Genomic DNA, 144179 nt, shown 5'->3' with positions numbered 1-144179 from the left:
ACTGTGTGTGGTTACCTAGATGATCTACTACTGTGTTTTTGTTTTGTGATGGTTGTGTTTGAGTCCCTTGTTTGTTCTGAACAGTTAAACTGAGCACTGTTCTTCAGAAAAATCCTCCATGTCCTGCAGATTCCTCAGTTTTCCAGCATCTTTTGCATATTTGAACCCTTTCCAGCAGTGACTGTATGATTTTGAGATCCACCTTTTCACACAGAGGATGATTGAGGGACTCAAACACAACAATTAAAAAAAGGTTCAAACATTCACTGATGCTCCAGAAGGAAACACGATGCATTAAGAGCCGGGGGTGAAAACTTTTGAACAGAATGAAGATGTCCAAATTTTTCTTATTTTGTAGAAATATAATTTTTTTTCCATTTAGTTCTGCCCTTCGGAAGCAACAGAAGCTACTTGCATGTTTCCTGGAAGACAAATTAAGTACAATTTACCTTTATCTTCAAATTCAAAAAGTTTTCACCCTTAATGAAACTTAACAAACATTTAACTCTTAATGCATCGTGTTTCCTTCTGGAGCATCAGTAAATGTTTGAATTTCTGACAACAAAAACCTTTCACAGGATTATTTTAAAGCACTGAAGAAACATGAGAGCAAATAAATAATGACATTTGTCATTTTTGGATGAGCTGGTCCTTTAAATGTTTGAAAGGTAGAAGTGTATGTGGGTAAACTTTCTCTTGGCAAAGTTTCTCTACCTTCCAGAATGAATCCAATGACAAGATGTCTTCACACTACAGATTCATTCTACAACCTTAGAGCATCGTCCTACTTTCACAGTTATTTTTCTTCAAAGTCTATTTAATTGAGCATTTTAATTGAAGAGCAATCGATCCAGGACTGCTGTGACTAACTCTAGGGCTCTATGCTTATTGGAGAAGACAACGCACTGAGTCAATTTCCTCTGCGGGCTGGTAGTTCAGTGGAGTGTTTTACTGATAATTATCACTTTTTTCCCTTTGCATTCTATCTCTGCCACATTAGAAAGAAAGATCATAGAGTTATTCACAGTGAGATTTCCAGTGGGTCTACAGTCTAGAGATGCACATCACAAGCCGTAGATACAAGTTCTGACTGCTGAAACCCAGTTTGACAAGATTTATGCATCTGTTTAAACTTATTTATTTATATATTGCACTCAAAAACACTCAAATATGATTGCATCGTGTTAAACTGACTTGAAATGGTTACTCTTTGGCGTAACTCAATGTTTTCTTTCTGAAAGTTTCAATAGCTGGATAATGAGAGAAAATGTTAAAATCACTTTTAAAATCTTTTTTTTTTTGGCAAGATGAGAAAATATGGAGACTTGTTAATGTTTAATGATTTTCTTTTTTCTTTTCTGATCGCAGGTATTAAATAACTTCTTTGGCAAATCAACAACAACAGTAATAGCACTTTTTTTAAACAGTATTTTCTGTAATGATATCAGATTTTCCCTACATGATTATCGTGGCAAAATTATTCATGACAAAGAAACAAAAATCTATCAATCAAATTTATCTATAAACTTTATTTATTTTGTGCTTTCTCTTTCTTGCCCAACTTTAAATTTAATTCATTTTTTTATTTTTTTTGCTACACTGTGCCAACTTCCCTTTTCAGTTTTGTGCTGGTTGGCAGCAGCATTTAGGTGAAATACCACCACTAACTATGTTGGAGTGGCAACCAGGGGTGTTAACAGTATGCTGCTTTTTCATTGTGATCATTTATTTTATTGTTTCAGAATTTCAGCATATACAGAGGATAGACCCAAAGCCACTAATTAGATGAACTATATACAAAATGGCGCCGCTGATGGCAGCTATTGTGCGTTGCTCCTCAGTGTTTGTATTGTTTTTGTTTGTTTTTCCTGTTTTTCAAATAAGATCAGTTTTACCAGGGATGATCTGCTGAACATTCGGCAGAACACACCACAAAATCTTCTACCGGTTTTTGATTTTTCGGACGTTTTGCTGGACATTGTAGTTGGCGGAGCCGTAGCTCTGGTCAAACGCTACAGGAGGCGCAGACGGGGAAAGAGAGCCGGCGCGCTCGTGAAACTTCGTCAGCGCGGATTTAGAACGGCGTTACCTAGCATCCATCTGGCGAATCTCCGCTCTCTACCCAACAAAACGGACGAACTCCTTCTGCTCTCCCGGACAAACAAGGACTTTTCTAACTCTGCTGCTCTGTGTTTCACGGAAACCTGGTTGAATGGCCACATACCGGACAGCGCGATTCATCTGCCTAATTACCAGCTGATCAGAGCAGATCGGGACACAGAATCAACGGGGAAATCGCGCGGCGGCAGGACATGCTTTACATCAATGAGAGGTGGTGTACAGATGTAACTGTGTTAAAGAAGATGTGCTGCTCAGATCTAGAAACGCTCTTCATTAACTGCAAGCCGTTCTATTCGCCGCGGGAGTTCTGCTCGTTCATTCTCTTGAGTGTTTACATTCCACCGCAAGCGCACGTGAGCACAGCTTTACAGAAACTCGCTGATCTGATCACAGAGAGTGAACAACAACACCCGGACTCTGTTTTAATCATTCTCGGGGACTTTAATAAAGCAAATCTCTCCCGTGAACTGCCAAAATACAGACAGCACATCACATGTTCCACCAGAGACAGTAATTTATTGGATCACTGTTACACAACAATAAAGGACGCATATCACTCTGTTCCACGAGCAGCTTTAGGACTCTCTGATCACTGTTTGGTTCATCTTATTCCATCCTACAGGCAGAAACTTAAGTCTGCAAAGCCTGTATTAAGATCTGTTAAAAGATGGACTAACGAAACAGAGCGGGATTTACAAGCCTGTTTCGACCTGACTGATTGGACTGTTTTTGAAGCTGCGGCAAATGACCTGGACGAGCTCACAGAGACTGTAACATCTTATATCAGTTTCTGTGAGGACATGTGCATTCCTACCAGGACTCATCTATTCTACAACAATGACAAACCATGGTTCACTGCCAAACTCAGACAGCTCCGTCAGGCCAAAGAAGATGCTCACAGAAAGGGGGATAAAGTATTGTACAAACAGGCCAAATACACACTGGAAAAGGAGATCAGAGTGGCAAAGAGGAATTATTCTGACAAGCTCAGGAACAAATTCTCTTCCAGTGATCCGGCTTCAGTGTGGTTAGGATTGAAGGACATCACCAGCTACAAAACACCACCCCCCAGCACTCTCAACACCTGGCAGACGACTTAAACGAGTTCTTTTGTCGTTTTGAACGATCACCCCACACCCGCCCAGAACACCCCTCCACACAACCATTCACACCTCCAGCAACCCCTCTCTCCCCCACACCTACGATTCAAATCAGTGAAGATGATGTGTGCCAGGTCTTCAGGAAGAACAAAAGAAGGAAAGCACCTGGTCCAGATGGTGTGTCACCAGCCTGCCTAAAAATCTGTGCTGAGCAGCTGGCCCCCATCTTCACACAGATCTTCAATAGATCACTGGAGCTGTGTGAAGTCCCCTCATGCTTCAAACGCTCCACCATCATCCCCGTCCCAAAGAAACACAAAACCTCAATAACTGTCTGGTTCAGCTCAGCTACCAAATCTGACCTCAGAAGACTACGGAGGGTAGTCCGGACTGCTGAGCGAATCATTGGTACAACCCTCCCCACTCTCCAAGAACTGTACTTATCCAGAGTGAGCAAAAGGGCTGGTAAAATCACTCTGGACCCCTCACATCCAGCACACAACCTCTTTGAACTGTTACCATCTGGTCGACGCTACAGAGCTCTGAGCACCAGAACGACCAGACACAGGAACAGTTTCTTCCCTCAGTCAATACATCTCATGAACACTCAATAAATAAACGTAGAACACACAACTAATACATTATCCATTCACCACACTCACTTATTTTATTTTTATTTTCTCATTTCTAATTTGCACATACTTGACCTGTACATACATAGTCGCCTATATTATATATTATATATTATATATTGTGTATTTTTTATTTTTTATTTTTTTTGCTGCTTTGTACATTGGTTATTGGCTATTTCCTGTTATTTTGTTTCATTACCTGTGTCCTGTCCTGTTACTGTCTTTCTGTTGCACTGTGGAGCTTCTGTCACTATAACAAATTCCTTGTATGTGTAAACATACTTGGCCAATAAAGCTCATTCTGATTCTGATTCTGATTCTGAAACAAATTGAATGAAAACTGTCCACCACAATATAAAATTTGTTGGATAGGTCTAATAAGTGAGATCAGAGGATTAGTTTGTCCAACAACACCTAAGCAATTTCTGAATAGTCCTGTCCTTTGATTATCATTAGTACCTTCCATTTCAAAGTGTTATCTCTGAAATATGATAGCCAAATAATAGTTTTAGGGGTGGATAGTAATCCAACGCTTTTTATTATATCTATTATATAATAGAATATATTAATTATTCTAATAATTTTAAAGCACAGCCACCACAAAATCAGACTTTACCTCTTTGTACTTTGAGATCATTTTGAGGTTAAATACTGATTTAAAATCATAAGATATAGTTTAATAGTTATGATGCTGTTTTTGAAATCAAATCTTTGCATAGACAGGAAACACTGGCATCTAACAATGTCTTGGAAAAAAACAACAAAAAACAAAACAAAACAGATGATCTTAAAAAAGAAAAACATTGCGTGGATCAGGGGCATGCTTCACACGAAATTTCTTTTAAAAGATATTTGCTTTACATGCTTATTTGTAGTTACTTTAATGTATATTTTAAGATATTTTTATTACCTTATACATCCAAAACTGTAATTTTTCACAATTGTTTTTTTAAATAAATAAAAATAAAAATATTGAAGTGCTATGCAGGCTATTTAAGACAGTACAAAATGCACTCTCTCTCTTCACCGTTCCCACATCTCAGAGCTAAAATACATGAAATTTGACCCTTTTTAGACATTAAAAGTAAAGAGTGAAGAAAATACTATTCAAAACTTATTGAAACAACCAGTGGCCAGTTGCATAAACTTAGCCACCACGTTAAGACTGTGTCTTAAGAATTAGTTTGACCAACAAGCAGTTGCCAAAGGGTAATCAGTCTTACTTTTCCAATACAAATAAGACCAATCTACCTTTTCATAACTGAATTAAAAAAAGTTATGACCAGTCATAAAGAAAAAAATGAGATGACTAACATTTTAAGACTGGTCTAAACAGTTTATGCAATCAGCCCCAGATCTTTATTTTACCCTTGTAAGATCACAATGACCCTTGTAAGATCCTCCTTGCAAGACCTCCTCCCCCCATAAAAACACTTCCTCATGCTAAGCAAATCTCATAGGTGACCTATTTTGATCTCAAAATAGTGAGATGTCACTGAAAGGTGAGGAGTTTGCATCTATGTGGGGAAGAAATCAATCAGATCTTTATGTGAAAATATTCAGATGTAACCCCCTTTATTTATTTATTTTTTATTTTGAAAGATTTATTTTTGGCATTTTTGCCTTTATTGTGATAGGACAGATCAGACATGACAGGAAGTGAAGATGGAGAGAGAGAAGGGGGCAGTTTCGGGAAAGGTCCTCGAGTCGGGATTCGAACACGGGACACCCCAAGCGCTGATTAGGGTTAGGATTTGGTTTAGGTTTACTTGCATGTAATTATGCATAATTTATTGTTATTATAATAGTAAGTATATGTAATGTGTAACAAGGACACCTTAAAATAAAGTGTTACCCAGTTACATTTATTTTGTAATTAAATTAAATAATTCCATTACATGCAACTATTACTCCCCAACACTGTTAATGACATACACAGCAGCAGGTTTATAGAGTAGGATGCTATCATAGAATACACAGATGTCATATACTGACAAGCATTCATTTACTTTCCCAACTGTTTATGTTCACTTAAGACATAACTGACAGTGTTTATGTGAAAACATCTCAGGTTACGTATATTGCGTCCTCTAGTGGTCGCTATGGGGAATGCCTTCAGCGTGACCGATGTCTGAAGCATACATCTAAACATGACAATAACATTGGCCGGCGATAGCCTATGACGTCACTTCTGGCTCGAACAACAGTATAAAAGGGTGCCGGGAGAATACGTCATCTGCTTCTTTGTCTGAAGCTCACGTCCGAAGCATGGCAAAGCTTCTAGAGGATGCAGTGTCTCGTTCTCTTCTCAGGGAACCATGGTTACATACGTAACCTGAGACGTTACCTTCCGAGGGAACTTTGAACTGTGTCCTCTAGCAGTCGATATGGGGAATGGTATACCCACGCTGCCATGCTGAGGGGAGGTCATGCCAAGCACTAAGTACCAACTCTACCAACATAAGAGTTGCCCCTGGGATGCCCTGACAGCTGTCATTGACATTATCCCCTTCGGCCAAAGGCCTGAGCTGCATTCCTCTGTTAAGGGCTGGGCTTGAGGAAGCCTGAACCTAGGGCAGATCTCAAGGCTTGGAATCAGAAACAAAGAGATTCCTTTAAGGAGATATGGCCAAGCATGTAGGACCATAACTGAACCCTGGCCTGTCACCCAGGGAGCTTCCATCAGCCCTGGATGAGCTTGCTCAAAGGAACTGACAGATCCTTGGTAGCAACACCCTGCTCGAGAAGGTATCAGCAAGGATGGGGGAGTGGGGGCCAAGGTGAAACCGGGGCCTGAACTAACTCAGAGAAAGGGTACATGGCGGGCAGCGCATAACTCATACCACATAAGATTTTAGAAAAGTGCGCAAGGTGCCAAGCATGCACACTAACCACGATGTGGATTTTAGAAAGTGCACTGAAGCTCAGCGTGTGCACTTCCCATAACATGGATTTAAGAAATACTGTTACTTAAGGGGAGATCTTAGGCTAGGAACTGGCTTGACAGGTCTTCGATAGCAGATGCCCTGCTCAAGAGGTATCATTAAGGATACATAAGTAGAGTGGGGCCCAAGGTAAAAACCGGGGCCTCAACCAGCTCGGAGAAAGGGTGCAAAGCTGACAGCATGTGACCCATACCATATAGGATTTTAGAAAGGTGCTCAAGGTGCCTAGCGTGCACCCTTACCGGGAAGTGGATTTTACAACGTGCACAGAAGCTCAGCGTGTGCACTTACCATAACATGGATTTCAGAAGCACCGTTGCTACGGGGTTACTGGAGCTGCTTCCTAGACAGACCTAGGAGTGCTATGTGACTGGGATACGCTCAGGAAGCAGTTACTTAATTCTTAACAGTCACAGCACAAGCTCTGGAGCATTATGCTCATACATAACTGAAGGAGTATTACCCAGCTCTCAAACTGAGAGGGGGATACAATGCTCGACTCGCTTAGCAGTATCGTTTAATCGGTGACCCTCTAGGGTGAGGGGAGCACTACGAGCTCAACCAAAAGAGCAGCATATCAGGGAGGCAGAAAGGGGGCCTAACCACCTGGTATTGCTGACTCACGGAGCCCTGGGGAGCGGTTAACTCAACACACGGGATGAGACGGAGACTCAAACTGCATGCTCATAGGTAACCCTCTAGACTGAGGGGAGCATAACGGCATAAGAGCAGCCTAGTAGGGAGGCAAGATGGCCTGATAACCTGGTATGGCTGCCTGACGGAGCTCAGGGAATGGAGTAACTCGGCTCAACCAGAAAGAGTGGTCTATAGCCCTGGGTCAGAGTTCTTAGCTCTACGGTAGAGAGGAGAATTCACATGTTCTGCTTAGGAGCGGCAAGCTCATAGATGACCCTCCCACAGAGAGGTGAGCACTGCCATGCTCAGAGAAGCAGGTTTACAGCAAATGGGCACTAGGAACGGTATTCAGCTCCGAAGGCAATCATACATTCTGTCCGGGAGCAGCAGGCCTACCATAGAGGCAACTGAGGTGACTCTCTATGGCAGTGGTCTCAAACTCAAACAGGTAAATTCCTGGAGGGCCACAGCTCTGCACAGTTTAGCTCCAACCAGTTCCAAAATCACACCTGTTTGGAAGTTTCTAGTAATCCTGAAGACGTTGAATAGCTGTATCAGGTGTGTTTGATTAGGGTTGGAGCAAAACTCTGCAGATCTGTGGCTCTCCAGGAATTGAGTTTGAGACCAATGCTCTATGGTGAGAGGAGCAATGCTAGCTCAAACAAAAAACAGCCCACCAGGGAGGCAGATGGTGGGCCAACAACCTTGCATGACTGCCAACAGGAGGTTTAGAGAGCAGAGGCCCAACTGTCAAATAGGAGAGGAACTAAGATGCTCAGTTTGGAAGTGGCGTGCTCATAAGTGACCCTCTACGGTGAGGGGAGCACTGCTAAGCTCAACCAACAAACAGAGCAACCTAACAGGGAGGCAGAGAGAGGCCTAACAACCTGATGTTGCTGCTCAATGGAGCTCCAGGGAGTAGAGGACCCAATGAGAGGAGACCTCAGACACCAAATCGGGAGCGGCATGCTCAAAGGTAACCCTCCAAGGTGAGGGTAACACTGCTAGGCTCGACCAAATAGGGGGCAAGCGGTCAATGGCCCAGGGCCCAAATTCCTAGCTCTCAAATAGGAGGACTCACATGATCTCACAGAGGATCTCACCTGGACCACCAACACCATGTCACTCTCCAAAAAGGCACAACAATGCCTACACTTTCTCCACCGGCTGAAAAGAGAAAATCTCCCTCCACCCATCCTCAGCACATTCTACAGGGGCACCATTGAGAGTGTGCTGACCAGCTGCATCACTGTCTGGTACGGGAACTGCAGTGCTGCTGACCGCAAGGCCCTCCAGCGGACAGTGAACACAGCTGCAAAGATAATCGGTGCCCCTCTCCCCTCCATCCTGGACATTTTCCTTACACGATGCTCCAGCAAAACCAACAGCATCGTGAAAGGCTCCAGCCATCCCTCCCACAGTCTCTTCCAGCTCCTACCATCAGGAAGATGGTACTGGAGCATCAGAGCCCACTCTGCCAGACTGCTCAACAGCTTTTTCCCCCAGGCTGTGAGAGCCCTGAACTCAAACCACCCCGTCCCCCTCTGAAACCCCATGCAAACCCCTACCTCCTGAAACATGGACCACCCCCCACCCCAAACCTTACCACACCAAAGAAAAAAAACTGTATGGAACTTTTTTGTGCAATTCGAAGTGTGCTACACACGGGTGAGTGGGCCTGTACAAACCACCTGTAGTAACACACTCTCCTCTATGTGCACTAGACACTTTAGTTTACGCACACTGCTGCGTGTACACAATCCCACAAAGACTCAGCAATATATGCATGTTTACATAATCATGCACTACAAATCATCCTGCACTGTTCCCCAACCAGCTGCTTGGCTCAAAATGTTTATCTTTGAACATGTACAGTATTTATGTGAAGCATTCGTATAGTTTGCATTTTTTCTTTTTTTTTTTTAGTTTGTATAGGATAAATATTTATGTGAAGCATTCGTATAGTTTGTATTTTTTATCTTTTTTTTTTTAGTTTGTATAGGGTAAATATTTATACATAGTATACTTAGTTAAAATCTGTCAGTAAGTTAGTTGTGTATAGGTTTATAGTGTTTTTTTACTTCATTGTTTCTTGTCTGTATTTATGTAGCACCGTGGTCCTGCGAGGCACGACATTTCGTTCCACTGTATGTCCCCACATGCAGCGGAATGACAATAAAGCTCAACTCGACTTGACTTGATCTGCCCAGGAGTGGCAAGGTTATAAAAGACCCTCCCGCAGTGAGGGGAGAACTGCCATGTCTAGGAAGCAGATTGACTGCAAATGGGACATTGAAAATGGGATCCAGCTAAGAAGAGGGTCAGAAATTCCAACAGGGAGCAACAGGGTCCCACCATAGAGGCAACTGGCCAAGGAGGCAACAGGGATGGGCCTAACAACTTGGTATGGTTACATATGGAGTTCTCTTTAGCAGGCCCTCATAGCTCAAACTGTGAGCGATAGGCTCATAGGTAGCCCTCACAGTGAGGGGAGCACTTCCTAGCTCAACCAGAAGGCGGCGCTAGATAAGAAGGGGCAGTCTAGCAGGTCCTGATGTGGATTGTCAACTGTTACAGCCGAACGTAGTCTCGATAGAGAGCGTGGGTCCTGTTTAACCAGACCCGAAAGAACCCGTTGAAACAACAGGACCCAGTAACCCATTCATGCCTGAAGAGCTACAGCTCCTCAGAGTCAAGAACTCAGGAAGGGTTTCCTCAGAAACACATCTCACTCGTACCTCGGGTAAAGTCGTGTGCTCAAGCCCACTCCACAGAGGGGACGATTCACTGGTTCAACCATAAGGGCAGTGTGACAGGAAGGACCAAGTGGGCCTAACTATCTATCAAACTGCAGAGTGGAGTTAGGAGTGAAACCACTCAATGCCTCAGCGAGAGGTGCTCTACCTCAGAAAATGTGCATGATGGTTGAGTGGATGACTCAAATCTCAGGAGGCCCCTGGGGATGAGACAGCCTCTCGAAGCAAACACCCATCCAGAATGACAGGGAGCACATCACAACGCATTACACTCCGGAAATGCTAGGTTGAATGGAGGACCCGCAAGTCCTGAGGTTGCAGCTCCATACTAGGGACCTGATGACCAAGGAGGCTCCCGCAGAAGCCTAGCGACTTGGCTGCATGATCCAGCAAGCATGAGGCCGAAGATGTAAGGCTATCATCCAGCCTGGATCCAGTTCCGACAGGTGAGACCATCACCATAACCGGTCAACAGAGAGAGGCTCTGTCTTCAGCAGGGGAGGTGCTCGTAGAGGTCCTAACCCTGTAACAAAGTCAGAGGTACAAAGACAGGTCCATGTAATGCTGCAGAAAAAAACTAGTCAGTGAGACCACATGAAATTATCAATATAAATATGAAAGTAAAAGGTTTTTTCGCAGAAAAATGGGCTCCCGGAGTGTAGTATAATGTGGTATCTGATAAGGACATGATAAAATCATCTGTCCAACAATGCAGACAGATATCACATTACACAATTCCATTCATAAACAGTAGGAAATTACTGATCAGGAAAGATTTCCCATCAGATCCTTTCCAGTTCTGCCCATAAATAGGCAGCAATAGGCAGATAATTGTCATCGCAACCGCAACGCGTAGTATGTATTCAGCTCCCGTGGGAGCCAAACACACTTCACTCAGGCGCTAGATTACCTCGGAAAACAAGCACAAATGGAAACTGCTGCAGCAAATGCGTTGCTATTCCCGCGAGAGATGAATACACTCATGCAAACTCTGTCTACAAACTTGGGTAAATGGTGAAGTACCCATAGAGACTGCTAGATGACGCTAGAGGATGCAGTTTGAAGTTCCTTTGGAAGGGAACTTACCAAGACTGACATTTTGATCTATTTTTGTGTGTATTCCGTTGAAAAATCTTAGCTGGTCATGTACTGGTTGTGAGCTGGTTTAAACTGGTCATGTGCTGGTCCTGAGTAGGAGCTAGTTGCTTAGGACCAGTTTAGGACCAGCACATGACCAGCTAAGAACCAGCTTAAACCAGCTCATGACCAGCTAAGGACCAGCTCAAAGCAGCAGCCGTGCTTCAAAACATACCTAACCAGCATATGCTGTTTTTTTCAACAGGGTTTGTCCATTTAAATACACACCCGAAGCCCTAAGCAGCCAATTTGTCTGTGTTTTGCACCGTTTTGAATCACATGCAGAGAAAGCTGCCTGGAGCACTGCATCTCTTCTGCACCTCAGTGCGCTTTCATCTCTTTCTTTTAGTATCGAGCATGGTTGGCAGGAGACTGTATATGACAGTCACGTTACCTGATTTCATTGATTTGGATGTTATGTAGAAAGGGCAACAGCACTTTCAAGGAAAGGAACATTCATAATAATTGGTATCCAAAATAAAAACTAAAATTAAAATATCTTTGAGAGTAAGGGGGCCCCCCTGGTGGTTTGGGGGCCCTACTTAAAGGGGTCATCGGATGCAAAATTCACTTTACAAATGTGTGTTTGAAGTGTTTTTTTTTTTATCCCTATTTTAAAATCTCCTTTCTCAAATCAGGCTGTCAGAATGATGTAGTTCTGCACAGGCTGCTCCCATGATAGTTGATTGACAAGGCTGTCTTACCTTAGACCTGCCCCTGGGTGCAGGGGAAGACAAGAATGTCTCAGATTAAGTGATTGAGGTGTTCTGTTGTTGGATGTAAAAATGAACATAGCAGTCGCCATTTACTCACGACATTGGAGCCACTGAAGATGCAGAGGATTAACGTTACTTTGGTTTTTGAAAGGAATGCGCCGATCCCGATCTGCCTAAATGCATCTATCTTCATGATCCAGCTTCATCTACAGAAGAAGTGAGTATAAGGGTTTTTTATGAATCTTTGCAAATCGCTTTTCCTGATATGTACTAGTTTGCCAGTTTCGCGGCTGAAGTTTACAGTCTGCTCGTCACCCCACAGAAGAGAGGGGCGGGGTCAGCAAAGCTCATTTGCATTTAAAGCAACATGGGATAGAACAGTGTGCTGAAAACAGAGACTTTGACAGGGTAAAAAGGGTGTTTTTGACACTTCCTTTGAGAAATTTGAACCAAAGTACGTTATAGACTTTTCATTAACACCCTAAAGAAATGTATCAATTTGTGGAAAATGGGCATCCGCTGACCCCTTTAACATATGTTCTTTGTATATAGGGAGGACCGGCACTGGAATATTAAATTTTTTTAAATTATGTGCCTTTTGAAAGAAAGGTAGGGGCTGGTAGGGGATTATGAACTAGTAAGAGTGTTTGTAAGATTTAAACTAAATCATAACGGTGAAATATTTAGAAAAAATGTTTTATGTTGACAATAATTATTCCATTATGCATATGCACACTATTGACTATCTAGTTTAAAATTTTGAATGCCAAACAATAAAAAGCCTAAGCTAAAATTTCTTTATGAACATATAAAAGGTTTGATGAGAAACAACTATGCACTTGAGTGGTAATTCAAAAACACAAAAGTGTTACAAAAACACATCAGCTTGATTGTGTCTTTATCTCTGTGAGTTTCCATTTTTTATAGAAAATTAAGCTGATTGTGTATGACAAAAGAGTCTGCATGCACCAGTTATCAATAAAAACGTCATTGTGGTAAATGAAACTTGTAGTGAGATCTGAGAAATCAAGAGAAAACAAAAAACACAAAACACAGCCCTCCCTCAGCTTTGACCTGGTACGCTGCCGTTCACTTGCTCATTATACATGTGCGCCTAAAGCACAATCAGCCCTTCATGCTGAAAGCTCTCTGAAGCACATAAAGGAAACAATGTTCATACCAAAACATTGGACCAGGAAATAGGGCTCCTGGTAAAATGCACCCTTTTTCAATGACCTAGAACCAACTTCAAATTCCAGCCTTGAGCATCGTGAAAGAAACAGTGAGACAGAGATTCAAAAGTGGTTTAGACTGCCCCATGAGGGATGTGAGCTCCGGCTGGTGAGCTCACGGGATTCAGAGGTCAGGCGCTTTTTTAAATGAAGTGACCGTGTAGCCTTGCAGGAGACTGCAGGACTGGACACAGAAACTTGGGAAGAGCTGAACAATGTTTACTGATGGAGATAACTACGTACTCCCGCCAATGATGAAATACCTTGGGGTACAGAGCAATAAATCTTTTTATAGCTGAGCTGGTTACTTATGTGTGAATGGACGAACTCCGAAAAGGACAGAGAGTGAATACAGTGCGACAAAGCTTAATTTGGCGGGATAAAACTTTCGATTATAGGAAGTGACCTCAAGGCTGAAGAACAAAAGATGGTTTGTTGTCACTTGGTGCGATTTCAACTGAACAACTGACTTGTACTTTATTATTTTTGTACTTTTCACAATCTAATGCAAAGATTTAATTTCCTCCATTATATTTACTCATTATCCATATATTTCTCCAGATAATCCATATGTTATATTTATTACAAGCGGTCTTGTGTTTTAAAATACATACACAAAGCAAATATGCACAAACATGCATATTTACAAGAACAACAAGAATGCATATTTACAAGAACAACCAACTGCGGTCCTTTTTACCTGATCCTGCAAACACAGATGTGTCTGGAACATGCCACCCAGATGGCACTGCTCTGCAGGTCATTCATTAGAGAGTGGCCATTTATCATACACATACCTAACCGCCACTGCACTCATGAGGGTTCAAGTTTCTGTCATAATAATTCACTTAACCTCCATATGCAAAATTATGACGATGTTTGAATAAAAACATGATATGTTACTGCATATGGAAATTTAAACCAAGTGGGAGAGGGAACCTTGTGCCAGATGTGCAAAACTGAAAACAGCTTGGCCCATCTTGCCCGGTAAAAGAACAGGAGGAGCAGACTTTGAGAAATTAAGACATAGCAGGACTGTCAATCAATAAACAGATTTAATCACAAATAATAGCATATTAATAATTCCAGAGAAATGCCCCAAAATTAAGAGGATTTTTAAGACATTGCATTATTGCAGACAAGTACAACACAATTCATAAAACAGTTATAAGTCAATGTTTTTGATACTGGAATGCTAATTGATTTTATCCATTTCACTAAACATGTTTTTAAATAATTGTGCTAAATATGTACATGCAAAGCACAGATTGTTTCATCCTGTGATGAGATCGAGCTTTAAAATTGGCAGGGTTGCAAAAACAAGGTCATGAAGAGAAACAGGATTGAGAGATTAAACACATCTTCAGTGCTACTATCAAACACATCTGGGTGAAGTAATTAAAGCAATGTGAAAAAGATAGTTTAACTGAAAGCAGCATGCATAGTTATTTTTAATTGCACTTGGCTTTTTTATTTAATTAGCTTATTTAATTACTTTTTTTGTTTTTGCTAAATGTTCAATAAATGTATTGAACAAATAATTAATTCTTACATTTGAGATAAATCTTGATATTTATACCAAAACACACAAAATTACTCTGTTGATAACATTTATTTCCACAATTTCTTTGAGCCTTAGAATTCAGCTAAGGGTCAAACTCAAAGAATTAAGGTGCAATGCTTTGTTGTACACATCTATGCTGAAGTTTACTGTCGAGTCCAACAATTTGCAAAATCTGAGCTCATTGCACTATAAAACTTAATTTGTTTTCAGAACAATTCAAACTGAAATGGGACACACAAACTGAACTGAAATGATCAGGGATCTTGTTAAAATACAGTAAAGCCACTTGTTTGTAACACTGGAATTCTTCAGAAGGACATGCAGAGCATCTACTCAGAACAAGTTTTTTTGTAGCATAGCTTTTTCACTGGGGACGGCGGTGCGATCAGACGCAGTGGCTGCTCCGGGTCCCAAAGACGGTGCTTTTATGTCTTTTAATGTTGTCTGTTCGTCTCCAAATAGTGTCAGTTTACCGCTAACTCATAAGGAAATCACCCCAAAACTCATCTATGATCGCCAAAGTCTTTTGGATATCGGCAACACATACAAACAACAACTCTCGCCGGCGGCTACTGAGAAGCTACGAGGCCTTTGTTTACTGCTGAAGCCGGACCTTGAGACCGCGGCCTCGCATACTGACGCTACCCGCAAAAGGCAGGGTCGCAAGCGGTGTGAGAGAGGATGGAAGCGCGGTAAGCGCGGAGGTATACGAGCTAGACTGAGCTAACCCCACAAGACTGGCTCTTCCAACACTCATGCTCTCAAACGTTCGCTCTCTGGAAAACAAACTGGACATAATTCAACTCAGTCGGTCTACACAGCATGAGGCAAGGGATTGTTGTGTGTTTGTTTTCACCGAAACATGGCTAAACGACAACATCCCGGACTCCGCCATTCAGCAGCACGGGCTAACCAGCTACCGAGCGGATAGAGATTCATCACTATCTGGTAAGACCCACGGAGGTGGCTTGTGTGTGTATATCAACAAAGACTGGTGTAACAATGCTGCGGTATTATCAAAACACTGTTCATCGCTGGTGGAGTTTATGTTTGTGAAGTGTCGACCGTTGTATCTGCCGCGGGAGATCACGGCCATTGTTATCGTCGCGGTTTACATCCCCACGTGTGCAAACGCTAAAGACGCGCTTCGTGAACTTTATAGCGCCATCAGTGAACAACAAACAAATGACCCCGACGGCTTTTTCATCATAGCCGGTGACTTCAACCATGCAAACTTAAAGACAGTTTTGCCAAAGTTCTACCAACATGTGAACTTTGCAACAAGGGGAAACAACACACTGGACTTTGTTTACACTACAGTAAAGAATGCTTACAAGGCTGTACCCTGCCCCCACCTCGGGTACTCGGACCACATCACTGTTATGCTAATCCCAGCACATAGACCACTTCTCAAACTCGCCAAACCGGTTCAAAAGCAGATCACAGTATGGCCAGACAATACCACCTCAGCACTACAGGACTGCTTTCAGTGCACAGACTGGAACAAGTTTAAAGAGGCAGCCACCTACAACAACCACACAGACCTGCATGAGTACACTGAAACTGTGACTGCTTACATCAAAAAGTGCACTGATAATGTGACAGTCACCAAGACCATCACCACACGTGCAAACCAGAATCCATGGATGACAGCAGAGGTTCGTGGGCTGCTAAAGACCAGAGATAAAGCATTCAGATCAGGAGATAAAGCAGTCCTCAAAACAGCAAGAGCCAATCTGTCCTGTGGCGTCAAAAATGAAAAACGGTCATATGCTCAAAAAATCAACAATCACTTCACAGACAGCAGAGACACACAGGCCTGTGATGAGGACACATCCCTCCCCAATGCACTCAACCACTTTTATTCACGGTTTGAAATGCAGAATGACACACCTGCACAAAAACTGCCCACACCTCCCAACTACCGGGCGCTCTGTCTGTCTCCAGCTGACGTAAGGAAGACCCTATCTAGGATTATCCCACGCAAGGCTGAGGGTCCTGACAACATACCTGGCCGTGTTCTGAGAGACTGCGCTGCACAGCTGACAGATGTCCTAACAGATATCTTCAACACCTCGCTGAGCCAGGCAGTCGTCCCCACATGTCTCAAATCCACAACAATCATACCAAATTTACCAAAGAAATCACCTGTGTCCTGTGTAAATGACTACCGTCCCATAGCACTGACTCCAATCATGATGAAGTGCTTTGAGAGGCTAGCCATGCACAACATCAAAACCAACCTCCCCAACACACTTGACCCGCTCCAGTTTGCATACCGTCCAAACCGCTCTACGGACGATGCAATTTCCTCCACCCTCCACCTGGCCTGTGTTAATTTTGGCAGGCATTTTTGATTTAGTCTTAGTCTTTATCTTAAGACGAAAATGCTTAATATTCTTAGTCACATTTTAGTCATTTGAGTCTTTCATAGTTTTAGTCTAGTTTTAGTTGAGTATTCGCATTTTTGTCAAATTTAGTCATTACTTTTAGTCAAACTGCAGTTACCAACATTTATTTTGGTAGCTATTTTATATGTAGTATTCAAACAAAAATAGTCATCAATTCTTCTCTCTTTAGACCAAATTAATTAAGCTTAGTTATGAGAAATTTGAATCAAGGATTGAATTTGGAAAAACTGGAATAAATTACATTTTTTGGTAGAGATATAAATTAAACTAATTTTTCAGTAGGTTTACTTAACAAGTATACATTTATTTAACATCTTTTGTTGGTTAACATTTATGACAGATCATTAGGAATGCTGTCCATTTAAGACGGAAGGTATGTATGTAATAGCCTACTGACATACATTCAGTTTTCATCCACCTGTTTAAGCTCACTTAAACCATAACGGACTGTATTTCCGTGAGATACTCTACATGATAAACATTTGGACTGCTGTGTGTGTATTTGAGCACTGAGAACTGATCACGCGCTGTATGAGAACTGAAGAAGTGGAGCGCGCGCGAGAGAGAGCACTTCTATCAGCGTGTTTCCGCCTATCGCACCTTCACTAACTTTAAGTTAATCGACAATGAATTGTTACTCCCGGGAAAAACGGGACGTCTGGTCACCCACTCCCTAACCCTTCGGGTGCTGAGGCCATTGTTTCAGGTCGCTAGTTCGCGTTTTGGTAGCCTATCCGTCCACCGCGGCTGCCATGCAGACGCACCTTATCCAATGACAGAGACGCACATTTTGAAAGACAAGACAGTTAACTTAGCCTATAGGATGTATTTTGAATGTCCGGTAGTCCTCAAATAACATTTTAGTCCCGTCTCGTCTTGTTAACGAAGATGTGGCATAAATTTCGTCATAGTATTTATCATCAGATATTAGTTTTAGCTCGTCAACGTCTCGTCTTAGTCACAGAAAAAAGGTTCGTTGACGAATATTTTTCGTCGTCGTCTTCGTCAACGAAATTAACACTGCACCTGGCTCTTACCCACCTAGAAAATAAAGACTCCTATGTTAGAATGCTGTTCATTGACTTCAGCTTGGCATTCAACACAATAATCCCACAACAGCTCATAAATAAACTAAACCTGCTGGGCCTTAACAATTCACTTTGTAATTGGATCCTGGACTTTCTAACCGGAAGACCTCAGTCAGTCCGTGTCGGCCACAACACCTCGAGCACTACCACACTGAGCACAGGCGCCCCACAAGGCTGTGTGCTCAGCCCGCTGCTCTTCACACTGCTGACCCACGACTGCACTGCCAAGTTCAGCTCCATCCACATCATCAAGTTTGCTGATGACACAACAGTGGTAGGTCTCATCAGCAACAACGATGAAAAGCACTACAGAGAGGAAGTGGCACAGCTGGCTGAATGGTGTGGCACTAACAATCTGTCCCTCAATGTGGAGAAGACAAAGGAGGTTGTGATGGACTTCAGGAGAAACTCCGTTGACCACCCCCCACTGACCATCGACAGCTCGACTGTGGAGAGAGTCAGCAGCACTAAATTCCTGGGGGTGCACATCACAGAGGATCTCACCTGGACCACCAACACCATGTCACTCTCCAAAAAGGCACAACAGCGCCTACACTTTCTCTGCCAGCTGAAAAGAGCAAGTCTCCCTCCACCCATCCTCACCACATTCTACAGAGGCACCATTGAGAGTGTGCTGACCAGCTGCATCACTGTCTGGTGCTGCTGACCGCAAGACCCTCCAGCGGACAGTGAACACAGCTGCAAAGATCATCGGTGCCCCTCTCCCCTCCATCTTGGACATTTTCCTTACACGATGCTCCAGCAAAACCAACAGCATCGTGAAGGACTCCACCCATCCCTTCCACAGTCTCTTCCAGCTCCTACCATCAGGAAGACGGTACCGGCACATCAGAGCCCACTCAGCCAGACTGCTCAACAGCTTTTTCCCCCAGGCTGTGAGAGCCCTGAACTCAAACCACCCCGTCCCCCTCTGAAACCCCATGCAAACCCCTACCTCCTGAAACATGGAACCCCCCCCCCCCCCCAACCTTACCACACCAAAGAAAAAAACTGTATGGAACTTTTTTTGTGCAATTCGAAGTGTGCTACTCACAGGTGAGTGGGCCGGTACAAACCACCTGTAGTAACACACTCTCCTCTATGTGCACTAGACACTTTACACACACTGCTGCGTGTACACAATCCCACAAAAGATTCAGCAATATATGTATGTTTATATGCTCATGCACTACAAATCATCCTGCACTGTTCCCCAACCAGCTGCTTGACTCAAAATGTTTCTCTTTGCACATGTACAGTATTTGTGAAGCATTCGTATAGTTTGTATTTTTTATCTTTTATTTTTTTAGTTTGTATAGGGTAAATACTTATACACATATAGCATACTTATAGTTAAAATATGTCAGTAGGTTAGTTGTGTATAGGTTTATAGTGTTTTTTACTTCATTGTTGTATGTCTGTATTTATGTAGCACCGTGGTCCTGCGAGGCACGACATTTCGTTCCACTGTATGTCCCCACATGTAGCAGAATGACAATAAAGCTCAACTTGACTTATTATAAAGTTCTGAAAGGTCTAGCATTTTCATTGTACTTGGAATTCTTTTATCAAAAGTTAAGGTGAAATCTGATTCCTCTAAGTTTATGTTTGATGGAGTATGGAATATTTCTTATATTAAGTTCATGACCTCCCCTGTCAAAGCTTTTACAGTGTATGAGAATCTCATGCAGGGATTGTTATTATTACCATGCGCATCTGTGTTTGTCAATGGATTTAACATATGGTATGTCGCCTTTGTGACTATATGAATGTTCCCATACCAATCACTTTGACAGATCAGCCAAGCAGACAGGCCCATGATGATGACAATACCTCTGAGAGTGCCACATGCACCGCTTACCTACTCACTGAGATGTTTACTTGAGAAAAACTTGTCAGAAACACTTAATGTTTCCAAGTTACTGGAGAGACAGTCAAGGAAAGTTTCATTCAGGTATGTGAGGGGAAGAGGAGGAGAATTTCAATCAAGCTCGCAGTATGAAACATATGGGTAATCGTAATTTGCTGAGATCCCATAACAACAGCAGACTTGAGGACTGCTGAGTTTTGTTATAATTTCTGGATCTGATTAGGTCTTTAGTATAAAGTGCTGCTGTTTGGATGCGAGTTAATGCTCTCAAGAACAATTATATTAACCATCTGGTGGTTTTCTGCTAGTTGGCTTGTGCGAGTACAGTCATTGCCTCTTGCCAGTTATTGTGTGTAGTTAGTCTATTTGCAATATGGTTATCACATAAAAGGTGTATGCATTAAGCTCAGCAAACACTAAAATAGTATTAAAGAAGACAAAGCAAGAGGCTCATGAGAAAAAAGCAAGTCAACACAAATTGTGAAACTGTCAATCTTAAATTGTTGCTGTGTTCTAGATGGAAGACCTGACCATTTGAGCAGACCATCTATGACAGAAAATCAAAAATGGCAAATAAACCACTTTATATGTTACTTGGTGAACCAAGACTAGGAAGTAAAGTCATCTGCAATTTGTTTTCCTCAAAATGTATGGCTTTGATTCCAAAACTGCTGTACTCTGAAATGGCTTTGAGAATTGAGGATTGTAACTTTAATAGTATTGGCTTATGCGCCACAAGAAAGACGTCAATCATTAAATCATTGCTTATTTGTGCATTTATAGCACAAAACAAAACCTTTTAACTAGTCAAGTACTTTTTATTTATAGCAGGCTGCTTTACAAAACTCAGCATAGAGACAAACTCCCATCACATTTCAACTCACTCAATTTCCAGCCAGTACATGCATGAAGTAGCAGGTGTTGAAAACCCCTAGCCTGCTTATTTTCTCTCTGTATAGTTCACAGAAGGCTTGAATGATGAGTTTAATTCCCATCAGTGAACACCGGCGCTCAGTGAGTTGAAATTATTTGCTTGAGTGGTCTTATCATTATTTACCTCTAAGGAGTTGATCTCCAGTGGTCAGTCTCTTCAGACTGGTAAAGGGCTTTTCCATTATGTTCACTCAGAGCCACATGCCACTTCCAGTCCTGCTTTTACACAACTGCCTCTTAAGACTTTTAATTAGCTGGTTTAGGTGTGCTTGATTAGGTTGGAGCTAAAATTAGCTTGAGTATTCTAATAAATAATATTTAACAAAATGTTTAATATACAATTAGCAAAATATACTGATCTGCACGAATGCTACAGGGTTCACAAACTGGTCAGGACTATACATTCCTCCTGATTGGATTTTTACTAAATTTGAATTAAATGTTTAATTGATTAATCTAGTGTTTTTCACATATGAAATGTAGGCTACAATATTTATTTACTTGTGAAAGGCATGTTTTTTATTCACGATTGTGCTGAATTTGGTTGCAGAAGTCAAAATTTTAATTTCCATGTCAAAAGCAAAGATAAAACCAGTGCACTCATATTGGGAGTAATAACATTAAATAATATTAAAGTTAAACAAGACATCACAGATTAACTAATTTAATTGAATTCTTTAGCTCTGTTTTCTTTCTATAGGATGTCATTTTGACATGGAGCACAGCACAGTCATTTTGTTTGGCATTTTTGCCTTTATTATGATAGGACAGTGAGTAAACAGGAAGTGGAGTGGGAGAGCGCGAGGGGGCTGGTATCGAGAAAGATCTGCGAGCCGAGACTCAAACTAGGGATGCCCAAAGCACAACATGCTGCTGATGAAGCTATCAGTGCTGACAGTAATTTTGTATTTTACATATTTTTGTATGTATTTTAAGATTTTGTATGTTACTAATTTTAATATACAAATAGTTTTTTGGAGTATGTATAGGGCTCAATGGTCCAAATACACATGATGAACCCAATGAAAAATCTCTCAGATACTGTATCTTTCTGATAGAACATAGAACATAGATCAAACCCAGCACTAAACAGATTCTACAGCATGCTGACATGTGCAGCCGAACACCTTCCTCTGTGCTTAACCACTAGAAATGTCTCTAGAGGAACAGGAGGCCCTAATGATCCATGGATGTTCAGTGTCAATGAATGTCACTGCATCAAAGCATATTGTTAGGAATAAAATAGTGGCCTGAAGGACTATTAGTGGGATCCTGCGTTCTCCTGATTGTTGTCTCAATCTTCCATTGGATGGGTGCCACCATTCTGATCTCAAAATGAACAGTTCTGGGCTCTAATCCAGGTGTGGTGGAACTGTCAAAATAGTGCATTGCATTAGAGTTGCTGTTTCTGGGAACTTGGTTAGTGAAAAACTAAAATGCCTGATGAGGGTTTAATCATTTAACCTTGTGTATAGTACTGTATTGACCAGATTGTAGTGGTCTGTCCACTTGGCCCAGTCCATTCATCCATTCCTGCATCTAGTTTCTTACTCTAGAAAAATGCCAACAGGAGAAGGAACAAGGGTGATGTTTCTTGTCTTTACAAGACTTGCTGGTACACTATGGTACACCTCAGTAGAATTTGTGTACTTCAGTGTAGATCCACTATAATTCACAAGATCTTTAGTCTCTGTATCAGATGGAACAAAGTTAGGGATAAAATTGAGGGTTAGGGTTACAAAAACACACAAACTTGCACCCTTACAGTCAGAGACCCTCTCCCCAATGGCAACCCAGGATGTGATTAAGAAAGTGCTCCAACTTGCAGCCAACCCTTAACAGTCAACTTACTAACAAAGCTCAGATGAGTGGTGGTTTAGAATATACAGGAATGATATCAATATTAAAAACCCAGTATCTGTTGTTCACAAATTATTTTGTGTTCATAACTGAAAGCTCTTAGATCCCCCATAAGTAACTCTAGAAATATCTAGTATGAGAAATATAGACCTAAAGGAAACACCATTGGAGTTATCGTTTATATATACCCCTGAAACGTAATTGATGCAATTGAATGAACAAGCTCATCCCAAATTTACATAATGAACTTTATATATTGCTGCCATTGTGCCAGATGGATATTGGCACTGCCTACACAAGTCTAGCATCCGCATGTACACACGTCATGTGGAATCTGCCTCTGACTGGTGCCAAACAAGGGTTGATAGTTTCCCCTGAGGAAAAACAAGGAACAGCCCCTGAAAGATTATGGTGCATGTGTGTATCGAGGGCAATCAAGTTGCCTCTCTAACGCAATGAATCTGTCCCAACCTTTCATCCTTCACCCTTCATCCTCTCTTGCTTGGCATTAATTAGAAACAGACCCCACTTGATATGTATACATGGGGACACTTGACTTGTGCAGGCAGTGCCAGTATCCATCTCAGCCAAGGTCCCTGGAAAGTGGATATAGCATACAGCTCCACTTCGGGTTGGACTGGTCAGGGTTTGACCAGCTGGTGGACTTGGGCAGGGAAGATACCCAGTGAGGAAGAGGAAACAACATTGCAGCCTGGTCCTCTTACACTACTAAGCAGGGCGAGGGAAAACAACTGGTTACATACCCCAAAGTGGAAAGATTTCAAACTCTGAATCACCTGCTTCGAGAGCAGGGAAGGACATTTGCTGAACATCTGGAAGGTCCTGGAAGAATTGCAAAGGACTGGACTGACAGCCAACTTGAGAAAATGTTACTCGAGATTAATGTAGGTGCAGTACCTGGGTTTCTGAATTAATCATAGATTAGAGGAAGCAATGACAGTTCCCAGCACTGCAATCAAAAACTGATTGTTGTGTGCTGGTCAATAATTGTGCCAGCATCAGTTTTAGATTTGTCCACCCCTATACGTCACTTAAAAACTGTGGTTGGTAGTTTAACATGTTGGTCAGATGACCAACCATTTGCCATTCATGGCTCATTGGTTCTTGATCAGAATAAGCTGATAGTATGAGATTATACTTGAAGGATAGTAAAATACACTGAAATGCAGTCATCTCAAGAGGAATCACATGAGCTTGAAAAATTTCCCTATGCAGATTTCATATTGAATTAAAGTTGAACTTTGAACTCACGAATTTGCAGTATTTACCAATATAAAAGAGCTTGGTTTGGAAGTGATCTGTGCCTCATACATCGCAACACTATCGACAACGGAACTACTTTGTCACTGGAACTTAAATAGATAAACAAGTGAAGGCACCAGCCAATTGACAATCAATTTCCTAAACAATATTCATATAACAAAAGTCTTAGTAGTGTTATCTAGTGGTCTATACAGTGGAAGTTCTCACAAACAAATAGGCTAGTGGAAATTTGATCAGACCAGATGGAGCCAAATAATAAAAAAAATGCTAATATGAGTTTATAACGCACTAAGCAGAATTATTTGTTGGGTGCCTGAATAAACACTGCAAATAAGAATTTTGTGAAACCATAGATCTAGGGTTACCTAATTGGCTAAGTTTTGGGGCAGAATTTTACAAGTCCTCTATAAAATATTCAGTCTTGGTTTGCAGACACATCTAAATTATTTATGTCTGCAAAATGAAAAATCTGAGAAATTCTACAGGCCAGCTGCACAGGCTTTGGGCATTTTATTTTCCACTCATCTAAAAGTATGTGCTTAATTATTAATGGCCCAAATTGTCATCCAGGATTTGTCTGATCATGTGAAGGGCACTGGTGGTGGCTGAACCTGTTTACAACACTCATCATAATGACTGTGAGGCTTTAGAGCAGATATGACCTTTGTGTTGGGGATATTTGGTTGAAGGTACACTATATTATGGGTACAAATATTAATAGTATGGACGTCCTTATTTAACCCTAATATGTCAACACTTTTTTTCTCATCAAACAGCAGGGGTCTGATGTTTTGAAGCATTTGTCTGTTTTGGTGAATGTCTCCATAACTTGTACTCTTTTTCATACTCTCCCTAAAGAACCACAACCACAAAGCAGGATTTCATAATCTTTGTTTCCTATCTAAACAGTCCACTATATGACGTATTGGATCTGAAAAAGACAGGGTCCACTTTTGACTGTCTAAGAGCATGAACAACTACATTTACATCATTTAGCGGATGCTTTTATCCAAAGCGACTTACAATGCATTAATGCATTCAAGGTACAGTACACATTTGATTAATTCATGAAATCACTGTGAATCAAACCTTACTATGCTCTACTGTTTGCTCTACAGAAATGCTTTAATTTCAGCTAGACTTTAAAGTCCTTGTGGTTTCATACAAAATATTCTGCTCATGCATCGCATGCGACATGGCTGCCAAGTTTTCTGCTCCCAGTTTTGGTGTAAAATGCAATGTCCATTAGGTTTAATATGATAACACAACCCTTTCCAATTAAGGAACAGATGAATGGTCAGTGGCTTTATTGTGCTGAAGAGGAGACCCTCTGAAAGTATTCTAAACCTACTGATCACAAGATAAATTTTTGTCTTTTAGTTTGTTTGTTTTGGATTGAACTGTAATATGTAGGTGTGTTATATTATCAGTAGGAACAGAGGATTGAGGCGCATTTGTCCTGTTAGTTTGTCATCTTTAGTCTGCCCCATCATATATAATGAATGGATTCAGTCAGATGGTAAATGACAAAGTCCAGCCCACTTACGCTTCTCTACCCCGAACAGATGGAGCCTAAAGACATGCAGAATTATAGGTGGAGAGTGTTTGTATGTCTCTGTGTGTGCGCCTGTCATGAAAAATTATGTTTACTTGTTGCTGATCACAAAAAGTTCTAGTCCTGTCTTTGACTTCTGTTTTGTTTTCATGCTCAGAAATATTACTCTCCATGTCAGCGTTTAATAAGTGATATCTCTGCTGTAAAATTTACATAAATGCAATGGATACAGTTTTACTGAGGGAGAAAATAAGATGCACATTATTCATGACTCTGCTGTTTTCTGTGTGCCTAAAAGGAGTGTAATGCAGAAATAAACACTTTCCATATATAAAACATGTCTCTTATGGTATTGGTGAAAGTTTTTTTGCTCTAACATGTAAGTACTCTGGACAAGCAATTCCAGTTAACTCTCTGAGGAAGAAAAAAAAGAAAAGAAAGTAAGAACATGAAGGAAATCAATTTTTTCCTAACATTCCATGGTGCACTTGAACTTTTGCATTATTTGTTGAGAAAAAAGTTCTTTATGGTTCCTCTTTTTATTATTTAGCATCTCTCTGGTGGATCTGTAATGAAGTACAGGTACACTTTGTCAGGCAGAATAATGCTTTAAGCAAATGACTTTGAAACTCAGGAGGAGAATCTACTGTACAGCTTGCAAAGGTGCACAGCAGCAGCAGCTCTGATGTTTCAATCAAGTTTTATATCAAAGTAGCACAGGAGTGTGTTGCATAATTGTAGTCGTCATTGTGCCAGACTCAAAGACAAACATTATAAGACTTTTTACATGGTGTAGGAAGAGTTTAGAATGTATTTAGGATGGCATACAAGATGTTTTACAGTATAGCATACACAAGTCTGTCAGCAAAGGTAATTATTAAAGTGATAGTTCACTCAGAATGAAAGTTGTGTGATCATTTACTCGCTCTAATGTTATTCAAAACCCATTTGACTTCCTTTATTCTGTGGAACACAGCAGGTAAAATACTGAAGAACGTACTGGCCACTCAATATACTGTAAGTGAAAGCAGAGTTTCTGCAGGTTTGACGAAATTCACTTTAAGAGTTTTAAAGACCTTTCTAAAACCATGTAAAGAAAATTTAAGAACCAAACTAAAGTGAACACAATACATCAAGATTTTTTCTAAATCTAGGGAATTTGAAGAAATTTATTTTATATGGTATTTTTAAACTTGTTTCATTCACAAAAGCTTAACTAGAATAAGTAAAAATAAATAAATAAATATATATATATATATATATATATATATATATATATATATATATATATATATATATATATATATATATATATATATATATATATATATATATATATGTGTTACCTATACATTCTCTGATGCACAACTTGGACACATCATCAATGTTGATTCCTGGCGTCATTGGGTGTTTCGGGTCTTTCAACAGACACCCTCTTCCAGGCGAACCGACCGAGGTTGATCAAGTCTTGGCCTGTGTCCAAGTGGCGTTTCGCGGTCCCCACACATCTCCCTGTTTTAGCCATATCCATCTTGATGCCAGCTCTGCAGCCTACATGCTCTTGTTGATAGCTCTTCTCCGACTCGACCCCGTTATTCCCAGCCTCCTATAAGCTTTGCTGAGGGAGTGACCTGCAAACCCTCGGCAACCCACCTCCACTGGCAAGTTGTTGGTGATTTTACAGACACGTCTTTTATGGTTCATTTTCACAGCTTTTATGATTTGTCTGTCATCAACTACTGTTGTCTTCTCAGCTGATCAGGTCGTTGTTGGTTGCTGGTGTCGCTGGTGGTTTCCAAACTCTTGATTTTTCCATGCCGTTTATTTTTGGTATAGCTCTAATTGACTTCCTCTTTTCTTTTAGCATCCAAATTACTTGCTTTTCTCTCAAAGTCAGCTCCCTCATCTTCATCCTGGTTTGTGTGTGTCATCATCGAATGCAAGATTCAGAATACAGAAGTAATGGATATAACTGATACGACACATTCCCTGCTTTTAATATCTGAAGAATTAATGCAACAGGACACAGCTGATCACTTAGAAAGACCTGTGAGGCAACTGCTCCAATACTTATGCTCACATCAGATAGAGGGATGAAACTCTAAAAGTGCTGAACTTCTTAGCTGGTAAAACATCTATGTGTTGAATCACCCAATAATAAAATGTGACATTCTGTAGTTTTGTCTCATATTCATTTTTTAATCATATTTGTAAATGTCTTGACTCCACAGCCAACAGAGCAATTTTGTCTTTACTGTTCCAATAATTTTGGAGGGCACTGTGTGTGTATATATATATATAGGGAAAACATATTTTCATACCTCATAGACATAAGCATATACTTAACTGAGCTTTATTTTATGTGGTAATTTAAACTTTTATACACAAAAAAGCTTAAATAGAATAAGTAAATTAATATATAGCAATTATATATATATATATTATAAATAATATAAGGGAAAACATTTTCATACTTTAACTTTGCAGAAAGAAGACTGTTTTAAGGCTGTTTAGATATTTAGCAAGACAAAAATAGTTGGATGATATATATATATTTTTTTTTTGTAGTGTATAAAACATTTAAGAATTTAAGGCTTGCTGCTCTGATTTAAGACCTTTTGAGGCCTTAATTTGTTAAATAGCAAATTAAATAAAAAAAATTTGAGACCCGCAAAAACACAAATAAGGCAACAAATTTGAGACATATTAAGACATAGGGTGACCACCTGTTCCATATTTTGCCAGGTCTAGACACATACTGTATATGAACATTCTGTTCAAACCTGCCAGATCCAACAAAACAAATACAAGCTCAAAATACAAGTTCAAATACAATCTTATCACGAAACATATTCACCAATTAAGTTATTTATTTTAGTATAAAATGTTATTTTACTTTAGTATGTTAATTAGTTCATTATGTTTAGTAGACTGAATAGGTAAATTACATTGTATCACAAATTGCTGTTAGTGCCACAAGTCACAGAGCCTGTCACTATTAACAAAGTCACTATTAAAAAAGCTGATTTAAAGCATGTTATCATCCAAGGTCACAAAAACAGGCATTCCAACAAATGTAAATCAATATTTACATATTGCAGTAAATTTGTCTCTCCCTATGTGTCCCAAATTGTCCCGCAAAATCATATCTGCTTTCCTGTAAAAGAGCAATAACCAGGTGGGCACCCTATTCAGGCACCTTAAAAGTGTGTACAGTTTGTGATATTATATATTTAAAGTAAGCCAAAATTGTTGTATGTCTTGAAATATAAAGTAGCTCACTGTCATAAAACACAACATGGCACAAATGACCAATACTTTATGCTTCATATAAATTGTTGCCTCATTCTTATGAGTATAATAAACAGGACATGATTTTCATCGTCAAACTCGCAGTGTCATTTTGAAAGGCCAGTTAAAAGTCATGCTGAAGTTTCCTATAAAATTGAATTTTTTAGCACGCCTCCCTCCCGGTGAGGCTTGAATATTCAACAGTGTTTACAACTGGTGGGAAAAAACATATCTAATAGATGCTGCCTGCTGGATGGGTCTCGGAGCCCTGTTCTCAGAGGACACCTTGTTGTTTTTCACATTGTCTGATTTTCGCATCTATAGGGACGAATATCTTGAAGAGTATTTCCTCTAGAGGGACACACAAATGAGAGGAGACGGTAGATGACAGTGCAGACAGGAATTCAAGGGAAAGTGTTTGCACAGAGAGAGCCTTTGCTGCACACTCGACTGAGTCGCCAAACAAGAACAAAGCAGAAGGAAGCCACATGTGAAAGATGACGAGTACTATCTCCCTCCCTCTCTCCCCAAAGGTAAATATTTGTTAACCATGGCAGGTACGTGGAAGCTGAAGCAGAGTTTTATATAGATCATGTCTAGACCCATTTATTAGCGTGAAATTTCAGCTACTGTGAAGCTTTTTTTGATCATCAGTCTGTTCCTCTTAGCTGTAATAATGATTTGTTTGGATTATGCATGTGTTGCACTGCACAAATTATACTCTAAAACGTATTTTTAGCTCACATTATCCTGTTTAGTAGAAAGGTAAAGCGTGCCATTTTTGCACCACCAAATGGAATAACAATTTTCATACAATGTTTATACTGACTAAGACTGAGGATTCTCTCAAATAACAGACACTAGAACAGTGACAGAAAGGTTTTTGTTCTTTCTTCCCTGTCGTAAGACAGCCTGTGCATTCTGATTGCACACTTGTTCGGTGTCCACTAAAGCAGCAAAACACTGAGTGTTTTTTTTTCAGCAGACAGGCGATATAATCATCATATATACACGTGATTACAGTTGGAAAAAATGGAAAAACTTTGTTCTTGAATGCCCAAAGGAAAGATATAACAAACATTTAAAGGGTTAGTTCACCCAAAAATGAAAATTCTGTCATTAATTACTCACCCTCATGTTGTTCCAAACCCGTAAGACCTTCGTTCATCTTCGGAACACAAATTAAGATATTTTTGGTGAAATCTGAGAGCTCTCTGAGAGCTCTTTGAAATGTATCATGCTGTCTATGGAGGGTCAGAGAGCTCTCAGAATTCATCAAAAATATCTTAATTTGTGTCTGAAGATGAACAAAGGTCTTATGGATTTGGAACGATATGAGGATGAGTAATTAATCACAGAATTTTCCTTTTTGGGTGATCTAACCCTTTAAACAAAGCCAGCCAATTCACAATGAAATCCAAATCCAAACTGCACTGTTTAACATACATAAAACAACTTTAATGTGTGTAATGTGTAACATTGTGATTTAAGAACTTATTTTCGCACATCAATTTCCAATCAAAAAATTTTTTGTCAACAGTATGCTTGTCTTAAAATGTTTATTATTGCGATGCACATATTTCATCTTATCTTCACTACAGTTGCCAAAAAAAATTTGTCCTGTTGTTCAGTGAGATTAACACTGCCCCAGATGCTTCTAAATGTACTTTCACGCTGTCCTCTACAAAATAAGAACAGGTTGACAAGAATTGTAAGCTTCATTCCAGTCATCAACACCACTGCATGCTGTCTACAAACAATACACTAAAGTAAGAACATATCTGAAATTCAGCAATTTGTATGTGAGGTAAGTTTCTGGTTTCTTTCTTGAATTTATACCCTTTTATTTAGCAGTCAGTTCCTCTTCAGTCCTTTGCAGTCTACTTAACTGTAAAAAAAAAATCTTTCTTTGCCTCATGCATAACTATGGCATTTATTTACGCTGCAATAACTGCCATGATACTAAAAAAGAACAACAATCCTGTAGATGACAAACTCAGAGTGAAGGAACAATATGGTCCAGATCTGAGAAAGACTTCTACAGTCTAAAGTCAAACTGCCCTTTAATTAAAATATCAGCAGCAGATCAGGTGCAATATCACAGGAATTAAAATGCAAATAACCATCTGAAACCTTAAAGGAATGAAGCAAAAGCAATTACTGCCATGACTTTCACAGTGACCCCAAACATGCAGATTACTGCTCTTGTGTCCTCTCATGCACACAGCAATCAATTCAGATATAATTCAATTCAAATTCATTCTGCTCCTCTATGTATTGTAATCACAGAGAGGTCCTCTTTGTTACCAATTGCAAGAATTACACTGGTTTGGAGATACATTCACAGAGACACTTTATTTATTCACTAAGAAGGCTCTTGTAACTTTTTCATTAAATGACTACAAAGCGGCCACCATGGAGATGAAAGAAAACTTAATATGACAGAACTTAAAACATGCCTATTAGGGCTCAGAAGTAGCACTGAGCTTATAATATAGAGGACCCTTGCATGAAGGCGTTTGAAGAAGTGACTGTTAAATAACTGTGCATATTACTCTGAAGGGCATGATTAATGCTACAAACATGTGAGGCAACCCAATGCCCAGAGGCATGCCCCTTTGGCTCTGCTGTGAGTATAAAAACATTGATGTCCAGCAGAGGGATTTGTGAAAACAAGCTTACATAATAGCCTTTACTGCAGGTCTATCTAACGAATAAGTACAAAAGTTATATAAGATTGGCATCAAGCATGAGAGTTATTCATTAGATCAATCAACATGCATGGAATGTTTAGTTTTAGTTTATTTTTGCATCATGTATCTAAATTGTAATGTATTAGTTATGAATTTTCATACAGATATTTTATTCATTGACATTTATTTTCTGTTGTCCATTAGCTTTAGACAATGCTTGCTTTTATTATTATTACTTTACAAATCATGTGCTATAAAAGTGTTTAGATTGTGCAAGGAACCGCATAAAAATAAGTGTTAATTAATTGATAATCTACTTCTGTAATCAATTTGAGCAAGCAGGAATAAAAGTTGTTGATGTTTTACTGCCACTAGTTTTTATTTCAGCTGGAAACTTCAGTGAATTGTATGTATAGGTACGTGTTTCAAGGATTTTTCCCTGAAGCTAAAATCAAACGTGTCAGTGCTTTGAAGAGCATATTGATCTTTTCGGAAACCTCACTGTTTTCATGTATGTGTTCCACCATTTGTTTGCGATGGAGCAGTGCTTGTCTGTTGGCAGTTCTGCTACGATCAGAACAAGCTGGAGTCTATGACAGCTTGTGGGATGTTGACTGAATCCACTGGACGATAACTGACCTTTCGTCCAAGAACTTGGTGGTGGAAACCATCCCTGAGAGTGAATCTGAGAGTGAACTGAAAACACAGACAGAGCTCATATGATAGCAGCCTTGGAAAAAATTTTAGCTGCTGTCTGATGCTTTGTTCTTTTCAAGGTGTATGTGATTGAGATGTCTGCTTAAAATTCAGAATATGTCTTCCCTGTGGTTACAAGCCCATGTGGTGTAAGGCTTGTAACCAGAAGGTTTGCTAAAAGAAACAGCATTGTGTCTTTGAGAAAGGAATTCAACCCCAGATTGCTCATCATTATGTGGAAGTTACAGAATAAAATTTTGGCGGTGGTCATGTGACAATAAATACATGAAATTACTTTGACACCTTACTGTGACTAGCTTGTAGTGATGGATATGAGCAATCCCACGAGGGGAATAATCTGTTGAGCATTATATAAAGTAATAGCACTTGTTACATTTGTTGAATTATAATCTGATCTCATAAGAAAATGTAACTATTTTATGAAGTCATAATTTCGTATGAAAAGATTTGTACAAAACACTTTTTTTGGGGGGAAAAAGTAAGCTCCACCTCAAACCCCTCCCCTAAAATTAGGCAGGCATATGCAGATCGTATAATAATAATAATAATAATAATAATAATAAAAGTGTGCAAATTTATACAAATAAATGGCTGGTCACATCTGGTATGTTATGTAAAAGTCAAAATATATTACTTTAAAAAAATCATGCGCTATAAAAGTGCTTTGAGGTCATAACATAGAATCGTGCGAGGAACCGCATGAAAATAAGTTTGAAAATGTATTGATAATCTACACCTTAATCGATTTGTGCAAATTTGTGTGAACAGCAACAAATTCATAAGAATAAATGGCCGATCACACTACATTTTTTGTTCCATTGACTTCCATTCATATGCGTGTGAATGTGGGAATTCTGCAGTTTCCATTGTTTAAAGCTGCAGTCCGTAACTTATTTGGGTTAAAAATGATCCGAAATCAATATTTGAGCAAGTACATAACCAGCCTGTGTTCAAAACTATTGCCTTACTTTAGCCCGATTCACAATGGTTATCTTATATAATAATGTTTTATAATTTGAGTGGTACGGGTAGGTTTAAAGAAGCATAAAGAAGTTGTCTCAGCTACTAGGCTCTCGCACGTGAACATCCTGCAGGTGGCAGATCATTTATAGCCTTTTCTCACAGCAGCTAGAATAATTAAATGTATAATTTTAATGGCAGATTGTAATCTCCAGAAAGGATTATGTGTTTATGAAACACATGTGAATGAAATTAAAATATATTCCAGTTTTAAATGGGTTTCTGATTACAGATTACACACAATTTTAAAGACAACCAGCATAGTTTGCTTCTTGGGTTAAAAGAATGTCTTAATATGAAATTCGAATGCCATGACAATTAGATTAGACTGTAAATTGAAATCTACATGCTAATACACACTATACTCATTGTCACGCAATGCTGATGTTGTTAACATTAATAATTTCAGAATAAAGTATAACAATAATAATAATTAGCATGGTTAGATGTGATATGAGCTAACCGATCATTAGATTTAATTACCAATGGTAGCGGGATTTATTGTAATGCCTTTTTCCTCAGTTGGTCAGAACAAACGTGGCAGACTAGTTACTTACTTCTTCAAATGGCAATATATGGGGAAAATTCTTATTTGGGTCATGTATTGCAAGACGTAGGCTAGAATCTGTGATTCCTAAGTACAGTATCCACATCGGTGCGGTGACTGAGAGACCGACACACATACTCTTCAAAACATTATTCTCATCCACGTTGGAGCCGTGTCGGAGCATAACCCCACACATGCAAGATAATTCCGCACAGAACTGCAATTCCAGGCTTTCATACAGAGATGGCGACAAAGAGGTAAAACTTATGGACTGCAGCTTTAAATTTGGTGAACTCTGCCCTGTGGGTTTGTATCATGTGAAAACTGATGACCAATAGATCAGCATGGCCTCTTAAGCTGAATTTAAAAAAACACAAACTTTAAATCTGCAGGATTGTAGCATCGCAGTTACACATATTGGATTCATGTCATGTAGAATTGCATAAGACTGCATCTTTAGCCACCAATTCGCCAACATGTAAAATAGTTCCGAATTGCCATTAGAGTATGTTGAGAATGCATTACATCTAAAACATACTTTCAAAACCTGAGAAATATTAAATATTAAATATGTAAAGACAGGGGTGCCATGGGGGAGGGTGAGGTGGAGGTTAGGACGATTCCAAAAGACGTGATCAGAGAGGGGGCCTGATGCAAAGAACGTGATTCTACCGAGGAGGGCCCGAGTCATTATGCTGTTCAGGGAGCCCAGAAACCATAGAGGTGTCCCTGTATAAGCATAAAAGTATAATAAAATATATTATCAGACAAACTCATGAGTAATAATATTTCATATAAATGTGTTTCTATAACTTGCTACAAATAAAAATAACTGCAAAGATGTATTTTATCAGTATTGATTGTTTTTTATTTGCTCATTCTTCCTCAAAAAGCCAATACCCACCAGCAGCCAGTAAATCTTCAGGATGTCAGGATTTTTGCAGTGCCTCCAAGAGATACAAATCTACCAACACCTAATTGCCCAGCAATAGCATATTATTAGAGCAGAAGAGATCATGATGACCACCATCTGCGATTTATCATAATTTGTGTAAAATACTGAGTTTGCCCTCATCCACCTGATTGCCCTGATGGAGGCACAAATTGGCATCAATCTTTTGAAAACGCCATGTTTCAGCCCCACACACTTTATGGTCATTTTAAGCTCAATTTGAATAAAGGTCAATACAAAACACTTTGATTCAAAGCAGCTTTATAGAAAATCATGTTGTTGTTGTTTATAACACCTTAATATCTTAATGCCTTCATAGTAAAATTTATTAAAGAGATGGGCAATAATATTATTTAAGTTTTGGGATGATATAGATATTTGCTTATGGCATATAGCGCTTTACAATATGCAGTATATCGCTATTGTAAAGTTGGAAATACATTTCTAACTTTACATAAAGACCTGGGTGATAATATAGTTTACATTTTGCCATAATATAAGGAAACAAACAGTCATATTGCTTTGGAAGACTTACAAATGTAGTCATATGGACCACTTTTTTATGTTTTTTGTGAAATGTTGTCTTTTTTGAAGACTGAAAGCTTTGGTCTACTCTCTAAAGTGGAAAGAAATTACTTCTGCTGGTTAATTTTAGTTTAGGCAACAATTTCCTTCACATTTTCCCCAGCATTGTCAGAGCAGACCTCTCATTTGCATTAAACTGGACAAAGAATGAGGAAGATTGACAGATCTTAGGCTGTCTCACTCTGCTAAGCTCTGGACAAATGCAAAGTTTGAAATGAGAAGTATACTGCTGTGAATGCAAGAACAAAAGCAATGAAATGTTCAGATGAGTGCTAAGCAAGAGTTCACTCATGAGAAGACACAAAACAGTACCACAGAGCTTTTACACCCACGCCAGAGGAGTGTCTGAGCCTACCATTTCAAAAGAGAAGAATGAATATGATGTGAAAGACAAAAAGATCCACAACTGAGGGATTTTACTGTCTGTGCCATCTTATGTAACTACAGCAGATGAAAGATAATAATGATGTCTGTCGAGTGTGTTTGAATAAACCACTGAATTGTAGAGTAACTGTCCATGGTGCTGAATTCAGAAGCACTATCCACTAACCATGAAGATACAGCTGCATCTAAAATAGTAGCTTTGAACTTGACTCGTTAGGCCATACTTCCCAAGTTATGTCCAGAGGAAAGACAATGCATCTACTGGAAATATTTATCTCTTCTCAGTTCAATATATGTATTTGCGCTGTGGTCTCTTTCTTGTAAGTTATCTAGAAACATTTGTATGGTAAACACTACCAAAGACCCTGTACCTGATGAGATCAGACTAACAAAACATACAAGAAAAAGTGGATAGCCAAAGAGCGATTAATAGGGCATGTCCTTGTCCATCACCCCGGAGTTAATCTTTGATGTCAATCTGAATGAGATCTAAGGTTTAAAAATCTGCTTCCGTCTTCTGCACCCTGCACTATTTCACACATGCTACACCACCTGAAGAGAACATGTTCAAAGGGAGCTGCTTTTTTGTCTCTTTTCTTGATTGATAGTTTTTCAGTTATAAAGTTTTGAAAAGGTTTTGTTTGGAAGGTGTTTGTTTTTTTGTAAACTTAAAAGACAAACAAGGCATTTATGTCTACAGTGAAAATGTGAGATTTAAAAAAAAAAAAAAAAATGATGGCCCTTTTGCTTTTATTTTAGGACTGCACAAGGGTAAAAGGGAAGCACTGGGAAAGGAGAAAGTGGAACACTAGGACTGTGAAATTTTGAAAAAAAAGCTAAATATTTAGAGCTACAACAGAAAAAAAAGGCAGGAACATTTCAAGTTGATCAGCCATCATATATCACATATGCATTGTAAAGAGAGAGAGAGAGAGAGAGAGAGAGAGAGAGAGAGAGAGAGAGAGAGAGAGAGAGAGAGAGAGAGAGAGAGAGAGAGAGAGAGAGAGAGAGAGAGAGAGAGAGAGAGAGAGAGGGAACAAAACTGCACTCCTCATGTGATTATTCACTTCAGATAATGGTATAGTTACAGCATCTATCAGAAGTGACTAACCAGTTAACTAGCTAATCCCTGACCTCTTAGAAAACTATAACAATAATGCTTCAAATGCTCCATGATGACAATAGATGACCTTAAAGTGACTGGTTACTGACACTGTATTTTTATGCAGATGCCCTTTATACATTGTAAACAGCATAAATAAATAAATAAATCTTACACAAAGTTGTAAATAAAACTGATTATTGGAGTATGCTTTCCAAAAAATAAATAAATAAATAAACAATTCAGGTTTAATTCAATGTGTTCGAGTTTCTTTGTAATTGTGAAATTTACTAGCAATTTCTCAGTTAAAATTGCATGAAATGCATAAAATTGTATAGGTTTTGCTTGGGTCCTTACACAACAAGGGCTATGTGCTCATGATGTTTTAAAGCTACATTCAACATTTAATTGAATAAATAACTGTATCTCAGGTGTTTTGCTGTGCCAACAAGAAAAAAAAAAATCTTTATATGTTTATATTTATATGTTGTAAGATATCAGAGACTGAATCAGACAAAGTTAAGGTTCCATCAGAACATCGAAACATGAGAAGCTGAGATTCCACAAAGAGGGGCCTCAAAGCTGTAACAGGACAACGTCATAAATCTAGTCTGAAGCAAGCAAACTAACCAGCAAGCCTCTTTCACAGAATAGCTTACAACCTTGAGACAAAAGAACACATTGATAATTCCAATTCAAGAAGGAGACTGTCAAATTTGTTGCAAGTAATCAAGACTGATGGTCACATGTAAACCTGTGATAGAAAATCACGAGCTACAGACTCTCTTGGGCAGGTCTTCCCCCATACAAGACAAAGACAGACTTGAATTCCTTTGTCTAAAGAACATGCCTTTGTTCTCCAAAGACTTTCTTTTTCGTATGCACATAAAATCATCCTAAAAGGACATTTCTATGCAGAACCCCATATTATGTTTGTAACCCACATATTAGAATATTTATGTTTTAATCAAATATTATGTATGTCTTTTTAATCATTATTGAATAGCTGAAGGATTAATATTCATGTTTGGTATGTATGAGTTTGAAAATTCATGCTTTAAATGTTTCTTCCAATCAATTCCTTGTCAAATGCATCATAGTCTTGTTATAGAAATCATGTTCAAAAGTATACTTTGCAAGAGCCTGTAAAGTTCAGACCTCTGACTGAACAGATAACAACGATTTATTAGTGGGGTGGAGAAACAAAGCAATACCCCAAGCAAGGACAGTATTTAATTGGTCAAGACGTCCAGATGGGATGGTCTGAAAGCGAGTTTAAAAATTCAGGACACCCTCAAACTTTCTCTTGGTCACTCTCTTACTCTTCTTCTCTTTTGCCACCACGTTTTGACGCTGTTCTTTGAGCGTGCTCTGGCCCACGTGCCAGCTGCTACCATAATGAAAAGAAAACCACCTAGTCTCATTACCTCCTTTTATTTTTATTCTTTTACTTTAGTTGCTTTTCTTTCCGTGGAGTTTCATGTTCTAATGCAAGTTTGCTGCAAAATCCAGCTCCGACTGCACTCACTTCAACCAGACCAACTCCGCATCCTCAGCCAACGCCCAAGACGTCACTTCAAAGACTACTGAACTCTCAACCAATCAGACACTTCGGGGAACCCCCTTTCTGCAATGACACGACAAAAGGGATTCCCTTAGCAAAGCAAGCAAGTAACACCTGCAGGTTCTAACTGAATTGGTGCAGTTAATACAAATTTTAGCCTCATTGAGAAACTCAAAGCGAGGGTTAAATAAGTGATTGATGGTTGTTAAGGTCTATGCAATTGAACATATTGCTATAAATTTGGGATTTCACATTTCCATTCTCTTAAACTCATCCTTTCCTCACTTTCTCTCTGCAACGTGTGAATGTGTGAATGCTTGTGTTCATGTGTTAGATTAGTTTATGTCTTAGGTTTATATAAATAAAATCTTATTTATATTGAAAAGAGAAGTATCTTGTGTTTTGTGCTCACAAGTTAATCTCTTAATCTGGCGATCTTGTTACTGTACTATTTAATAGTGTTTAAACTATATTTTGGATTTTAATATCCAGTGCAGAGTTTGTTATACGGCTGGTTCAGTGAATCGCCGTAACAGTGATTCTGTTCAAATCCCTATAAAATCATAAATGATTCCCTTTGAGCTAAATTAAACTATTTCTTTAAATTACATATATTACGTTTTTATTACGTTACAATGTTCAAACTATAAAATAGTTGTTCCTTTATGGCAATGCACCTGTGTTGATAGCAGATGTTTACAGATTAAATTGACGGCATCAATAGTGTCGGGAGACTGCAAGAATCACGTACAAAAGCACAACAGTCTGCTTTTTCAGTAGCTTAAGGGCTCGAACACACAGTCACACACACAAGCACACACACCGATACTATAAGAGAAGGATTAATTAAAATGGTTAATCAACTATAAGCTTGAAATGAAGAGCCTGTGGACTCCAGATCAGGAGGCTGTGTGTAAAACATCTCGGCATGAATATGAGTTCTGAGGCAATTCAGGCTAGCAAACTCATCCTTGCGAAACCGCCTCAATCTTCTGCTTTTTAGAGCGTCTAGGCTATTTTATCCACCAATTAGTGTCAGCAGCCCAACCCTCTACCAAGTGGACTGTGGAAATATACCTTGGAAAAAGGAACACAGACAAAAATAAATGTCCTTTCTATCAAAAGCCGTAAGCTTTCAGAGCCTAAGGGTTTGGAAAAGAGAATGGCGATGTCTATGTACATACATACGCAGAGATTAATGATTGATATAGAACAGATTCCTCTCAGTGAACCGCGAAGAGATGGCCAGACACTCAGGGCCTTTTAATAGGTACCATGCATGACCGAGTCCCTCTTACTCACACCGAAACTAATGTAGCAAGACTAAAGGTATGGACACTACTCCCAGTGTGCTTGTCTGTTCTTGTGATGCGTATTGGTCAGATTTAAGGTCTTATTTTATCACAGTTAGGCAGCTAATGAAGCAATCATAAAGACGGCAATGGCTGCAGAGATTTATCGCAGTGACATTGGCTGTTTGTTAAAATGAAATGAAAGTTTTGGTTAAATTTATACTCTTGAAGAGTTTGTAAAGTTAAACATTTTCACTTTCACTTAGGCTCAAAATCAACTTCCATATTTAACTTGTGCTAGGTCAAAAAGCAACAAACCTCAGGGAGATTTCTAGTTGTGGATTCTGCACACCTCAAGCAAATGGAAAACAGTTTCCAAGAGAATATACTTTCAAATAATTCACCGTAACAAAATGCCCAAGCAGGCTGTTTACTGCAAGCTCTGGTTCTCAGTAAAGGTAGAGCTCTGAATGAGTTCATGACTTGAGTAAATATGATCCAAAAGTAATCATTTGCTATTTTATGCGTATAAAGTCCACTGATTCATTGTTCAGTTGGAGACTTAGCTAGCAGCGCTGATAGTTGCCTTTTTTGTGGATTTATAATTTTTTTGGACTTACACTTAATAAAAAAAAAAATCCAGATGAAGAAAAGTGCAGTTTAAAGGGATAGTTCAGAAGAAAATTAAAATTTTGTCACTATTTACTCACCCTGGTGTTGTTCCAAACCTGCATGAATTTCTTTGTTCTGTAGAATACAAAAGAAGATATTTTGAAGAATGTTGGGAACCAAACAGTTTTGGTTACCACTGACTTCTTTGATGTACAGCAGTCAATCAAATCTATCTATCTATCTATCTATCTATCTATCTATCTATCTATCTATCTATCTATCTATCTATCTATCTATCTATCTATCTATCTATCTATCTGTGTGATGCTTTTAAAATGGAGTGGCGTGCATGCACTTGACTTTAATTACAAATTTGATCCCTGTTTGCTTTCAGTCCTGTTTAACATTTGCACATGCCATACCTCACATCTGACTAAGTGTCATTATTGTTCCAGTTTCTGGAAATGTCCTGTCTTGTAGGCAGAGATGAGTCATCTCTAATTGGTAGAATAATACAGCTGGCTCAGCAGTACAACAGAAATGGGGCGCATTCTTTTCAGTCAGCATCAGTCTGTATAAATGTGGACTGAGTGGAGATGGTGCCAAGCATGTTTAGCCAATAAATTAAAAAGCGTCTACTCATCTCTCACCATCCAGATCCAGCTATTAATCAGATTTTGACAAATGACCACAGCTCTCCTGTTATTATCTAAAATCCCTATGTTTATTAAAATAATTAAAGAATACAAGCTTAATTAGACCAGCAAGTTCTCCTCCAGGCAACGTTACAGATAACCAATGCCTTATTAGTGACCATTGTCAATGCTATCAGTTAAATCTGACTGTTATAGTATAGAGGAAAATAATTTCAGTAAGAAGATCTCATATTTGTACATGTTCATGCAGTATGTTATCAAGCAAATTTGGATGGTTTTAACTTCTTAACAGAAGATTACTGGAATAGTTCACACTAAAATTAAAATTTCCTGAAAATTTACTGACCCTCAGGCTAGCATCTTGCCCCTGGAAGTTTTCCACCCCATGTGCTCTCAGTTTCTGTCTCTTGTTGATTGTGTGATTTGGTTCAGGTGTGTCTTTGCAATTACCCTCGTTGCCCCATGCATTTAAGTCCCAGTCTGTGCTGCCTGTCTTTGCCGGGTCCTAATGTTATACGTGTGTCTTCAGCCATTCCTAGTGTGGATTAAACTAGTGAAACATTTAATTCACATGCTGTTCGGACATGCGCCTTTTTCTGAGCGCGTACACCTGAAGCATGCACTAAAACTAAAAAGCTTGTCAAACAGTGCCTGATTACTGGACTATGTTATCTTTTGAGCTATTACTGTCAAAACATAAGGTTTACATATAGAGTCAGTTTATTATGTCTAGAATGAAAGTAAACAGTTTAATTAAAACAGATATGTGCCTGCATATTAGATGTGTGCAGGTCTTAAAAGGACAGTATTAGATATGCTGCTGACTGTCATTAAAGGGATAGTTCATACTAAAATGTCATTTCTGTCATTAATTACTCATTCACATATTGTCCCAAACCTGAATTAATTTCTTTCTTGTGCTGAACACAAAAGCATATATCTTAAAGAATGTGGGTAACAAACAGTTTCTGTGCCACAATGAATCTGAATTTGAGCAGGAAAAACAAAAATACTATGGAAGTCACTGTGGACAAGCAACCCTTTTGGTTTTCTCAGGCAGTTCATATCAGGCAAGAATGGGACCAAATTCCAACACCAAAACTCCAGAAACTCATAACGTTGATGCCCAAACATCTTCAAACTGTTTTGAAAAGAAGAGGAGATGCTACACCATGGTGAACATGCCCCCGTCCCAACTACTGTATTTTGAGACCTGTAGCAGACATCAAATTTGAAATGAGCTCGTTTTGTGCATAAAATTGTAAAATTTCTGTTTAAACATTTATGTTATCGATGTTCTATTGTGAATAAAAAAATTGGCTCATGGAATTCTTTTAGTTTTATTAAAATTTTATTCAAATTAAAACAAATGTCCCAACATTTCCGGAATTCAGGTTGTACGTGAAAACACTGCAAAATATTTCTAAATAGGTATGTTTATTGATTTTGATGTGAGAGGACAACATGGGATGGAATTTTTCACTGGAGGAAGTGTTATTATGGATTATGGACTTCCAGGACTTATCCAGAAGCAACAGTTCAAAGGTAAAGCATTCTGACGGCACCCATTCACTGCAATGGTGAGCAAGTGATGTAATCCAAAATTTTCCAAATCCGTTCAAATGAAGACATAAAATCATCTGCATCTTGGAAGACCTGAGGATGAGTATATTTTTAGCAAATTTGAATTTTTGGTTGAGCTATTCCTTTAATAACTATTAGAATGTTGCCTTAAAAGGCAGCAAGACAGCTCACTAGATTGTGAAATAAAGCTATTATCTCCTTCAGTGGTGATCTTCTAACCAAATGTTTATTAACAGACCTCTCTTTGAAGCCTATCAGACAGCATTAATCAATTGTGGACAGCGCTATACCACAGAACCCACTGGCATTGTCAGATAAAGCCACTAAAAGAGAGCAATGATTTGCTATCTCTGCTTTCTGATGAATCCGTTCTTCTATTATTTAGCTACTTAGGATCTTCTACCACTATGTAGTAAGGTATAAATTATAATGTTGGAGTGCTTTAGGCACATCAGGGGCCTTTCACGTTGGACTCATTTTTGTGGTATTGTTGAAAACAGCTAGATGGAGCACAAAGAAAAAGAATATTAGTACTTTCAAGATTGCTCTGATATTCGCATAAAACACGAATTGCTCTGCAAACCTGTGTATTAATCCATCTTTGTCTCTATTTTCCAAGATTCACAGAAAAGTCTCCACTCCTCTTAATGAAATGACGGAAACACTGTGGTTGGCGCAGAATGAAGATAAAGCATAAGCCATCATAGCCCATATGCTGTGTGCTCAGTTGAAACAATACTCATTGTCACATTTCTTCAAATACACCGTTGTTATGCTCGAAATATTGACCCATAGAGAAAGGTCAACATGGTAAAAACACAAGGCTTTCTTAATTCAACCATTGTATTTTTGATATATCCTTGTTGGGTCTGTAAAATTTAAAGGGTGATTCATCTAAAAATGAATATTCTATTATAATTTACTAAGCTTTGCCTTTGCAAACCCAAACACTGTTATTTTTTGTGAAACATAAAATAATATTTTTTTATTTTTTCTTACCCTCGATTCGTCTTTCCGTTTGTATTATTATTATTATTATTGTATTAGTATTACATTTACATTTAGCAGACATTTTTATTTAAAGCGACTTACAAATGAGGTCAAAAGAAGCAATTAAAACCAACAAAAGAGCCATGACATTTAAGGGCTGAGTCTCAGCTATGTATGTATGTGTTTACATGTGAATAAAAGCCTAAATTAAATCGATTCATCATATAAAGCAATCTTATCTCTTATCTCTTCACCAGAACAAAAAACAAAACAAAAAAACAAACAAACAAAAAAAAACACTCATTTCAAATGGAATACTTTTAAAACACCTTTACGACCTTCTAGGATATTCTTAAAGTTTTTATAAGCTCTTATATAAGCTCTTATAGTTTTTATAAGCTCTTATAAGTTTTGGTTACCTGAACTTTCAATGGATGGACAGAAATCTCTTAGGTTTCATTGAAATATCTTAATTTGTGTTTCAAAGATGAACCAAAGTCTTATGGGTTTGGAACAACATGAGGGTGAGTAAATTACTTTTGAATGTAAATTAATTTTCATTTGGGTGAACCTAACTCTTGAAGTCTGTGTCCATCTGTAGAAACAAACAAACAAAGAACAAAAAGTTTCTTTTTCTGCTAAGGAGGGTTGGTTTTCTTGTACTTGCAGAATCAAGTCAAGTCACCGTTATTTCTATATCGCTTTTTACAATGCAGATTGTGTCAAAGCAGCTTTACAGTATTTAACAAGGGGAATAGTGTGTCAAAATAGTGTGCCGTTCTCCTCTGGCCAGATGAGACCAGCAGTTTAATTCTAGGTTGCAACAACGTCAGATTGTGCAGATGATCTTGTTCCCGTGGTCTTGTCCCAATGGTCGTCTAGATGATGAGGTCTTCACTGGGGATCTGTCTCTGGGGCTCATCTAGTTGTCCTGATCTCAGCTGACATTCAGGGCTGTAGAGGTCATCTCTACATCCTGATCCACCATCTGGGCTGCATACGAACTGGATCCGGGTGACTGCAGTGACTATCTGATCTGGATATAGACTGGATCTGGTGGCTACGGTGATCTCGGAATAAGAAAGAAACAGACTAATATAAGCATAGCTGCCATTCTACTTACAATGTAACGAGTACATTCTGTGTCCGGTTCTGGTTGACCTAATTAATGCAGCCTAACAATCCTTTAACGGATTTGAATATTGGAAATGTATTAGTGTGTTATGTGTGAGCCAGGTTAAAGAGATGGATCTTTAATCTACATTTAAACTGACAGAGTGTGTCGGCCTCCCAAACAGTGTTAGGTAGATTGTTCCGCTAAATAGTTAGGTAGTTTGGGCGCTACCTATCAAATGGACAAAGTTTTGAGGACCCAGCAGACGTGGAGGACTATAATCCTCACTCACTTGAGCTCACTCAAGTACTTAGGTGTAACCCATTCAGGGATTTATAAGTAATTAGCAAGATTTTAAAATCTATACGATGTTTAATAGGGAGCCAGTGCAGTGTTTACAGAACCGGGCTAATATGATCATACTTCTTGGTTCTAGTAAGAACTCTAGCTGCAGTATTTTGAACCAGCTGGAGTTTGTTTATTAAGCATGCAGAACAACTACCCAGTAAAGCATTTCAATAATTTAACCTTGATTATTACAATAAACCATTACAATAATCTAACCTAATTTAGATATATGTTTGAGATGGAAAAATACATAAGATCTTATCACATTCTCCAAAATGTATATATATATATATATATATATATATATATATATATATATTATTTTTTTGCTGTGAGAGATTTGAGAAAAAGAATTAGAATTAATAGTAGTACACCCATAAATGTCTGAGATCAATACCTTAAATAACAACATCATAATTGTCATTAAATCATCTCATACACTTTCGTAATATATTATAGAACCTTACATAGAAACATGTATGTATTGCTTTGGAATTGTCCGGATATTGGCTGCATGGCATGGGTAGTTATCTTGCGACAATTATATAATATTAATACATAATTATATATATATATATATATATATATATATATATATATATAGTTTGATTGAGATTAATTGGAATGCACAATGAAAAATCTAGATTTTTGAAAATTGTTAAAAACAGAGTTTTTGCAAATGAACTCTTCATATATATTAGATAGTATAATATAATACAATTATATTATACTATTATTGTATTATTAATAATAATAATAATAATTATTATTATTATTAAAACAAAGAAACAAAGAAACAAAAAAGTCATTTAAATCATATATTTGAAAAATTATTTTCTAATCTTACTTTAAGAGTAAAATATTTGAAAAAAGCCCACTCGCTCTCAAAAATCAAAAAGTCACAAGCAAGATGAAAGCAGTGTAAGCAATTTACTGAAGAAACAAGACAAAGGTTTCGGTCACGTTGACCATTTTCAATCCCAAGCTAATGTTTTTGGTCTTTGCACCTTGGTTGGATTATTTTTGTCACAGATCGGCCAGGCTCCCACGCCAGCCAATCATAACGCACACCATCACCTGAATTCTAATGACACACACCTGCACGGCATTTGAGCCTCATCACCCAGCAACATAAAGCCACACACCTCACTGCACTCAAACGTCCGGTCTTGTGTCTACGAAGTGGACTCCTTTATGCGATCACAGCGACTTACCTGCCTGTCTACGTACCTCCTGTGTTCCCTCCAGCGTGGTGTCTCTCCATCTCCATCTCCGTCGCCGTCTCCTGGTTCCAGTTTCTTCATACGATCTCCTGACAATCCAGTCTTCGTCTCACAGTGAGTTCCTGTCAAGAAAATTCAGTTCTGTTATCTACTCATCTCTTCCTACAAAGTATATTTGCACATAATACTTACCATCTTATCCTCCGTTGATTGCTCGGCTGTCAATAAACACCACTGCTTGAATTAATCCTTTGTGTGAAGTCTGCTTCCATAACAGTTTTCTTACTCTAGCCTTTATGAAATGATCACTTTTAGGGGCATCAATGCCCCCTCACTATTCCACATAAGTTTTGAAAGCATTATTTTTTTATGGATAACATTCATAAAATTATTTTCAGAGAAATCATTGAAATTGTGTATTTATAGTTTGCGATATATCTGCTGTCAGATCTAACACAGTTGGCTGCTTCAAATTTCATCAAAAGTCTCTCTGAGAATTCTCCATTATGTTGGTTCTCATATACAAAACAAGTTGCGATCAACTGCTCTGAACAAACATAAACCCACGATGTGATTCTGGACGTCATCAAAAATAAACCATTCACTTGATGCTGGGAACCCACGTAGTCTCAAGTAGACAGACCTTCAGACTGATGGCTGAAGGTCTGGAATCCATGGCAGCCTTCATTGGCTAAAGCCCGTCCATGAGGCCGTTTGACTGACATGTTAAACAACCAATCACAATCCGTTTTGTTCAGCGTCACGTTTCGGGTGTCAAGTGACAATGTCAGTGGGTGGGGCCTAGTTATACAACAGACACAATACACAAATTACACTTACAAATAACAGTAAAATGCTGCAAATTCATTTCCTTACACTTGAAACACCATTTACACCTTTACAAAGCTTCTTTTGCACATGCAAATTTAATTTACGCTTACAGTCTTATGTACACTTCAAGAAATCTTACCCTGCGCATGCAAATCTTTATGGCATAATTTTACCTTCATAGTAACTGAATAATATTTTTTATGTGATACAATCACACCACTGTGATTAGAACGTTCAGCGCACATCACCAGCAGCTAAATTCAAATCTGCTCAGCGCCAGCCCAGAGACAGATGCGTTTTTACAGCGCTGCTCGTTAACAAATCACACACAATTCTGTTGAACTTATGAATGCAATGGCCAATCAGAAGTGTTCAGATGAGTCATCGGTGTTAGTTCTTGAACTCTGGCTAGACTGAATCAATGGTAACGTACTTTGCCCATTGCCCCTTATAGATCAATTATGATTTATACAAAATGCTTAATTTACTTAGGCATACACATATTTGAGGATCGAGATTTCTAGATATTTCTATTCCTATTTCTAGATACAGTCAACAGGTTTGGGAATATTTCTAATAAAAAAAGTAATAAGTACATGACCTCCCTGGTTAAATATGCTCTTTTGGTACTGATGACATTTTAAGCTATTAAACCTGTGGGATGTTTCAAAGATATAGACTTCTTATGTCAAAACATCAAGGGGAATTTGATTTCTTGCCATGACCCCTTTAATTTCCCTTCTATTCTTTTACATTCTGGACCTTGTTCATTTATTTTTGTCTTGTTAAAGGTTAAAATGTGAATAATATTTCCCCCAGCATAGTTCTATGTAAATACCTGTGCGTCAAAAATAATTACATAAGTGTACTTTCCAAAAGCTGTTGGGCCTTAATTAAAAAAAAAAAAAAGAGCCATGCCCCCCCCCCAGTGTTTAAATAGATGACAGATAGATAGATAGACAGACTGACTGACTGACTGACTGACCGACAGACAGACAGGCAGACAGATAGATAGATAGATATCATGGATACTCGATGCTAAGTTTAGCATGGAAATAAATGCTAGAAACCCAAGAAATTCACATGCAATGTTTCTGGTTGCCATGACAACTTCACTTTCATCATAGTAAAAGCACTTGAATATTATGTATGTAGCTGCATTCATGGAGATACGTTTCATCATAAATAGTTTGGAAATGTTTCTTAAATATTTTAAGTTTGTAGTTGAAATTTGTATTTTTTTTTTTTTTAGAAGAACATATTATTTGAGAGACTATATTGAGTGTGAACATGAAGATGCAATTAACATGGTGACTGACCAAGGTGACTCACACGGTCTGACCCCGCTAGCTCAAATGTCAACTTACGATTTGTCAAGTCCATCTCTGATGAGGACAATAGCCTCGGGCTTCAAATATTCCTCAATTACATATGATGTATTTCACAAGTAGTTTTGTTTTTATACTTATACATCCTAATAATAACATTTCCTGATCTAAAGATTTGGGTATCTTGTTTAGCTTGTTTCCAAAGTAACTATTTCAGGTTTCAGAAGAGAACATCTAAATAAATATATAATTAATAAAGGTAAAGAAAACGGCATTTTTCTTCAAATCACAAATTCTTAGAGGTTGTAATGTACTTGAGCTATCAGTGATGCCTTCAGATGTTACTCTCTGATAAAAAATTAGGGCTATTATCTTGTCTAGCTTTATGCTCTGTTATCTTGTAATTTTTCCTCTTTGAAATTCTGTGGAGAAAAGCTTTCTGTTGCCTCTTTTATTTGAATCTACAGCACTTCTAATTAAAATCATCTCAGTCTACACATCATAGGCTCTACAATGAACCAACAACACTTTAATAACTTTGATAACAGATCCAAGAAGAGGCAGGTGCACAGTTTGAAAAATAGTGTAATTAGGTTAAGTGTTCTATCCTATTGTCACAATGGCTTTGTGCAGCTGAAATACAATTTTGGACATAGTAGACTCATCTGTCAAGGTTTTGTAGTCTTACGAGAATGCTGTGTTTATGACCCCGATATAATCAATCCACGTACAGTAGATATTGACTATCTGAACAAATGGTTCAAATTTCATCATTTGCACAGAGACAGTGCAGTCAGTTAGTCCTAAAGACTGAATTTGATAACCTATTCAGATTTGTGTCCAGTGTGAACAAAGCCATGCACAGCTTCAACTACAGTCAATATTAGTGACTGCAGGGCTCCAGTACCTATAATTACAGCTATAGCTCTCAGCTTTGGACTAGAGAAAGGGACTTTTTAAATGAAATATTCCTAGTTATTTACTATTTAATGTCTGTGCAGTAGTTTTCGAATTGCTTTCCAGTATCATGAGACCAGTGTAATGCAGCAGTCTTGCCTGCTCAGTTGCTATGCCTACATTGTAAATGAATACTGTAAAGGCACATTCTGTTCTCTTTTTAAAAGCTAAGAGTAGGATATCAGAGACTGAATCAGACAAAATTAAGATTCGATCAGAACATCGAAACATGAGGAGCCGAAATTCCACAGAGGCCGAAGAAAACAGGACAACATCATAAATCTGTCCAGATCCTAGTGCCAGCCTGTCTGCAGAAAGCTTAACCAGCAAGCCTCTTTCACAAAACAGCTTGCAACATTAGGACAAAAGAATACTTATTGATAAGTCCAACGCAGGAAGGAGACTGTGAAATTTGGGGCAAGTAATCAAGACTGATGGTCAAAGAGATGGCCGTCACATGTAAATCTGTGAAAGAAATCATGAGCTACAGACTCTCTTGGGCAGGTCTCCCCCCGCATACAAGATGAAATTCCTTGGGAGACCTTTTAACCTCTCCCTGGTCTTCACATAACATGTCTTTTGTTCTCCATAGAACTACACAGAGACTTTTCCATATGCACCTAAAAGCATCTTAAAAGGACTTATGAGCAACTAATTATTCCTATGCAGAACCCCATATTATGTATGTAACCCACACATTAGACTATCACGTTTTAATCAAATATTATGCATGTCTTTTTAATCATCATTGAATAGCTGAAGAATTAATATGCGTGTTTGGTATGTATGAGTTTGAAAAATCATGCTTTAAATGTTTCTTCCAATCAATTCTTTGTCAAATGTATCATAGTCTTGTTATAGAAATCATGTCCAAAATTATATTTAGCAAGAGCCTGTAAAGTTCGGACATTTCTAATTGGTCAACACACAATTTGGGAGTTTAAAAACTCAGGACACCATCAAACTCTCTCTTCTTCTTCTGCTTCTACCTCTTTTTGCCACCGCGTTTTGACATTGTTTTTAGAGCTCTTTGAGCATTCTCTGGCCTACATGTCTACTTAACACCACGATGAGAAGAAAAACCACCTAGTCTCGTTACATCCTTTTATCCTTTTACTTTCATTTCTGTTCTTTCCGTTGAGTTTTGTGTGCTAAGTTAAGTTTGCCAACGCCGTGTCTCCGAGTCCGACCTCGAGTGCCCGTCTAAAATTCAACCAGCCCACAACTCCACAACTTCAGCCAAGAGCCAATGCCCAAGACTTCACTACAAAGGACTACTGAACTGTCAGCCAATTAGCAACCTCGGGAAACCCCCTTTCTGCAACGATTATGACAAAAGGGAAACATGTATGACATTCTTTCTTATGTGGATCACAGAAGAAGGTTTTTGGTTACCATTGACTTCCACTGTATGGACAAAGAAAAAATACTTCTCAAAATATCTTCTCATTTATGTTCTGTTTAAATGCAGTATAAAACATTCAAAGCCAAGATACTAAGCTAGGGGTTTCCAAACTTTCTTGTAAGCTGAACTTATTAGACGTAAAATATTTATTGCACATTTTGCATGTTCTGAAATTGGTTAAAAGTGCTTTATTTTGATTGCTTTCATTTTAAACTTATGAACAGTGCACAACTTGACCAAAATATATATTGTGGTTATTTTGATGTTTTAATTCAGCATGGAAATGTCTTATATTGCTACTGAGGCATCCAGAAAAAAAAATCTTTACAAGAGCCAACAAGCACTACAAGTTAGGGTCACAGGAAAACACATTAAACTCTCAGTGCTTGCAGAGATTAGTTCATGAGAAACAGCGTTTACTGTGAAATAAGCCTATGAAATGAGCCTATGAAACACAGTATTATTAACTGATAAAACATGAATTAATTATCAGCTTTTCATTACCTCAAACCTCCTGCAATTCCCTCACAAACATCCATGGGCTTGCCAAGCCCTGTTTCGGAAACCCTGCTTTAAGCTATAACTTGAACACTATCCCCCGGTTTCACAGACAAGGCTTAAGCCTAGTCCTAGACTAAAATGTAAATCTGAGCTGTTTCAACTGAAATAAACTTGCACTGACTGATCTTAAAACATGTCAGTGCCTTTGTTTTGTCTTAAAATGCACACCAGTAATGTTTTTTTCTAAGGAATGTTTATTAAAATTACTTAAATATCCTAATTGAACTATGGCCTAATCCTGGTTTAGGCTAAGCCCTGTATGTGAAACTGGGCCTAGAAGTCCTGGTCATTACAAATTGCAAATGGTAATGCTAATAACTGGTTGTTGTTGTTGTTGTTGTTGTTGTTATTATTATAAATGATCACTTTTTAGTAATTGTAATGTGAGTGGTGATTAATCAGAAGGTGTGGAAGAGATCCTACAGTACATTTCACCTTTGTAATTTGCAAAACAATTTTGTAAGGAGACATGGATTTGTATTAATTCAGAGGCTGCATTTATGTTAAAATTTTACAGAACACTATAAAAAGTGGATAAAAGAGTTGAAAGAACCTCTTAAATTAATCTGAAGCAAGCCCTGGGGCCGCTCCAAAGCTCTGATTGAAAAATTGCATAAATGTTAAAGAGTACTACTTAGACTTTCTATCGTAATTGAAAAACTAAACTTTACACAGTCACGGACCAGGTGAATCATTATTCAGAGGACTAAAATCATAATCATTTATACACAGGCACCCAGAACTAAAACAAGACTATTACTCTCCAGTATTTACTTGTTTCCTTTTAATTTTTCATTTTGATTCGTCTCTTCAATAAAAGCTTTCAATTAGGATGCATTCCAAATAAACGTCTCTCTGCACTCCATCAAATGCTGGCAACTCTATGATGTGCGATAACTCCCAACATTTTAATTATTAGTGGCTTCAAGCGGTGACATTCCTGACAACTCCCTGCTGATGAAATGTCTGGAAACATTGCATGGTTATATTACAGGCTACTTCGGCAGCTGATGTGTGTTTACACAATACATATACCTAGGGAGTGATATTACACTTCTCTTTTCCAGCTTAATAATGTCAATCTTCAGTTACAGTCACCTTTGTGCCATTGGTCTCTAAATGAAGACCTTGGTTTTGTTCTGTCATCACTTTACTGTTGGTACCAATTAGACCGATGTGCTGAAGACAGTTTTTTTTTTTTAAACCGTGGAAGATTTAAGATTTCCCCTGTAGACCAATAGATCTGCACTGTGATTTAGATGAGTGACGGTTATATACCTCCCAGAGAATTGACCAGTGTGAGAGTGTATGAGTGTGACTTTATTTATGTGACACATAAGTTCAAAATCTATTTTGTAGCTCTGAGATACAACATTGTGTTGACACAGATCTCAATTTACATATAGGAAGAATACATGAAGTGAAGGTGCTATAGAGGCGTTATATAAGAAACACTTTTCTTTTCTCGCATTTCAGCCCAGTATAACAGACCTGTAAGTGAGGAAGTCTTTGCATCAGTTCAAAACCCACATTATTTCCCATGGGAGGTCTAAGCACACACTGTACATCCTCTAAGGCAGTCACAGATGCCATGAAGGCGGTTGTTATTCTCATTTTACCTACTACTAACCTCTAGAGTGGTTATGTGTGAGTCTGGTATTGCAAAAGCAATGGTGGAAATAAAAGCAATGATCCGAAGCACTGAATGCCAAGCACAAGCCATTCTGAAGCACCTGAATATGTATTACAAATCATAGAATTGTTGAATTCCTGTTTGAAAAGTATGTGGATTAAAAATCTTACATTTACATTTATTCATTTAGCTGACGCTTTTATCCAAAGCGACTTACAATTGCTATATATGTCAGAGGTCGCACGCCTCTGGAGCAACTAGGAGTTAAGTGTCTTGCTCAGGGACACATTGGTGTCTCACAGTGGATTCGAACCCGGGTCTCTCACACCAAAGGCATGTGTCTTATCCACTGCGCCATCTTGCATTGCCTTATGCTTTGTGCTAATTTTCCTTTCAGGAGTTAAGTTGAATCCTTCAACTTAAAAGAAGTGTGCTTAATTGTATTAAATGTGCACTTGTAGAGTACCAAAAATTTTTAACGTATATGAATTTTTAAATGTTTCATGTACTGTGCATGCAGATTAAAATAATATGATATTACTGAAATAAAAGACCACCTAGTTGTACTTTCATTTCTTTAGTTACTCTTTAATTTCATCATTTCTTCTATTGAAATAATGGTTAGTACTGACAAATGTACTGACATTTAACGTTAAATAAAATATACTTTAACTACACAACATTTAATACATATCAATTGGCACCTGTATGTTAAACATATTTGCAATTACCGGTACACCAGTGTATGATAAAGTTGCTATTTTTAAGGTGTCCTTGTTGCATTGTAACTACATATTTGTTTAGAGTTAACTGCATGCAATTATGCATAATTTATTTCTATTATTCTAATAAAGTACATGAAACAATGTAACATGGACACTAAAATAAAGTGTTAACCAATTTAACATATTTAAAATATATTAACCTAACTTAACTTAGCAATATCAAATAACACACTGCAGTTAAAATGATATAGCAATCACTTTACACATGCTTTAGTATGTTAGTCCACACATCAAAAAAGTGTACTGCGTTAAGAAACATGGTCATTAAAATTATACTCTCCCTAAATGGATTTTTATTTCATTAATATTATACTATCTGCAAGTACAGTATTTTGAAAAAAATCCCATAAATTCTTTTATTTCTGTCTTTGCTCGTAATCATGTATAATAAGAACTAGCTGCACATGTTGTTATGAGATACCAGTACCACTATTGTTTTATGGAAAAACAAAAAATACCCCATTTACTTTTCAAATACATGTCATCTTATTGAAGCCAATTCATAAGTGCACATTTAAATAAATAAAATGTTCGCCTTTACAATGTTTCGCTTAAAATGTAACAAGTGGCTTCGGCTCTGTAACAACAGAGTATGCTGTGAGTCTTGATTATAAAATAAAATAGCAGTTTTGATAAGAAAATTATAATTTTTTGTCTGTTGATTACTGTTAACAAACAGTAGTAGTATTTATAAATAAATTAGCAGCTGTCTAGACAGCTCAGTAGGCTCATTAGACAACTATTGTTTGGACACAGCATTATAATACACAGTACATTGTCAAAAAAAAAAAACAAAGAAAAAACGCAACACCCAGTTTATGCATTGTATTTTCTTTAGTACTTACATATAAGGAGGGAAATACAACAGTTGTTTTTTAGGGAGGATACAGGATGTCGTAACAGTGCTCTGTACATTAAGGGTGTGGCAGCACAAGGCTGACAGTACCGTGCTTCAGCAGGTCAGAGAGTACAGCTCAAATCTACACCACAACACAGCATGTGGTCAAGGCAAAGGCCTAGTAGCAGCTCCTTTTGAGAAAGAAAAACGAAAGCACAGATATCGCAACTGCTGTTTCATATACATACATACATACATACATCAGTTTAAAGTAGAAAACAATATGAAACCGAAAATGTCCTGATAGTGATGTTACACTAAAAAGTGTATGAGCTGCTACCAGAGACTTGCTAGTAGTCATATCGAGTCTTACGTACCCCATCAGGAGACTTTAATAATACAGTGGAAATTATGTTCATTTTGATCGTCAAGGTACAGTTGAAAAGTTTACATTCAGTTCTGAGCCTCCATAAAGGTCAAATGTGAGTCAAACTAAACCACTGACCAACACACCAACTGTCTATCAAAACCTAATACCTTGACATGTTACATCATTTCATCACACGTCATGACTGAGGGTTTACTCATCAGAATCCTTTGAGAAAACCGTGAAGAGGGTTACAAATCAGAGGACAAAGGTGGAGAGGTGTCAGTAAGAAGTTCTCTGTGACTTTTATCTGGAGTGCAAAGGACCCCTGATTAAACTAGGGGTGAATTAAAAATAATAATAATAATGTTATAATAAAATCTATAAAACAAAAAACTAAATATAGGTGTTCCTTCCCATTTACAGGAAAATTACTAATAAGACAATTAAAACAAAGCCATGGGTAAATCCTGTATGTTTCAAATACAGCACAGTGGAAAAATAAACATTTAATACAGTATGTTAATTTAGACGTCCTGAAGAAACTGGGGGGCGGACTGTAACCCTGAAACTAACCTGTGATAGGTCAGCAGCAATACAGATATTTTTTGCGCCTCGCCACAAAAAAAGCTTCCAGACCCGTTACCAGCTTACCCCTTTCTAAACTAGTAAATGTTTAACGTTTCGGGTTTGATCTACTGTGCTACCGCATTTACTTTAACAAAGCTCTAGTGAGCTTCAAAGTTAAAAAGAAATAAACTAATCCAAAACCTGCAATTTACATTGTGGCAGATGTTACATCTAGTTTTGAGATATTTCTTGGTATATTAACGAAAGTAACCGTGGTGCTATATCGATATCTGGGGCAGATCTACTTCAACACAATAATCAACCCTTCCAGTGTGTTTGCATAGCATTTTATCCTTACCAGAGATCTTAACTCTATTACCGCCTGGATGGGAATTCACGGTGAGATTAGTAAAGAGACAGAAAAAGAGAAAGAGAAAAGAGAGCCTCACTGAAATTCAAGTATCTGGCTGCCGAGTCCCTATATGGCATCTGCCTCCCCTATTCCTCAGGCCAACTGAGTAATCAAGAGTTAAGCTTCAGCAGTCGTTATTTACTGAACATGGTATGTACACAGGAGGGAGGGTCTGGCACATGCATTTAATGCATGGTAACATGATATGTCCTCTATTATCATTTATGTATGATTAGATAATTCTCACAATACAAACATATACAAAGTAAAAAAGAAACAAAATAGCGCTAATTGTGCCTCCAAGTTCATGCAGAGGAATGTTGGAGAAGATATCTAACTCCACAATGTACAAGCACCTGCCTTTCCTGTGCCAACACACTTTTAATTGAGATACAGACTTCTGTAGAGTTGCCCCTACTTTGGCCCTTACCAATGTGAACAAATGTGTTGTCAGCATAGAGCGAGGTTGTGACTATTGAGATCCATTTAATAAGGCATTAGACTTAACCAAGACAGTGAGAGAAGCAGAGGTGGCATCCAGATTGAGAATGAGTATGAAATACCAAAAACAGACGAAAAGCTAATTCAGCAACCAAGGCATGTGTTGAACCAAGATAACGCTGAAAAGAGGGGGAGGGGGATAAAACCATTCAACATTTCCAACACTGACAGAAAGAATCCATGGCACGTTCTCACGAACGTCCCTGACAGTGTCTGTGTCAGGTTTATCAACAATGGCATGAAAATGATCCATCTCAAACAGAAATCTGGGACAAAAGTAGAATCTGCACTTCAAAGGCCTCTTTGTTGGAGAAGAATCTGTTGAATTAAAAAAAGAGAAGAAGAAGAAGAATGGACACAGTGCCAAGACTCCAGGCATTCCTCTGAGAAAGATCCTATCCACAGTAGGGTGACCCACGCATGATTGAGTACTTCAGGAATCCATTTCGATATCAGTGTTCACAACTGAAATTCTTTGTTTCCCTTAAAGATTGTACACTCCCCCTTCTACTGAGCAGCAATCAGACACACCACTAAAGCCATTTTTGCTAAAATCCCTTAGACTCATCTTTGGCTTCCCTGGCAGCGTCATGAATATTTTTTAGTTCATACAAGTGTCAATGTGTAAGGGAAACATCACTGTGCAGAAAACCCCAACAAAACTGGACACTAGGCCTTGGTTGTTTTTCTTGTGAAAGGTACCTCCTCTAGAGTGAAAATTAAGAGAGAAAAATAGAAAGGACCGTCTTTAGAAAGCAGATAGCCCGGTCAGGCTATTTCCTTTATCCTGCGCATGTAGTCGTGCAGTTCCTCTGGGTCCTGAAAGCCCATGTCTTGGCATACCCACTGAATGTCCTCTTCGTTGGCAACGGGAATAGAGTTGTAGGGTAAATCCTCCGTGGGAAGGGTGAAGGTGGTAAACTTGACACGCTTGCGTTTGGAGGTCGGTGAGCTGGCTTCCTCTCCGTGGTCTTTGGTGGAACCTCCAGAGCTGCCATCTCCTCGGCCATGGACTTGGCTTTGTACGCTAGTTTGGGAGCTACCGCTGCTGTGGTGGTCCCCGTGACAACAAGTCTGTACCCCCTCCAAGGTGTTGCTGGGGCTCTCCACCGTCTGAGGCGAGATATCACTCTGGGTGCGCAGGGGTTCCCCGTTACCCAAAAACACCCAGTGGTGGGAATGGTCCATGTTGGCTTGGCCCTCAGGAGGGATGCGCTTATGGCGATACTTCAACACAAACACAATACAGTTTATAAGAAAGACAAGTATGGCGAGACAAAACACCCCGAGGAGGGCATACATGCCAATCTCCAGGTCGGTCATGCTATGGGGACTGGGCACGAACTCGTCATCCTCCTCGTCTTCTTCGGTTGGTTCCTCTGGATTGCTTATTGTGGGAAAGTTGGTGTAATCGATGGGCACACTTGCGGGCTGCTCATTAGATGGCTCATACCCTCCATCACCTGCGTTGGAATCGATAGCAGGAATTCTCGTGTTGGCAGGCATTCTAGTGTCTATTTCAGTCTCTGTATCCACTTCCTCCTCAGAGTCTTCATCCGGTCCAAAGCGGACTTTGACGAACACAGGAGATGAAGCAATGACACTCTTGCGTTTAGTCTTCTGGCAGGTTTCGCTAATGGTCATCTCCACATGCACTATCTCTCCTGTGCCCTCGCCTTCGGCCATGATGACTGGCCACCGCTGTTGAGGTTGTTGAGCCACCGTAACCACCTTATCGTCTGCTGTGGTGGCATTGAGGTTGTAGTCTTTTGGGTCATACATACTCAGGGGGGCCGCGGTATTGTCGCTGTAGTAAACCCAGATGGACAGACTGGCCTCCTAAAAACACAAAATGAAAGAAATTGTGAACATGAATTCAACCCTTACATACCCTATAACAGTTAATTTTTTAACCTGTCTTCAAACTCTTTGGTGCCTGTGATGCACTCTACAGGGGGTTGCACACTGAACAAGAACGTTTTTTTAAAATGAACACCATTGAGTTTTGATCCCAGTAGATCTGTGCTGACTCAAGCTGCTTTGGTGAACCATTTCATCCAGTTCACTATAAGGACCAGTTCAAAAGGATGATTTGTTCGCAAACCGGACATCACTCCTGACCATTTGCCTGAGGCTATATATTACAGGTAATAATGTTATAAGTAATCGTCAGTTTCTTGCACAGACTGATCATTTGACTTCTTAAGACCTCAATATATCGTCAAGAGCCAGGGGTATTAATTTTGTTTTCTTTGATGGAAAATATATATTTTTTTAATCACCAATCACCACAGTTTCAGCCAAAAAACTTCTTTACTGTTCTACTGAAGAGAAAACGTCACCTACTGTACATCATGCATGGCCTGAGGATGAGTAAATTAACTGCAAATTTTTAGTTTTGGGTGAACTCTCTCTTCAACTTTACACTCTCTTTAACAAAAAACAAAAAACAACAACAACAACAAAACATGAGTAGCACTCACTGATGCAAAATAATTTTGAGTAGCCTCTAAAGCTGGGTGGCATTGATGGTTGCTGCATGATTACAGTGGTGTACGTACAGTACATTCAAACAAAACAACAATTTTTAATTTTATGGTGTTGTACATTATCCATTTGCTGCTCCAGTTGTGCTATTCCAGTGCTAGCTCAGATGTTGCATTAAGGGGATCCTAAATGCCACATCAGAGCTAGCGTTAACATAACACACTGTTTCAAATGCTAAAATGTACAACTTTCGGTAACACTTTATTTTAAGGACCCATTCTCTACTCTCTCTCTAACTAGTTACTTAATAGCACACATATTGCTAGCATATTAGGTGTTTATTAATACTTATAAAGCACACATTAATGCCTTATTCTGCATGACCATATGTTACATCCCTTAATCCAACCCTATACCTAGTTTGTTCAGGGAAAACTTAATTAGTTAATAGTGGATATGTGTTCCCTATTCTAACGAGTAACCCAACTTTCTCTTTACAACAAAGATATTATCAATACTGTAAGTGTTTCCATTTTCATCTCCTGACTTTCAAAAAACTTTTAAATATTCATCCTGAGATTACTGGTCCATACAAGATAACCGTCTTGAGCAAGCAACATGCAGCTAACATCAGAAGGGCTTGCATGCTTTGACCGTTAGAAACACAGGCTGAGGGGAAATAGAACTGGCACGACGCTTGTGTTCTTGTCACCTCATAACAAGCCTAAGCTTGACAGTTGCCTTCCTGCTTCCTCTCTGCTAAAGGAACAACACAACACCTTACACCTGTTGGCAGGCAGACAAAATGAAACCACTCTACCAAAGTGCTTTTAGTCAGAAATGAAGTGTTACTTTGCTTTTATATTCAGGAAGAGAAGTATTTATCTGCCTCCAGTCAGCAATGGCCTGTTGAAAAAAACTCTTCTGTCGCATCACTGACTTCAAGGTTGTTCTGACATTTGGGCTCAGGCTCTGTCAACGCTGCTTGTCAAGATGAAGAGACTCTTTGATATGCATGATCTGAATAATACATTGAAGACGACATGTTGTCCTCGCGGACCTTTCGAGATCACTCTAGCCACTAAATAAAATGGCATCAATCATGAATGGCCCTTGATTTTTGAAGCTTCAGTCTTTGGGAGAAGATACTGTAACTTTTACATGGATATCTCATTAAATTTCTAACTGTTAAAACTGTTTGAGATCTATCTTGAAGGTAATTTTGGAATCACTGTATGTAACAAACTACAGAAGTGAAATGTTCAAGCATCCAAGACACTTGGAACTTTGAAACAGAATAATCGCTTACACCAGCATACAGCAAAATCAATTATTTAAGTCTGCCGAAAGGGACATCTAAAATCTAAAAGAAAGAACAAAAAAATACTTTAAGAAGCTTCAATTTGTTAAGATTAATGCAATCACGAACAGCCTTGACAGCATTTACTAACAGCTATTAGGTGAATATTCATCTTTACAGATATTGATTAAATTATATTAGTTTGTATAAATGAACATCATTCAATATATTATCAACATACGTGAATTAACAGCTAATAATATAAGAAAACACTTTAATTTGGGACCAGTTCCCATATTAACTAGTTGCTTGTTAGCATGCACATTACTAGCATATTGGCTATTTGTTAGTGCATATAAAATACACATTAATGTCTTTGTCCGCACGACCATATTCCACATCCCTTAATCTCACTCAATACCTAAACTTAACTACCTTACTAACTATTAATAAGCAGTAATTAAGAGTTTATTGATGCAAAAGTTGTAGATAAGAGTTAATAGTGACCTAATATATTAATTAATTAAGCCCATAAAAATGCAACTTTTTAAATCTAGGTTAATTTTAGCTTAAACTTGATATTGATAATATACACTGATAATATATATGTAGAAATTAATAAATATGTAATTAACTTTTGGAATAATTTTAACTATTAACTAGTTGCTTATTGGCATGCATATTACTAGCATATTGACTGTTTATTAGTATTATAAAGCACATATTAATGTTATATTCTGCACGATCATATTTAGATCCCTTAATTCTGTCCCCATATCTAAACTTAACAACTATCTTAATAACTATTAATAAGCAGCAAATTAGGAGTTTCTTGAGACAAAAGCTGTAGGCAATAGTTAGTTAACAGTAAGAATTGGTCCCTAAACTAAAGTGTTACTACACTTTTAACAAATTTTTATATTATTTAATGCTTGTTGTTCTTAAATGTTCATGATAACTAATGCATTAACTAACACCATCAAATTGAACTGTAAATTGTTACCTGGAAATCTAACGCAACTGGAGGAAGAAATGGTCACAAAGTTACGGTTATTTTGTGACTGCAGAGGTTAAGTAGGTAAGTGCACTGAAGGACTGAAATGATGGAAAGGCTACAGTGGAGGAGGAGGAGGAGGAGGAGGAGGAGGGTCATCAGTGATGTTTATAGCACAGTCTCCACAAGCACTTAGGCTGATACATTACGCTAATTAAAATCAAAGGTGGTGAAGCAGAGAGCGGGGGAGAACCGCTGGATTTTAATGCATGAATTAAAAGCAGCCACCCTCGTCTGATGTTGGATGTTGGTCACAGGCTAAGTACAGAGCAAGAAAAAGGGCCCCCAAGCTCTCACGGCAGGTCTCCATGACCTGCCCAAGACATTGTATAAATTAGCACAGCAGCATATGAGGTCCTCGCTGGAAAATGTGAGTGAATATGCTCCAATTAATGCTTTGAAAAGATTATACAGCAACCGCACGCAGCTCCCCTGATGACACTCCAGAACGGCAGAGAACAGAAGTGGTGGTGGCTTCTTATTAAGCAAGATGCCTGCTCATTTGGTGTGCTGATATTAAAGGAGATTTGAATATGTCTGAATGCCAAACAAGGCTTTATTAAAGCAGTGAGGGCTGGCTGGAAGACTGAACTGAGGCTAATTTTCCGATGGTGTGTAACCTTCATGGAGACTCGAATCATCAATATGAGGCTAAACTCAGCCAGATTTTAACTCTTCACGAGCAGAATGATCCTGAGCAACAAGGAGGAATTTCACATAAATGTCACTTGCGTTAGAGGAAGGGTCCAAAGGTTAGAGCTTTTCTCTGGACTCAGCTGCAGAGGCTATGATGATGAATGATACTATTATATATCTACTATTATATATATATAGTATATATAAAGTAATATATATATATATATATATATATATATATATATATATATATATATATATATATATATATATATATACTACTATTATCATATTTAGACAATTATGTGACGATATAAGTTTGTATGTAAATTAATTTCTTCAATGTGTTTCTTGGGCCAAAACAAGTGTGATCATTTCTAGGGTTTAAAATCAGAATATATGACTTTGTACGACCATCTTCAGGGGGTCTTCATTCATATACAATGAAAATTCAGCTAAAATAAGATAATAAAAAAAAAACTCAACATGGTTTTACATGGTTTACAGGTGGTTTATGGATGGTTCATGTGGGTTTTTGAGTTGATTAGCTAGTCTGCAAGCAAATGGGGGCCAGGATAAGCTGGAAGACCATCTTGGTCAAGTTTATTAGATGGTAGAATTTTTTAGATCAGTCTTATTTTAGTATCAGTTGTATTGATATACTATAGTCTTGGTTTAAGTTTTTAATTAAATTTCATTTATTAAATATTTATTATTTAGTTTTTGTTTTCACTTTAATTTTCACTAATTTTATTTTGTTGTTTGTTTGTATTTTTTAATGTCTATATACAGTTGTATTTATTAATATAGTATTTTATTCATGTAGTTTTAGTTATTTTTCCACAAGTTGGGGGAATCATTCTTTAATTTTATTATTTTTGAATTTTATTATAAATTCTTTGAATTTAGTTATTTTAAAACAAAACAAAAGAAAAAAAAAGATTTTCTGGAAACTATGAATTAAAACAAGTTTAAGTTATTTACATTGTTTTATTTCAAGTATTTTTTTTTTAATGGTTTAGTTTTAATTTTAGTTAATGATAATAAACCTGCCTTGTACCAGAAACAAACCACTATAATAAGTTTGCTTGAGAACCTTAAGGAGAGTCTTCAGTCTGGTTAAACATTCATAACTTAAGACTGTCGTAAAAAAGTTCTGATCGAAGAACATACCAGAGGATTTAATAAAATACCATCAAGAAAGCAAGATGGCATGTCATTTATTGTAGAAGATATGAAAAACAATGAAACATTCAACTATACCTGCTTAAGAGCTGAGAGGGTCTGCAGGCCAGTTGCCTTGGCAACCATGGTATGGCTGTTGCCAGGGCTTGGTTGAAGATTAAGTGCCAGTCCCGAGATGGCATGAACACGTAGCTCCACTATGGACACTTTATCGTCTACCACAGAGAACTGCGTTTCACCCAGCACCGCCTCCACTGCCAGTGGAGATTCAACCTGAAACCAACAAAACATGACGCATATTTACAGGAAGAAAGACAGCCTAAATGGAATAAAGCATGGGGAGGAGTGAAGACACAAAGAGAAACATTTAGTGGATAATCCCACATATTCAAGACACAGCCCACTGAGTAAAGGAAGGATGGGAAAATACACCTTTTCTCCAGAGAACGGCTAGGACTCGGCCTCCACATAAATCCTCCATCTGACACTTCAAACCCATTATGTCACAGTTTCTTCACGCCCCCACCACCGTTAAAGGTCACCAGGGACTTACCAAGTGAAAAGTCAAGTGGGGCGGCACAACTAGGAGGGTCAGAGATTCTCTTTTTTTTCCTGTGTGTCTTTGCTGAACCATGAGACCCTGGCAATCCCAAGAGGCACAAAGCGCCAAGTTAGATAAAACAAGCTGCAATATAGGGATGGTTTTTCACTTTTCATAATTCAGGAAGATTAACTTGAACTCGCATTTTGCAAGACAAGAACAAGAACAGAAGTTTAAAGAATTATGACTAGTAAAGAACACTGGGGAAGTCGTGGCTTAATGGTTAGAGCGTCGGACTCCTAATCCAAAGGTTGCGGGTTCGAGTCTCGGGCCGGCAGGAATTGTAGGTGGGGGGAGTGAATGTCCAGCGCTCTCTCCACCCTCAATACCACGACTGAGGTGCCCTTGAGCAAGGCACCGAACCCCCAACTGTTCCCCGGGCGCCGCAGCATAAATGGCTGCCCATTGCTCTGGGTGTGTGTTCACGGTGTGTGTGTGTGTGTGTTCACTGCTGTGTGTGTGTGTGTGCACGTTGGATGGGTTAAATGCAGAGCACGAATTCCGAGTATGGGTCACCATACTCGGAAGTAGTTCTTTTCGCTTTGACATCAGCCGTAAATGTCAAAATTATAGTTCATTATCTTTCTTTTCAATTACAGCTATTCCAAACAAAGAACAAAAATATTATAATTGGCTAAATCACAGCAGAGCTGGTTACACTTAACCACACAGGAGGGAGCAAAGCTAATTTTTCTCTTGATAATTTAGCCCAATAAAGTCCATAATGACTTTTAATGGTGTTCAAAAATCTCCAAGCTCCGCAGCAAACATTTTCATCCAAACTGTATTACTTGCCTCTTCAAAATTACCCATCTCCAGCTAAAAGCCCTCAACGCTGATGCAGGTTTATGACTAGCCATGCTGCTGATTATACTTCGCCTGTGAAGTGGCCATTCTCAGCCATCTTTTGGCACAAAATCCCATCTAACCATTTTCCAGTTTTCTCTCGCTGAAGCACACGGTGGCTCTCTTGGCGTTCGGTGGGAGCCAGGGAGCTGAACCCAGGCTTTTCCTGATCTAGCCTAGACTTGCGACCCATATGTCCCAGATGCACATTGTTTGTGTCCCAATGCACTAATGTTTTGGAGTAGGTTGTTACAGTTCATTGACCATCCAGTCCTATACAATCCCATCTCCTTTCCTCCGGCTGGAAAGGGGATGTAGACCGGGGGGAAAACCAGATGAATGTATAATTGAACTGAACTGTTTTGTTCCTGCATTTTTTATTTCCTGCATTCAAGGCAGGCTTCAAAGATGCAGCGCATTTGAGGGAGAGAAAGGGAATGACAGATAGAAAAAGGGGAACTAAAAACAAATTCTTTCCAGAATGGCTCATTTGTTTGGTATCCAGGCGGTTGCAATTAGTTTTATTATACTTGCTGATATACCAGCTTTTGATGTTTGCATTATAACCAGAGCTTTGGATGCTTGAATAGAGTGTGTTCAAAGGCTAAAAAGGGTATGCCTATTCCCCCAAAACCTAATTACTGTACTTGGTAGACCTGGAAAGCCAATTAAGTCATAGGAAATACGTACATGGGTTCACAGGACCATTACAGCTCAGTCGATGCTGAGAACGGGTCAACAATACCTTCTGCCATTCATAAGATCCTCAAAACAACGTGTCGTGAGAGACGTTCAAAGCTTAAAGGTTGTGCGTCTTTGTGCTCAGGTCATAGTGACGGCTGGAGGATGAACGCTGTGGCAGATGAAGATCAAAGACCCACCAAATAAGCTAAAAAAGCCCTGGTGTGAGTTATAAACAACATTATTCATACCTTTCTTTTTGCCTTTGCTTTTTTTTTGTAAGGGTGAAATGAGGCTCTGTGCTCAGTTCCGTTTATTTTCAGCTCACATTCGGTGAAAACATTCCAATTCTACATCGGCCATTAATTATTAATGACATTTGCAGTTTCCCCTAGTTTAATTACCAAACTTTTTCTTTTATGCTCAAATTTGTTTATGGAAAAAAACAGACACTTTCTGAAGACAAACAACAGACAACACTTTTGGAGAGGTGTGATCAAGCTGTCATGAACAATCAAAACTCCCTCTGTTTGGACACAATGAACTGATTGTGTGCTGATTCAATGGAGAGAAAACTTTCAAGAATGATTCCCCCAATTTAACACCATAGAAGTTTTAAACCACACAGATAATTCTCTTGCCAAACATCCCAGTTTCTGAATAGCCTACTGGGACTAAATATGCATATGAATAGCTTTCTAAAGAGGCATTAAAGGATAAAGACAAGCAGTGGAGCTAACTTGATAAATTTAAAAATGTTTAAATAGACACCCTTATTGATTTTATCTGTAAACTAAATTTATATTATTATGAATCTGTCTATTTAAAAACAGTTAGCTATGTTGGAAAGGATGAGATGAGCAGAAATGATCAGTCTTCAAACCCATTTATCGTTCCAGCAAACAAAAGAAAACAAAACAAAACAAAAAACAAAACGAAGCTAAAATAAATAGAAAAAAAAACACAAAAATGAAATAAAGCAAAAAATAAAACAAGTCCCCCTGCAAGTATACAAAGCATAACACCAGAGAAGTCAGTGAAAGTAAAGTTTGTACTTGAATATATGAGATAGTAAAAGGGATTGAATAATTGTCCCTAAGACACTTTGCATTACGTTTTGACAGGTATAAAACCATGAGTAAGGACCAGTGTCCAGTAATATCGGATGAAGAAAATGTAATATAGCAAAATGTAATCTTAGGTTATAGTTGCATTGTTATATGGTATTGAGAGCTCACCAAAACACATTTTTCATCCATACACCTATCCCCCCATTAATCCATCAATCTTTTGTTTATACAATCTGTTCTTATTTGTATTCTACCTTCAGAGTGGATGATCCAAGCTCGCTGGCCACGAGCACCGTCCTGTCCACCAGCTCAGCCACCCTGGCATCCACCACCTTCAGAGAGTCTTGCACCAGTTCTGTCACATCCACTTGCCAGTCAGGACCCAGCATAGTGATCATCTGGTTTGTGCCTTCACTAGAGGTTGTGTGGAACTGGGTCAGAACCTTAACCTGGGCTCTCTGGTACTGCAGCGTACATCCTCTGCTCACTTTACGGTCATCTTCATCATCATCATCGCTGTCTCTGGCCGTTCTGAGGAGATGAGTGAGAGGTCATTAAGAGTTACTATAAATAAGAAATTATTACATTTTAATGAAAGAGCAAGTTATTACATTTTAATGAAAGAGTATGAGGACAGTTTCTTTTTCCTTTGGAATAAGGTTGAGTAAGCAAACTATAAATGATGAGATGATCCAGCATCCCAAATTATCATAAAGCAAGGCAAAACACAACAAAACATCAAACAAAAAACAAACAAACAAATACACACACACACACACACACACACATAGTTTAATTGGTTAATTGGGTGTTTGTGTATATTTTCCACAGATCTATTGCAAGTTATTTATCCAATGGTTTCCAAACGATGCAGAAGAGCATATATAAGACATATATTCAAACACATTGCACAGATCTGAGCACTTTCTAAATAGTGGATGATGCTATAAGGAGTACTGTACTGGCTTCCAAGATTGAAAATGTGTTTATCACAGATTTTTTTGGCATGTTTATGTCAAATAAATTTGCATTTCATGAGTGCATTGGGTGTTAAAATAGACAATGCATGCAAAACAACATGCAATTGCCCCCACAAAGTTTGTTAGAACTTCCAGCATCAGAAAGTGCATCTGGAGACCTGTTTCAAGGAGGTTTTGCATCAGTGACTCCTGCATGCCTCACACATACCATCACATTCAATCTATCTCATCTGCTCCCTCAGCAGTATGACACCATGTGAAGTAAGTGAGAGGAAGCAGGGTAAGTGCTGGGTGGATCTTCAAAGCTGAATGCCACTTCATTCATTCTACACACACAACTAATTAATCAGATAACTGGAGTTGTAGAGACAGCTGTCTGCCTCTGACTGACAAAGCATGTCCTGCCCATCGATTAGCCTCTATCTGCCATGCGCCTTATGCCACTTTATCAATCTAATTCTTATTTTGTTCTACAATATCCTCATTTGTATATTTGTATAGTTGTATGTACATATGTTTAAACTGTATTTATCTGTATCTGAACGTGTTTAATGTTAACTGTATGCACCAAGGGTCTGAGAGTAACGCAATTTCAATTCTCTGTATGTATGTGCTGTACATGTGGAAGAATTGACAATAAAGCTGACTTGAACTTGAACTTGAAACTAAATTGAGCTGAATGTAAAGTATTGCGTTATCATGTAAGGAGACACACTGCTACTTCTCAGCAATGATGAAAGATTGACAGGCACACAAATGCAAAAGGAGAAGACTTATGAAAGTAGAAAGCAATTGTTGATCAGCACTTTGCTCTCTCTTAAACACAGGCTCCTGTTGCCATGGAGGTGAAAAACAAGAGGCTCTTGCATCAGTTGAAGAGGGCTAAACCTGGCAGATAGAAGCACTCTGTGTTCTTGAGGACAGTTGCACTCTCTTGTCTCCTCATACAGGTTAATATGAGTTTCAGAGCAGAACACACCTCAAATGCGGAGATTTGCCTGAACTCGTTAGGATGTCAGGAGAACTGGAGATTTCATGCATGGGAACCTGCTCATCCAATAAAAATCAGTGTCCAGTTTTGCAGACACATCACTGTTTCACCAGTTTAGTGAGCTATACCGATCAATCCGTGTAGAAGACCAATGCAAGAAACCTGCCCACTGACACATCTCAACATTGGGCGATGTAGTGGAAAGAAATGGACTTCTAAAGGAAGGGAAGAGGGAAAGGAAATAAGAATAAGGGATTGTTCAAACAGGCAGCGGATTCTGTGGTGTATTCTAGTCTGGGTAGTTGTTTGATCATAATCTAACATATCAAAATAAGTTTCAGTGTGAATGGTTAGATCAAATTTCACACACAAAACACTGAACCACTGTATCTGAATTAGCTCCTTTCTGCTTACATGTGAAATTCACTATGAATATCTGAACGAATGAGCGGTTTTATACACAGAATATGCATGAATGTGTAAACAGTACAGAAATGCCTTTGATGCTTGTGTTGCCTCACGCAGTTTCCTTTCTTTTCTCCTTTTCCCACAGATCCATCAGTAAGGCTTCAATGGCCTTTATCCACACAAACAAGAAATGTGTCTCTTTAACTCATAATATACTGGATATTTCTTAGTGTTCTCATTAAAGTCGGCATGAAATAAAAACACTGATCTTGTTCAGTTTATAAATACTATACTTTCAAAAATCTGTGGTCAAACCAAATGGCTTAAAAAACATACTAAACTGTGTGTTTTTTGTGCGAGGTGTAGGTATGACATAGGTATTACAACGTAAAGGTGATTGATGAGGACACTTTTGGTGTCCCCATACTTAAAAAGGTTTATAAAACTTACAGAATGAGTTTTTTGTTTCCTGTGAGGGGTAGGGTTAGGTATAGGCCAATAGAAAATACGGTTATGGATACGCCTATGGATAATCCCCATAAACTATAAAATTAATGCGTGCGCACGGATGTGTGTTTTACACAATTTCAGTTTCATCTTCACTTTAATTTTATTAGGGTCTCTTAAAAACTAATTATTTTGTAGGTGAAAAATAGACTAGTCTGCTATTAGTGTCATCCACACAAATGTATAAGCTTGCAGAGATTATACACATTGTTTTCTGAACATTTTTCTTTTATAGTTATTCTATTTAAAAAGGAACTGAAAGAAATCAAGAGATTAATCAGGATTAGCTGGTACCCTGTTAAGTCTTATGCACCATAGCTCAGCACTGTGATATCAGGATGAATATGAGCAGAGACCAAATGTTCAGTTTTGTCATCTTCTCTTTCCTTCTCTTATGTCTTTTGGTGCCATGCTGACTCTTAAGTCATTACTACAGTAACCAGATGAATTTACCAGATCTCCAAAATGCCAGTGCAGACACTGGGATAAGGATTGGAACTGTAAAACAAATCAGATTTTGAGCTGATCACACAGAGATCGTATGTGTGAACAAAGCCTTGGAGATCTCGGGTCCTGGGAGGAAGCTAAATCAAAGGCACTCAAATTGAGGTCAAATGCAAATGTAACAACATACTTGTATTGTGTGTGTGTGTTGTCCATATAAAACAGGGAAAAACACTGAAATATCACAGCACTGAGAGACTTTGCATACAACGGTGTGATAACAGTTAACCTTAATGCACTATACTTAATTTACTTACATCTATACTTAATTTAGCGAGCTAAATGCATCCTAGCAGCTACACACATGTGCACACATACTGTATAGTTGACGAGAATAAATGATTTCTCTGGCCTCCGTCATTGAGTAATGGGGTTTGATCAGATCCACCATGGTCACTGTGGCTAATGAGTTAATTAAATAAATGATTTTTACTTGTTCTGATATTTTTAAATGTTCCAATGTTGCTTAGGAACCAATATGCCATAGATAGACAGATCTCTACTGCTAAATTTCTAATGGTTGACTTTTTTCTTCCATTGCATAGTAAATGCGTCAAACCGCCAGCCCTACATGAAGGCTAGATGTAGATTGACGATTTGCTCCCAAATTGGATTAGCATAACCGAATCAGATCATATTTCCATTTTAATGGCCCATTTGAATTAATTTAATTAGAGATTTACATCAAAAAAGAAAGACCTCTGTAAGGGAGCATTAATGATACTACTGAGTTACCAGAATATTTTCCATCATGATTAATTCTGGAGAGGTTCCTCATGAAAAATGCCTGTGCTGATATTCTGCCGTGCACGGTGTGACAACACCGCTGCTTCAATTTATCAAAATCACAGTAAATGGGCTGCATGAAGAATGACATTCGGGTCTCATGCGGCATCAGCTCTATAGCCGTATTGTAACTAACACAGCCCTTAGTGACCCAGCTTTAAAACTTTTAACAGCTCCACTAATTAAACTATAACACCGTTTTATCACCCTCATAACATCCACAAGTATTAGGAGGATCGAAATAAACAAGCAACAAAATAAAAGAAAACATGCATTAGAAGTGCTACCAGGGAAATCAATATGCATAAAAAGCAGTCAGAGTGCAAGTACTTTCATACGCTTAGATAACTGATGTGTCTTACCTGCGGTCGGGTAAGATGGGCACCCTCCAGCCCTTGATGAAGCTCAGCTTGTTGTCTGAGAGCTCCACTTTAAGGGGCAGTTTGGGCACCCAGACTGTGAGCTCAAGAGGGGCACTCAGGTGCTCATAGCTGAAAATCACCCGAGCGTTCATGGAGCCACGCATCTCTTTTCCATTCACAAACACATAGTCACAGTTCATGGACACCTGTTGAGGAGAGCAAAGAGAGATTTGATTGCTTTCACTGCATTCCCTGGAGAGGCTGCACAATACAAAAGCTCTTCACAGGCAACTGCAAGTGGATGTCAGTTTGAAGTGGGGCTGTAAATTAAAACTTTTATTTGAGTAAATCAAAATTAATCACATATCAATATTTGCCAAGAAAAGTCACCCAAATTTATGTTGGCTCCAAAGCAGACTACTATCTAATAGTCTGTGCAGCATTGCATCACCCAAATGTGGACTCAGATGGGAACTGAAAGGATTTAGGACGTTTTTGTTTTCAGCATCTCACACCATGAGCAACAAACTTTTAAGATGCTATGTTATAAATGTGTTTTGAGATTATATTCACTGCACTACGTTCAGCTGTTTTAAAAACAAAATCAAGAACGCATCATGAACGTCTACACAATCATTTTATAAGTGTGGTTTGCAATGCCAAGTAGCCTGTAGCACTGCATGGGTAAAGGGTTAAAGGCAATATTTTTATTTTTACCACATGCTTCACGTTATATTTATATTATAATTGTATTAAATTAACACATTAAATTGACAGGCGTATTTTATTATTTTTCTTTCAAACCAATTAACACTAAAAGGTTAAAGTGTCATCCTGATTAACTTTCAAAAGCATCAAGCAAAACATGAAAATCATGCATTCAAAAGTATTTTTAATAGCTAAAGAGATCTTTTTACTCTCAACATGTTTCCTAAAATAACAACCCATAAGAACTGGGTCTGACAGATTTTTTCCTGAGGCATTGTTTTTTTTTTCTCTCCCAAAGAAGCAGTTGTTATTCACTGCATTCTGTCTTCTTTTTCTAAGCACACAAACAGACACACTAATGAACAAAACACGTATTTTTAAATCTTCAAGTTCTGCAAATTTCATTACAGCAGCACCCAATTTTTTTTCTTTAAAACTCCTTCTTGTCTGCCAACACACTTCATATGTGCACTCAGCTGTCTTTAATAATAAATTATTTACTGTAAAAGATAGCCGCAGCTTTGCTTTGGGGTATTTATCTAGGGGTCTAAGGCAGCTGACACTGTAATCAGAGAATGTAATCTCCCTCAAATGGAGACTACAGATTCATCATAGTGGGGGATATCTGTGCAATAAAATATGTAGGCTTGCTAGACAGCTCCCCCTCTTATCCATACCATCAATATGGAGAATTGATCAGAGGAGATGGCTCTCTCTCCCCAGTAGCCTTTAGGAGAATCTGTGGGAAAACTCTGCTGGCCTACTTCATTTCTTTTTTAAAGGTACTGCTAGCTATTCAGTGAGAGAGAAGAAAAAAACTATGAATCCCCAACAACTATGAATCATACTACAGAGAAAAAAAACCCTGACATATGGTGTAAGTGCAGAGAGGATAACAGCAGCGAGGGGGAGGTACAGAGAGCACTTTTCATGTTCAAATGAAACATTTCCTTGCTTGTCCTAAATCTAGGTGTACAGAATCAGGTAATCTCATTTTTTATAGTATAGAAGATTTTATAGTATTTTTTCTTAATTGTATTTATTTTTTTTATGCTAAAATGCTTTCTTCTATTCCATCTTAATATGAAGTAAAAAGATCAGTTCTGCATAATAGGTCAGCTGTGCAATGCGCCAATCAATCTATCTTTCCTATCTACACAAATCAACCTGGACCAGCTCAGTACTGCATGCCATGAGATTTTTTTTTAGCCCTCCACCTCCCCAGCACCGCCTGTCTAGATCTGCCCTGAAGTTCTCCCTACTTTACCTTCAGTAGCAACAGTATAGCAGATCTAGTCCGCCAAGATCAATTCTATCTTAACTCTATTCTTATCAATAAAATGCTGTTAAATCAATATTGAGATTTGTCATTATTGAACTATAACGCCTCATTCACAAGGGGAGTTGGCGTCAACGCCTCTTGTTTACTTTCAATGGAGTGACATGAAGCATCGCCGAACTGAATTGTGAGTCTATCGTGTCGCTTCACTGGCGTTGCTAACGGCAGAAATTGAAAACGTTTCAACTTTTCAAGCGCCAACGCAGGCGTCAGCCAATCAGATCGCCTTATGCAAATACTCTAACACAGACACTAGCCAATCCCATTCATGCAACACCAGAAAAGTAATGTGATTGGCTGTTGACACTATGACGGGCGCGTCAGCACCAAGCTTCAGACACGCCCTCCGTCAAGCGTAGATGCCGACGCCCCGTGTGAATGGGGCATAAGAAAATCACTATGTGGCGGCATCAATATATTGCTCTGTTTGCATCCCGATCAGCCAGAAAGCACAACATTGGCTCAAACATGTTCAGTAAGTTCAGGTGGCGTGTTGGCTTGACAATTGGCAGACAGGGGGAGTGTTTGGGAAACCTGTATGAAACAGTCATTATATTTACAATGCTATTTGGCATTACATCTTTACATTTCGGTCTGCTCATCACAGAAAACTATTGTATGCTTCAAAAGATCTAAATAACAACAGCAACAACAACAACAATAACAAAAAAACAGTCCTTTTGTGTTCCCTGTAAGAGAGAATAAAAATGAACGATGTGAGCGTGTGATACTACTAATAGTATAAACCCCAAATAAAACTATCAATAAGTGCAGGTGGCACACAAAAAAAGCAACAGTAGTCTGCAGTTTTGAGCATGTCCTGTCTGGTTTCTAGTGCACTCTACAGTCTCATAAATGTGTTCCTGCTGTGCCACTTCTGATGATGTGAGCTCAGTCTTGACCCAGATGCTCCTAGGGCTTCTAATAAACTTGGATGGATAATTTTAAGTCAAAAGCAGTTAAGGACTGTGGGCATCACTAGCCAGCAGGGGCCAGCTGAAAGTACTTTTTATGTGCCAGCCGGCAGTCAGAGTTCCATGGAGTCACTAATCTGCCCTGGCACCTTGTGTGGTTCCAGAGGAGTGGCAGGGGCGAGGTCAGGATAGTGCCGCCCATTGTGATGCCTCCAGCCCAACAAACCCACCAGCTGTGTTTAATCCAAAAAGCACCCCCTGTAACCCTCCACCATCCAGACTGCCGTCACACAGTTAAGCAGATGCACTTTTATCTGTGTTGATGGTATCAAGCGAAGGCCGACTATACATGGTTAAAGATGAACATACTGCCTACAGCTTGAAGCAGAAGCTGATGATTTAATGTAATATTACAGTTAGCTTCTAAGAAACAGAATGTTTTCACACTAATATTGGTATAAAATGGAAACTTCCATTTTACTTCCAACCTGAATGCTTATTGGCAAATACAGTGTTCCAGCTCTTCTAAATTTAGGCAACAATGTACAAGAGGCCAAGCTATATTATAGTTACAGTGAAAGGGTGCTTAACTAAATTAAATTAGGAATGGACAATATATTGGTACAATATCAGTCATCAGTCAGTATTACAGATTTATTGGTATTGACTGATATTGGAATTTTTTTATTTATTTTGGTTGTCAAAGCTTACCTAGTTAAGGTTAAGGTTTTCTAAGTTATTCTTAGAAAATAGTCATAATTTTAACACTGTTAAATGTTTAGCAAAAATAAATCTTTAGCAAATCTTAAATATTGTGATATCTAAATTCATTTTTAGCATTTAAAATGATTAACTTATTATTTAGTATTAAAGTAGACAAAATCGTATTCGATTCTTATTATCATCAAGTTACTGATTTTCAAATTTATAATAATAAAAAAAAATATGTAATTAAATTATTTATTTAACAATTATTTAATTAATTATCAGCTTATCTGTATTAGTTTTCTGTATTAATTAGTATTAATTTATTTTCTGTATTAATTATCTGTAATATAATTTTTCAAACCAAAATAAATGTTATTTTGTAAAAACAAAAATCATATTTATTTTATAGAAATTCTTGAATTTTCACTTCAAGTTCAATCAGTATCGATGACTGGAACTATCCATTTCATATTTATGCTTTACAATTAACTTTTGATAGGAGAAATAGGAGTATAGGAGTATTTTAACAGTTCCAAAAAATTACTCGCATCATATTTAAGGGCAGACGATAATAAAATGACATTTGCTGTTATTACACATTATACGTATTTTTCAGGCATTGACTGCACTTGTACCGGAATCAAGGTATGTGACTCATCTAATTAAGGCTTCTGTGTTCTATACGTGGTTATTCATGTCTAAATGTGTTTGCTGTATTGTAAATGTGTGCAGTGAGGATTCTGGATAAGCAGTGAAATGGAATGGGAACGTGTGTTCTCAGATGGCCAGTCTGACTATCAGAGCCTTGAGAATAGAGATCAGTTGGGACAGATTGTTTACAGCTTCCTGCTCAACACAGCCCAACACAAAGCCCCACAGGGTCTCATCATTCAACACTCTCATATAATACACAAAACAATTTAGATGTTCATTACACACCAAACTATACCATTGAAATGTATGCAAACATTTCAAAAGATACACCTCGCTGGTCATATGAGAATGTTTCATGATATACAGAACCTGAGGCAAACATGATATTAAAAGTCATTTCCATGCGTGCAGCATATAATGTCATTCTCAGAGCCATGCATGTACCCATCTGTTCTGGCATCCCTATCCAGAAGTAAAAGCTTCTGCTTTAGGTGAAAAAGCCCTGTTACAATAGATACCTGTGACTACCTTTTGAATAAAATAAGCAAAAAAGATGTTACTCGGCCCTGTAACCTTTGCCTTCTGTATGACGCATATTTTATTTTTTGCCACTGCACAGAGCGTTTTATTGAACTGTCAGGACTCATGTTGTCTCAGCTTGAAGGGCTCATCTTGAATTAGCCTCCAAAGTTCAATGGCCCGGGCGGCCAAGCAAACCCACTCAATAACACCAGAGCTAATGCTCTGCCCAGGCACTGCGGCACACACGGCTTTTCTGAATCTTAAAACAGATAAACAACGACTGCCCTCACAGCCCATCTCAGATGACTTATGGATCTCAATCTTGCTGGACAGATGACACTCTGAGGCATATTATTATTTCGCAACATTTTGGATACGGTTTATAGTCGAATTGGTTTTCTACTTTTAGATTCTGTCGTGCCATGGAACAGATGGGCGAAGATTGTTGAAATGATTGTTTCCTTCAGCAAAGGACACTGCAATATTTTCGGGCCTGTATTTATAAGCCCTCATGTGGAACCAACTGCCCCCTTGTGTAAATACAGAGAAATAAATTAATTCATTGACTAAACTACATAAGCTTAGCCGTTGAATTGAGATGGAACTTCATAGAAGACACAGAATTAAATTATAAAGCAGTGGTTTTTAACTTTGTTGATCTGATTGGCCCATGGTCTAACACAGTTTATTAATTTCCTAGCTGTCTACCGTTAAGTAATTTCCACTAGTAGTCTGCTTCTTTTTTTTTTTTTTAAATCATTACTATTAACATACATTTTAAGAATTTTTGGCATTCAAAAATTTTTTAAAAAAAAGTTAATAAATTATTATTATTATTAACAGCGTTGGGAGTAATATTAAGTAAAGAGTAAAGATAGTTGCATAATCAGATTACTTTTTTCAAGTAACTAGTAAAGCCTTCAGACTGAGGCTTATTCATTTCACTTTTGTTGTTTACAGTTGCCAAAAATATAGCTTTTGCGTTTTTTATTATTAAAAACAAATAAGCAAGCCCAGCTCAGATGACAAAAAGTAACACAAAAGTAACATAATGCATTACTTTTCTGAAAAGTAAGGCAAATAGTTATATTTCTATGGAGTAGTGAAACATTGTAATGCATTACTTTTGTAAATAACTTTCTCAACACTGATTATTAATAATAATATGAACATAAATCATATTAATAATAATATGTTCATTTAAATGGTTTTAAGTTGTCCTACAGCCCCCTTCACAGGAACAGTTCACACTAAATATCTAGTTTTTGAGTTAACAGCTTACTGGAGTGAATGAATATTACTCAATAATAACTTAAATTTGAATTTAGTGGCCTAATAGTGCTTCATCCTTTTTTAATGGTGCTTTTTATTTTATGTTGTTATTTTGAAATGACATTATAATTGTCACAGTATGGAAAACAGCTGCATTTAAAAAAATATTTCTAAGAAAATAAAAGAATTCAGAATGACTTTGAGGTAAATGACGCAATTTCCATTTTTCATCTCTTTAAACCGAATTGTCCAGCTCTGCTTGCAACTAATCCTTAAGATGTGCCATTTTAGATTATAAAAAGGACTCTTCATTTTAGAGGCATTAAACACAAGTCAAGTGTGTGGCCTCTGCTGCTATTCAGTGGGAAATTCTGTTCTGCAGAGCACTGAACACTTCTGATGTACTGTCTGAGACTGAAAAGGCATCGATCCCTCGAGGGGATCACGAAAGCAGTGGCCCCAGAAGCATATATAAACTCTGCTTAAATTAGGTTTTGATGGTCATTTTATGGTCTCTTAAGTTGACTGCGATTGATTATGAGAATAGTAGAGGAAGTCCTTGATCACTAAACCTCTCAACGTGGGCGTGACGTACCTTGACAATGTCCTCATTGAATGACTTGCACTGCACAAAGGATGACACATCAGTGACTGCGCCGTTTAGCTCTATGGAAACCACCTTGACAGGGATGGCCACAGTTCGGCCAGTGAGAATTGCCGTGTTGATAATCTCAGTGTCCTGGATATGGAAGAAAGAAAGAGGGAGAATGAGAGAGAGCATGAGTCAGGAGGTTAGTAGAAGTTCACTGTTCCAAAGACATGAATGTTCAGGAAAGCCCTGGAGTCAGGGCTAAACTGCTTAATAAATTGTAAAAACAGTATCTATATTAAAGTCAAAAGCCATGAGCTTCCCTCTCTCTCAAAAAACATCAGAGCAATATAAATTCTGGTTGACTGGTTTTAGAACTCATTCAGACACCTGAAATTAGAAGCGTTCACAACAAGAATGCGTCCCTTCAGATTCTCCAAGGCAACTTCTTCAAAATATGTGTATTTTTTAAAATTACATTGCATGATTTTTCTATGATAATACAACATTGTAGAATGAATGTCTAAAATGCAGTCGTTGTCTGTAAACAAAATAGTCTGAAAAGGTTTGCAAGACATGAAGATTCATCACATAAAAACATTCAAAACAAAAATACCCACAAATGTCCTTAAATTGCCACATACAGATGCCAATGCTTGGTATGAATCACAACACTGGTTACAAATAACAATGGTTATTTGAGAAAAGAAACAAATTCATCCTGACATCACAAGACAACTCAAGTTACTACTTGTGACACCATCATCAACAATAGCATTGTAGATAAAACTGGCAAAAAGTCAAACAATGCAACAATATTCATTATTCAAGCGCGAGCAGAAGGCAGTGTAAAGAAATAGTCTTTAAGAGAAGCAGTCTATCAGCGGAAGTTAAAATCAGCTCGTAAGTGTATTTACTTGTCTCAGTGTTTAGCGCAGTTGCCGTTGATCAATACTATCACTACCACTCGCAAACCACGCATCACACACTGTAGACAGCGCAATCCTATCAACCTGCGCACTTTGCCTATGTCTGCTAATACATTACTTTCTTTTTCTATTGGTCTCTGGAATTGTCAGTCTGCTGTCAACAAAGCTGATTTCATTACTTCCATTACTAGTCATTCAAGGTTAAACCTCATGGCCCTGACAGAGACCTGGATCAAACCAGAGGACAATGTTACACCTGCAGCACTCTCCAATAATAACCCCCCGTTTGACTGGAAGAGGTGGAGGTACTGGTCTGCTCATCTCTAATAATTGGAAATTTACTTCTTTACCATCTCTGAGTATCAACAGCTCCTTTGAATCACATTCGGTTACTATTACCTACCCTCTACAAATCCATTTTGTAGTTGTTTATTGTCCTCCAGGATCACTAGGTAACTTTGTGGAAGAATTCGATTTATTGCTCTTAACCTTTCCCGAGGATGGCACTCCCTTAGTCTTACTTGGAGACTTCAACATCCACCTAGATTAACCTCAGGCTGCAGACTTCCACACTCTGCTTGCCTCTTTTGACCTCAAGAGAGTGCTAACTACGGCTACTCACAAATCAGGCAACCAACTGGACCTTATCTACACACGACACTGCTCCACTGATCATGTGCTGGTTACTCCACTGCTCCAGAGTAACTTGCGTTCACTCTCACCCTCCCGGCTATCTGCTATGGTTTAATCTTCGCTTCCTCCCCCTAAACAGTTATCCTCTCTTGATGCTAACAGTGCTACTGATACTTTCTGTTCCACTCTGACGTCTTGTTTAGATACTTTCTGTCCCTTATCTTCCAGGCCAGCCTGTATCACCCCTTCTGCCCCTTGGCTATCTGATGTTCTCCAAAAACATTGTTCTAAACTCAGGGCTGCGGAAAGGGTATGGCGCAAATCACAAAATCCTACTGACCCTAATTTATATCGATCACTCCTCTCTGACTTCTCTGCTAATGTTTCCACTGCTAAAAGGACATACTATCATGACAATATTAACAATTCGTCTAACTCTCACATGCTCTTTAAAACATCTTCCTCCCTCCTTTGTCCTCCTCCTCCCCCTCCTTCATCCTCTCTAACAGCTGACGACTTTGCCACATTCTTCATTAATAAAATTATAAACCTCACTGCACAATTTTCCACAACACAATCTATCAAACACATCTTACCAGCAAACATACACTCGTTCACATCCTTCTCTCCACTCTCTGAGGCAGAAGTCTCTAAACTTTCCTGTTATCTTACTACCTGTCCGCTTGATCCTATTCCATATCATCTCCTTCAAGCCATTTCTCCTGCAATTGTACCTGCAATCACTCACATCGTTAACACATCCCTTCACACTGGAATTTTTCCCTCAGCATTTAAACAGGCTCGTATAACTCCACTTTTTAAAAAACCCACTCTTAAACCAACTCTTTTAGGGAACTATAGACCGGTTTCCCTTCTTCCTTTCATTGCAAAAACACTTGAACGAGTTGTGTTCAACCAAGTCTCTGTCTTTCTCACACAGAACAACCTCCTGGACAGTAACCTATCTGGCTTCAGAAGTGGACATTCGACTTAAACTGCCTTGCTTTCTGTTGTTGAAGCCCTAAGACTTGCAAGAGCGACTTCCAAATCTTCATTACTTATCTTGCTGTATCTGTCTGCTGCTTTTGATACGGTCAACCATCAGATCCTCTTGTCAACTCTATTGAGAAAGGGCATCTCAGGAACCGCACTCCAGTGGTTTGAGTCTTACCTCTCTGATAGGTCCTTCAAAGTATCGTGGAGAGGTGAGGTATCCCAGTCGCAACATCTAGCTACTGGGGTGCCTCAGGGCTCAGTTCTTGTACCACTTCTCTTTTCTGTCTACATGGCATCACTAGGTTCTGTCATTCAGAAACATGGCTTTTCATATCACTGCTATGCTGATGACACTCAACTCTACCGGTCATTCCATCCTGATGATCCGACGATAGCTGCTCGCATCTCAGCATGTCTAACAGACATTTCTTTCTGGATGATGGACCATCACCTTCAGCTCAACCTAGCTAAGACAGAACTGCTTGTAGTTTCAGCTAACCCATCGCTTCATCACAATCTCACCTTCCAGTTAGGCTCATCTACCATAACTCATTCAAAAACAGCTAGAAACCTTGGAGTTGTGATTGATGATAAGCTGAATTTCTCAGACCACATTGCTAAAACTGCCCGGTCCTGCAGATTTGCATTATACATGTAAGATATCAGAGACTGAATAAGAAAAATTTAAGATGCATCAGAACATTGAAACCTGAGAAGCTGAGATTCCAGCAAGAGGGGGGACCTCAAAGCTGTAACAGGACAACGTCATAAATCGGATTCCTGGCTTCAACTAGCTGAAGTAAGCCTAACCAGCAAGCCTCTTTCACAGAACAGCTTTCAGCCTTGAGACAAAAGAACACTTATTGATAATTCCAATTCAGGAAAGAGACCGTCAAATTTGTTGCAAGTAATCAAGACTGATGAACACATGTAAACCTGTGATAGAAAATCATGAGCTACAGACTCTCTTGGGAAGGTCTCCACACATAGAAGACAGACCAAACCAAAATTCCTTTGTCTAAAAGAACATGCCTTCGTTCTCCATAGAACTACATAAAAGACTTTCATTTTCAATTTTTAATGAAACTAATAATTTCTATGCATAACTGCATATTATGTATGTAACACACACATTTGAATATCCTTGTTTTAATCACTCATTGTGTATGTCTTGCTTTTAATATGTATTGAATAGCTGAAGGATTAACATTCATGTTTGGTATGTATGAAGTTGAAAATTCATGCTTTAAATGTTTCTTCCAATTAATTCTTTGTCAAATGCATCATAGTCTTGTTATGGAAATCATGTTCAAAAGTATACTTTGCAAGAGCCTGTACAGTTCGGACCTCTGACTGAACAGATAACAAGTTGATTTATTAGTGGGGTGGAGAAACAAAGCAATACCCCGAGCAAGGACAGTATCTAATTGGTCAAGACGTCCAGATGGGACGGTCTGAAAGCCGAGTTTAAAAACTCAGGACACCATCAAACTCTCTCTTACTCTTCTTCAAAAAAATGCTCTCTTAGTCCCTCTTAGCCTCTTACTCTCTTACGCCCTTTTCTTCTCTTTTGCCACTGCGTGCTGCTCTTTGAGCATGCTCTGGCCCACGTGACAGCTGCTACCATAATGAGAAGGAAAACAACTTAGAATAAAAGGATGTAATGAGACTTTTACTTTAGTTTCTTTTCTTTCCGTGGAGTTTCGTGTTCTAATGTAAGTTTGCTACAAAGTCCAGCTCCAACTGCACTCGCTTCAAACTTCGACCAGACCAACTCCGCATCCTCAGCCAACACCCAAGACGTCACTTCAAAGACTACTGAACTTCCAGCCAATCAGCAAGTTCGGGGAACCCCCTGTCTGCAACGACCCGTAACACAGGCAAAGCAAGCAAGTACACCTCCAGGTTCTAACTGAATCAGGTGCATTTAATATAAATTTTAGCCTCATTGAGAAACTCAAAGCGAGGCATAAATAAGTGATTGATGGTTGTTCAGGCCTATGCAATTGAACATATTGCTATAAACTTGGGATATCACATTTCCATTCTCGTAAACTCATCCTTTCCTCACTTTCTCTCTTTCTGCAACGTGTGAATGTGTGAATGCTTGTGTTCATGTGTTAGATTAGTTTATGTCTTAGGTTTATATAAATAAAATCTTATTTATATTGAAAAGAGAAGTATCTTGTGTTTTCTGCTCACAAGTTAATGTCTTAATCTGCCGATTTTGTTACTGTGCTATTAAATGGTGTTTTCACTATATTTTGCATTTTAATATCCAGTGCAGAGTTTGTTATACGGCTCGTTCAGTGATCAGCTGTAAAACAGTGATTCTGTTCAAATCCCTATAAAATCATAAATCATTCCCTTTTGAGCTAAATTAAACTATTTCTTTAAATTACATATTAATATTACTTTTATTACATTACATACAATATTAAGAAGATATTTCTCTCGGAGCATGCAACACAACTCCTTGTTCAGGCTCTTGTTCTGTCCAGACTTGACTATTGCAATGCTCTCTTGGCAGGTCTTCCAGCCAATTCTATTAAACATCTACAATTAATCCAAATTGCCGCTGCAAGATTAATCTTTAATGAGCCGAAAAAAAATGCACGTCACGCCTCTGTTCGTCAGTTTGCACTGGCTACCAATAGCTGCTCGCATTAAATTCAAGGCATTAATGTTTGCCTACAGAACCACCACTGGCTCTGCACCCCTTTACCTAAATTCATTACTTCAGACTTATGTTCCCTCTAGAACCTTGCATTCTTCAAGTGAACGACGCATTATTGTGCCATCCCAAAGACTCACAAAAATACTTTCACTGACTTTTTCATTAACTGTTCCCATCTGGTGGAATGACCTGTCCAACTCAATCAGAGCAGCCGAATCCTTACCCATCTTCAAGAAACGGCTAAAAACTCATCTGTTCCACCTTTACTTGACCCTCTAACTCTAGCACTCTCTATTCTAATTTAATTTTATCTATATGTCTTTTTATTTAAATAAAAAAAATAAAATAATAATAATAATAATAATTATCTGTACTGCGTTAGGCTAACCAAGACTTGTAATAGCACTTGCACGTTGTTGCTCTTTTGTTGGTTTTGATTGCTTCTTATGTCTTTGGATAAAAGCGTCTGTTAAATGACTAAATAAATAAATATATATATATGTGTGTAAGGTCTGTTTTGGGTTTTGTTTCATGTTCTTGTTTTCATGTCTTTTATTCTGAAGGTTAGTCTCAGTTCCTGTTTGTATCATGTTGGTTCCCTTGTTCTGTGTGTCATGTCTTCATTGGTTTGCTCATGTCATGTGACCCTCATTGTTTATTATAAGTAGCCATGTCTTTGCCTTTAGTTCTTGTTGTGTATTGATGTTGTTAACTGCTGTTGGTGAGTCTAGTTTGTTCATGCCACGTCTGCTCATGCCATGCCAAGTCTGTTTCATGTCAAGTCGTCTGCATGGATTTCATGTTGGTAAATAAACTGCACTTGGGTTCATCACTATGCTTGCCTTCAGTGGAATCATTACAGTATATATATATATATATATATATTATTTTTTTTTTTAAATTTTTTCATTTTTTCTTAATCTAACATGACTTTAGCATTTAATTTGTCTTAAACTGACATTGAAATTTGGCTGTTTTTGATTTATTTATAACTTATTTACAATTTATAATATTGTTGTAGTAACCTTTCTGACCTATAATTGTATGTATTTATACAGAATTGTGTGTCATATAAACATAAAACATTTCTGTGCAATGAGATTTGTTTTGAACATAAATCAATATACAAACAGGCAAAAGCACCATAAATGTTATCTTTTTTTTTAGTTCATTGCACTTTTGTGTGCTGTTTTCAAAGACGTTCATGAGAATTAATGAGCTGAATTACTAAATTAAAATAAATGGCAAGAGCATTTCTAGTGTTTTCATAAGAGGAAAGTACTATTATAATAGAAAATTGCAATAGCTGTAAAGTATTTAAATATCTTATCTAGAATAAATACTTCCCAGAACATGGATATTAATCAGAAAGTAAAAGAAAAATACATGCTGTAAAACGGGCATCATCAAATCTGGCCCACTCCTGCAGAGTTTAGCACTAATCCTAATCAAACACACCTGAGCATGCTAATCAGAGTCTTCAAGATCATTAGAAAATCACAGGTAGGTGAGTTTGATCAGGGTTGGAGCTAAACTCTGCAGCAGATTGGACATCCAGGGAAAGATTTGAGGAACCCTGCTGTGAAATATACGAAGCTTGAAGTAAAGGACATACCTGTTCAAAATAGTCATTTGTGACAAACTTAAATGGGATTGAGCGTCTCATTCACTATGTATAAATCCTCATGGACTATAACAGTTATAGTACTCCATGGTAATGGATTAACTTTTAAAATACTCTGTCCTGAGCTTGCCAATTTAAAAGTTTCCCTGTTAGATGACACATGCAAATAAATCCATGCTTTCAATTACATCTCAAAAGCTGAAGCCAATTAAAGAGCACATTGACTTCACAATAGCTTTCCAAGAAAAATCAATTCATTATTTTGGATAGAACTGCTGCAGGGATGTTGCACAACTAACTGTAAATTATTTCCCTTGTGGCTGACAGGAATAAAGCAAAGATTATGCAGCTCTCGCTCCACTCTCTCTCTCCCTCATGTTTCAATCAAAACAGCATATTTGAGGAGAAACTTTCCACCGACCCCCTTTGTTTTTAAACAGGCATTTAAAATAAAAGCATGCATGTATGAATGAGAAAGCCAAAGTCTTATTTGAACAGCTTTTCAATCAACATCACTTGAATGTTTTTATGTCTAATGTGCCCTTTTAGGTTGTCAGGGTTGAAAATAATGTATTCCACATAAAATGGCTTGACTCTTCATTTGGAAAAACGTTTTTTCTTATCTTTTAGCTTTGCCAGGCTAAACTGCTTTAAAGTCCAAACCAGGAGCATAATTTTTGTCCATGGTAAATGAAGAAAGATGCCCAGGGTTCCTGATCACCTGCATGAACAAGCCATAGTCCTGCTGCAGGGAGGCATGAGGACTGCAGATGTGGCCTGAGTAATAAACTGCAATGTCTGTACTGTAAGGCTGATGATACACTAGGCAACTTTTTAAGCAATGTTGTCGAGCAACTTGGGGAAATGTTGCCGTCAACGGGCAACCAGGTCAGGCACAGAGCCCACGACCGATCTAAAATATCCAGATAGAAATTTGTTACCATTTCTCAATGGGAATGTGCCCAAGAAACATTGCTAAAAAAAAGTTACCCAGCAAAATTGCTCAAAAAGTTAACCCGTCAGCCTAAGACGCCTAAGACAGAGCTACAGGAAGACAGGAAGGACAGCTGATTGTCTTTGAAGTGACAAACCACATGTAAACGTGTCCCTCCAAACACGTTCAAGAACTTGCAAGTGCTTTGGTGGAAGACTGTGGAAACATCTCATAGCAATAACTGGCAAATCTGGTTCAGTCGATGACGATGAGATGCACTGTACTTAAAGCAGCCAGGGGATACACATACTCACTGTACTCGACTTTGGATATCGACTTGTTCAGGGACTCATTATTCAATTTCTGTCTGCCAAATGTCTGTTAATATCACTAATAATACTGATAATAATACAAACATTCAGGGTCATAGATGGCTAACAATTCTTTTGGTAAATGAAGGGTGTTTTGCTGCCTATATCAGAGACACTGAGATGGGATCCAGCATCCCCACTTGTCCTTCATATAAAATGGATGGATGCAATAACTATGTGGAGTGGTGGGGTGACCCAGTGTGACGCAAAAGAAGTAGTAGTCCAAAATATCTTATTGAGGTTGTCATTGTTACTACTGGTTTGGACAAAAACCTAGGTTTGCATGCAGAGGTTCACACTGACAAAGCAAAGCAGCTGAACTCATTTATTTTCAATGAGAGCTGGTGATCAAGTGAGTATATATAGTCAGTGTTAGGCAGTAATAGATTACATCTGTTATAATCAGAGTCCAAAAAATGTTTGATTTTATACATACACATATATAAATATATATATAAAATAGGGCTGTTCATCTCCATAACTGAGGCTAATGCGATATACATCTCAATGCATAGCCAACGATACAATATTAAAGAGACACATTAAAGAGACATATTAAGCAGCTACCGATGCCATGCGATACGATTCACCCCCTATTACGATTCGATTCGATTCAACACAATGCAATTCAATGCAATACTATGCAATGAGGAAAAAAATTATGCTATGCAATTCAGTATGGTATAGATAGTTTGCTCAGACAGGCAATTATTTTAATCTATATTCTATGTAACTCTCAGGACACGCCTGGATCTCCGAAGTGTTGCGATAGTTCATATTCACGTAGCAGCAGAGGGAACATGCTTGAGAAACAGTTGAGAAGAAATCAATCCACATATAAAATATTGGCCACAAATTATTAACCACTTTCTAAATAATAAAAGTATAGCACACCTAACAGTAATTATATATAAATCATTTTTTTATAAATGCAAATACGTTCGAAATGATGCATCGCTATACAAATTCCAACTTGTATCCGATGCACACTTTTTTAATTCGATGCATCGTATCATTGATTTTTATGCTGATGCACTGATGCAAATCAATGAATCTTATATATATATATATATATATATATATATAAACACACACATATATATACACTCACTGGACACTTTATTAGGCACACCTTGCTAGTACCAGGTTGGACCCCCTTTTGCCTTCAGAACTGCCTTAATTCTTCGTGACATAGATTCAACAAGGTGTTGGAAAAATTCCTCAGAGATTTTGGTCCATATTGACATGATAGCATCACGCAGTTGCTGTAGATTTGTTGGCTGCACATCCATGATGTGAATCTCCAGTTCCACCACATCCCAAAGGTGCTCTATTGGATTGAGATCTGGTGACTGTGGAGGCCATTTGAGTAAAGTGAACTCATTGTCATGTTCAAGAAACCGGTCTGAGATGATTTGAGCTTTGTGACATGGTGCATTATCCTGCTGGAAGTAGCCATCAGAAGATGGGTACATTGTAGTCATAAAGGGATGGACATGTTCAGCAACAATACTAATCGGGCTGTGGCGTTTAAATGATGCTCAATTGGTATTAAGTGGCCCAAAGTGTGCCAAGAAAATATCCCCCACACCATTACACCACCACCACCAGCCTGAACCGTTTAGACAAGGCAGGATGGATCCATGCTTTCATGTTTTTTACTCCAAATTCTGACCCTACCATCTGAATGTCGCAGCAGAAATCGAGACTCATCAGACCAGGCAATGTTTTTTCAATCTTCTATTGTCCAATTTTGGTGAGCCTGTGCGATATGTAGCCTCCATTTCCTGTTCTTAGCTGACAGGAGCGGCACCCGGTGTGGTCTTCTGCTACTGTAGCCCATCTGCTTCAGGGTTCGACGTGTTGTGTGTTCAGAGATGGTATTCTACATACCTTGGTTGTAACGAGTGGTTATTTGAGTTACTGTTGCCTTTCTATCATCTCTAACCAGTCTGCCCATTCTCCTCTGACCTCTGACATCAACAAGGCATTTTCGTCCACACAACTGCCGCTCACTGGATATTTTCTCTTTTTCGGACCATTTTCTGTAAACCCTAGAGATGGTTGTGTGTGAAAATCCCAGTAGATCAGCAGTTTTTGAAATACTCAGACCAGCCCGCCTGGCACCAACAACCATTCCACATTCAAAGTCACTTAAATCCTCTTTCTTCCCCATTCTGATGCTCGGTTTGAACTTCAGCAAGTTGTCTTCACCACGTCTAGATGCCTAAATCCATTGATTTGCTGCCATGTGATTGGCTGATTAGCAATTTGTGTTACCAAGCAATTGAACAGGTGTACCTAATAAAGTGGCCGGTGAGTGTATATATATTAATGAAAATTATTTTTAATAGTTTTATTTTTCGTTAAAAATAACAACCACAGTTGAATGGCACTATAGGATTTAACACTTACACATTGTGCTGTAGTCTTTTTATTTAATAGAAAAGCACACACTTTTCCTTTATTCTCATTTTTTTAGCATGAGAGAGATCGTAAATGTTAGACTTTCAAATAACATATGAGTTAGTTTCTCTTAAATATCTCCCCACTGAGCAAATGAGTTATTAGCTCAGAATTACTCTGATAGCCTTAGCTGAAACTGCATAATCATAATTTTCATTCAAAGTGCATTACTGGCCTCCCTGTCTTGTTTAAATGGAAGTCTTGGGTACTTGCACTAAGAAATAAAATTCATTACAGGCCTCTGCAAAGGCTTTTCATCCTGCAGCCGACTGATTCATTTCTTTGCCTGACATCTCATTTTTATGCAAGGTAAACTTTAAAGGTCAACAACATACACCCACTGAATTTATTTAATTCATGTTTGGAAAAAGCCTATTGTGCTGGTGTTGCCTACCGCTGTCATTTCCTCCCCTCTAAGCAAAAACCTAAACAGATGGTCATGGACACACAGGGACTCTCAGCAAAGGAAGCTGATTCAAATCCAGGTTTATTTTCGGTAAATAGTAACTAAGCACAGAAAAGATTACAGTAATAACATGAAGATTTATTGAGTCTCTCATCCTTTGCAAAAAAATATACTGCATTGGTACTATGATGACGTATTAGATAATAATACCATGGACTTTGATTCATAAAATGCCATAGTATCACCATAATACATATGACCCCAAACCATGATATTCTTTTAATTCTTTTTTTTTAACAAACAATGCTACATTTGCATTTACATGGTAATAATGTGGTAATAACATGTTTTTAATGATGCTTTTTTAGTATCATAGTAATATAACACACTGCTCCAACACAAGAGACGTGTCATCGCTGCCCTTCATTCTGAATCATAAAGTGACAGCAGTGTGCGAGCGTGTGGTTGGGAATGCAAATTGGAGTATCATTTTCATGGCGGGCAGTATTTACTGTGACAGACAGCACAAGCCGAACAGTCTCACGTGATGGGTGAAACCGCCAGCTCAGATGGATATAGACATCTTTAGCTCTAAATAATAGCACGGGAGCTTTTGCAAGCCATTAAACACTTCACACACAGTCAGAGCAGGGTAAACCTGGGCCTGTTATCACATACGGAAAAGATACCAAAGAAACAGGCTATTTGATATAAGACACTGCTGAGGTGACAGACTGCCCTTACCATAAGATTTTTCGAGGCAATTTACAACACTATGAATAACCAGCTTGGTTTATAGCAGCAAATGCTTTATGGATTCAAACAAAGATGTATGCTGCTGTGGTCAGGTGGCTTGCTATAAAATATGGGCATTTTACAGTCAACGAGAAATGGCAGTCTGAAGCCATTTGAATTCCAAAGCCATTGAGCACCTTTTCTACTAATGTATTTATACTACAAAGCGTCATAGAATAGTTCATAAGTACAAGATTTGGGACGCACCTGTTTTTTTTTTTTAACTCCTCTGTAAGGTAAGACTAAATTCTTTCAGTCAGAAATAAAACAGATTGTAGAAAGTGCCTGTTTAAAGTGAGTTTTACCCTGAAAAGTCAAATGCATCATATATATATTTACACAACATATTTTTAATGCAATGAAAAATGCATTTCTGTTGTGAACAAATAAATTATCATGAAAGTCTGATGTATAAAGAGATGTGATAAAAAGAGATTATATTAAAAATTATATACTGTATATGCACATATTAGTGTTAGGTCTAAAGGTTAAATATACAATCTGGTTAAAAAAATTTTTTGACTAGAAATTGTCAAAGTAAAAAAAGTGTCAATGTTACTTTAAAAAGGTCGAGTTAACTTTAAAGTCTTAATCTATCCCTCAGGTTTAGAGCCTGAGGAAAAAACATAAGGTCATCATGACCTCACGTCCAGAATCTTACCTTTTTCATATACCAGGACTAGTCCCTTGTCCGAAAGTGTGTGTATGTGTGTGCTCATGATACTAGCCCCGGCTGGAACGCCGTGCCATATTTTATTTATGATGTACTATTGAAGCAGGAGCAGAAGTGAAGCCCATGTAGGCAACGCATCCTCTGTCCCCCGCGTGCTTATCGAGGACCGCCTTCACATGCCAAAACTGAGCTATTTCAAGAGAACATGCTGAGCCAATCCTGTATGCGTGTTAAAGGCCTATCTCGCTGGCCAGGTTTGAAAGAGCAGTTTATGTTAATAGAGATTGCGAGACTGGCTTTTTGAGGTAAGAGGGCTAATTGTGGCCAGACTGAGCCTGTTGGGAAAAATGGCTGAGGTTATACATAAGTTATAGTGTTTCATCCAGTATGTAGAGGCCAAAATTCTGAGACCACCTCTGAGAATGCTTTTACTGGAAAAAAAATAATGATAATACAAAAATAGACATTTAAAATGTGTCCAGAATATGTCTTTCATTTCTAACAATCAGTTATGTTCCCTAAAAAGTAATCTATTTAAAATAAATTTATTTCATACTAAGTACAGTTAAAATCTATTAACATATTTCCTGACATATCGCTTGAGACTTACTGATATAAAAATTATAGGTCAACTTTATTTGGACTACTACTTGTGCACAACACACATTTCTTAATATTAAGCATAAAATGTGTTTCAATGCCACTATTAATGAGGATTGCATGATCTTTGAATAATATCGGTCTTTGAATGCAAACTATTTAAAGTGTACCTGAAGTATACTTGCAATAGTTTCACTTTAGCACAATCAAATATAGCTACTTAAGTATATCTTTAGATGGACTTCAGCATTACTTCAGCAAAACTGCGGTCAGAACTACAGAAAACTAAAGCAAGCATTTATGACATCTACAAAGAAAGCTGACATATATGTCATAGCAACTATTTAGTAAATATTCAGACAACTGACCAGTTTGTACTAATAAACACGCAAATGTTTGTAAGATGTAAAACATATGTAAACATGCCTATCATAAAACTGCGCATGTGGACGACATGGAAGTCGTGGCCTAATGGTTAGAGAGTTGGACTCGTGATCCAAAGGTTGCGGGTTCGAGTCTCTGGCCGGCAGGAATTGTAGGTGGGGGGAGTGAATGTCCAGCGCTCTCTCCACCCTCAATACCACGACTGAGGTGCCCTTGAGCAAGGCACCGAACCCCCAACTGCTCCGGGTGTATGTTCACGGTGTGTGTGTGTTCACTGCTGTGTGTGTGCACGTTGGATGGGTTAAATGCAGAGCACGAATTCCGAGTATGGGTCACCGTACTTGGCTGAATGTCAATTCACTTCACTTCACATATATTTGTTCAAGATTTAAGTGTTCGCATGCATATTTTTTCATATCGATCAGATTATTTCAGGTTAACACCAACCCTTTCAAATCAGATGAAAAGTTTATTCGGATTGAACTGAATTAAATTGACAGAGGTGTCTACATCAAGGTTTTACAGTCCGGTTAAACTATCCAGACCGGTGAAAGATGTAAAATGTAAACAGATCAAATATTAGGTACCAAACTGATCCAAAAAAGTAATCTTAAAAGTATTTTTAGTAGTACCAATTATACATATTTTTGTTATAAAATATTAAAATTTACATCATTATCAAGAATCAGTCTAAAACCTGATGATCTGTACTAGCATGATTTTGGAATGTTCTTTTTTTTTTAAATTGTGGTAAACTACAAAAAGATTCTTAAATTTGATTTGTAACCTAGAAATGCATTGTAACCTAGAATCACATGCGGTTCTTAATTTTTATACTTTTTGATTCCGATTTAATTTCATTTGATTTCCGATTTATAATATAATATAATATAATACAATACAACATAATATATATTTTTTTATTACATCTCAGATTTTCAGTGTGGTCTTTGAATCCCACTGTGTATATATACACCCTCTTTCTCAAACTCTGCTTTGTATCCAGGGATTTATATGTGTGATTTAGAAATTCAATGAAATGCATGTGTGTCACCTATTGTGTGCATATATGCATGATTTTGTATCTGTATATATGCGTCTGCTCTGTATGGGATACTCATTAGATGCTCTGAATGTGAACGTGTCTGTGGGTGTATGAAGCGGGATTTGCTCGGCTAAATCAGTGCAGGATCCATTTCATGCACTTGGCATGCAACATATAGGTTCTGCCATTGTTGTGTCTATACACACCTCTTATATGAGCCTTACTGATTGCTTCCTACTTACAAATATCCAATGAGGGCGAGCAGACCTCTTGTGTATTTAGAAAATCTATAAAGAAGGTCTTTTCATGCATAAAGCCCACATAAACACATGGCATATCGTGTATATCACATATTTTCCAGCTATTGAACACTCAGATTTTTGTGTCTGCCACTTAAGCTTAAGATCCAAAACCTTGTGTGCCTCCTTGCTGTCTGCTGCCTACATAGGTGTCCTAACTGATGTAGACCCTCGTAATGACTGATTTGCAATGGTCTACAAATTCACAAATGTAAAAAAAAAAAAAAAAAAAACTTGACAACTGCTTTTAATAAACTGAAATTGACAAAATCTTTTAATAAAACATGAAGCTAATTTTATTAACTATAAAAAATATTTTTCTAAAAATATAAAATATTTTTGCAGTTTGTCGCAGTACAGTCTGGGATTTCCTTCTCTATAAATAATAGATGTGGTGCCACCTTAGAATTCAGGCAAAATAAGATTTCTTAGGAAGCAGAAATATTGTAGCCCACCAACTATGCTTTAAAATGCTGCCTACGGAAGCAGCTCACTAGGTTTTGGAACTGAGCTTATATCTGTTCTTATATTCTTTGTGTGTGTGCATGAAGGAAGGTAATGAAAAATTGAGGCCTTGTCTCTTGCTCTGCTGCAGTTTCCAATATTTCTCTCATGACTGTCTTGTTTTGTATTCACTTCTTGTTATTTGAACCGTTATATTCTGCCTGCGCAGGGGTTTGAAACACAGCGATAGGTTTCAGGGAGGAATAGAGGATACTGACAGGTCAAAGAAGCCTCTCTACATGAAGCAACGTGTCTTTTCTGCTGCACCTGGTCCCCGTGTACTGAATCATGCTAGAGTTTAAACATACACATATTACAGGGGAGGGCAAATGGCCCCAAACAACCAAAGATGAATTTTGATAGGTGAACAATGGAGTTTCGTGCTTATGAAACATGAGGAACCCTTTCTAACCCTTTCCAGAGAACAAATAACTTGAAAAGTGTAATTTTTTTTTTCTGACTTGGCTTGAAAGATAATGTGAAAAGCCTTGTGAAAAAGTTTAGCATATTTTTATAAAAAGCATATATTAAGTAAAATACATCAAAAGAATATACTTAAGCATAAACTAATTGTAATTTATTCGGTCACTTATTTATATGTTAATTAAAATTAAATGAAAATGTATTATATTTTAATTGCACTTTATTAAATGCAATTCTTTGAAAATAATAATGCTGTTTGACCCACATAAGTAGGACTTTAAATAATTTCATAATTACTTCCATTATCTTTCAAAGCATATTAAAATGTACCTTTGATTGTGCTGACAAGGATATACCGTAAATTAAAATGTAATTTAATGTCTATTTATTACACTTTTTTAAAGTGTACTTAATTGTGTTATAACACAACGTACACATAATCATGAAAGTGTTCTTTTAAGCACATTTAAGTGGCCTTCAATTTCATTAATAGGATATTATCTCCACATACAGTTTATAAAAATATACCTTTAAGATTTGAAGTACTACAAATGCACATTTAATACAATAACACACACTTTTTTTTCACAGTGGCACCAGCACAGAAACTACTCTCTGTAAAAATAATGGCCATTTTTCACATACTGTATAATCTCAAACAATAACCATATATATTGAATGTGTCTCTTGAAATAGAAGTGCTATGGAATTTCTATACAGTGCTAATGTCTGATAAAAATCCATATAGATGCTTAACGGTAATGTATATGTTGTAAGTGGTTGGCAATTCAGCAGAACAAAGGGGTTTTTAGAAGTAATCTCATTCAGAGTTTTCATATTAATAACTGATTGAACTGGGCCTAGATTGGATGTGCTGACCTTTATTTTGGAGAAGAAATCACTGCACTTTCATTGGTAGCTGAAATTTTCACCAAATACGCAAAAAATGATTAATAAACAAACACACAAGAGTTATGTGCATGGTATTTTGTGATTGACAGGCATTCCAATTCTGTGTGGCCACAGATGTCATGTGGGCCTGACAATAAAGTATAAACCTATCAAAACCTATCAAAGTCAGCCTACTCTGAGCTTTAAGGTTGTTAAGCTATGGTATATGCTTCTGTAGGACCCAGACTTCAATGTTATTTCCATATCATTTTCAAAATCCAACAGTGTTTGCAGAATTCTGCAGGCTGATTTTTAGAAACCTTTTTTTGTTTTTTGCTTCCAATTAAATTTTGTGATTTATGGCTTAAACTATTCATTAAAAAGCCTATGAAGAAATGGATGGGGAAAAATAATTCCACATCCAAGGTTGCTGAAAAAGTGGGCGATAATTGTTGTGATCTACTGGTTTGACAAATTAAATTGCATTTGAAATAGACTGAAGTGCAATCTCATTTTTCAAACTTTATGACCCTAGGTGGCAGACAGGAAGAACTTCTTACCATTGAAAGTGGAATGATGGCTTGGATGTCCTTCTGCACAACCGTCAGCTCTGTGACCACCTTCTCTGCATCAGAGGCTGGATTCTGGCCCCTGTAATCAATATTCCAGTTGATTCTTCTGGTAACTGATTGACTGGTGAAGTTCTCCATCTCAAAGTCTAGCTGCATAATCTCGATGCTGGCAGCCATGTCCCTGAAGAGACACAACAAGATCATATGACAGTGAGCGCACTAAATTGATCAATAAGGCTGTAAAAAAATAACAAAAAAAATACTGGCTATCCACCAGATTTAGCCATTAAGCTAATTTAGAAGAGTATAATTAGGGTCAGGTATGTATTTAAAGCTTAAATGGTTTAATATGCTGGTCATCAACAAAAACAGATGTTCTGTCATGTATCAGGTATTATATATTGAAACAACCAGCAAATTAATCAATCAGAGAGAGCCGGGCAAAGCCCATCTGTTGTTTGGGACTGAATTACAGGAGCTAAAAATGGATTTACAAATTACAAATCTAACGAAACGAATGCAAAGAGAGCATGTGTGTAAATACATGACCAAAACAGGTCAACATGCTTGAAGTTTTATTTCTTTACTCACCAATTATATTATTATATGGATGAAAATTTATGATAAATGCACTTTTCATTGGAGAAAATTTGGAGTCATGTGACACGTGCACATGTCCTGAAAGTGGAAACTAAATGGACCCATGTGGTCATTTTTTGCATTTTTATTGATTAGTATTTGAGTTCTCATCCTCCTCCTCCTCCTCCTCCTAAATCAAATGGATTATTTCTCAGTAATATCTCAATATTCTGCATTTTCTAATATGTCCATTTTAACAGCTTTGGCGAGCATATGAGAATTATTTCAAAAAGCATACCACAATCTTATTGACCTCAAACTTTTAAACTGTAATGTGTATATATTGTTCTTTTAAAGGAGAAGTGCATCTGTGGCCACCGAATATGTTTTCAAAAAGATTTTCCTTTGTCTTCCGTTGTTTAGTGAAACAGGATGTGCTGCCCCAGACTGTCTTGATTGGTTGAGCTGTGTCGGGCTATTTAAACAAACGGAGCAATGTTTTGTAGCACTGCTGAGAAGTGTTTTTACTTTTCAGTGGAATTAACCTATAAATGGGCTTACTTACAGGTTTCTCTGCATATTAAGCTAGGATAGGGAAAATTACTGCAATAAAATGTATTATTATAATTACTGTAACAGGAAAAAATACACAGCACCTTTAATAAAAGGCAATATAAGCAAGAATGCTGCACATTCGCATAACAATAATCTTTGATTTCAAGTGAATTGGTGAAATGAACATAAACATAGTCATAAAAACAGCTGAGCACAACAGCTCACCAGCATACTGGAATTAAATTGGCAACACGGAAAAATACGGTAACTTTGCCTGGCAGATAGTTTCTTCAGAGCCTTTGCAGGAAACCTCCATAATGGATAGTGACAGGCTAAATGAGTTCTGTCTGTTGATCTCATGCACACTCATCAATAATTATTTCCTTTATCTGAGCCTCCTGTTCTACAGGTAGATGTGTTGATAGCAGCTGACAACCACGCTGAGAGAGACTGGCCACGAATTAAATTCCCTTGCTGGGAGTGTGTGCGCCTGTGGAAAAATGCTGCAGGGTTATCAAAATGTTATCTGTGGGGGATAATTAATGTGTCAGAGCTGCAAAATCAAGAACTTCTGATGGGGAATAAGATAAATCCTACATTTAACTCATTACAATTTTATATATAACATGAAACTACATTAAATAATTGAACTATTGAAGTGTAAAAATTAATTTAACTATTTTTTACAGTTTTATAGTGTCCTCAAAACATATTTAGATACTTATAAGCCTCATTTGATGTAGGAATGTCACTGAATTGCATAACAAAATGTCCAAAAAGGTACATCTTGAAACAAATGATGCAACCTCTTTTCACTACTAACTTCACTTTTAACCAACAAGTCCCAAATACATTTTTAAGTGAATGCATGAAGTTCCCCTTAGATGTATAATACCATTTAAAAAAGAAGCATTTATTTGATAAAAAATGACAGTTGAATAACTTGTAATATTACAAAAGATGTTTAATTATTAAAGATTTCAAATAAATGCTGTTTTTTGTTTCTTTCTATTCATCCAAGGATTCTGAAAAAAAGTCGCAAGTTGTGACGAGAATCCAGCTATCGCTGTAGCCAAAGCTATCTCTACTGTAGCTAAGTTGAATAAAAAGAAACGTGAAGACAGTAAACACATGATTGCGACAATATGTCATCTCCAGGTAATAAAAATCATCTGATTCTGAATAACGCAGTGCTAATTGATAGCATTTACTACACTTGGCAATAGATAGGCTACTAGGCTATAAAATATATCTTCTGCCTTAGTCTGTAATAAAAATGGGGGGGGGGGGGGGGGGGGTGGTAGTATATAGGCTAAACAAATCATAAAATTGTCATTAGGAAAATACAGGAAAAATGATAAATTATTGGTTATTGTCCAGCAGTGTATTTGATTTATCAGCCAATTAAAGCAAGAGGTAATAATGAATAAATAATAACAATCGTAATAAAACCTGTCAGTTAAACAAAACCGTTATTATATTTTACATTTCTGTCCCCCTCACTTCTGGAATGATTGAGAATCATGTTTTTTTGTTGTTGTTTCAAATAGAGATCACAATTCTGAACAGACAACTTAAACAAAATAGCAAGTAATTTACTAGAGGTTCTGACAAAATGTCAGTTGCAGCAGTCTATTTATATATTTATTTACTTATTTTAATTCTTTATTGAAAAATCTGCACCTCTTCTGTGGATAATATTATTTTCATAATGATCATTACTCAAGCAGCAGAAGTTAAGTGACAACGTGCAAATATTACTGGCCCATTATGACACAGGTCGATCATCCTTTGCCGGGCCATTTAAAAAAAAAAAAGGGGGTCATAAATTATAAGTAAGTATACCCACTTCTCCAGGCACCACTACACCACTGGATAATAATAAGTAATGTTTCTTAAGCACCATATCAGCATATGAGAATGATTTCTGAAGGATCATGTGACACGAGACTGGACTGGAGTAACAGCTGATGAAAATTGAATACAGGAATAAATTACATTTTAAGATATTAAATTAGTTATTTAAAACTATTAATATTTTACAATATTACAGTTTGTACTGTATTTTTTGAAACATACACCCTTGCTTAGCATAAAACGCTTTAAATGCATTCAAAAAATCTTTTCTGGTTGAAACTGTTGCATTAAGGCTGTCTTTTTTTTCCTCTTCATTTTTAGCTGTATATTTGATTTTGTAATAAAAAAAAAACCTAACTTCTTTTAATGAAAATTCTGCACTTGGGATGTGGGCTTGTATTATAGGCTATCTTGTTATGTAATACAATGACATTCGTATATATTTTTAAGTGCAGCTATGTTTTTAAGGCCACTGCAAAGCATTTTCAAATGCCTTTTGCATTCTCTGCTAGAAAACAAATGCTGTATCTGGTTTAGTATTCTGGCGTTCACTATACTACACTAGTGGCCAACTCTATGGTCTGCAATGCCCCTTTGTTAGAAGATACTGTTTTGCTGCTAATTGTTGCTTGGATAATTTGCAACTGATGCGGCCAATTAAATCTACAAAAGCATTAAGTGTGACTTTCCCACTAAAAGTTTAATTACTTTTCCTTTTGTTTGGACTAAATTATTTCAAGGCGAATGGGAATCAATCCGTATCAAACGTGTTTGCTTTCTTGATGTCCATTCATTGGACACTGCATTAACAAAGTTAACATTGCCTTAATTATTTAGCCATTGCTGAGAACTGATTGTCCAGCACAGCAGGAGAGGAGGCCAGGGAAGAGTTTTGCTTACAATCAGTCATTAAAGCACTGCTAGAACAGGAGCCAGCTTTCAAAACGCCCTGTATTTAGAGTCATTTTAGGCTTGCTTAATTCTGGAGTGCAGAAACACAAAGAGAGAAAGAATTGGCGCGAGTGTGCCAGCAACTGAATCTCTAATTGAAAATACATTAATGGAATGATGAGGCTTGTCTTATACTAACAAATAATACTGGCTTTGCCTCCAAGGCCAGCTCTAAACCACATGTGCAATGTTTGCTCCTAGCAGTGGAGTCACTCATTAAAACTGCTAGAAAAGATAGATGGTGAAAGAATATGGGCAGTGTATGCAAATAAATTTGCAAGTCTAAGAAGAGAACTGCAGTCTGTGGACAGAACGAGCTGCGTTAACGGAAAATCTATACAAGGAAACGGTGTCGACTTGCTAAAAAGTATTCATCTTCTTAGACTACAAGCGCATGCAGGCATTATTCTGTTACGATACAAAAAGCCCCCAGTAACATCTACACATATATCCTCCAAAACAAAGAGATGAGTTCAACTGTAAACTCGGCTCAAAACAAGTAGTACATTTTTGTTAGTTGTGGTGAAAAGTGCAAAGCTGTTTAAAGTCGCATTACAAATAACAAGCAACACCTCTCTTTAGTCTGGTGTCACATTGGCGCTTGACAACATGTCAGAGGCTGTTGAAATGTGCTGCACATAAATAAACTGTGATAAGTTTGCACAAATTCCAACAGTGCAATAAATTGGTTGGGAGGCGAGAGACAGAGCAAAGTGTTTTGTACATTGCAATATATATATATATATATATATAAATAATGATAATAAAAATGCATGTACTATATTTTTGTAACCACACTGTAGCAAAGTGATATAATTTTTTTCATGTTTGCATTAATACTGAAATTACAATAACATTATTGTATTGAAAACATCTAAAAAGTAAAAATTCTGTATAATAAAATATGCAAATATTTAAAATATAATAGATCCTTAAAAATGTATCATGCTTTCTACAAAAATGTTAAACAGCACAGCTGCTTTTAGCATTAATAATAATAGGAAATGCTTGCTCTTGAGCAGCAAAACAGCATGATTTCTGAAAGATCATGTGAGACTGAGGACTAGAGTAATGACTGCTAAAAAATTCTGTATTACCATCACAGGAATAATGAATTGCATATGTTTATTATGTTGTTATTTTAAATTGTAATAATTTTTCATAATTTTAGTGGTTTTACTGTATTTTTATCAAATAAATACAGTCTTGGTGAGCATACAAAATATTTAGATCTATTGATTGATCACAAGATCACAAGATTATTTATTTATTTATTTTTTTACTAAGAGCTGGCTCATATGTAAGCCAGTGCTAGTGTCACGGTGCACACAGCAGGGAGGAACATGGAACGCACAGACGAGGACGTAACCTCAAATAATAGTCTTTAATGAAGACATCAAGGCAAGGCAAGGCAAGGCAAGGCAAGGCAAGGCAAGGCAAGGCAAGGCAAGGCAAGGCAAGGCAAGGCAAGGCAAGACAAGGCAAGGCAAGGCAAGACATGGCAGGCCAAGGCAAGGCTTACAGACAGGAAACACCGGGGGTAACGAGTAGACCAGACAACATTACACTGAACAGACAGGACTATAAATACTATAATCAGACGAACACGGCTGAACAAGAATTAACTAATGATTACATTTAACAAGGACAGGAAACAAACCAAATATGGACACAAGAGGCAGGACCACATGACTGTCACGAATCTGGTCCATGCTCTCCTGGTCTAACCACCACCAGAGGTCACCCGTTCACCACATTGACTCTCACACTACACAGCACACTGGACTCCATTTCCCACTATGCATTGCACAGATCACAGCTGTCACCATTCACTCATCACACACACCTGATGCTCATTTCACAATCACACACACCATTTAAGCCATGGACTTCCTCAGCATCAGGGCCGAGTATTGTTAGCGTTTATCACTAACCCAGCGATAGCAACTTTACAGAGCCATTGTTTTAGTCTTGCCTTGTTTTCCTGCCGTGTCTGACCCTGCCCGTGTTTACTGGATGTTTGCTCCCCGTTTGGATTATTGCTGTCGACTCTGGATTATCTCTCTGCCTTGCCCCTTTGGATACTGTTCGCCGATCATCGACCCACGCTTGCGCCCCGGATTGCTCTGTCTTGCCTCTGCCATACCTGTTTGCTGTCTCCTGACCCTGCCTGTATGACCATGTTTTCTAATAAAGCTTTGCATATGGATCCGCATGTCTCACGTCTCGTCAGCCCTGTAACAATGACACACACGACAGAGGACTGACAGCTAGCATATAACAATTATATTTCTGTAACAAACCGTATATCACTGTTAAACCATTAGAATGGATTTCCTATTATGTTATTGCACTTAAGTGAAGATGGCTTGAAATAGCTTTAGTATGCTACACCACGTTGTTTTTTACAGTTTAAAGGCTATGGATATTAAATCAAACAACAGACATTGTGTATTTACCATAAGAGATTTCAGTCTGACTATCATTAATAAAAAAACAACAAACAAACAAAAAACAGATACATAAATAACTTTTTGGAAAACCTTCTTTCTACTGCAGTATTATATTTGTCTTTTGCTAGGCTGAATAGTCCTAATTAGCTGTGTATTTTTTTAAAACTAGCCTTAAGCTCCATCCTGATGAAACATGCATACAATGTCATCTGTCAGAATACACTGCATGCCAGGAAAAGCAGGAGTTATATTTCTGTAAAAGTTTATTTTTCCTGGTAGCATGCATACAGCTGAATTGTAGGGTCGCAGGTGAGTGACATGGACTTTTCACATGTCTGACACAAAAAGAAAAATTATATGCCAGGGTCCAGCTTGATAGAGGAAAAAAGAAAGTACGGCAGTTAAGAGGTTTAGAAACATGAACAAACAGCATAATGTTTAATTCAAATGACCTCGCTGATAATCTCTACGTCGACTCTCAATCACTGTCCATGGATATCTACCATGTCTTGACCTACGTGACAAAATTATAATAATTTGTTACATTTATATAGCACTTTACTGGGTACTCAAAGAGCTTTACATAGATGGGGGGAATCTCCTCAACCACCACCAATGTGCAGCATCCACCTGGATGATGCGACGGCAGCCATATTGCACCAGAACGCCCACCACACACCAGCTTATTGGTGGAGAGGAGACAGAGTGATGAAGCCAATCAGTGTATGGGGATGATTAGGAGGCCATGATGGTCAGAGGCCAATGGGATTTTTAATGACCACAGAGAGTCAGGACCTCGGTTTAACGTCTCATCCGAAGGGCAAATAACACTTGACTCTACTGGCTAGATGAATCACTCAATGTTCCTGATGATGGAATGGAAGATAAAAAGCTTCTAGACTAGAGTTCTGTAGATTTCTAGAAATGTGCATCTATTTCTAGTTCAACTGTCTGTGTATACAAAGAAATATATATTAAAAAATCAAAAAGTAAATCTGTCTCTCACTCTCTAAAGTCAGAAATCAGTCAGAATTATAATTTAGAATCAATCCCACAGGATACTAATAGGGTAAATAAGAAGCCTCTATGAAGAAAACATTATCCTAATAGACAAATTTGACATTTTTGTTCTTTCACATTTTTGCTATTTGTTTAGGATGACTTTATTTGATTCCTATAGGATTAATTCCAAATTACGGTTTACAGAAATTTTGTATGTTTCTTTTTTTTTCTTTTTTGAATAGTGATCCTTTAATGTGCTGCTTCTGTCGTAAAGCCCTGCAATAATAATTTAGCATGGAAGAATACACAGGAAGTGCTAATTAATATGAGTACAAACATTTCATTGAATGTAAGCCCCTCCAATTAGAGAGTAACATCCTTAAACAAAGGTCTTAAGTGAACAGACGGCATTCTGTTTTAGTTGAATGTTATTCAGATTATCTAGCAGATGTCTGAGTGGGTGAATGTTATGATTCAAACAAGAAAGTGAAGGTTCTCTTTTTGTTGCTGATCTACAGCCAGATTGCCATTCACTACACACTGCTTAGTTTCCCACTGGGGAAGCTGTTCCTAGATCAGTGTACAAAAAGCGGGGAAGCTGACTTACCCAGGGACTCCTTTGATCTTGCTGGCTTCCACAGTTGCAATGGAGTGTTTGGCTCCAGACTGCATATCCCATTCAACCTTCCACTGGTTACTCATCGACTTAGTGCTAAGGAGGTTCACCCCTTTCTTTGCTTTCACCCTGTAAAAAGAGGCACAGTGGGTTTTAAAGAAATATATGGCTGAAGTACAAAAAGACAGTAATGCATTTCTGCGATCAGAAGGTAATAATGAAATATTGGACATTGGAAGACCTAAAGACTGTTTTAGTGGTAACACTTTATTTTAAGGACCAATTCACACTATTGACTAGTTGCTTATTACCATGTGTGTAACTACCATATTGGCTGTTTATTATAACGCACATATTAATGCCATATTCTGCATGACCATATTTTAGATTCCCTAAACCAACCCTATACCTAAACTTAACAACTACCTTACTAACTTTTAACAAGTAGCAAATTAGAAGTTTATTGAGGGAAAACTTAATTTTTTTAACAAATTTTATTTAGGAATTTACAATAACAAAACCGTGGTATAGGTGTCTTATGGGAGCATATACAATCATCCATCATACAATAATCCATCATCTTGTAATTCAAGAAATCAGTGAAGGGCGATAGCACCAAAAAACAAAAAAACAACAAAAAAAAACGTTTTGTTTATTTGTTTTTATGGGTGTTATGGGTGCCTTTTTTTTATTTAGCCTGCTTGTCATTGGTCAAAAAAAAAAAAAAAAAAAAAAAAAAAACACACACACAAAAAAAAAAACCTAAAAACTTTAAAAACAAAAAACTAAACAAAACAAAACGAAAAAACTAAACAAAAAACAAAACAAACCACAACAAAACAAAGTAAGCAAAAAACAAGATCATATAAATAAGATAATTAAAAATAAAGATAAACCAGGCTTAGAACTTGCTGAATTATTTAATGTTCCATAAACCCACTCTCCTTTAGAAACACTTTATTTTAGGGTCTCTTAACTGGTTGCTTATTAGCATGCATATTATTAGAATATCAGCCATTTATTAGTAGTAATTAAGCACATATTAATGCCTTATTCTACATGACCTTATTCTACATCCCTAATCCTACCCAATACCTGAACTTAACAACTGCCTTACTAACTATTAATAAGCAGCAAATTAGGAATTTATTGAGGGAAAAGTCAAGTTAAGTCATAGTTAATAGTGAATAAGTGTTCCCTATTCTAAAGTGTTACCAAAATTATTTATAGAAGGACTATAAATCTGTGCTGCAAAACAAATCCTATTTCCCACAGATAGCACACATGGCTTCTGAATCTTCATTATGACCTCTGAGACTGTACATCTAAAAAACAAAAACCTTCTGGGCATCAATTTATGCACACTAAAGCTCATACTCATGATACATTTCCCCTCTGTCCATTAAAATTCAAAAACATCAGCCTTTTCTCTTATCTGAAACCAGATTCCGATGATAAAATCCCTGTGGAACACCCCCCCGCTCTCTCAGAGAAGCCATAACTTCAAACAGCACAGTCGTGCTGGCTTTCCAGCAGCTTATGTTTCAATGGATGGAAACTACTGCTGTTCTGTGAGCCTACATGTACTGCTTAACACCTTCAACAGGTGCAGTGACACAAGGCACGGTAAATCATGCATGTTTTAGCCTCCGGATTACTGACAACTATCTGAGATCCTACACTCTGATATCTACCAGTGAAAACCAACCGCTCTGAGCCCTGGCTGCACCAAAGAGTCATGCAGCTGCAATACAGCCATGCTACAGATATCTCATAGCACACATGCAAGACGTGAGGTGATGAATAGACAAGATGAGAAAGAAAAAACTTGAGACCAGAAAAATGGAGAGAGATATCAGAAACCATTAAAATAGGGAGACTACGATTTCAGCATATGACCCCTCTATCAAATTACAAAAAAAGTTTAGAATTATATCAAGATGTTTCTCACACATTATTAATCCTGCTGGCAAAAGTGATGAGCCAAATTTGAAGCAGCTGTACATATACACAATTGTGACTGCACATCAAATTAATTGTATATTAATGCCTATATTATATTCTGTACATTTTTGGACATTGTAAATAAAGATTATTGGCATTTTACAAGAAAACACTATTTCAGCCTACTTCAAAATTTCACATTTATTTAAATGTGTCACTTGCAGTTTCTTAGCAATTACATGTGAAATAAGCAATTTCTGAATTAAATGGGTTTTTTTTTCTGTGAATTGAGTTGCTACCAACAATTAGTGTGTTGAACAGCCTACAGCTAATTAATTAATATAGTTAATGAGGCTTATTCGCTATATCACTTGGCGAAATAATTGTTTACTGTGATTATTATTTTTAATTAATGTCATTATTTGAACACTGGTGTGTTTTATCATGTTGCTACTGTGCAATATCAACTGTGTTGCTGTGCTTGAAACTCCCTTAACCACGATAAAATCACTGTAACGCGTGGCCTCAAGTTGATTATTGCTTTCAGTTAAGAACTAGCTAAGAACTTTACAAGAAAGTTCTGTAAGACGGCTGTTCTACTGTGCTTTAGAGCCTATGGGAACCACGCTAAATGGTTGACCAAACACTCATAACGTGACGAAACATTCATTGATAGCAGAAAGTGTCTCCAGGATTAACCTCAGACAGGTTAAGCTCAAAAACTCAGTCCTTTCTCTTTGAACTGCTGCTTCGAATTGCACTTACCTGATAAAAGGCGGCCTCTGCTTTGAGGAGCAGACCATGACCAATAGCAGAAGCTTCATTCGCCCATTTCATCAACTCAGTCAACAGAGCCTTATCTCACCTCCTCATCCTCTCCATCAAGCACAGTATTGATGATCATAGGCTGTACTGCACTTTTATAAATATTATATATAAGGAAAAAAGGTGTGACAGCAAAGCCTGGCTCGTTTTCAAATCAAACACAATATCTTTTAGATAGGAGCAGTAATCACAGATTTTTGATGTAGCTCTTCACATTATGGCAAAAAGCTGCAAATGGAGATGACTGGCAGGCAACCTCATCATTTTGTGTGATGATAGAGAGTACCGTGCAACAATTAGATTATTAAATTTATTAAGCATAGCGCTGAATTACTTTATCTTAACAGCCTTACATTGTCCACATTAATTAACAGAAAATGTCTTACGTCTTCAGGCCACTACATTACTAAATGAGCAATTTCATTAGCTGTAGAAAGTACATGTGTGTAAGTGACTCCACACATATACACAAAAGCAAGTTACCACAAAAAACAACCCCCCCCCACCTTTCCAAATGAATGTGAACAACTTAATATCTTCTCCTCCATAAGGCCACTATTAGGTGTACAGACAATTTTCACTTTAGTCAACATGAAATCAAAACTAGCCTAAAATATTTAGTACACATTGATATTCCTAGTCTTACTCTGATAGATCATTGCATGAATCTCTTCAAAAAGCTTCTAAACTTTAAGGTCCAGTTCTCACTGTAAACTTACTTTTAACTATGATTTTTTCTTAATAAACTCCTAGTTACTGCTTATTAATAGTTATAAAGTTAGCTGTTAAGTTTAAGTATTGGGTAGAATATGGTCATGCAGAATATGTGCTTTATGAGTACTAACAAACAACCAAAATGTTAGTAATATTCATGCTAATAACCAACTAGTTAATAGTTAAAACTGGTCCCTAAAGTGTTACTTTTTTTTGGTAATATGTCATCAAAATATTCTACCTCTGAATAGACTAGGCTTTTCAGACTTCGGCTTTTCGAACCTTCCTCACAAACATGTGTAACAGGCCAAATATCATTATCCACTGAACTCCGGATGTATGAAACCATGTCCCACTCTGTATTTTTTATTGCATATACAGTTTTATACTCTGTTTATACTCTGAAATATGACACATCAAGGAAGTAAAATTGGTTGGGGTGATTTCAGATCGATTTATATTGAAGTACAGAGTAGGCCTATTGACTGCTAAAAATTCAGCTTTACCATAAAAGGAATAAATGAAATTTTAATACATTAAAATAGAAAATATCCATTTTAAATTGTAATACTATTTCACAATATTATATTTCATAATGTTTTGAAAATAAAATAAAAATAAACTGAATTTAAGCGACATGTCTTGATGTATTAAATGTGTACATGCTGTATAAAACAGTAGCCATTACACCCTTCAGAAAACTCTAAGTGTCCTCTGTGGTGAGAAAACACAGTGATGCTTCAACAGAAATTTCCCATTTGACAGCCTGTACATAAACAAAACACTTAATATTATAGGGATGATCTAGGATATGTTCACTGCAATGGAAACTATGATTTGACTTTCTATATCTAGAACAATGACCAGACACTAAAGTTGCCTATAGCAGCAGTGTGAAACACAAGCAGTGATGAATAACTCTTGCCTTCCCCGTAGTCTCTTACCATAAAAATTACAGTAAAAAAACCCATAAACAAGCAGGATGAGAAATGTCAGCAGATGCATGTCTCTAAGGCATTAGGCACTCACTCCCGCTTTCTCTGCATTACTGCAAAAGCTGTCCCTCTCTTCAATGTCTAAATCTGGCCGGCAAAGATTTTTTTTTCCACCCATTTGTAGAACCAGTGCTTTCCATTAGTTCCACTAGAGAAAGGGTCACTTGATATGAATAAATGATCGCTGGAGGTCTGCAGGCAAACACATCGAAGTCACAACACACAAAGATTAATGCATGTCACTAAAACCTCTTCCTTTAAATAATAAAATAACATCTTCAAGTGGTACATACTGTATATGTGAAAAACTGTCCTTGTCCAAACAGACAATAATTATTTCTTAAAAACACCAACACTGATCAAAAATCAAGATAGTATCAATGTCAGACAGCATTAGTTCCACCAACGCCTTCCTAAAACTGGCCAATTGTGTCAAATCAGTATTTTTAGACCATATGATTGCATGTATATGTGGCCTGCCTTCCATTTAGCGCCAAAAAACATCTGTTCCATAACAAGTGTTCCATATGTTCACTACTTCACAATTATGAAAATTCTAGCAACAACATTTCACTTTCTCCAGCCTGAAATGCCTCTGAGTTTATTTGGGTGTAGAGCTAACTATCCATATATTTACTGATCTATAGAAATATGTATGTATATATATTGATTATATGTATGTATGTATATAAATCAATAAACATATATATTTTAATATATATCTATTACTTATAACTATTCACATGCTCCAGCACGCAAGACTGAACTCATTAGACTTGCCATTTAAGCCACACATCAATAGCTCACATGATCCATCTCATTCTCTGTGTGTGATTGTTTTGTACTATTGACTAGGAATGATCTATAGAGGCAGATGTTTATTTTGCACAATTCAGAGAGCTAAGATCTACCACTATTCAAAATACTGTTCAGCTAAGCACAATGAAAAATGACAATGTGAGAGAGAGACAGAAAGAGGGTATGCTGGCACCGAGAGGAAGAGAATTATGGCGTTTCTCTGTCACTTCGGAAAAAGATTTAGAATGGAGTGAGACAGGGCTGAACCTGCCAGCGAGGATTTGCACAAAGATGACAATTCATCAAAGGAGGAAAAGCGAATATTCAGAGCAAAAATGGTTTACCATTTACCTTAACAACACAGGGCATTCAGAATGAGATCATATCTAGTCGATCTAGTTGACTTTCATCATATCAAATAAAAATGCTGAGGCAATTTGAAAATGCTATGTCTGATAAAATATAAAGGGGATATGACACCATTCATATTCTTTATGACAGTATAAAAATGCATGTAGTCTGTATGAATTGGTGTCTGTTTGGGTGAATCTTACAAATTCAAATTACAAAAAAATTTACAAATTCTTTCAAAAAAATAAGATTTCCCTATCTGTCGGTCACTACGAGTTATGTCGTGATGACATAGGGGATTTACTTGGAAGCCCCAAACATCTCTGACTTAAGAGAAAACGCCAATGAAAATTGGCTAGCGGATTTTGCATACCAGGCTTATAGTGCTGCGGCCCAGGCAGCTTCTGCCCTGCATGCCATGGCTATCCTGCAGGTTCACAAAGCACGCTTTCTCGACGCTCCCATCTCCCCGGTTGGGCTGTTCAGCGACACTGTCGAGAGATTTGCCCAGCAGTTCTCAGCAGTGCAGAGACAGACAGAGGCGATCCAGCACATCCTGCCCCGGCGCGATGTACCGGCAATGGTTGCCCCCGGGTCCAGGCCTCTGTCTGCTCATCGCCGTGGGTGCCCCCCTGCGTCCTCCAGAGCTGCTCCGCCCCATGCTGAACCAACACCTGGGCAGGCGCGTCAAGCCTCTCGCAGGAGAGGGCGCCCCCCGCGTCCCAGCCAGGTCCCAAGTCGTCCAGGAGATCGACGAAGCGGCCCTGATGGGCAACCCGGAGATGTTGGAGTTTGCACTTTCTCAGGAGACGGCGAAGATAGCGCCGCTCCTTCCCACGGAGGAGGGCCGGGTGGAGAATCTTGTGTTCACGGGTTGACAGTGTGCGACGCGCTGCCTCCTCACTCTCGCCCCCGACCCATCTTGCCAGCGGCCAAGAAAGTGCGCAGTGCCTCCCCACGCACCTCTAGCCAGTCCCCTTTGGGACCCAGGGAGTTCGGTAAAGATGCTTCAGAACGCGCTGCCTTCTGTACCATCAGCCCTACTCCTCTGCGCTGCACCACCTCAGGTACGTCGATTGTGCCGTTGGAGCCCCTTGCACGGCATCTGGAAGCGTGGCTTGACTACCCAGCCCGTCTCGGTGGCTCGCGCGCACAATTCGACTCAGATACGCGATTCAGTTCGCCGGGCGACCTCCCAAGTACAGCGCCATTCTCGAGACCTCAGTGGTAGCTCGGAACGCCCCTGTCTTGCGCGAGGAGATTGCTGTCCTCCTGGCAAAGGATGCAATCGAGCCAGTCCCTCCAGCCGAGATGAGGCAGGGGTTTTACAGCCCTTACTTCATCGTCCCCAAGTAAGGCGGTGGTCTTCGACCAATCCTGGATTTGCGAGTCTTTAACCAGGGCCTGTACAGGTTCCCGTTCAAGATGTTGACGCACAGGCGCATGATCAGGTGCATCCAGCCCCAGGACTGGTTTGCAGCGATCGACCTGAAGGATGCTTAGTTTCATGTTTCAATCCTTCCGCGACACAGACCGGTAAACCCGTGTCTTCCCTTTGACAGAGCTCTGTCAGGCCCTGCGGGCAGCCCTCCTCCCTACTCCTAGGTAGGATCTGCCCCAGGGTCCAGTCGTATGTAGCACTGCCCCAGGCCTGGGCCAGTCCATATCAGTCTCTCCACATGTTACCTCCGTTCGGGCAGGATGTGGCCTCCGTAGCGCCCCTTCACCGGAAGGCTCGATTCCCTGTCGTTACTGCCAAGCTGTAACAACAAATAGGAAAGACTTGAAGCGGTCTTTCATACAAGGTCGAAATCCCTTCTGATTTCTTGGGGAAAGGAACAGCGGCTTGGCTATCTCCAGCAGCAATGTACTCAGTGGTCCCTGCGGGCACCAAGGTTAGCGAATTTGTGCTGGGGCGATGGGAAGGTTGCAACCTTCGCATGGAATTTGTCTGTCACGTACCAGCTTGTCAACATCTGCATGCACAAGGTCGTGACGGGGTTCAGGTTGTGGCGCTTTCCATATGACCCCTATGTCGTCACGACATAACTCGTAGTGACCGACAGATAGGGAACGTCTCGGTTACGTACATAACCCTCGTTCCCTGATGGAGGGAATGGAGACGTTATGTCCCCATGCCACAATCTTGAACCATCGCTGGTTGCCGAGGACTCGTTCTTGGCTCCTCAGCGGATAAAACCTGATGAGTGGATGCACCTGTCGTCCTTTTATACCCGTATGTATGGGGAGTGGCTCAGGTATGCAAAATCCACTAGCCAATTTTCATTGGCGTTAAGTCAGAGATGTTTGGGGCTTCCAAGTAAATCCCCTATGTCGGCACGACATAACGTCTCCGTTCCCTCCATCAACGAGATGTTTTTGTTTACATAATATATGTGTGTACTGTGTATATTTATTATGCATAAATGTATTTTGAAAATACTTACATGTATATACATTTACATATTTATATTCTTATATTATATATATATATATATATATATATATATATGTAAATATATTTAATATATAAACAACACATTTTTCTTAAACTTATACATTTGTATACATTTTGTATTTATATATACAAAATTAATATACACAGCACACACACATATTATGTAAACAAAAACTTTGAAATGCGATTTTTTGACATTTTGAATGCGATTATTCGCGATTAATCTTTTGACAGCACTAATATGTATATATATATATTTTTTATTTTATTTTATTTTTTTAATTAATCAAAATAACCACATCGCTTTGATACGGGTGGGGGAGGGGGGTGGATGCAGAGACTTAAGCATCCCACTCTCCACTCCTCTCCTCCTGCTGAAAGCTGGGAAGGTCCTGTGTTCTCAATGCAGAGAGAAAGACCGAGAAAGAAAGAGAATGAGCCAGAACGATACAGGAAGCAACAATAGAGAGAGAGACACTGAGCAACAGTGTAGAAGAGAGAGAGCGAGTGAGAGCCATGCGGTGGTTTGCAATCCTCCTGCCTGGAACACAATTATTCTAAGTAGTTTTCCCATCAGTAGCAAGCATGAGCGGAAGACCCTCGGGTGAGCCAAAACCTTTTCTGCCGAGGCAAAAGGGAGAAAAAAAAGCAGCTCTCCAATTTATTTGATAAGGCAAGCGGAACTCAGTCCTGCCAACTGCTGCAAAGAACAGGAAAATCACCCTCGTACCCTCAGCCAACTCTTGTCCGACATTTCATTGGCCGCTTCAAAACTGTGAGATGTAACTTCATTTTTATGTATATATGTATATACACACACACACACACACACACACACACACACACACACACACACACACACATATATATATATATATATATATATATGATCGAAGTGTGGGAACTAAAAGTCTTTCTGCAAAGGGGAGAGCATACAGTCTATACCAGTATTTCCCAACCACTGTGCCGAGGCACACTAGTGTGCTGTGACAGGTTGTCGGGTGTGCTGTGGGAAATTCTCAAAAATTGTTACTCCTTCCTTATCTCTATTATATTTCGTTATTATTATTTTAAGTTAGTGCTATTGGTCATCGTTATGCCGGTTTGAGGGTTTTACAAATATTTAACCAATGAAAAGCATTCAAAAGAACTTGTGACTAAACCTCGTAACGCCATTGGGTCCTCAAATTGTGTCAAACCTCATAACTCCACCCTTGCCACCATTCAGAATGAAGTGCATGCGATGCGCAGTTTGACAAAAGAACTGATGTTTGAATAAGTACAATGTTTCCTTTACTCAATAAATAAAAATTTCCTTTACTCTATAAAGGCTAGAGTTTTTGTGTGTTTAAAGAGCAGAGAAGAGTCTAAGCTGTCTAGTTGTAGCCAATCCACTTTGTGCATAGCGGTTCATCTTTTATATTGTGAGGTTTTGGCCAAGTGTATTAAACAAGAGAAACTGAGCGCCCATATAGCCAAGCTACAATAAACTTTATAACCTGTAAACTGATGAAAACGTAATGTGATTAATTGCCTCAGATGCGACCGTTCTAATGATGGACAAAACAGATCTCATCATTCGGTCATCAAAAACCTTGTTAACTCCATTTGAGTATGATTTTCAGAAATTAGTGTCTGAATAAAGTGTCTGATCATATTTCTTCACAATATTTAATTATTGAAAAAAAAAAAAACTTTTCCCATTTCTATCTTTTTTTAATTTTTTATAATGCTTAGTGGTGTGCCTTGGGATTTTTTATATATCAAAACTGTGCCGTGGCACAAAAAAGGTTGGAAAACACTGGTCTATACAACTGCTTCCACAGTCAGTAACACTTTAGTACAGTGACGAATTCTCACTATTAACTAGTTGCTTATTAGCATGCCTATTATTAGCATATTGGCTGTTTATTAGTACGTATAAAGCACATACTCTGCATGACCATATTCTATATCCCTAATCCTACCCAATACTTAAACTTAACAACTACCTTACTAAGGTAGTTTATTGAGGTAAAAGTTGTAGTTTGTGGTTTATTAATAGCAAGAATTGGACCTTAAAATGAAGTGCTACCGCACAGTCTATAATACAACTAATCTATACACCTGAGGAAACAATTAAAAAAGATGGTAACACTTTATTTTAGGGTCTCTTAACTAGTTGTTTGTTAGTTAGCATACATACTTCTAGAATATTAGCCATTTATTAGTACAAATTAAGCACATATTAATGCCTTATTCTACATGACCTTATTCTACATCCCTAACCAAGACCTAAACTTAACAACTGCCTTACTAACTATTAATAAGCAGCAAATTAGGAATTTATTGAGGGAAAAGTCGTAGTTAATAGTGAATAAGTGTTCCCTATTCTAAAGTGTTACCAAAAAGATTAATAAATTCAATTCCATTCAATTCAGTTTAAGAGAATTACCTGAAAATAATCCTAATCATTTTAAAAATCTACTCTGTGTGTATCTATACGTTATTACTCTTTCTTTCTTTCTTTCTTTCTTTCTTTCTTTCTTTCTTTCTTTCTTTCTTTCTTTCTAAAACACAATTTTATAAATGTCTCAAATCTTACCATCCTTGTCTTCTTGGGTCACACAAAGATTTACTGGCTGAATTAACTTCTCATTTGTTATTAATGTATAATAATAATAATAATAATAATAAGATTCATAAGATGAGAATCCAAACCATAAAATCGAATTTAATCAAATGTTCAAAGCTTTTTTTGTTTGGGCATTTCCTCAGCTTGGCAACCCTGCTAATGCTGCTTACACTGACAGGACTGCAGGGAGCAGCAGCAAGCATGTTATTGTTATGGCAACCAAATGTATTGCAAGCTGATCTGCTGAAAGAGATACCAGTAACAGTAACTTGCATCAGCAAAGAAATGATTTCCATTTCTACAAGATCATCTAACCAAAGACTGTAGTTAGAAGTCAATTATTAGGACGATCCTGTTAAGCTGGATGTCTGGTCACCTTGTGACTAAAATATTATGAAACATGGGGTCTGTGGTATCAATTTTATGACTTGCTATTACATCAATACTGGCTGAGTGCATTACCACACACTCATGAATACTTTCCTTATCTTCACTAAACTACTCACTTTTAGTGTGGAAGTTCATGAACTGGGACGCAACTCCAGCTTCATTCATGGGAAGGACAGATCTGTCACAGAATCGGCCTTTGCTGGGATGGATCTGACAGCAATGGAAACCACAGGAGGACACACACTGGGATTAAGTACAAATCAGATCTGAGTTTTATGCAAGTTCTAAGAGATTTTTTATCTACATTTGCAAACATTTTCATTTGAAAGCATCCCCCCTTTCAGTCCTCATCTCTATCTTTCTCTGGCCTCACTTTCAAAACTGAAAGACTGATGCAATAAATTAATTTGAGGGGATGATAAATGTCAGTCCGAGTGCTTCTGAAGATCAGCCATATCAGTTTCTTTTCAACACCGAATCAGTGTCAAGAACAATAAGAGAACCAACAGTTTAACAGGACAGATGAGAAAGCAACAGACAACCAAGTGAGAACAACCAAAAGAGAGGCTTTTGAGAGCCCTGTACTGACTAGTCTACTCTATGAAACAAGCCCTTAACTCTCATAATTACAATAGAGACTTTAATATCTTAAAAAAGGAGTGTGAGTGCGTGACCTTAAAAGTATTTAAGATAAACCAATTGTTAATATGGAATAAATCTGAGTCAAACTGTTTGCCACAAATCTAATTTGCATGTGAACATGGCAAATTGGCAGCAATGTTTGCCAGAGGGGTTTGGAATGCATACTTTGAAAGAGTATCTGAAAGAGTAAGATGAAAATAAAGGTGTAAGGAGCGAAAAAAAAGTATAATTTGAAAATGTAATTCTGGCAAGGACTACACAGAAAAACACTCATATATCTTATTACCACTTGAGCCTTTCAAGTGGATCAAGCCTCTATAGTGTGGTGACAAAACTAGCACAAGAGCATTTTCTAATTATCTCCTCATGACAAATGCAGCAAAATACCTCTATCTCTCTTCTTCCTATTCACTCTCTTCCCATTTTTTTTCAAACTTGAATCATTGTCAAAGACAATAAGCGAGTCAACAGTTTAACGTGAGGAAAAAATAAACAATCAGTTGTGGGACTATTCTGTCATAAATTGCATACCATTCATTTCCGTCCGTTACTGGAAATGAAATTACTGGTTGATATGTCCTGATCTCAATAAAGTTTACACATGCTTTTAGTCCGTGAACTGGATCTCGCTCAGAACGTATGCTGTCTGTAGAAGTTTGGCCAGGACCGGTTCCAGAATAAATAACTGAGGCATGTGTCAATCACTGATATTTCCAGAATGAATCCAGCATAAGTATGTGGATGTCATTCCTGAAACGTTGCAGCATGTGTGCATCCTAAAAACGAAAGTTTCAAACAAATTCTGGCTTATAGAAAGCATGCAAAGCACGCTCCCATTATTATCACTAAATGCATCACTCATCTTAGTTCACTGCGATCTCACAACATTCCGTTATAATAAATGAAACTCTCTAAACTAATGTAAATCTCTTATTTACATTACGTCTGCACTCATGAGATGATTCACGAGCGTGCAAAACTCCGGCACTTTCAGCGGTGAGTGAATTCTGAAAACTCTTAACATTTCTGATTGGCCATTGCGTTGAAGAAATCAGCCGATATGTCTGTGATTGGCTACATTGCCCAATGCCACAAAAACACATCGGATAGTTTGCCAGATCTTTAATTACCTTCGTTTGAGGGTATTTAGCGCCATCTAGTACCCTACCGGGCCTGGGCTGACATCGGGGGGTTCCATGACAAACAATATGGGGGGCAATTTTCTAGTTTAGTAATCTTGCTCAGTAGCAAGTACAGGATTGTAGTTGTGTTGCAGAGCACGGGTACAAGACCCGAGATTTCTTAGAAGCAAGCTAAAAATGGGATGATTGCTTCAGCAAATGGGTTTTATCTCATGTTTGCTTTTGTTAATATTATTGGTTAGATTTAGTGTTGGCACTTTATTATTATTATTATTATTACAGACCACTAATTATTATAGAGCACTAACCACAGATTAGCTCCAACCATAATCAAATGCACCTAATCCAGCTAATCAAGTTCTTCAGGATCACTAGAAACTTCCAAGCAGGTGTGAGCTGGAGCTGGTTGGAGCTAAACTCTGCAGAGATGTGGTCCTCCAGGAATTGGTTTGAGACCACTGCTTTAGCACCACTCAATGGACATTTCGCATTTAAAGTATTGCAAAACATGCAAATTAATTTTTATAAATTTTTTTCAGAAATTATGATCATCACAGAAGGTGTATTTATATCTTTGTATGCATGAACTGCATTTTAATTTTTTAATACCATCATTGACCCATCTCACATGCCCATAACAGTTGATTTAATAGCATAAAAAGTTTAACTGTAAAAATGTACATTTGTTGCAAATGTTCATTTGCATGTGAAAATACATTCATATATCGGCTGCCAAACGAATCAGACCTCTATGTGAGGATGTCAAACCAGCTGAGGTGTGTGTTTATACAGCTTCAACCCAAGAGCCTTTTCTCATTAACTCCTCATGACAAATGCAACAAAACGGCACATCTCGACTGTGAGAGCAAGCATATCTCTCGCTCTCTGTCTCTCTTTCCATTCCACTTCTTACCACACATCAATAGTTATTACATTCAGACCAGTATCTTTCACCACCCACCCTTGCCCAATCTCTTTCTTCCTTCTATCTCTTCCAGACTTTCTAGTGTATTTCTCACTCGTATGCTTTTCCTTTTAAATAAATCACTTCTTACAGCTCAGATGCTCTATGAAACTTTCACTAGACTTTGCTGGTGCCTCATTTCGATAATCATGCCTTTCTTTCCTTGTAGAGGTGCTTGGAAAGGTTCTTTGCATTTATCTTTCACTGTTTCCAATGCCTAGAGTGTTACAGGCTCTTTGTGAGTCCACTTAATCAGTTCTTGTTAAGACAGATCTATGATTGGGCTACTCTAGTAGAAGTAATATGTGTCATATTGGGGAGTCGGTTTCTGTTTGTTCTCCTAGGACAACCAGATGTCCCGTTTTCCCGGATACTGTCCCATATTTCAAATGAGCTGGGCCACGTGAAAAGCATCTAATGTACAGAACTGTCCTGGGAGAAACAGGACATCTGGTCCTTTTTCCCGTATTTAGTGTGGTGCAGTAAAACTGTCCAGCAAGAGGTCTGTTGCGAGGGCTAAAGTACAGCACAGTTCCATCAGTTCAAAAGGTCTTGGACCTCCTTAACAAGGTCAGCACCTCAACGACGACAGTCAGGCCAGATTTTTCCATTTGTAACAGCATGCCATAAATAGAGTGCAAAGCCATGAATTTCTATATGCACAATATGTAGTGACTCACAGATGGATTTCAGAAAATCTTCAATCTGCATTTGTCCACTCTGTGCCACAGGAGGGAACTCTACCAGAGAATACATTTTTATTTATACGTGCAGTAAAGAAAGAGACAGCTAATGAAGTAATGAAAAGGAGGGTGTGTTGCAAGCCGGATTCAAACTCACATTGCCTACGTTATCACCCAAAAGTATTGGAGACTCGCAAATGATTTCAAATTGTAAACAGGCAGCTAAATTGTTCTAATAAGCATAAAACACTACACACACAATCCTTTTTAAAAGTGTTGCTTCACCTTATTTTCACAATTGAATGGACTTGAATAACTGAAAATATTTAGAAATACTGTCTAATTTGGTCAAAACTGAGTATCTTAGAAAGCAGGATAATTGTGCTGTCTACATTTAGCATGCCTATGTTGTGTTAAAATAGCAAACAGACAGTTCATCGTTTTCTGCAACTATTTTCAGAGCTAAGGTGTCACTTTAGGTTGTGGTTTCTTCATTTAAATCACACTTTGTTTTGTTAGTTTAGGAAAACATGCCACAAAGAAAGATACATTTTATAAGGAAACAAAACAAGTATGTAATTGAGCATGCTCAAAGACTACTACCCTCTTTGATCTTTGGCTCACCCCCACATGCCCGTTCTTCTGTTTAATATACTGAGCTGTCCTTATGGTCACCTCTATCCTAATCTTCTTCCCCTGGCACTGCTTAAACCATTGTGCATCAGTTCCTGTCTCCTCATTTTGTCCCTCCTCTCTTTTGCTTTCACGTATGGATGCACAAACGCATTGGCAATGTGCACAAATGCATGCACACCCACATACATCTACACAAACATTCTTCCCACTGCTGCTTATGTATGTTTTTTTTCTTTTGCGGTAGCTCTGGTCTAATCGGCCCACAGCAATGATGCAGTAATGACTCTGCACCACTGTTATATGAACTCATGTGGACTTTGTGTATGCTTACAGCAACATTTTATTGCTCAGAAGTAACTGTTTTATAGCTCAGTAAACCTAAAATTTATTTTTCAATGGTATTTACTATGTTTCTCCTAAAATTCGTAGAGAATTAAACAAATAAGACAACTGTTAACATAAAGTTTATATACATAAACTAAATATAAATAGTGATGTACAGACTTAGGCATTTCAGCAAATCTAAACACAGAAATTATTCCAGTCTCTTCTGGGACTCCAAAGGAAAAATGTGAAATTACTGGATGTTTTCCTCAGAAAAGAAAAATCAGCAAAAACATGTGCTCTTCATATAATGTTGTTACTGTCTTAAAGAAACAACTAAGATATTAAAGAGATCTCATTTGTAATCTCTGATCTGAAACACAAAACAAAATAAAAGATCTAAAAAATAATAATAATAATAAAATAAATAAATAAAGATATATTATTTATAATTCTTTGATCTGGAACGAAAGGAAAGGAAAGGAAAGGAAAGGAAAGGAAAGGAAAGGAAAGGAAAGGAAAGGAAAGGAAAGGAAAGGAAAGGAAAGGGAAAGGGAAAATGAAAAGGAAAAGGAAAATATATTAAAGAGACCAAGATATCATTTGTGATTTTTGATCTGAAACAGAATACAAAACAAAACCCAGAACAGAAAAGCAAAAAACAAAAACAAATTAAAACACACGATAATCAAATCAAAACATAAAACCAGCAAACAAAACAAAATAGAACATATAAAACACAGAAACCCCAGTAATACCGTTTTATCCATGTAACATTTAAATAACAGTTAACATTGTAATTGTATATAACATGGTTTGATATTACCTGGTATTATCTGATATATCGGTAACACTGGATTAGGGAACACTTATTCACTATTAACTATGACTTTTCCTAAATAAATTCCTAATTTGCAGCTTATTAATAGTTAGTAAAGTAGTTGTTAAGTTCAGGTATTGGGTAGGATTATGGATGTAGGATAAGGTCATGTAGAATAAGGCATTAATATGTGCTTAATTTGTACTAATAAATGGCCAATATTCTAGTAATATGCATGCTAATAAGCAACTAGTTAAGAGATCCTAAAATAAAGTGTTACCAATGTATCATTGATGGTACCAATACAGTTTTTTTTTTTTTTTTTTGCAAAGAGACTACAGCAATTCCAGCTGGTCGAACACACACTGAGCACACATTCGATGTCCATCAAACTATTTTACACTCTACCACACCCACAATACTACATATTTCTTCCTGGCCTCTGATTGGCTGCATCTGTGGGACTGACACAGTGAAGAGCACAGCAATAATGATCATGATTTCTCATCCTTAAATCATCACACGTAAACCATTCGCCACAGGGACTGTAAGGTTTAGTGAAGAGCACTAAGGGTCTGTGAGAGCACTAAGGGTTAGTGAGATCCAGCCTGTTTAACAGACTCTGACCCTCTGTCTCGCTCAGGGCCCTGCTTTAACACTGACATTCAGTCATCCATGCAACTCCTTTACTGCACCTCACTTTATTTGTTTGTGCTCATTTTGGCAGACTCACACATTTAAATAAAAAAGATATGAAGCAGAAATATGTCATTTTCAATATTAGAAATATTTATTTGCACCAACATATTTTAAGAAGCAATGGACAGCATGAGATTCATGCTGTCTGCGGAGCTTAATTTAAATAAAACCCAGAATATTCCTTGAAGTTGAAAACACAAAAAAGAAGAAATTATGAAAAAGTAGATGAGTAATCTGGAAGAGAAGTGGCGGATGAAAACGTGAGAGAGATGTAATCATTCCCACAACCTAAAATCTGCGTTCCATCAAGGGATCAGACCAGATTACCACACAGAGCTGATGAGGCAACATTTACTTTTCACACGCTCTGCAGACAGACGCGCTTTATACAGCAGCGTTTGCTCAAATGGAACAAAGCATTCTTTTCTCTCTTTGTGCTTTGGGGGATTTTGTGTGTGTGTGTGTGTGTTAGGGGTCAGGGTCTGTGGGAAGGGTTCTCATAACTCATAATCTTCATAAAGGTCTGTTTTATCATATGATCCCCCTCATAAATTGGGTTGTTCTCCACCACAAAAATAATGCTCATGCAATATGGATCCTGATGTTGACATTAAACAAGTGACTGGCTTTAAGACTCCAAAACAATACGGCTGCATAAAACTAAGGCATGGAAACAGCTATAAACTTTCTGATGTCACAGTTTAATTTTCATGAGCATGCATTCTCCTGTCTGACAGAATGAAGATGGTAAGTCTCAAATAACACTGGCACCTTCAGCTGTTCAATCATTTCCCTCATTATATCATATGAATCTAATGATTTATTAATGTAGAAGCAAATGTGCCAAGCCATAGGTTTCCATAGTGACAAATGATGCCATGCACCCAGCAATTTATAATATAATGTATGCCAATTTGAAGGGAATTGAGTGATTTCACTAAATTTTTCAAAGCTAGATTTAAAAGGCTTTTTTTAAATTAACAAAATAAAATTCTAAATGCGTGAAGTATTCAGAAGTATTTTAGATAATAAAACATATGAAATTTTTTATTCATTTGCGAGGATTCAAGTTTTGCATTTCTAGTTTTATAAAGATGTGAGCAAAGAGATTGCAAACTGATCCTGACAGGCAAATATTAGTATTCTGAACTACTGAACAAAAATATTGCTGTAAAACATCCCATACAAAAAGTTAAATGTTTTTACAATTTTTAGCAGTTTAATATGTATTAAAATAAAAAACAATTACTTTAATTGTAATAATATTTCACAATAATACAGTTTCTTTTTTTTTTTACTGTTTTAATCAAATAAATGTAGCATTGGTAGGTATAAGAGACTTCTTTTAAAAACATTAAAAAATATCATACCCTAAACTTTTGAATTTTGAATGGAAGTCGACCATGGTGTATGACAATGTGAATCAAATAGTGTAATCTATTATATCAAATTACCATCTGACACGCGTCCATGGTACTTCCACAGAACCCTTCAGTATGAGATTGTAATAATCTCAGTTCAATTAAAGCAATTACGGAAACGTTGCTTTATTTAGAGACTATGGAAAAGGCCGTTGAGTTCACATAATGTGTCCAGGGGAGAATTGAGTACCTTAATTAAGGCAGAGGTAATTAATCAAACAGATAACTACTTTTACGTTTAGAAGGGAGAATTTTATAATTTGCAAATTAAAAGCTGCAATTTTAAAACAGAACAAAACTGATATCATTTGGTAAGACTATAAAGAAGGCTTCATTGTGCATATGAAACAAAATTTCAGGTGTGGATACAAGGAAAATAAGTGTTGCACAATAAAGCAGCTGCAGTTCTGAGCACCCAAAGATATAGTAGGAGCCATTCTTTGAGACTTAACATTTGCATTAACATTTGCACCTGCATGCGTATTTTGCCAAGAGTACAAAGGTAAGCTCGTTCCAGCACTTCAACATCTACCACCTCTCTTTTTCACATTTACACATACTCCTACACACCCCTGTAAGTGTGAAACTACCATACTGAGGATCACCCCAGCATTCACTCTCACCCAGCACACCATGAGGCTGAAACCTGTGAGGGCCATCCATAACACACAGAGAGAGGGAGAGAGAGAAGCTATTTTCCTGAGGCAAGGCCTGTCTTTTCCCACCAGCTTATTTGCTAACTCTAAACAGGGTTTAGATCCAGAAACCTACTCATGGGGTTGATAGAGGGGGACAAGTTGAGCTTGGCTAACCTACTGTTTGGGAAAAGATAAACCTAAAGGGAGTTGTGCTTTCAGAGAAAATGGAGACCTTTCAGTCTTAAGGTGCATTCACACAGATTTTATCTCTGGAGATTGTTGAGTGGCTGTTTTGTTGGTCGAAGCAGTCGTTCATTCAGCTGGATAACGTAACACTACTGAGCGGTTGAAAATCTGATCACTAATAGGATGTAACAGTATTAAAACTCATGTGCGACTCTAATTTGGCAATCAAAGTGTTTATCTGACACTAAAATTAGCATTCTGGTGAGAAACGTAGTTGTACATAAATCACAGCAGTGCATAATATAATCCATCATGAATAAGAGTAATGATTATCAATGCATGAATCACTCAGCTCACTCAGAATACAAACAATTTCTAACACAGTTGCATTATTTATTATTATTATACCCCTTTGTGTGGGATGACAAATCATATAGTCAGTTAGATCATATAACTAGCGAGCCAGGTTAGCTTAGGTAGCAAGCTATTTGCAAAAACCAATAGTCATAAATAGATTTCATAAATAGATACATAGGTAGATAGCTAGATAGATAGACAGATATAGACAGCAGTGTTGCGGGTTCCCCAACAACATGATATTTAGCCCCTGAAAAGCAAATTTTACCAGGGGAACCCCAACAAAAAATGTGTACTTTACCCCCTGTGATTTTTACCGAGTGACCCGCCTCGAAGCATGATTGGGCTTTTTGGGCTAGCAGCAATTTGAGCAGCAATTGGGCTGGTTTTGTTGTGAAAACCTGGCGACCCTGACTGACTGACTGACTGACTGATTGACTGACTGACTGACTGACTGACAGGCAGGCAGGCAGGCAGACAGACAGACAGACAGACAGACAGACAGACAGACAGACAGACAGACAGATAGATAGATAGATAGATAGATAGATAGATAGATAGATAGATAGATAGATAGATAGATAGCCATAAAGTTATATAACAGCATATAGTCCTGACCTAATGATGATAGATCATAAATATAACAACACAGAGGCACCTTTTTATTGATATCTAGAAGAAATTAGACAAGAGTACAGACTAATGTGATTATGACAAAGCAGCAACTCTTCCACCTCCGTTCTGTGAGCACCCTGAAGTCCTGCTTATATAATGAGTTTATCTTTCTCTTCCTAAAGAAAATCTTCGAGATCTTTGGCCTCAAATGACTTTATTTAAAAAAAGAAAGTGGCCCTCTTAGGAAGAGGGTGCAGCAAAGGACAAAGCACTAAACAGCCATTAAAGATGAGCAGAGGCCAGCGGTAAAAGCCAGAGCGACTGTGGCCCAGTTGGCTGGGAGGCGCCCCATAACAAGGCCACACTAAGATTCTCCTCTCATTTAAACAAGCCTCACGGAGTGGCCTCAGTTGCCGTGGCGCCCAGCCATGGAGAAGCAAGTGTTTCGCATACACACGCATACACACACACACACACACACAGCGGTTAGAGCTGGCATAGGCTTCATGCTAGTTGCGAGGTCTGTTGTATCATCCCAGACAGAGAAAGAGAGAAAGCACTAAAATAAAACAAGCACTGAGGAAAAAAAATATTCTCAGCAGGGCTTGTTGGCTGAGACAGACTGCAGAGATGTACAAATATGTTTTCTAACACATTCCCACTGTGAACTTCACAAGAGAGAAAAAAGAAATGCACGGTTCATATATAAAGTATGAATACATTTAACAACTATGGAACACACATAGACACGCATCAGTGTTTCTTCAAATATCAGCATTTTTCCGAACCAACAAAAGGTGAAAATAACAATTTAAACATGCATGGAATAAAATGGCTTGTTCCATTACAGTGTAAATACAGTGAAATTCCAGTAGTTCAATGTTTGTTTAGATTCTCATAGTTTTAAAATTGCACTAATATATTTTTTATGATGGGTTTTTGTATTTTAAGTTTGAAAGTCTTTTTAAAACAAGGATGGATAAGTAAACAAACACATTAATAAATACAATTATTATATGGAAAATTCAAATGAAATTTATCAACCCTAAGGCCAACAAAAATGCAGGAAACATGCATACATGGAGATATTGAGAAATATGAAGTATGCTCATTTACTACGCACAGGAAAAAAATAATATTAAACACAACAATATATCCTGCCTGAATGTTACAGAACTGAAGTGTCAAAAAAATGCTGGAAACTTAAACTGATACTTCTAATTGAAGTGTAGTACACCTTCAGCTGGAAGTTCTTGCAGAAAAGACTGGAATATCATTATGTGCACATAGGATCACTGCACTTTTCTTTCTCCATATTTTACAGGTGAATACTTTGGCACTAAAATGAGGAGAGATAAGGGGAATGCCCCAGGGGTCTGTGGGCATATCACCATTTTGGCAGGCAAAGTTACGAAGTACTGGGAAAAATAAATATTTTATATTGTCTATTTGTCTATTTACAGTACCATTGCACTGACAAAAATCTATTTAAAGGAATGCTTACCATGCCTCAGGGTGGCAGAGATCAGCAGCACCGTGTGATCATCTATTGGCGGAAATATATTAAAGTGAGCAGACAGCCATATCTAGGGCAACATTCATATGCTTCCAGTTGTTATTCTAACCGTTTCTTTGTTGACAGCTTTGTTGACAGCTTCTATGTTAAAACAGTATAGGTTCAGGTCGAGTGAGTAAGAGATTTGTGAGCCAAGGTGATAATGTGCTTTTACAGGTAAAGGTGAAGAACTGAATTCTGGGGATGGATCAGAGTGTTTTGAAAGCACTGCCTCTGAGTTTAATACCATTTGATGTGAAGAGCTATTTAACAGTGGTTTCACACAGCCATTGCTTGCTGCAGCCTTGATGACTTGATGCACTTACTTACAAAAACACAGTTTGAATTAAGCATTCATGTAAATTTACTTCACTTGTGACTGCTGGTAACTTCACTACTAGTGGCGGACTTAATGTGAATAGCATTTCTATAAACCTGTGGTGTAGTAGTCAACAAATGTGTCACAACAATAGTTAATGCAATGACCATATGTTACCAGTCAAAAGTAAAAATACAATAAAACAGCATTATATTTCACATTATGTTTATCAAATAATATTTCACATTTGAATATATTTTAAATGTATTACCGTTGTCAAATCTGAATTTCCAGTCTTTAGTGTCAAATTCAGAAAAATCAGAAACGACTCTAATATATGTATTTTATATCACTCTGATATGAATTTATTAGTCATATGCATATATTAATCATTTGCAACATTATAAATGACTTTACTGTCACTTTTGATCAATTAACTGTGTCCTATATATTTAAAATGTATTCACATCCATATTTTATATATGTATTTTAATATTTAAATCGTACTATTCCCAAACTTTTGAATAGTAATGTATAACGTTTTCACAAACATTTTAAGCAGCAAAACTGTTTTTAACATTGATAATAGTAATACATGTTTCTTGAGTACCAAATCAGCATATATGTTTGCAATTTAATCCGCAAAATGTTAAAAACCTAAAATAAGTTCAAAATTCACTAAAATTTCACGAAAAAAAGAGAAATAATTTGCTTCATTTATTAAATAGCAAGGCTGTAGAGTTGTAAAAAAATTATCTCAAAATGACTGAATTTCAATTACATGTTTCAAATTATAGTACTTTTGCTAAATAAAGACATTTCTACTTACATTTTAGTTTTTATACAATCATGTACATGGTTTTAATGCACATGCGGGTTGACGGCTAACATTTTAATATCACATGACCATTCAAATACTTATTTTATAATTTTATCCTGTTATTTGAATATGAATAAGATCATGGAATAAATGAATCATGATAGACATTGGCATTGGTAACTAAAGATGTTTGTTTTGCGATACAATGCCAAACCAAGCTCTCCCTCCAGCCACCAGTCACTTAGAGACCACTTTTCAAGATCCAAACAGTACTCTCCTTTAATAATGATTCACTTGTAAATACCTCACACTACAGAAGCAAAATGAATTGCGAATGCTGTTTCGTGTTGACTTCATGTAATGTATAACGTAATCATGCACTGAAACGTGCAAATAAGCACTGAACTGTTTGGGTACATGTGCACATACTGACTTCTATCAGGGAAAAAAGAAATGAAGAAAATAACCACTTTCATCTTTTGAACAGGAAATTAAAGCATTTCTATGTGTCATAATTACAAGAAATGAAAAGCTGAAAGAATTTTTTTCCATCTTAAATTGGCATGATTAGATTTATCCATGCCCCACAACTTGAGACGCTGAATTACAATGATCATAATATTTCCTATATGCCCTTTTAATTGCAAAATTCATTTGTGTCACAGTGAGAGAGCTCTTAGGCATGCATGTGTGCTCCTCAAAAGAAGCTGAAAAAAGAAAAGAAAAGAAATGAAAGTGAAGTGCAAGAGGCAGTGTTGCAGTCGCAGTGCTGAAGCTACAGGGAAGCTGCGAGCATGAGGGGTCTCATCCATCACATCTCATCCATCAGCTCCCAAAGGACTGGACAGAACCCTCATGCTCCAGCAAAGCTGGATAGTGGATACTGTATGAGTGTGAGAAATACAGCACTTGTTTTTATAACAACACTGATTATAAAATATTGATTTGCACTGACTGTGTGTGGAACGTTTGTAGCTTGTGATTATTACACCTTTATGACAGAGACAGTTTGAAAGCTTGTTTTCTGCTTGTTTTCTGCAGAAGTTCAAGTTGAGCTTGTATGTCTGTATACATAAATACAGACATACAACAATGAAGTAAAAAAACACTATAAACCTATACACAACTAACCTACTGACAGATTTTAACTATAAGTATACTATATATAAATATTTACCATATACAAACTATACGAATGCTTCACATAAATACTGTACATGTGCAAAGAGGTAGATTTGTAGGTATCACCATCTCTGAACCTCATATTGCTGACTCTACTATTGAATATGAATTTGAAATTGTTATGAATGTCCAGTGCTGTGTAGATTACTACAAAGTGTAGTTACTAATTTTAGGTAATGTATTCTGACTACTTTTGGATTACTTTTAGATTTTTTATTTATTTATAGATTTGAATAGGATTATTGTTATGAAAAGCAACAAGAAAAAAAATCCATTCTTTGTTTTCAATATCATGTAATGCACTGAACATTACATTAGTCCAGGGTTTCCTCAAATATGGTAAATAAACTGCATAGGGTTCATGAGTTGATAAAATGACAATAATTAATTAAATCACAAAAATGTAAAATTAAAATAAATCAATTAAATCAAACTATTACATTTTATGCCTAAATTCACAAACATGGATCACAAATTAATTTAAATTATGTTTATATATCCATTTCATAGAAGGGAACAATTTAAAACAGATAAAGAAGAAATAGAGAAAATCAATAAACTATGAGTAATTTACTGCCATTGTGTGAATACTGTAATTTGTTATCATGTAACCCTTAAAAAAGTAACTTAAATCTGATTGTGGCTATTTTAAAATGTAATATAATCTAATTACAAGTTATTTTTTTTTATATATAATCCAAATTACATCAATTAAAACATTGATGTAAAACACAACCCAACACTGTGAATTTCCAAATATATACTCTAAGAAAGCCCACCCACTAAATTTATAAATATAATCAAATTGGCTGTACAAGTCATTTCAACACACTTTTTAAAATGTTGTCAAGTTAAATCATGTATTTTTTAAAAATAAAGCTGAAATTGGTTAAATTATTAGCTATGGAAAAAAAACATATGTTGCCATGACTTACTGATTATATCTATATTATATATATTACGGGGTGGCGATGGCGCAGTGGATAAGACACATGCCTTTGGTGTGAGAGACCCGGGTTCGAATCCACTTTGAGACACCAATGTGTCCCTGAGCAAGACATTTAACCTAGTCCCTAACCGCTAGTCGCTCCAGAGGCGTGCGACCTCTGTCATATATAGCAAAGCAATCGCTTTGGATAAAAGCATCAGCTAAATGAATAAATGTAAATGTAATATTACATTAGAATATCATATAAATGTATTATATTATACAATTATAGGTGTAAGTATAAATATGCAGAATTTCTAAAATAAATGTGTATTTAAAAAAAATTAAATAAAAGTTAGTTCTGTGTTTTACTCAGTGACATATCATTATGTCATTATGCCTTAAAATATTTTTTCTTGTAATTGAAAAAAATGCAGAAATCAAGTTTTAATTTGAGGTTTAACCTTTAAGTTGAGGTTTGGGTTAGTCGGCAATATTAACTATTAATTTAATATTTAAAATATTACATTAATATTTTTATATAAATCTGCCCTATATGCAGTGAGAAAACCCATAGGAGGCCACACCTATGTCCGCATTTTAATAGGTAATTGGTAAAGGTGTGTGCATGTGTGTTCACCAACATATCTGTGTGTGAGGGGATATGCAGTGGTACCCAGAGCCTGGGGTGTAAGTCCTGATTCCTTTGTTAGTACAGCTACATATAAGACTGCCTTATCTTTGGGCACCAGGCGGACCACCCTGAGGATTGTGTGTGTGTTAAGAGGACACCGAGGAAGGAAGGACCTGTCTAAGTAGAGTTGTTCAGACTGCAGGACAGTATGTCAGTGTCAGAGTAATTACTGTAATGTACTCCAATTACTTCCCTTTTAGTCTTATTCACTCTCTGCAGTTTAAACTGATACTCGCCACACCAACAGACAATGCAACAGCACATAATATGTCCCTGTAATCTTATCCAACACTATTACAAATCAAATCAGAAACCTTCACTACTGTATTACATAGCAACTGCATAATCATTCCTCTCCAGTGGTGGAAATGGCTCGGTTTTACTAGTTGGAGAGTCAGGACAGGGGGTATTTACAAATTATTTTTACATCATTCTGAGGCACTTTAAATGAACAAAGATAAACACTTTAGGCCTTTATAAAGTATTGCATTTCCATAAATTTTACGTATCCTTTTTAATGTAATACTTTATGTGTTAAGACAGAAAACAAGGCTGTCCCGCATACAAATACAGACTGTTCAAAGGGTAGTACAGTACTAAGGTCCTTTGTTAGATGTTCTCACAACTCGCGCTTTCCAAAGTCACCCATTTGGAAAGATTTTTGCTTTTAATATTTCATTGACTGAACAATCAACATCCAACAGTACAATCAATTGAACAAACTGGTCCTGGACAGTCTTCCTTGTATTAAGAGTGAATTATGGCATCTGTCCTGATAGATAGGCTGTATTGTCTTCGAAACTGTTTCAACTTAATAGCCAGAAAATTGTATGCAAGTGCATAAACATTTCATGTTTGCAGTTTCTCAGTGTTGACCTTCATGAATGCAGCCAGAATATACATACAGCTGATAAGAATGCATCTCTATCAGTGTGCATCTTGGATAATTACATTTTGTGCTACAGATCATTGACTGAATGTTGATCATTAACTTTTCAAATGTAATATGGTGTCTACAATGACTAAATATAATATTATAAATATACTAAATACAATATATTCCAAATATATGACGTGGAGAACTTTGAATTATTAGCGTCCCGATTCTGAGGAGGTCTAGAGAGTTTGAGGGAGCAGCTTCCGTGTGGGCCTGCAATGAGTCATAATGCATTCAATCATGAAAAAATATCCTGCAGTGTTACAATTACCAGCTGGATGGCTTGACGTAGAGTAACACCATAGTAATCACCGGAAAAAAAAACAACGTGATCTTTTCTTAACATAAGCGAACACCTACCACAGTCTTTCTAATAAACATGCCCTTTCGACAGGCACTAACCAGCAGAATACAAAAAACTGTGTGACGTTTTAGTCTTTGATAATTGGTTAATAAAGAGACCAGCTCAGAGACATGTATGAATATCCAACCATCTCGGCTCAATGACATTCATCTATATCACACAGCAGAGAGCATTTATCATGCAGGCGTTTCCAACGTGCCAATAAGGGGGCCCGAGTTCAAGAGTGTCATCAGCATAGGCATGTAACAGGAGATCTCAATATATTTGCATTCATATTTATACTCCATGCCAGCACTAGGAGGGAAAAAAATGCATTTATAATGTCACCTTTAGCATGCATCCACCCCCGTCTGATATAAGCATATACCCACACACACACCACTGCATGCCGGCACAGTTTAGTATTCATATAAGATTTGTGGGAATTAATTATCTTAGAATTATCTAACTGCCAGGACATGTAATGATTTGGATACTCAGCCAATGGCCAATCCTTCTTGGCACTGTGAAACGTAGCATGTGCACACTGGAATCAATATCAATGTCAGCCAGTGGCCTCCTGACCATGCCATTTCATGCCATTGTTTGTGTCAACAGAACAGTGCCATGGAATAGAGGATGAATTATATGCACAAATTTAAGTAATCTTTGTGACAGCAAAATGAGTTTGAATAGGTGATAAAATGACTGGAAGTATTTTGTAACAGCATCCAGAAATTTTTGCCTCCTGAGATATTGAAGAAAAAACAACTGTTGTAAAGAAATGGGAGCCGCAGACCTCTTTTCTGGTGTGAGAGCTTGCGAGAAGGGGGGTTTTGAGGCTTAGAAGGGCTCTTTTGAGATTTTATTGATCTGCACAAAAACGCAAGATCAAAAACATGAAAATGAAATAGCTTTAGGGAGCCTAAGAAACCAGTCGATGGAAAATGCTCAGGCAAAAATGGGTTGAAACTGCCTATTGTACTCAGAGTCCCTCTCGTTGCGGTAATGGTAGATGATGTTGAAAGACTACCAGGAGTGGGAGGGGACAGTGCGTCCCTTCTCTGCTGGGAGCCAAAGACTTCAGCATGATAGACAGGCTGTGAGAATTGTAAAATGTGGATGGTTTGGGATAAAATGGTGGATAAGCTGTGCTAAACCACTAGTTTACCTTTCATGTTTGCCCAAATGGTTGCATAAAGGTATTTTCATTAATCAAGACAGTTTTATGATGTTGCTAAAAGTTGTAAAATTTTTGGTCCCACTTTATATTAGGTGGTCTTAACTACTGTGTACTTACATTTAATTAATCAATTAATTAATCATTTGATACAATGCACTTATTGTGTACATACATGCTTTTACATTGTACTTATATTTAAAAAATACCTATATGTAGTTACATCTGTAATTAGTTTCTGTAATTACATTTATAATTACACTGTTGACTTATCCCTTACACCTTAACCCACCCTTAAACTTACCCATTCTACCAAACCTGTCTCTATCCTTACCCGTATCCCACCTCAATAGCAGCAAAAGTGTTTTACAATAAAATATGACCACAATAAGTACATTGTATTTATTTTTTGATGTTTGTACATAGTAGTTAAGGCCACCTAATATAAAGTGTGACCCATTTTTATTCAAAGAGATTAGTCAATATCACGATTTGATTACATGCAGACCTACTTTTGTTTTATCATCCAAAATTTCCCAAATTCTGTGGCATTCCACACATTAGTAAATTTCATTTTTATGACTGGATTCTGTGATTTGATCCATTTTTGTTTCTGCATCACAGAAACTATAGGGCCCTACCATCAGCTGTATGTAAATTCTGTAAATTGGTCATGTTTCAGTGACAACATGCTGCTTAAATCTTTGGGTAGGTGTCTACTGTGGAGCCAGCATTGGCAAAAGGGTACATCAAAAGCACATAGAGGGCTCAATGGGATGCTTATGAGCACCCTTCTGAAACTTAAAATGTCAAATTGGACACCCCATTGTCTTGTGGACCTCAAGGACACAACACAAAACCGCAAGTACAAATCAAGTTACAGCATTGGGCTGGTGGGGACACTCAAACAAACACTGTCATGTTTTATGTTTACACTTTTCTGGGATATCAACCTTTGTTACAGTTGCATGCATATTATATAACAGAAAATTTACACACTTTAAGCATTAACCACAGTGGCTGTACACCTTACACTGTCAAAATGCAGCAGGGATGAAATAGAATTCTTCAGTGATACTGAAATAGTCAGTTATTGGCAATACAACACTAGATTTGTGTAGTATCAATTTCATGACAGATTAACTAATTATTCAACAGGAAGTGTTTTTAAGAAGATTCACAGTCAGAATAACAGCTTGATTGCAGTACATAAGCACATGTCAAAATTCACTGCAGTATTCTTTATAGCTATAATGACTCGCTGGCCAGTTCCTGGGTAAGCTAAAGCTTCCAACAATCTTTACTTAGGTCGCTCTTTAAAGATCCCATTTAATTACTTGAAGAGAGTAGTTCTTTCCTGTGTTGCCATATTTCCTGTTGAAACAGGAAGTTGGAGTGGAAGAAAAAGTATTTTTCCTGGAAAATAATTGCTGAATTGTAAACGTATGTAGGCTAAAAGTAAATCTGTTTCTGCATATCATAACAGTAAAACATATGTTTGTTAGTGTGGTGAGAAGCGTTTAAGCTTCTTTCTTGTTCAGACTTAACCAAGCGGGGAAGAAAATGTTGTAAATGTGGCGCAATAAGATTTCAATTGACTTTGACAGAATGGTGCTGCATGACCAATTTGCTGTAATGATATAATCCTTGGCGGCACAGACGGCCATGTTTTATGAGCAAAAGAAGTTGGCAAGTAAACCGTACTGTTTTGCCAATACTGCTATTGCAAACATAAAATTAAGTGGCATCCTCAGGTGACAGCAGTTGTTGCTTTATACAAGTTTTATTTGAGCAAAGCTCAGAATTCACTTCTCCAAAGACCACACTAGAATACCAAAAACCAAGGTCTTGAAAATTGTTGCTTAAGTTAACAAACCCTTAAGCTCATTGAGTAATTTCATATGTGATACACTGTAAATCAAAAGGCCTTGGTATGATCTAAAGTATGTGAAATGAGAGGATGAAGACTGCATTTGACTGAAATCTGGAGGATAAGAGGAGCAGGAGAGAACAAGAGACCTTTCTCCTTCGAGTATAATAAATGTCATGTCGGATTTCAAACTGTTGATTAGCAGTTCTTAAATGTTACAGCCAGTATTTAAAAAGTTCAATATCTTTAGTTCTAACAAAATCATTGAAAAAAAGTCTGACAAAAAGACCTTTCGTGCAAATTATTTCTTCTTCATTCTTCGTCCGTTAATTTAGCTTGTCTCGTCATAGCAATTGGCATTCTGTCAAATCTCTACAACCTCATTGTCTCATTGTGAACACAGCATTACTTATAAAGAAACTGTGGCAATAATCAAACATTACATTTACCCCCCCCCCCCCCCCCCCCCCCCTACATTTTTTGTTGCATGCAGTGAAACAGAAAAAGTCACAAATCTTTTATTCTATACTGTGACAAATATTTGAATGCAACAGATTACGGGGAAAAAAAAGTAAGGTTGGGACTTGTTTCTATCTGTTGTTTGTTGATTGAATTTTGGCTTAAATGGCCTGGGTTAAAGTGGACTAAATGTTTGGAGATGTCCAGTATATTGTATGTCTCCAGAGAGAAGTCTGTCATTTTTACCAGATGACTGAGTTTTAACATTTTCATCAAACAAGGTAACACAAGGTAAAAAATAAAACATACATGGATCAATCTTTCACAATTAGACCTGTAACATGCATTTATAAAATAGATGAGAGGGTGAATTTTCATTTCATACCAATTATAATTTTATTTTAAGTAAAATAATTTTGTCAAGGTTAATGCTACCACTCTAATCTAGATTGATTCATTCATTTCAAAAACCCTTTTAAGTTGGATAAATATTGCTCTGATTAATTTCATTATATGAAATGTATATATTGTATTAAGTACAATAAATAATAATTACTAAACAATATATTGCTTGTTTAAACAGCTTCAATTTAGTGGTTAACAGCTTGTAAATGTAGCCAACCACTTGCCTGTTGCTTAACCACTTTCAATTATGTATACCAAAATCGCTTCCCCAATGCTAATTATCTGTTGTTAAACATTTCCTCATAAGGCACAAATAACTACAAGCTTGAGGTGAACGCTCGCAGGTGGTGCGTTTAATTAAGCTGCTTTATGGCAGAAGTAAAAAACAAAGTGATGTCTATAAAGATGCGAGACCAGCAGTGGGCAATGTCAGTGGGCCTTGGAATGGGGCATTGTGGGTGCATTGCTTCGTTGATGAGAGCGAGTGTGATGAGTCCAGATGTGGCTGACCAGCAGAGCATAGCAGCGTTGAGGTGACACCTCGTTGAGTCACCCAATCAGACGTGGCGACAGCAATGACACATCCTATAAGAAGCGCGTGGAGAATAGGGCTCACTGAACACAATGAGCTATAGAACACAGGGCGACGATACACGACCTTCAGGCAATGTAGTTTTTTTTTGTGAGGACTAAACCTTCCTCTGAGTAATTGGAATATATGTGCTTTCATAACCTTCACCCTCTGCTACAGACATCATGATAACTCATGGATTGTTTTGTGTCTTGCAGCCGTTCTTTTTTCTCTAATGGCATGCCTGTATACCTTTAAAAGTTACTGTCCTCTCATATATCATTTATCTTGTCATAGATGGATGTGAGCTGTAGCTGAAACATGCGGTCACTCTCCTCTCATTAGGTTGCTGTGATACGCAAATGTTAACATCTCCATCATTTCTGGTATATTCAGACAATGGACGCCAGTTCTTGAATATTATTTATGAAATCTCTAAGAGGTAAGATAACAATGACAAAGACATGCAGAAAACATTGTTTCATCCTCAGCATACTGGCATGATCAAATGACTATGATAACAGAATTCATTAACCCAATAAAGCCTACTTTATCTCATTTGATATGCAAATTTATGTGATCAAAACTTTGCTACAAAACCTGTTGTACACTATTTACAACATGCCCTGTACTGTCTGATTGATAGTTTATACTTTTTAGCAAGCAAACTGCCTTTAAGTATAAGTATGTATTATGTTTAGTATGTATTTCAAGATGAAAACTTACTAGATTGAAGCAATTTAGGTTTACTTGAATATATAATCAAAAATCATGATAAATGTGAGTATCAAAAATAATACTTCAGGCTTTTGAGGAACATTTATCTGTAAATTTATCTCTCAATCATCATTTTATTGCATTTTACACCACAATAACATAATTGAAATAACATCTTACTAAAACATTATTATATGCATTTTATGCAAGTAGTCTGTTATACAGATCTGACTGGCCTTAATTTTTAATCTAAATATCAGCATATCAATTGCATATTTTTGCTTATTTTGGGCCTCATAGTTCTTATTTCATCTTGAATAAGAACTATGAATTTTGAATAGGCTATCATGCTACATGAGCCACAAAAAAAGATACATTTTATTCAACTTTTGTTTTCTTTTACATTTTGTCTAAAGGTTTAATAACCTGTTCTATTTACATTTTTCTGACTATCTTTCATATGTCAGGCCTTACAGTGTTGTATATGTATGCAAAATATGAGTTGGGCAATCCCTTTGAACCATTTAGTTGCCATAAAGTGTTGATAAAGAAACAGCATCTTGTTTTTCCATTATTACCTCACTATTTGCTATCCAAATCTTTATGTGAAATGTGGATGCAATTTATTTTCATGGCTTGAAAAAAGGTTCAAAACTAATGCAAATAGTGATCAGAACTTGATTTAGCATACCCACTTTCTGAATAAAAAGTGCAATCTCACTGCCACAATGCTTTGGCTTTGTTAAGGTGTTCAAAATGTTGCTATGCAGTTTATAGGCTATTTTGGGTTGTTGCTGCTTGGTGGTTACTAAGGAGTTTAGGGTTGTTGCTTACTGGCTCAAATCCATGGAGTCCACCTAAGATCTCTGGTCTCTAAGATGTCCTTGTCCTTAAATATGGACTCCTTCAGTGTATGTTTAAGAGGTTGTTTTGACAGTTTTATCATCTGCAAGCCTAAAAGAATAATAGCAACAGCTCTTCAAAACATGATTCATGCCTGTAGTTTCACACCAATATTAATAAACACTAACTAACCATATTCTGATAACTATTCTGGCCAAGGAACAAGGAATAATGTGTCTTTGTACAATTCTACAGCTCTACATTCAGCTTGAAAACATTATATATAGAATTGTTTCATGACGTCGTGGGTAGGCAAATGATTGAATGTTGCCACTGGCTTTTGCCTCACAACATCTGTTTGTCTGAATTGCTGGAAACTGATTGTACACATACTAATGTAGTCAATTTAATTTAAAAGACATTTAACATTGCCTCAACAGCTCTGAAGTAGCCCCCTGGCAGACCCAAATATAGTCTTTTTTTCTCAGTTGTTAGACGTACAACACTCTGTTTTTCATGATCATTCTACAATGGTGAGCCGGTAATTTTTACCCTGCGATGACTAGCGGGTCAACACTGTCGATCCAAAATATAATATTTTTCCATGATTAATCCCTTTAAGATGAAATCTCTATAAATAACAGATGAAAACAGTTGAAGGTCTTAAACTGTTGGAAAAATTAAAGGAACCTGATGGTGTGAAGGAATGTGAAGTGGGTGGCGACTTCAGCTGAGCTTAATTCATATTTAAAGAGCTCCTTTATTACACCTTTAATAGCCTTTTTTGTTGGTATCCCTCAACTTTTGGCTTCCAGCACAGTTTAATTCACCTCCCATTGAGTTGACTGGCTCAGAGAAAAACTCCAATACAAGTGCATAAAAGTATGAGGTCAGAAAGATTTACTGTTTGGAATTTAATATCATAGCAAACTGAAAAACTACTGCAGATGAACTTTCATTGAATATATTAGGTTGGCAAAAAAGTATTAAATCCTTCCCTCATGACATGGAATCGAAATTAGGCAACTGCTTCTTTACAATATCAATCAGGTTGATGGCCCTTTTTGCCAAAATGCCCCGGGATGAAGATAACTCTTCCAGATTTCACTTCCAAACTAAGGATAATTCTCTACATATGCCATAACATTAAGAGGATTAGGTTTAGGAAATGGATCATGATGCTTGTAGTGACAAGCAGCAATGTACTCTGTCACTATCTGAACACATCACTGTGATATGCCCACATCCGCTCTGTAATTTGAGCAGGCTTTTATTTAAAAAACTGTAATATTGATTTATATGCCTTCAAAAGGAGAGCTGTTTTTAAAAGGTGCACTCAATATTTTTGTAAAACATAAACAAATGAACGGCACTTTTGAAAAATCTGTTAAAATCATGTACAGTCATATAAAAAGGAGCCTAATATAAACTGTTGGATTTTCCCATATTTATCACAATATTGAAACACTCTTGTTAAGAACATATAAGAACATATTCAGATTAATATTATTTTAACAAGTTTCCTGTTATGAGAAATGTTTAGTTGTTGAATAAATGAATCATAACTGACAGTGAATAGGGCATAGTGTGATGCTGCATCCACACCACTAGGTGTCAGTATACCAAGACAACTGCCATAAAAAAATGACAACGCAATGCATTTTTTTCCCATTATTGTTCTTCAGTACAGGTGCAATCCATAAAGTGTAAGAATAATACAACCTACATAAAACTATATAATACTGCAAACACACTGCAACATCTTCTGGCCCATAATGACTATCAGACTTCACAAAAAATGGATCCACTCTGTAGATAAACAGATTAAAGTTCAGCCTATGTCAGATGAAACTTAATGAACTATACTTGCTAAGGCTACAACACAGCTCTGCCTGCTTCTGTTCAGGTTGATGAGTTATCAAAGCCTAATTAATTCATGGTGAATTTCTAAATTGAAGTCTGTGAGGTGACTCTGTTTATGAAGCGTTCCTTCGACATGCCTCAAAGAGCAGCTAATATCCTACCTCCCCTCCCATTTCTCTCATCTGAGGAAAAAAGGCTAATTTTCCTCCGCCTTCAAGGATTTAAAGAATAATTTTACTACACAAGAGCCATAACTCTCCTATTCTGTTGACAATGAAAAATAAAATAAAATAAAACACACAGGCCAGATGAGAAATATGCCTCATATCCCCTTGGCTCTAATTCGACAAGAACTGGGTCAAGCTCATGAGAAATTTAATTTGAACAGATGTCAATTAATACCCATTATGCCTTTACTTTGAAAAGCAGAATCCTTCTCACAATCTCCTAAAGCCTGGCACTCCACTAGAGATTTAGTTAGATCCTCTGTGATTTGTGTCTCGTCACTTGGAAATCAGTTTTCACCTTGTAAGGAATCTGAGTCAATGAGATTTTTTTTCAGCTCTCTGGAGCTTGCAGAAATCGAGACAACGAATGACAAAGGAATAAATCCTGAATTGGTGCATACGTACTGCTATGCATAAATGCCAGTGCATATGCAATAGCTTATACTTAATAAGAGGAATTTGCTTATTATTACATATGAGCCCTGCTAGGGCTTATTATAAGAAATAAGAAAAAAAACTTACTTGAGTGTAAACTGATCCACAGTTGAATTTGGGACCAGGAGCAGGTAGATGCCGAGGGTCTCTCCTGGTTTTAATGGCCTCTCTGGTAGCCTCAGAAAGAGGTTCTTGTCAAGCTGTTTGTCTACCACCAGTTGTTCCTGACTGGGCTGGTACAAACTGATGCTCCCAATACGGAGAAGGGGTTGTTGGGATGAGCTCTCCCCTCTGGATGCCCCTCCTCGGCGTGGGTAGCTATCCCCACATTCATCATTGCTGTCTGGATCATGGAGGGTATAGTAAAGCTCTACTTGAAGGGTCTCCCCACTTAACTCAAGCCCATCTGTCCCTGAGGACTTTCTGCGACCCAACGGTGCTACATTAACATTAAACCATGTGGAAGGGAGATCCAGTTGGGCCAAGCAGTGCGCCAGATTCCCTTGAAGCCTGCAGGAAGTTTTGATCTCCCGAACATCTCTAAAAGCATGCAGCCTCACGCATGGAAGCTTGTCCTGAATCTTGAAGTCATCCCAGTCCCGTCCTGCGATATAGAACAGCACCTGAACCAGTGGGTTACTAGCAAAAACTCTAGACTGTACAATAAAAGCCCGGACCTTCCAGTTGACTGTTAGCCTTCCAGGAATGTCCAAAGGACTTGACGGCTGCAGTAGGTCCTTGGACAACGTCTGGTCTTGGGTGAAAGGTCCAAGTGAGATGTTGATTGCAGGCAGCTCCTTGGTCTGGAAGACCACAAAGCTTTCTGAACGCTGAAGAGGGTGTTCACGCTGGCTGCCATATGGTTTAACTCTGGTCTCTTGGAGAAAGAAGGCCAACTGTGTGTTGGAGAGCTTAAAGTTGGCAGGGAGGTAAATTTCTGGCGGGCTGGAGGTGGTGCTAGGAACTGGGACACTGAAGAGAGCATCTGAACTGGTAGGAGAAACTTTACCAGCAACTGCAAAGACAAGAAAACAAGAAAAAAATATTGTTAAATATGCACTGACAATAGATATAGTTAGCCAAGGATTGGAACAGCTAGTTTAAACTCAGTAGAGCAGATTCAAGAATTCCGGAACTCTAAAGTTCAAGGAACCCTGCTGAACACTGAACCCTTAAGTGGGAACTTTATACAGCTTCACAGGGAAAGACCCTTGAGTTACAGTGCTGCAAGTGGCTCTTGATGGAAAACAACTGGAAAATTACAGGTAGCAATACGCTGGCTTTATTACAACTTATTTTTTGCACAAAAAAAAATTCAAGAACTTTTCTGCATCTGCTGGTGGCAGGGAAATATTCTCCAGTTTGCAAGAAAGTGAATGCTTGTTCTCCCTTTCATGCCTCGAGAGATCAGTTGGCTCTGACAACAGACGCTGATTAATGGCATGCAAGAGTGCGAGGTTTCAGATTAGAAGGATTTGTATGAATTGAAATCATGAGCAATACATTCATATAGTTTATACTGTAGCTTCAATGAGAGGACAGAGCTGGTCATCTTTAACAGAAATTCGCACTATTTGGAGTGAGTTGAGATATCGACTTGCATGCAACGGTTTGTCTGATAACATATTGTACACAGAAGACACCATTGATCTCTATCTCTTGGGCTCCTAAGATTAACTACCTAAGACTAAATGCCCAATCGATTGTTGAGAAACTTCAATACACTGATCATAATCTCCCTGTACTGGAGAGAAATGGAGACACTCAGACCGTAATAGTTAAAGCAAAGTTGACTAATATAAAAATAATAATATAAATCTTTCAAAGCTATAATAACCCTCAGCTCTATTCATCTATAGAACTTGCCCTCAAAAATTAGTGGAACAATAAAACATACTTATCATAATGACAAGTCGTAGTGAACAGAGAATCCATGGCAAATCCACTTGAACAACAAAATGTCCCATATTCCACAAATGCTTTGCATTTAAACAGGGCACTTCACAGCTTGAATCACTTCACAGGTACACACACACACACAAAAAGTATCCGTGCAGCTGAAGCCAAACCGCAGAAAAATTTGATAGCTGCAGATCAAGTTCAGTTCAAGCTTTGAAAACCTGCTCAAAGTTTCCAAACGTGAAAGCACACGAGTAGTATCCTCTCAGTAGAAATCCAACTGTATCCAGAACCTGCTCAAAGATCTGAGAGAGACTGATCACTTGCGCCTGTTGAGAGGCTCCGAAGGCACCTCCTGCCCTGCAGCATGATCAGAGTTAGTCCACATTAACATTCGCTCACTCCATATATCCTCTGCAGTTCCTGTTTGAGTGTGACTCCTCCTAGCAGATCCCGTTCTCCTCTTACAGCCCGAGACAAAGCCTAGACACCGCCCTGTCTCACCACACCTCAACCCAAACTGTAATAAACTCTTTAGCTCTCATTCACAGCCAGTGCAAAAGCACTCCTCCCAGGACACCACCGTGGCAGACTACAAACTACCCTATTACATTCATCTTCTCCCACTGGACGTGTTGAGGCAGACTCTGAATGTGTCTGTGTGAGGGAGAGTGTATTTGTTAGGGGGGCTGGGTTTGGGGGAGGGATGCATAGTTTGAGCGGCTTCAGGCAAAGAGTGGGGGATTAGTAGGAAGATCATTGACGAATTAGCTCTCCTCCTTTCCTCATCCACCAGCCTCTGGAAGACACATTTGAATGGAGATAGGGAATGGGGGATGGGGGTTGAAAGTGGTGGGTCGTCTACCCTTCCAATTGCCCAGAGAGTTCTCGAGCACTCAGAGAAGCTAGGGTGATGCTCTGTGCCAAGATATGCTACTACTACAACAAAAGAAAAGACTACACAAAGAGCAGAAAAAATATCATTCATAGCATTTCTGACCAGTGCATTCCTCAGCCACAATTTGACTTATCGACTGTCACTTTCTGTGATGCAAATAACATCTTTGAAACTCTACTTTCAAGACAGGTCTTCTCCGCTCCATTACATTTCTAACGTTTATCATTGTGCTCATTCAACGGAAAGTTTCAGATTATAAAAGCCCGAAGATTGGGTCTCACTCAAATTCAAAGGTTTGAACACCTTTTGGTGTGGCTGTGGCCTGTGGAAACAGATATGAATACCTCTTAAAGGGATGAGCTAATGCCTCTGAAAGGCAATCCATTACAAACGCATTAAACACCAAAGAGCTCCTCTCAACTATTTTTTTTTCTAGACACAGGCAGTCTAATATATATTTTTCAATAACATCATCGGATTATGTGCTTTCAGTGCCCCCAGGGATATACACTGAGAGGTCACAGATTCAAATACATCATACCCATCACTACATAGGCTCTGCACTGTGTCAAAAAGAAAGCACATATGGCACTACAACATGACACCAAAAATCCACCAAGATCCCTCCTCCCAGTCCCACTAATAGACCTCTGGGTGTAGTGGAGTGGCGACTGCTGTTGCTGAACTCAGTAACAGGATACACATCTGTTGGTCAATGAGTGTGGCTCGATACAATCCTGGGGGCTTTCTGCAGCTTTTTAGCCACAGCCTTATGAAAGATAATGGAATCGTCATGTGTAATATGCCTTTGAAATCCTGGAGTTTCACTGTTTTATTTAACTCGCCGTTGCTGTCATTTTTCTCTGTAATCCCTCTGTAAAATGTTTTTTTTTTTTTTTTGCCACCTGGGCAATGTAAGATGCTGGAAGGAAAACCTATGATTGCAATATTGATGGTGTCATTTGTTTTGGAGTCTGTTAAAGTCAAAATGCTTAAATGGCATTGCATTTCCTGGTTTGAATTACTGAACAAATTGAACAGGGTACTGTGTTAATTAATGAGCTGTACCTCAGAAACATCTCTATAAAGAGACAGGAGTGCTAGTGGAATTGTTCCATTTTAATTATTGCATTCAAGTGTACCCAAAGGAAATGCGCAGGGAGGAAATTGAATGAAGAAGAGGCAGTGAGAATACAAGATGTGACGTGATCAAAGATTGGGATGATGCAATTTGAAAGGTAAATCACCATACGACAGATAAGGAGAATGCAACATTTGATTTGCAAAAACCAAAAATTTGCATAATTCCGTGATTGATAAAGTCACAGCTGTTAAACTGAAGTGAGTATAAAAAATAAAATAAACAACTGCTTTGATACTTTCTGTAATCATTTAATTTTCATGAATACAATTTAAACTGAGATACTTATTTTGTTTGGGGCAACTGTGTACCATTTTCTTTATGTATGCTACATAAACATTCTATGTTGTCAGAAAAATATATTGCTGTTTCATGCATCTGTAAAAACCAAGACACTAAATAACCTCACATTCTAAGTAGCATGAAAAACAAAACTGTTCATCATATTTTGTATAATTTGTTTTAAAATTCAACACAGCATTATAATGCTTCCATCACGTTATAATCACTGTAGTCTCAGCCTCAGACATCACGCTAAACGTCTGATGCATATGGCACACTTTTCTGGAAACACTTCAGGAATGTCGAAGTCGTCATCTGACTGGTTGAATTAAACCGGATTTCCGGGAGACACGAGTGTCGCGTTTATTTTCGGTCCGCCGGGAAACAAAGATGCCGTGGTGCCAAACCGTCGTGTTTACAAATGTGACGGCGAACGCTTATCAGGGTCAACTAAACGCTGGATTTTCAAAAGTATGTAAAATATTTAAAGTTCATGGTATAGAAACTTTAAAATACATCCGAGAGTTTCACACACCGGTTTGTTATTGTGACGACATTTCCACGCCCCGAAACGTGACGCTAAACGAAACGAACTGTGATTCGCCGTTTGACATGTCGGTCAAACGGCCTCATGGGTGGGCCTTGGCCAATGAAAGCTACCATACATTCCAAACCTTCAGCCGTCTGTCTGAGGTCTGGCTACGCGAGACTATTATCACTGAAGCTTCTACTGCCTCTTATTTACATGCACAACCGACACCTCTGCAGTTGGTTACAAAACTCGCAGTTGGTTTTTTTTACAAAAAAAATAAATAAAATTATGAAAGAAAATTTTGATGGAATCTCTGTTAGGCAGTCCTAAACGGAAAAGTGTAACAAGCGTTTCACGTTTAGTTAATCACAGCAGCCGTAATCATGATCTTGATTGTTTATTAGATTAAGTGTGCAGCTTTTACAGTTGTTCTAAGAGTCAGTTATTTTTCATATCACCTTACTGTCTCTTATGATGAGTTCATCGCATTCATCAGTCCATTAATTCACCAAAAATACATTCAACAGGAATTTATAACTATAGGATCTCTGAAGCGTACACCAAACCTTCTGATCCATGGCTATGCTAATGAGTCTGTCAGTTGGAGTGATTCAGAGGCTAGTGAGTGAACTCTGACTTGAGTTAGCATGAGAAGCAACAGTTGCAAATGAAGTGATTTACATAAGAAACAGGCACTCTGACCGTTAGCATCACGTCAGGCCTTGCCGTATCACAAATAGTGATTACCATTGCATTGCATTCTCTTCATTATAGCACTATGGTTTCTGTTTCACTAAAGAGAAGGTGTTGAAAGGAAATGTT

At 37.8% G+C, this 144179-nt stretch overlaps 1 protein-coding gene across 1 annotated transcript; it reads right to left on the bottom strand.

The window, feature by feature from the left end:
- Positions 1-54838: 54838 nt before the first annotated feature.
- tmem132e (transmembrane protein 132E) lies at positions 54839-140586 on the bottom strand. The gene is made up of 9 exons (XM_079419296.1): positions 140503-140586; positions 138693-139620; positions 103033-103170; positions 95017-95209; positions 77813-77956; positions 71101-71306; positions 66817-67093; positions 63443-63637; positions 54839-58541 (listed from the first exon to the last, which is right to left on the bottom strand). The coding sequence occupies exons 1-9, from the start codon at positions 140570-140572 to the stop codon at positions 57471-57473; spliced, it is 3222 nt and encodes a 1073-aa protein (XP_079275422.1). The 5' UTR covers positions 140573-140586; the 3' UTR covers positions 54839-57470.
- Positions 140587-144179: the final 3593 nt, after the last annotated feature.

The sequence above is a fragment of the Barbus barbus genome (assembly GCF_936440315.1).
Source record: "Barbus barbus genome assembly, chromosome: 6".
Classification (NCBI taxonomy): domain Eukaryota; kingdom Metazoa; phylum Chordata; class Actinopteri; order Cypriniformes; family Cyprinidae; genus Barbus; species Barbus barbus.
The sequence above is the reverse complement of the archived record's forward strand: the minus strand, read 5'-3'. Positions and strand labels throughout refer to the sequence as shown.

What these genes read in the sequence shown, in the direction of transcription:
- tmem132e (XM_079419296.1), bottom strand. Translation starts at nt 140,572, where the DNA reads ATGGGACATTTTGTTGTTCAAGTGGATTTGCCATGGATTCTCTGTTCA. An exon ending in GTGGATCAGTTTACACTCAA is followed by an intron (nt 103,171 to 138,692) that starts GTAAGTTTTTTT and finishes CTCTTTTTACAG; the next exon opens with GGTGAAAGCAAAGAAAGGGG. An exon ending in CCCTCTCAGCTCTTAAGCAG is followed by an intron (nt 58,542 to 63,442) that starts GTATAGTTGAAT and finishes TTGTGTTTTTAG; the next exon opens with GAGGCCAGTCTGTCCATCTG.